Here is a 144,179-nt window from a genome sequence, read left to right as displayed (position 1 = left end):
CTGTAAAGGTGACACAAAATGAGCTGTGTAAGTGCCCGTCTTGGGGCCTGGGGACAAGCAGAAGCTGCATAGATCATGTCCTCTTCCAGCCTCTTTGAAATTATTTCTCAGATCCCTCCTGCCCTCTCTAAAGCTGTGGATCTGGACGGAGTTTCGTTTCTTAATATCTCTTGCCAGGGTGGTTTCAACAGCTCCGAAGGGCCAATTTCAGATTCAGTCCTCTTTGACAGCCTCTGGGAGGGTCTTTTTCACAATCCCTCTGTCCATCCTCCAGTGGCTCCCTGTTGCCTCTAGATTGAAGCCTGCAGGCACTCGAGGGGCTGTGGTGCGCCCTGCACGGCCGCGCCCCACTCCCTTCTCTGTGATGACTCTAGTCTTGCTTCCCTCCTGCTCCCGCTTTCACTCACTTCTGAGCTTTTGTACTTAGTCACTATTTTCTGTCTCTAGAACGCCTGGCCCTGCTCCTCTCCCCAGCCACCCCCTTGTATCCTTGAAGGCTGGCTCCAGTGTCACCACTTTTGCAAAGTCTTTCAACTCCTTCAAGAGATAGACATTGCTCTTCTATTTCCACCATGTAATGTGTGCTGTAGGATTCATCAGAGTGCCTTTCTGCTCTTTGTGTACTAAGTGTCTCCCTCTCCATAAGCTTATATTTGCTTTATAACATATACTCAAAATAAAATATATTCAATGCTTTTTTGGTGTGGGAATGAATGAATGAATGAATGAATGAAAAGTGAGAAGTGAACGACCCACGTCTTTGAAGTCGTGGCCAAGAAATTCAGTCCTACCTGTCATGTCCAGCTTGGAGCACCCTAGGGTGACCCTCTGTGATCTTGCCCACATGGTGAGTCTTCTTACATGATGGGGTGATCAAGCCACTTCACATTTATTTTGTTCTTATCTCACTTTGGATCCCAAAAGCATCTTGCTCTTAAATTCACAGGAAATCAGTTTTAGAGTGCCTTATGGGTAATGAAGTGATGAGCCAGTGATTCCAATATAATGGTGGTAGAAACGTCTGCTCTGTTTCTTCCTGCCTGGTCAGCTCCCTCTTTTCTGGGAAGTGGAAACTCTTTTTTTTTGGGGGGAGTGGCCTCTTCTGCCACCCACATCAGCTACAAGCAAGGAATTTGTGGGGTTGCCTGCCATCATGCTGGCTGCTCAAACTACTCAATCAGAACCCCTTTCTGTAATTTTAAAAATTGAAGCTGAAAGAGCTCTTTTCCACTTTCAAAAAGTGTGATGCTGTGGCCATGACACGCGTGGTTCCCAGTGCTGGGCAGAGGCACCTGCCATGGAACCCACAGGGAGTTCACTGAGTGAGGAGGTGGGTGAGCAGCTACTCCTGGCATCCACATGGGAGTCGCTGAAACAAACCAGGAGCAGGTGTGATGGTGTCTCTGCTGGTGTCCCAGCGACGTGGGCACACGGAGGATGCTAACACGGCTGTGTTCCCTTCCACAAGTGCGCCAGGCTATAGGATGCTGCCTACTTCTCCCCCACCAGCACACCCCACTGCTCTCACCACACCCCCATGTCCTCAGTCCATGCTCAGGGACCCGCCCACGGCCACAGGTTGGTAGAACAAGGACTCAGAACTGGATCCTCTTAGCACAGGGCCCACGTCAGTTTTCTGTCCTTTCTCCATCCCAAAGCTGACTCGAAGCAAAGCAGAAAATCCCATTATTTTTCAGTAAGGCATTTCCTGTTACCCCTTCTCCACATCTGAGTGTGTGTGTGTGTGTGTGTGTGTGTGTACGCGCACATATATACATTTAATAATGAATTCTTATTTTATTATAGTGCAAATGTATCCAAAAAATTCTATATAAGGAGGAAATTTAGTCATGTTCAGAGGGGAAAAAAAGCAGTCTTTGCTTTCAGAACTGTGAAAACTATCAAAGAAAAATTTGTGTTTCTGATAAGAAAATGAACATATATTGTAAATGTTCTGGAAATTTGAAGTATGGAGGATGCTAACACGGCCGTGTTCCCTTCCACAAGGGCTTACTTTAAAAAGTAAGCTTTTTAAAATTATTTTCTCCCATCCTGCTTTAAAAAGCCTATTTTAAGATGAAGAACACAGTATTTCCTTTATGCTACATAATAACAAAAATGATGCGTGTGATGCAGTGGAGAGTGCTTTTACAGGTATTTTCTTATTTATCCTTCTGAACGAAACGGTAAGACAAGTCTATTACTATCACCTCCTTCATTTTTATGGGAATCATGTAAATCCACACTCCTGATAAGGACAGGACAGTCGCCTTGGTTTATTCTGAATATAAGTATTTTTCCTGATATATCACAACTGGGGTAAACATAATATATTTTGCTTATATATTGTGCTTATCACTTTCCTCCCTAGCATTTATTGGGGAGAGATCCAGCATTGGGATTCAAAATAAGGGTGATTTGTTATAAGAGTCAAGGAGAGGTGAAAATGTAAGGAATTTTATTATAAAATGTTTCTGCTCTGGGCCTGGGGAGATACTGTCTCAGCTCCTGAGAGCTGCCTGGGCTAAGAGGGTCAGTCTTAATTGAGGATTGCTTAACTTAATTGAGGTTGGGTTTCGTTTCTAGCCTTGGGAGAAGCCATATCTCTCCAACCATCTCCCTGTCCATGCACAAATCTCACCCAGCCCGCTTGCCAAAGAAGCCTGAGGGGCAGGAAGGTCCCCAACAATGTGGAGACACAGCTTTGATTGACACTGTGAGGTTTAAAAGAAAACTAAGTTCAGTTCTGAAAATTTCCCATCTGTTCTTTCTGTATCATAAAATAAATCGAAGTAAAGATGGTCATTTGGAGAGGACGGTGCCCAGGTAAGCTAAGAGGTGTGGGTTGGTTCAGGGTGGTAGCCTTCTGTTTCCCTCCCTATAGTCATTGCTTACTAAATGCGTTCCACTGTGGTCAAGGTGCCTCCAGAGTCCTGGGGGCTGCTAGTAGCCATTCCACTGTGACCTTGGCATGGTCAGTCTCTTGGACTTATCCATCATTTCATTGGGAACCACATGTGAGGCTGTGTATACAGTGTCTCCCCAGATAGCAAGGGTTGCTGTGTCCCATATGTGGGGAACTTTCCTGTTTGTAGTTATCTCAATTTGTCATGAATTATCATCTCTTGTATTGTCATGTTTAGAGTTGCTTGAGGCCACGCTCACCTCTTTGCTGAATATGTCAATGCTGAGACAGGGTGACAGAGATAGGGGTAGGGTTGAGAGAACAGCAGAGAAACTATCGACAAGATGACAAGGCAATCTACTGAATGGGAGAAAATATTAGTAAATCGTATATCTGATCATGGGTTAATAGCCACAATATATAAAGATCAATGGTAAAACAAACAAACGACAATAAAAAAAATCCACAGTGAATCTAATTTACAAAATTGAAGGATGATTGTTAGAATGGCTGTTATCAAACAGATTAAGACACAGATGCTGGGGAGGACGTGGAGTAAAGGGAACTCTCTAGCGCTGCTGGAATGTATATTGCTGCAGCCACTATGGAAAACACTTTGGAAGAAAACCAGAAATTAAAACTAGAACTGCCATATGATCCAACAATTGTACTTCTGAGTCTTTATCCCAAGAAAACAAAGATATTAACTCAAAAGGTATCTGCAGTCCCACGTTCACTTCAGCGTTATTTACAATAATCAAGATATGGAAACAACCTAAGTGTCCACCAGTGGATGAATGGATAAAGATATATAGAAGGACATGGTGTAATAATATCCAGTCATAAAAAGAAGGAAATCTTGCCATTTGCTACAATATGCATGGACTTGCGGCACTATGCTAACCGAGGAAGTCAGACAGTGAGGATAAATGCCATCTGATCTCACTGTGTGAACTGTTAAAGCAACGAGCAAGCATGCATACACAGAACAGATGGGTGCTTGCAGAGGAGTGGGAGCTGGTGTTAACAAAATGGGTGAAGAGGTCAAAAGGTACAAAAGCAGTTATACAACAAATAAGTCATGGGGATGTAATGTATGACTGGTGACTGTAATAATTAAAACTGTATTGCACATTTGAAAGCTGCTCACAGCAGATCTTAAACATCTCGTGTCTTTGTATGGTGATAGTTGTTAATGACACTTATTGTGGTGCTCATTTTGCAATACATACAAATATTGAATCATGATGTTGTACACCTGAAATGAACATCATGTTATATATGTCAATGATAACTTCAAAAAAAGTAGGACTGGGAGATCAGGTGCTGGGAAAAAGAACACCCAAGCCACAGCACCAGTTAGAATTGGGCAGCAGGTGACCACAGCACAGGAGAGGGGGGTGGTAGCAGAGTCAGGACCTGTGGTTGAATCCAAGGTTAAAGTCAAGAGGGATTAATATGGAAACAGAGCACAGAATCCGAGGTGCAGGGGCATCGGTGCAGTTAAGTCCTCAGACAGCATGGGAGTCTCTGTTAGAGGCCGTTGATCCTAACAATTCCACACACAGCAGAGTTGACCTACTTTTTTCCCCACACAAATACAAGTCTCTTAAGTTCAAAATCTATGTTGTAGCCACTACATCCCCCTCTGTCTTTCTAGGACAGAAACCATCACAGAGTTTGTTTTCAATCCATAGCTTTCTACCCTTTGGGGATGTCTACTACCTCTCGAGAAACTTAAGTTTGCTGCTTGGTTGGTTGGATTTGAAGCAGTGTAATTTATGACTTCAGAACATCAGATTTGCAGGTTAAAATGTTTTAGCAATTTGATTATGGTGTGCGGCCCGAGGTGACCCAGGGCAGCATCTCCAGAAGATAACTGGCAGGGTGCCCACTGGCCTCATGGTGACCTTACCTAGTGAGTGCTGGAATTGGAACCAGACCCATCTGACTCCGAAGCTGAAGCCTTTTACATTTACTCCATGCATCTACTTGAATAGCACAAAATGCTCGGGCAGAAGATCAGTGCATTCTTTCCTTACAGATAAGTTGTATGACAAACCAAATTCTCAAAAGGTTACATGCTGAGCATGGAATCAGAACAAGGAGAGTTCAGGGTCTTAAGAAGCTAATTTCGGCTTAAGTAGCTAAAGGCAAGCTTGCATATGTGGGGGGGTAGAGAGGGGATCACATACTCAAAGACCAACAGAGGCTCTAAAAGTGAAACATAGATGAGGAAAGCAGGTCAGGGATCAGGTGGTGATAGGGAATAGTGGGGACTGTGGCAAAATGGAGAGTGTACACCTGCCAAAGGGAGAAATTACTATTCTATAGCTCCAGCCCATTATCAGTATGGTTAATCCAGATCTTCCCAGTTTTTCAAAAAAAAAAAAAAAAAGCTAGAAATCTGTATTTTCTTATGTAAAATTAGTTGACAGTAAACCTATTCATTAAAGCAGCAACTATGAGTCAGTACAATGTGGGCCAAACAAAACTTGTGTTTGGGTCAAGCTGGCCTATCAACTACCAGTCTGTGACCTTTCACTATAGAAAAACTTTTACCGAGAAGCCAATGATCCAAGCCATTTAGAAATGACTTCTTCTGGGCCTCCCTGCTGGTGCAAGGGGTTAAGACGCAACACTATGAAGCTATCTGCAGCCACTGCAGCACAAATTCAATCCCTGGCCAGGGAGCTACCCACATGGCACAGCAGACCTCTTCTGTCTCGCCTGCTGCTCCCCTCAGCAGTGTATTTCAGTAGATCCTCCTGTTCTGTTCCCCACTCTGTCTCTGGGGAATCCTCTCACACACCCCCTACACCTCTGGCCTGTACCCCAGTTCTTGTATGCATAAGTAAATAAATCTTAAGAAAAAAAAGAAATGGCTTCTTCACCTCTCAATGGTTGAGATCAGTGCTCTTAAGATTTTCTTTTGAACCCCATAGGACCAATCTCTGTTTATAGTCATTCTCCAGATACAACAGAGTATTTTTCAGCCCTTTTCCTCTTATTAAATTACACTTACACCTCGGTTTCCTCTCCTTGGCAGGATTCCTGTCTCAACTTTTGGTTGAATTGATACATAGTCGATCCTTGGCATTATTACTGCCATTATTATTTTTTGGAGTTGTCATTCTTATGACAAATGATTAAGCTCTGCTACCGAGAGCAAATTTTACTAAAATTCCACTCTCAAAGGACAATCCAAATTTCAAGATCTTGAGAAGTCCTTCCCTCCTGCCATGTACTATTGGGGTAAAAACTGCCTTTCTTCTTTTCAGGCTTTAAAAATTATCTTTAAATACAGAAATATAACTTCATTGGCTGGTTGGTTTTTTTTTTTTTCTCCCTAGTGAGAGATTTTCTGGAGCTAAAACTTATAGGAGAAGCAAGAAATAGAGACACTCCTCTAGATCTCAAAATGAGCAAGAGGATTTGGATGCATTAATTGACAATGAAAACTGAATTTTCCATCTAGATCTCAGTGATGCTGGAATTGGCCCTGCTCCCTCCCCATGAAGAGAGAGCTACTCCTGCCTCAGGTCACCTGCAGCCCCAGGACCTGCTAAACTGGAAAGGAGAGAGGGAGGGCAGCTCCCCAGCTCACCCTCTCAGCATATGCCAAGCAGAACACAGCACCATGATGCATCAGAGGAAGAAATGAACTCATGAGTTCAGTGGCATCTGGGCGCGTGACTCCACCAACATCTTCAAATAACTGCCCTTGACTGGTCATCAGGGCTCTCTCCACTTAATGTGTCTGTCCTTTAAAAAAGAACAAGAGGCTAATTCAAGATTTACTAATCAGACTTCCATGCCAGACACTGCCTTGCCTTCCGTGTCAAGCTGTGACATTTGATGACACAGTACAGAGTAGAAGAGTTTAAATCATGATTAATTTAAAGTAGCCAGCTCTCATCTCCTGTAAGTTTTACATAATGATAATATATTTTGCCAGCCCCCAACATCCTGATATCTAATGTGCCTAAGGCTTCTCTGCATTGCCATAACCTTTTATTGATGCCCTTGTAAAATGTGTGTCTACTATTTTTATGGCAAGCCAGTTCTTTGGAAATTGGCAATGCAAGATTTCCCAAGATAGCCTTTGCAAAATTCCTTGTTATTTGCTTCTTGACAATCATACCAGATAATCCAAAAGTGTTGTGGATTTTCCACTCCTTAGACTTGGGGGGTGAAGGGCATAGACAGAAATGGCCTGGAATTCTAACTTCTTACCCTATAATTTGGGCAAATTCATTAGCTCTCTAAGGTCAGTTTTCTCAACTGAAAATTGAGCATGAACACCTACAGCCTGAAGATATTGGCGTGGAGACTCAGTGGTGTAACATATACCAGTGACCACCACATGCAACCTTCCATAGTAGCTGCTAATGTCTTTCAACTTGTCTGTTTAAAGGGCAAATCAATGGCAGGGAGGCTTATTGCTCTGATGCAAACCTCGCTGCTAGAAAGAAACTTCCACCACCCAAGAAACACCGAGAGACCAATCTAAGTCCATTTGCAGGGAAGAGCTAAGTGACCCTGTAAGGCAAATGGAGTTAACCAGGCTCTTTGTTGCCTCCAGCCACCAGTCTCTATGGCTGCCACCTGCAGCTTTGCTTTCCTGCCAGGTTGCATTAGCCACCCGTGATATCATGTTGATGCAAAAGCAAGGAGAAAAACCAGCGTGCTTGGGAGTGTGAGCACAGGGCATACACAGCCATGATTGTAGACACCCAGGCTGAGAAGCCAGGGAGCACAGGGGGTACACATAGATAAATGCAGATGCCTGGGCTGAAGGGAAAAGACAGATTGGGAGATAGAGGGAGAGAGAGAAGCCAGAGAGAGAGCACAGAGATGGGGGGCCACTGGGAGGCTCAGTTGGTGCCTGCCTCCCAGCCTCCCTGCCCACTGGTCTGCCTGTGTACCCGGTCCCCTGCTTCAGTATCAAGGCCTGTCAAATCTTCCAAGGGCTCCAAGATTCTTTTCTGTTGGCCTGAATCATTGATGAACCTGCCCAGTCTGGGGCGGTGACACAACAGCCCCCCCATAAACATCAGTGTCGCAGACACTGAGGCTTGTTGGGAAGGCAGACAGCAGAGCATTCTTGTCCATTCTCACCTGGCCCCAATAGTGAGGAGCAGCTGGCACAGAGGGGGCCCAAGCCCCCCACCTTCCTGCCCTTCACAGCTGTGCTTTACAACCTGCAGGCCGGGCATCACAGCCGGGCCGGGATGGTGGATACAATTATCTCCCAGCCCTTTGAAGTCCTGGCCAGGAATATTTGTTGTCACAATCACATGTGATTAGGACAGCAACGTCCTCCCGCAGAAGACAGACCCCTTTGTGCGCCACCCTCCCTCTGCCACCGCCGGAGAGCAGGAAGTGGGGAGAGGGGCAGCCCCTGTCCTCTTGGTCCAATTTCACACATTGGTTTTTCAGTATTAATAAATTGGTTACATTTGCCCCACATTTGGCAGGCGAGGTTTCTAATGACACTCTGATCCCTTCAGAGAACATGAATCACTGGCATGCGGGGGCTCTGGTTACCTCCCCCCCACTCTGGACGGCTAAAGGTCCCGCACATTAGCAGGGGTCAGGCGCTCGCCTGGCCCGGGGCAGAGTCCGGGACAGGGGCCATGGCTCGGAGGCGCTGTCACGGAGCTCAAAGATTTCCCCTCGGAGGGAGGACAGATCACTGAGCCGGGCAGCGGGCAGCTTTCCACAGCTGTCAATCCCGCTTGGTTTGCATAGAGATGAAGAAAACGTGTGAGATTTTTACCACAAGAATCAATTCAGAGAATTTCAGGGGGGTGGGTGGGGAGGGGATGGGACGGGAGAGAAAAAAAATGTGTGGTGCAGATGTGAGCGTTCCCGCAGCCCGACACCGCTGCCTTTGTGAGGCTGGGAGCTGTGGGCCTGGAGAGGCTGGATGAGGACAGTGTGGACGTGTCTGCGTTTCTCTGAGGTGGTTTTTCTCCTTGCTGTGGAATCAAGTGTTTGCAAATTCCAGGAGCGAGCGGAAGCCCTTGGGCTGAGCAGGGAGCCCGGGTCAGGGCCAGGGGCCCGTTGGCCTCGGTGGCCACGAGTGGATGCAAAGGAGGGGAGAGAAATAAGCGAGAAAGATCTCAGCAGCCTGGGACAATCGGGGAAGACTTTGGGGGAGGAGAAGGAGAAAACAATGGAAAGAGAAAGAGATGCTGGAGAAGAGACACGGGGAAGAAATGCAGCTGATGCCCGCGGGCAGTTCGTGCTGGTCTCCCCGCAGGAGGAGGGCGTGGGTTCACCCCGGGTGCTGACCAGACCTGCCTCTGGGTCTGTTGCCTCCGGGTCTGTTGTCTGTTGTCAGCCCGTGCCTCGGGATGTGCCGATGTGGACATCAGTGCCAGGGGCATGATGAGAAGGGCCAGGTGACCCTGGGAAGGGGTTGCAGGGAAGATCTTGAGCTCCTTCTAGAAGGGTGGCTGGGGCTGGGGCGGGGCGGGGGCTGGGGAAGGCATTCCTGAATGAAATTGGTAGCGCAGAGCAGGGTTTGGGGGAGAGGAAGGAGCAGGACAGGAGAAAGCCATGGTAAGATGGGCGAAGAGGGAAGGAAGACCGAAAGGGTGATCGACAGGCCCCCGGGTTCCTTGGCAACCCCGCAGCACAGGCTCCTGAGACCTTTTCCTCCAAAGGAATGAAAGTTAGATGTTTTCTGTGACGTCCGGTGCACCCCGGGCATCTGCCACCAGAGCAGTGCGGCTCCAGGCTGAGGGGAGAGGGAGCACTGAGGGTTCAGAAACCGGGAGCCCCTGGCCTGGGGGCCCAGCCTGGCCTCCTGAGGGGTCCTCAGCCTGGACACCTCGCAGACTTGTGGCTCTTCCCAAGGGGTAGCGGCTCTGCCCTGCTCTCTTTCTGCCATGTCCTCTCTGATGCTTTCAGGATTCCCAAGAATAAATGACATTTCCCCCCCACACCATTTTATTTTGAAAAATTTTAAATCCCCACAAGGGGCGAATATGGTACTGAACGCAAGGCAGCTTGAGCTGTTGCACCGATTGGCAATGTTTGATTCTGTTTACAGTGGTGTGCTGGTAAACGGAGTCGTGTGTGTGTGTGTTGTGCGTGTGCGTGTGCGTGTGTGTGTGTGGTGGGGGCGTAAGCAGCCCTCCTCTGTAGTATTTGACAATTTCTATGATGTAAAATCTCCCACCATTTCTATGGTGTAAAATCTCCCACCAGGGCCAATTTCAAGCTCATTTTAAGCCAATGGTTTAATAAATGGTTTGCAAAATTCCTGACTGTTTATCTGTCCTCGGGACCTGGTAAGAGCTGGCTGCAGCACGCCATTTTTCCTCAACTATTTGAAATAACTTGCAGATATCATGGCACTGAGCCAGTAACTTTAGCTTGTGTCTCCTAAGGATAAGGACATTTTCGAACACAAGCAGCATCATTAGCACACTGAAAAAATTAGCAACATGTTTCATAATATAACCTAAGATACATTTCCCACTGGGGTTTCCAAAATGCCTCTTACAGATGAGATAGAAGCCAAAGAAAGTTGTACATTGCATGTGGCATTTCTTCAGTTTCTTTTTTTTTTCTTTAATTTATTTTTATCATTAAAATTTTTTTCTTACATCACGGTGGTCCCCAAAATTCTCCCACCACCACATCACCCGTGAAACATCACCATGTTCCCTTGACTCCATCCCTCCCCAGTTTTGCCCCCACCCCATTTTCAGTATCTTGTCATCTAGAATGGTCCCTATGACTTTTTTCTTAGTTATAGCCTTTGGGTTTTTTTTTTGTTTGTTAGTTGCTTTTATGACACTGACCCTTTTGAAAAGTCCAGGCTAGTTTTCCATGGAATGCGCCACATTCTGGATTTATAGGTTGCTCATGGCTACATTCAAGTTAAGTATTTTCTGGCCCAAATAAACCACAGGTGTATCTTATGTCAGGTGGGTCTCCACTGAAAGGCTCCAGTGATGTCAGATCATTTCACTGCTGCTGATGCTGAGTTTGATCCGTTAAACAGTCCCCGCTAAACCTCTCCATCCTTAATAAGGTGCCTTTTCCTTTTTCAATCAATCAGTAGTTTGTGTGGTGACGCACGGACACTGTATGGACATCTTGTTACCCAAAGCTTTAAGCACAGTGCTTGGTGTCTGTGCGTGAACCTGGTCTGAGTCTGCCGTTACACGAGCAGCTGAAATAAGTGATTTTCTAATTCTATCACTCCTGCGTTTATTAGATGACATTCTTCTTCTTAAAAGTCCCTTTTCTGAGAATGATTATGGACTCGGACTTTTAAAAAAAAACTTCAATGGATTATAATCCATTACTGTCATTTTCTTTTTGATGTTCAAATTATCCCAAACTTGGCCGGGGAGCCCCTTCAAGCAGGATCCTGTGTCCTTTTGACACGACCTCATTAATCTTTAAGTATTTCCTTTCTTTCTGGCATACCAAGAATCCAGGCTCACTTGGGCTTGCCCCGCACCAAAACGAGGGGCAGGTATTTTTTTCAGAGCGTCCTGATGGTTTTAGCGGGAAGTGATGTTTAGAAATCAAGATTTGGCTGCTGTGGAGGGGACATCACTGTGATGGCACCCTTGCTTTTGAGTTCTTTCAGTCTACATGGATGGGGACTCTATATAATGTATAAGTAAATATGATTAATATGATATATTCCATGCAGTCATGTATTTTTTACTTATTACAGATACATAGTGACTTCCCTAACAAGTGTGATCTTGGGGGAGGCAGGGTCTTGATAGAAGTAATCAAATTAAAATGGAGTTATTAAAGTGGGTTCTAGGGCCTCCCTGGTGGTGCAGGGTTTAAAGTCTCAGCACTATCAAGCTATCACCAGCCACTGCGGCATGAGTTCAATCCCTGGCTGGGGAGCTGACCCTCATGGTGCAGCAGACCTCTCCTGTCTCCCCGCTGCTCCCCTCAGCAGTGTATTTCAGTAGATTTGCCTGTTCTGCTTCCCACTCTGTCTCTGGTGAGTCCTCTCACCCCCTCAGCTCTGGCCTGTACCCCAATTCTTGCATGCATAAATAAGTAAATCCTAAAAAAATAAAATTAAGTGGGTTCTAATCCAATAGGACTGGTGTCCTTACAGAAAGGAGAGAGGCACTTATAGAGAGAGTGTGACGTGTAGACACAGGGGGCAATCGGTCATCTACAGGCCAAGGAGACAGCTGGGACAGTTCTGGCCTGCAGCTCTTGGGAGGCATCAAGCTACCAATGCTTGGATTTGGGTCTGCGTCGTGAGAGGACACATTTCCGTTGCTAAATTACCAAAGTGGTTGGTTATAGCAGCCCTAGCACGCTAATACCACAGAGCTAATTACCACACATTTAGCAGTTTCAAACAGCCACCTTACATTTCTACAGGTTGGAAGCCTGGATCTCCCCGGCTACACTCCAGCATGTTGGCAAGACTGCATGGCTTTCTGGAGTCGCCAGGGGAGACTGGCTCACCAACTTGCTGGCTCAGCTTGTGGGCAGAACTCAATTCCCGTTACTTGTAGGACCAGGTCGTATTTTCTACCTGCGTGTCCGCTGGGGGCCGCTCCCTGCCCGCTGTGGCTCATGGCTGCCTTGCTTCCTCTTCCAAACCCACGATGGGCAGGTGAGTTCTCACAGCCCTTGTGCAATCTCCTGACCGACTCGTCTGCCTTCCGCTTCTACTCCCTGGGTCTGCTCAAATAATCCAGACTAATCACCCTAAATTAAGATAACCTTAATTCTATCTGCAAAGTGCTCTTGCCACAGTCACAGTTCAGATGTGGGCCTCTTGGGAAGGGGACATTATCCCGCCCACCATATAATGACGTTGAAGTCTCATTTATTTGCTTTGCCCTATAATATACGTAGAATAGTTTCAGAATTCCAATAACATGATAATAAGTAATAACCAAATAATAAAATTAAAAGGTATTTGAAGATTTTTATCCCTAGACTATCTCCCACTGAGAGAGTGCACGGGGCACACTATGTCCAGAATTTTGCCTGAATTCTTTTCTCTGTGTGATTAGGTTATCGAATTGATACTCAGATTCATTTGTGTTCCATTTTAAGGGCTCTTTTATTTTGCATCTTTTCACTCTTTGTGTGAATAAGTGAAATATTTATATAGCTCAGAAGTTAAAACTATGGGCGGTGTACCTAGAGAATTCTCATTTGCATCCCTGTCCCAACTCTTAAATTCCGATGTGCTGTCGCTGCTGTGTGTGAGTCAGAGCAGAATCTATTTAGCAACTTCCCTGTTGAATACACAGATTCCTTTTAATTTCACAATATTTCAAGTCAGGTAGTGATGTGGATGACTGGATAGTTCCCCTTGTTCCTTTGTTCAGACTGGATGCTTCTAAGAAGGCTTTTCTTTAGCAGCAATTCTCAAATCTGCCTTCCCATCAGAATCACCTGGTAGTCTCCTTAAAGTTGATTCCTAGAGCTCCTTCTGGAGGTTTAATGTAATAGGTCTGGGTGGGACCTGATAATATTCATTTTTAACAAGTTCTCAGGTAATACTGATATTGTTGGTCTAGATCAAACTTTGAAAACCCTCTTCCTATATAGCTGATTCCTAAAATTAGAACTATCAAGTTAAAGCTTATGCGTTTTTGTTTTTGTTTTTTTACTTTTTAAAATTTTCTTAAATCATTGTGCATTTTTGTACAATTCCTGGTTTCTCCCCTCAGGTGTAGTCCCTATAATTTTCCCATCACCACATCACACCCGTGACCATCACCACAGTCCCTTGTGCTCTTCCTTCCCCTGTTTTGATGCCTCTTCGTCCCCCTCCCCTGCTGTGGGGTGGCTAAAGAGTTTATCTCCAGAGTGTGCCTGAGAACACTGCATAGATGTCCTTGCAGAAGCCATGAGGACTTTAAATTAATACTCACAGAACTGGTTTTTTTCTTCTTTCTTCCTTTTAGTTCACAAGGAAGTCAGACTCAAGAGAGCTGTAGCCTCAGCATGCAAACACCCATTGTAATAAGTCTGCAGGTGAGTCAGTCTCTCAGTTGGCCTTTCCTTCCTTCAAGTGGAAATATTACTCCCAAGGATAAATCTGAGTAAATGGCACATTGTATTGAAAGTGGTTCTCCAAGATGGCGTCCAAGATGGTTTCCAAGATGAGTAGACGCATTCTTGGTGGATGGAAGGACGCATGAACTTTTCCTATTACCTGAGCAGGTTCCTTCAGGATGTTTTCTGAAGATATTTTTCTACAGGCCAGTGATAAGTGAACCACGTCATAAAATGTAGATATTTTAGCAGCCTGGCAACCATCTAGTGTATGATTAATATGACATCAAAATAGACATCATCCCCCTACCCCTGAATCAATCCTCCACCAATACTCTCTGATGTAAGAGACACAAAAACTCTTTGCCCTTGAGGTTGGAAGAAGAGAAATTTGTTTTCTTTCTTTCTTGCTTGCTTGCTTGCTTGCTTGCTTGCTTTCTATTTTTTCTTTATTTATTTATAAATGAGCATTTATTTATTCTTTCTTTCCTTTCTATCTATTTTAAAGATTTTTTTTATTTATGCGTACAAGAACTGAGATGTAAGCCAGAGGTGCAGGGGGTGAGAGGATTCACCAGAGAGAGTGGGGAACAGAACAGGAGAATCTACTGAAATCCACTGCTGAGGGGAGCAGCGGGTGAGGCAGGAGAGGTCTGCTGCGCCATGTGTGTTGCTCCCTGGCCGGCCAGGGATTGAACTCATGCTGCAGTGGCCGGCGATAGCTTGATAGTGCTGTCCTTAACCCCTGCGCCACCAGGGAGGCCCCACAAGAGAAATTTTAGACCCACTCACCAATGCTCCGCTTGATTCAGGCGACTGGTCAAGTGGACCTACCTGTGGATCTGCTAAAGGAAGTGACCCACGCCTATTTTATTCAGTATCTATTCCCGATACTCAGTATCTATTCCTATAGGCCAATCCCTGTAATACAGGAAAGGCCCAGGATAAGGCAGGACACAAAGACACAAGTTGTGCTGTTCCCAGGGACTGGTAAATAGAAGGTTAAAAAAACTGACGACTTGAGGCCTGGACAGCTGTGGCCATAAATTTCCTCGGCCCATTGTTTTTTATTACTAACTTGTCCCAGTCTGGACATTCCTGAGCTTGCTTTCCAGACCTTTATCAAGTTGGCTGCTGTGGGAAAAAAAAAGGGGGGGACTTACAGACACAACAAGTAAAGACTCACAGACATGGAGACCAGACCAGCTTAAACTGGAGCTGCAGGCACAGCCTTCATGAGCTGCTTCCAGGCACAGTCACGAGCCTGATAGGCACCCGCAGCAGCACCAATAAGGGGCTCCTGGCTTTCTCACGGTAGGGAAACCTTAATTCCTTTGTTCTTAAACCTCAGTCCAAAAACCTATATAGACCCTCTCCCTGGCGCCTCAGACAGTCTCTCATGCCCAGAGTGGTCAGCTCAGAGCTTTCTTTCCTCCTCTTTCATGAAACAATAAATGGTGATGCCCTCCTTGCCTGCCCTCCCCGGGTTTGTGGGATCCTCTTTTCATTCTTGACCAGAGCTTCTCCAGAGCCCTCCCCAGCCTGGGAGCAGCGGCTCTCAGCTCATCCCTCTGGTTTCCAGTGGGTGGGGCAGTGGACAGTGGCTGGCTCACTACCAGCTTGTCAGCCTGTGCAACTGGAGGGTGGGTCAGGCTGGGGGACACCCCCGGCCCTCTCCCTAGTCTAGTGACACCTGTTTTATGTCCTTGTGTAATCTTACTTTCACCACAAGCCTATGAGTTTGGAATTAATTTTTTTAAGATTTATTTATGCATACAAGAGCTGGGGTGCAGGCCAGAGGTGCAGGGGGCGAGAGGATTCACCAGAGACAGAACAGGGAGCAGAACAGGCGGATCTACTGAAATACACTGCTGAGGGGAGCAGCGGGTGAAACAGGAGAGGTCTGCTGCGCCATGTGGGTTAGCTCCCTGGCTGGGGATCGAACTCAGGCCGCAGTGGCCGCGGGTAGCTTCATATTGCTGCGTATTAACCCCTTGCACCACCAGGGAGGCCCTGAGATGGAAATTATCCTCTTTTATTGGTGACAAAACAAAGACTCAGAAAGATTAGGTAGATAAGGCAAACGCAACAGGTGAGTCACCTCCCCCTTTCTGTCGTAGTTTCCCAGTGTATGTTCCTAGTAAATTGGTTGCTTCCAGACCCAAATCCTCCAGCCCACACAGAAGCAGCAGCAGCATTATAGAGCTCCTTTCGGCTTGAGGCTTCGCATGCTCGGTTTCAGCCAACCCTAACCTAGACTTTAGTCCAGAGGCTGCCGTTGTGAACTGCCCCAGTATTAGTGCCCAGACCTGCTGGCAATGTCAGCATCGCATTGATGAGACCGGGAGCAGGAAAGGTGCAGGATGATTTTTTTTTTAAAGATTTATTTATTTATTTGTTTGTTTGTTTATTCAAGCACTGGGTACAGTCAGAAGCGCGGGAGGGTGAGAGAATTCACCAGAGCCAGAGCGGGGAACAGAACAGGCAGACTGACGAAATACACTGCTGAGGGGAGCAGCGGGCGGCAGGAGAGGTCTGTGCGCCATTGGAGACCCATGCCGGCAGCCGGGGATCGAACCGGCGCTGCAGAGGCTGCGGGCAGCTTCGCAGCCCAGCGCTCAACCGCGGCCCCACCAGGGAGGCCCCGGGATGATATTTTTAAAGTCAAAGCTTGAATTGTTTACTCATTTGTTAGAAGCAAATTCTCATACAATGTGAATTAGTTTCTGAATATTGTTTAACAAGACCATTATGTTTTCACATGTGAGGTGAGTGAAAATGGGCTGTTTCCTGCCACCTCCACCCACTCCCTTTCTCTCGCTCTCACCCTGGGTGTGTGGATCACGGTCTCTTCCTCCAGGGATGTGCACAGCTGTTCCCTCCACCCCCAGCTCTCCAGGGAAGCTTGTTCTCCCACCTCAGCTCGCCTGGGGCCCCTGGAAACGGCCCCCTGGAATGATTGCTTCCACGCTTTCATATGCTTTAATGAATATCAGCTGAGAGCTGCTTATTGATCCAGAGCGGGGGATCCTCCCTTCCGAAGCAATCTGCAGTTGAGGAAGAAATGTGAGGGGTCCTTCTCCACTTCCCCCCAACCCCACCCCACGGTGACACCCTCCAAACCAGGGCCACCCTCACCCAGCACCTCCTTTTCTACGTATTTCTGGTGAGGCTGACTTAATATTTCTCAGACACCAACCACTCAATCCACTTGACCATTCCGCTTAGGACTCTAGCTGACAGGTTTCATTCTGAGACGCAATCAGGGGAAGAGGCCGTTGCTCTGTAAAAGCTTGACATCTCAAGAGACATGGATTCTACCTGCCCAGGAGCATCATCAGCTTCTACCTTCTCCATCCACCATGGGGCTGCTGGACAAGGGCAGGGCTGTGGACTGGACACTGTGATCACATGATTCCGGCTGGCAGGGGCGCGTTGAGCTCAGGGCTGAGGGAGGGAGCAAAGAGTCGTTCAGGACTGTGCTAATCCTAACCATGGCTCTCCAGAAGATGCAGCTCCACAGCCCCGCAACTGGAAGCCTCTCAAGGACCTGATTTCACCTGATTTCATCCTGATTTCACCTGTGAAAAGCTGAGCTCACAGATGCTCCTGTGCTGCCCACAGGTTAGAACAAACAGGCAGCAGCAGCACATGCCACCAGGCCTCTGCCTCCATGTTCATGCACCTTCCTCTCTCTGCAGCTGATGAGAGCACAGACTCAGAATTCTCAAGGGAATGAAGTCTGCGAGTTGGATTTGCCATTTTGGTATAGAGATAGATGCTGACGTTGGAGGCGTAGCAGTTGACAATACTCCTTGGTCCAGAAACTGACTGACAGTTGTCATTGGCTGAAGTCCTGATACCCAAATCCTCTGTGGCCTGAGGCCTGGGACCGAGACAGAGAGCAGCTTGTATAGGCCTTTCCTTGCCACAAAATAAAACTTTGATTAACAACCAAATCTAAAGGTTGACTTACATTAGCAGGAGGTTCACATTTAAAAGACAATTTGGAGCAAGATTTTGTTTTTTAAGGTAGAGTTAAAAATAGAGTTGAGTTAATCTCTTAACCTTAAGCCTTGCCCTGTTTTCCATACAGTACTTCTAAAGAGGAATGCTGAACTGTTCTTTTCAGCTGGGGCATATGGTGATAAAGTATCCATCTCTCGGAGACAGAAAGTGGCTGCAGGGTTTTCCCCTCAGGATATATGTAATCTGTCACTGATCCCCCTGAAAGAATGTTCTTTGCTTTTTACTGCATGTCCTTTCTACTTTATGTAAAAAATTCTTTCTTATTATTATTGAAAAATGAAACCAAAGTCTTCACATATAACAAAAGTTAATTTTTAAAATACATTGAAATACACATCACGTAGATTTTAGAGCTGTGATTTCTCCGTGGGAACTGAAGTCATCAAATTAGCAGAATATGCTTATGAAAGAGCCCCTATGTTGCCATCTTTCTTGGGTTAGTGACTTGCAAAATATTGATTATTCATCTTTGCAGAAAATGCCTCCAGAACCAAGTTGGCAAGAAGGACCTGCAGTTACTAGGCAGCTCCTCGGGATGAATATAGCAAGAGAAGTGAGAAACAAACACCAACCAGCCCATTATCCCACAAGCAGCTGCTGCGAGCTGCGCTTGATCGTGGCCAGCGAGTTTCAATGAAGAGGGAGGTCAGCGCGAGGCCTCCAGATCTCAAAAGCACCGCGCCTGGGAGTGGGGAAGCCCTGGGCCTGGCAGCCCTCGCCAGCCCTGCTCTCTGTGGGTCCAGGTTCTGCAGCCCCTGGTCCTGCTTGCGCTGCCCCTTTTCCCTCCCAAAACATCACGTCCAGATGTGCCTTGAAGACTATCCTTGTGGGGTGCCCAGGCGCACGGCACTTGGAGGCATCCAGCTTGGAGGAGTCAGCAGCGGCGGCTCACCAGGCTCATAACCCCAAACACGCCAGGACAGAAGTGATGCTCTGACCGGTCACCAGATTCAAATATTTCCTCCAGGATGGCTCAAGGTACTGAAGAAGCAGTGATCGTCATTAAAAGCAAACAAAGCACTGGGAGCCAAGTCTTGCTGGTGTTTACACTGTGGACGGCCTACTGGTCACTCAGGAGAGATGGGGCCAGCAGAGGCTAGAGGCCTGCTGCATCAGGAATCTAAGCACCAGGAATATTGCTGGTCCTGGTTCATCAGGCTGAGGGCTGCAGGGATGGGGGACGAAGTGAGGGCTACATTGAACGAGCTTTGGACAATGGCGGCACGTTAAGTAAGAGCTGGCAAATCGTTGTTGTCGCCGTTGCAGTTAATGACAAAGCAGCATGGACATTTCAGCCCATGAGCGCAGGAAATGGGCCAACCTCCACCAAATGCTTTGCCCCATCTGAAGCCTCCAAGGCAGTTGGTCATCTTTCCACATCTCCACTGGGCCTGGTGGACTTGATAAAGGAAGAGGTTGAAATGAAAGCACCCCCTTTCTATCCAGCCCTGCTGTCCCTTTGCTTCAGGCCTCCTGCCTGCACCCCAGGAACACAACACACCCTGGGGTTGTTGTGCAGTTGCATTCCACTTCTTTTTGGGTCTTTTATGTCTTTGCCCATGACTGTGAGCCCCCAACTCTCCTTACTCTGCGTCCCTACAGCAGGCCCCATCTGGCTTCTGTGGGCACCAGTAATCTCCTGTTAATCTTATTTCCCAGAGAGAAATTTGCAGAGCAATGCGCTCTGCAAAGCCAGGGCAGGCACCTGGCACACCCAGTTCAACTGCTCTGGGTTCCTGCCTCCCGCCGTGTAAGGAGCTACATGATCTCACTCGGATATCTGTCTATTCTGAAAGAAATGATGGGTTGAGAGAATCTATTACTAAAGACCGTGAAAGAAAATGTAAAACAACACTTGCCAGGTATTGCTGTTACTTCAATTCGTTTCTAGTTGCTAATTTTAAACTCATCGGTTCTTCTAGAGCAGGTGCTGTGCCTTTGACGTAAAGTAGCCGCAGGGCGGGCCCTGATTTTGAAGCCAATCTGGTAAAGACTTTTTCTGACCTTAGCTGGAGGTCTGGAGCCTGTCTTAATGCTGTGTCTCTGCCCGAATCCAGGGTACCTGGTGCTGAGCCTGACAGACGTGTGTAGCCCTGCTTCCCATCAGACAACCCGGTGGGGAGACCGGGTTCTGCCTCTGTTTCCCACTGAGCACTACCCTCAGGGGCTGGCGCTCTGCTGGGGCCCCACCCCACTCAGGCAGTCAGCCTGACTCGGTCGGTTGCCCCCATCACCAGGGAGCAGGGCACTGCCAGCCAAGAGGCTTCAGTTTTCAGCGCTCTTACAAGACAAGCTTAAGTTTGCTGATGATTACGGCCAAAGTCAAGGTAAACCCACTGTAGGGGAAGGCTTAGCATAGTCACAGCAGCACGGCCTCTCCCTAACTCTGCGCTGTCTCCTGTGCTGATCATTGCCACTATTCATTCATTATGTTGGACCTCCTTGGACAGCCATGGCCTGTGGGAGGCCTGTATTCACTGACCCCTAGGGACCCTGGACATTGGGCAATTTGGATGAGCTCTGGGCCAGAACTGATTCCAGCTTCCCTCTCTTGGCTCCCACTCCCTACCACGGAATGCCTGCGGATCACCGCTGTTTCCTCCAGACTAGACTTTCATGGGTGTCAGAGTTTAAAAATAAATCTAAGGATGGGAGAATGCACAATCCTTGCCATGCTACCTAGAGGCTTCCGCACTGACACAACCCCAGGTTGAGAGTCCTTTAACTGGATTCCAGGAACTGCCACCGGCTCATCAAAACCAGGCACGTGGGTACGGTTCTCCAGCCTCGTTCCCCTGCCCTGTCATTCCCAACTAAGGAGTTTTTTTATTTGGTGTGCCTGTTTGCCAAAACTCATACAAATCAAAGTGTGCACTTTGCAAGCCTTAGATTTGATTAATTTTTAAAAATTTAGAAACTGCATGAATGGGGTTTGAGATTAAGTGTGCAAAGATGTTCAGGAGCAGCCTCCCCACCAGCCTTCAGATTGAGATGGATGAGGAGCAATACTGGGTTTGAGCTGCCCATAATTGAAAAAGTGTGTGCCCAAAATATCATATTTATCCTGCGTTTCTCCAAGAGCCATAACTCTAAGGCCTTCTGTTGGAACCTCAATAAAGCCAATGTCTTCAGCTTTAAGTTCCCAGATATGCTTGGCATTTATGATACTTACAGGATGGGGTTAGAACTGCTGTAAGAGGCACTGGGGAGAAGGAGGAGAGACGATTTCCTAAAGAGATCGGGTCGAGCACAAGAAAGAGCACAAGACTGTGGGGGAGCAGTTTGTGAGCAAGTGAGCAACTGGAGAGCAATGCACTTGGCAAATCCCAGGCCGTGGCGGCCACAGTGGTCCTCCCGGGAGCACTGCCAGCACAGCCAGGTGCCCAGCTCTGGGGTCTCCCTTCACTCGCGTTGAGTAAGTGAATGTGGTTCTCGAGGTAGTGCAAGAACACTGAGATGGATGCAAACAGCACCAGCCGCAGGGGAGACCAGAGTGAGGACCCCAGGGCTGGACCCGACTTTCTGAGCCTAAGTGCTGACATTGCACCGGTGCCCCCTGCAAAAGCTGAGGGGCCACATTCACATGAGCATGCGCTGGGCGCAGCCTCATGCAGTGTGGAGACAAGAGCAGGTGAGAAGTGCTGACAGGTCTGGGGAGCGTGTGGGCCTGGGCTGATATAGTCTCATGCAGCGTGACTTGGCTGCTGGGGACTTAGCCCGCACCTCACCTGCTGTTCACTCCCGGTCACCCTTCTCCCTGCCTCCCCCCTTCACCCCACTCCGCTTGCTGCCTTTGTTTTAAATGACATAAAGCAGATCCCAGAATCCGTACAACTGCAGATTAGACTTTGGATTTTCAATCTCTCCACAAAATTAACCTTGTTCTTTGCTCCCCTGGGAGTGCTTAAATCTGGACATTGAAGGTTCTATTGGTGTCTTGTGTGAGTGTCTGTGTCCTTAACCCATCTCCCATACACGAGTAATTCTCCCATACACGAGTAATTCAGAGGATATTTCTTTTTAAAAAAAAAAAAATTAATTTGGGCCTCCCTGGTGGCGTAAGGGGTTAAGCACCACACTATGAAGCTATCTGCAGCCACTGCAGCATGAGTTCGATTCCCGGCCGGCCAAGGAGCTACCCACATGGCACAGCAGACCTCTCCTGTCTCCCCGCTGCTCCCCTCAGCAGTGTATTTCAGTAGATCTGCCTGTTCTGCTCCCCACTCTGTCTCTGGTGAATCCTCTCACCCCCCACACCTCTGGCCTGTGCCCCAGCTCTTGTATGCATAAATCAATAAATATTTTTTTAAAATTAATTTATCTCTATATATTTTACATCATCTTTTTTTTTTTTTTTTTGGGTACCTTCGCCAGTGGCCGGGGATGGAACTGGCACTGCAGAAGCTGCATGTAGCCTCGCAACCCAGCGCCCAACCGCTGCACCACCAGGGGAGGCCCATTGTTCATTTTTTTTACAGTGTTTGCTTTTGCTTTCTTCCTCAGCTATAGTCCCCACAGAATTCTTACCACCAACTCACCCGTGCACCATCACCATATCTTTGTGCACTTCCCTCCCCTGTATGGATCCCTCTCCCTCCCCCTGCCCTGCAGAATGTCTCAGAGGACATTTCTAGCTAAGCAGACTCAGGACTATAAAATCAACTTTTAATTTGATTCATCAATTAAGTATTAATGAGTTGGCAAGAACTCGACATGAGATTTTGTTTTCTTTGCAGGTTTGTGAATAAAGGGTGATAAGTAGTAGCTAAGCTGAGCAGTGCTGTGTCAGAAAATGGGAAAAGGTTGATTTGTCTTTTTATTCTTTGAAGGTATAATGCAGAGAATCTCCCGTCAATGACCAGGAGCCTCACAGCGGTGGAAGCTGAGAGCGTGGAGAAGAAGAAGAACATGAACAGGTAACCGTGGGGGTTCCCAGGTATCAGCACATCGACACACGTGGGGAAGACAGCAAGACAGCGAGCGGCCCAGGCTGCCTGAGGGCTTGTTGAAGGGTCTGGGGGTGCATTTGATGCCTGTGGTCAGGGCGCCTACTGAGAAAGCCGGGGAGTGCCTGCGGCTCACACTACCGCCCTTGAGACTTATTCGCAGGCTTACATTTTCATAAGATAAAATGTAAAATGAGACAAAGGCCCGTCTGCTCCCTCTGTGGCTAATTCTCCAAACACCCCCACATGCTGGAACATAAGGAAATACGGCTGAGCGTGGGGGTGGAGAGGTCCTCTCACCCCGTCTCTTGGCTCAGTCTGGATCTGCCTGCGCCTTGGGGTTCCTCCACCGCTGGTGGAAAGTCATGCAGGGCTGCTCAGCCAGGAGTCCGGCCACTCCAGAGCCGGCCAGGTGACCAGCTGACCACGCACGCTGGGCTGCACGCCCCGGCCCTCTGGGGACAGAGACGGTCCTGCCCGCTGGCAGGTGTAGACCCGCGTCCCTGCCGGGCGAGGAGCCGCCTCTGCCATTCTTTCCTCGGGGCTCAGAACCCAACATATGTGACTGATTAGAGCTGATATCTCGTTTCTAATTCCATTGATTCCTTGAAAAGAGCAAATCCCAAAGACCAGGGCTATTCTTAGCCAGTTCAGCTCCTCCCTGCTGTGCTTGGGCCTGAAAGGCAGGAGGTGGCGGCAGGGCCTGGTCAGCGGGCACCCCTGCTGGTCCTGGAGTCTCTGGGGGCCCGAGGCCCAGAGCAGACCCCTGTGTCTCCCCCGACCCTGGGCTCTGGCTTCTCGGCCACAGCAGGCGCAGCCACCATTAGCCCAAGGCTCCCTTCTGGGTCCGAGTTCTCTGGCTTCCACATCCAACGTGTCCTTTACTCTTTGTGCAGTTTGCTTGGAAACCTCTTCAGAGCCTGACCTTTTTGCCACAGAAAATAAAGGAAAAACTGGGGCCCCATTTGAGCCAAGGACCGTGGTGCTCAGGGTGGGTTCCTCATTGCAGACCCCACCCTCCCAGGAGGCCTGATGCAGCCGCGCAGAGCAGAACCGGGACAGCGCGAGCCGGGCTGGCCCAGCGCCTCCCGAGCTGTGTGGGTCCTGGCCTGGCTGAGCTTTCGGTGTCGTGGCCTCAATGAGTGCGTGTTAAATTGAGCTGAATAATCCCACAACCCCAACCAGGGTTCTCCAGGTGTGGCCAGCGCTGTCTTCGCGAAGCCCTGGGCTCAGGACGAGGCCTCTGTCACCGAGCAGATGACCCAGCCTCTGGCTCCGGCACTGCCCCGGAGCAGTGCGTGATCTCAGACCAGCCTCTGGCTTCTCTCTGGGTCTCATTTCTGCATCAGTGAGAACAAGAGCCTTGAACCAGGATTTCTAAATGTTTTCTTTGACCCCTTCCAGCTCTAAAGATCTGAGCCAAAGTTGGGTTTTGGTCAAGTACAAATTTCCACTATCCGATTAGTTTTTGTGTCCTCTGGGTAGAGGCCTCGGAGTGGAATCCCTGGGTCATGTGGCAGATCCATTTTTAGTGTTTTGAGGAGCCTCCACACGACTCTCCATAGGGGCTGGGCCAGCCTGCGTTCCCACCAGCAGTGGAAGAGGCTCCTTTTCCACCACGTCGGAAAAAGATAAATATTGGATGGTTTCACTTAGAAGCGGAATATAGAGAAACCAAACCAAGGATTAGGAAAAAGACAAAACTTGCAAGTTGACCACAGATCTGAGGCCTCCAGCAGGGGAGGGGGAGGCGGGAGAAGGGTCAGAATGGGAGGGGAGAGCACAAGGGACTGTGGTGATAGATCGCCGTGGCTATGGGGTGGGAGAGCTATGGGGCCTACACCTGAGGGGAGAAATCAAATACCGTCCAGAAATTAACAATGATGTAAGAAAATGAATAAATAAACACTTAAAAAAGTTCCACTACGTTGCCAAAGGCCGCCATGCAGTTCTGCCCTCTGGTCTCTTCTGGCTTCGAGAATATATCAAGCTGAATGCAACCTCATGGTGGACATTCATAGAGCAAACTTCAGCGCTCCCAAAGCTAGCACTGGGGATAAAATGATGATAAATGGAAACTAACTTTATCATCCAAAAATACCCCCTCAAAGTCTGAAGAAATATTGATAATAACTCTCCATCTGCTGAATAAATCAGAACAAGACTGGAGCGCCTACCCAACATTGTGTGAGCAGGGAGAACAGCCAGTAAAGTACTAGAGTTTCATGAAAACCGATCTCAGGAGAACGGACATAAATAAAACATGTCAAAGTTTTAAAGAGGAAAATGAAAATAAAAGGGATAGCAGAAGTGTTTTCTGTTTATTATTATCCTCCGTGTAAAGAACTCTCGTAGAGAGAGCACAGGCCTCACGATGAAGACACTTAACCCTTAATCCTGTCTCTACCCCTGGTTCCCACCTAACTAAGGACCGGTTCACCTCTGTGCAGGCTGCCTCACTGGGTGATGTGAGACTCAAATAAAAAATTAAATGAGACATAAAAGTTCGTCGGGGGCGGGTGTGAAGTGCCTATAACTTAGGATGCTGTGTGAATAAACTGCATGGTTGATGCAAATAATAGTGAATTACTCCCCAGATACTAGGCTGTGGGAGGCAGCAGCTGCATTAGGGCGCCCCCTGCAGGCTGTCCCAGATGTTGGCACCAGGCTAGAGCCCAATATTTCCGCCCAAGGGGACCTTCAGGCAATCTGAGCTGGCCTGGGCTTAGCAGTGAGACCTGCAGAAGAGATGAGAGCGTGTGGGGAGAGAGGGAAGGCTTGGGGGGAGGGGCAAATGAGAAAGCCCAGTTTAGTCTTTACTGCCAAGATTCCTACAATGCTATTATTAAGGCCCGGGGGGTCTCCTTCCCACCGACAAGTCCCAGATCTTTTGGATAGGACCCAGATTTTTAAAAGTGAGGCTGTTAGTTCTCTTGGCCTCTTATTCTTTTCAATCTAAATGTTCTTGGGGGACCCAAGTTTCCCCGTATTTATCTCAAAGTACAAGGTAGCTCCTGGGTCTGGGTGTGAGAGCTCCGTTTAGGGCACCCCAACAGTTTGCACAATCCTCGGCGGGTATGCACATTCTTGGTGCCCCCAGGGAATATCTATTGTGTTCCCCACCCCCAAACAATGTCATAAATGTAGTCTACAGTCTAAATGACTAATCAGCCATATAATGGACCAAAATATCTTCTGAGGCTAAAGTAAGAACAGCTGTAATGATTATAGTACATTGTTGGAAATTCAAACTGGGATAAGGCCAATAATTTATAGATATCTCTGCATGTTTACATAAATGTGGTCAAATTCCAGAACTGTTAGCATGTACCATATGGAAAATAAAAATCGTTCTTTTTTGGTGGGGAGGGGCTCTCTTAAATATTCTATCAGGGAAAGAACTTGAAAATATATGGCATAGAAAGTGGAGTGTTGCAATCTGAGCTACATATAATAATCTCTGAGAGTTCAAAAATAGTCCTTTTTAAAAATTGTGTTGTCTGACTTTTTGCTCCTGTTTATCCCTTGTCCCGAAATCCTGAGCTTCTGATGCAGACGAAATGTCTAAAACTGCAGCAGCAGAACCACACCCCTATTATTTTCAGACTTCTGGGATTGTGGGTGGGGACAAGGATTTGTCAGGGTTGTTTCTGACTTTACAATATTGGTGCAGAGTAAAGGAATCCCCAAAGAGAAAGAAAATGGGTATTGAGTTATCACTTGGCTTGCCAACCACAATATGGTCAATTTCCACAGATTTTAGGGGGTTGAGAAGAAAGTTAGGTTATTTGAACAAACCTGTTATTTCAAATAATCATAGATTATTTCAACGTGAGGGGGAAACGTAAGGATTATTACATTTTACAGATGAAGAGCTGATCCCCAAAGAAGTAAAGTGGCTCATTTAAAATGTGTTATTATCACAACCATAACTTCCACTTGAAATGTGTGTAAAGAAGGAAAATAAGTGAAAGAGAAAGAGGGGGAAAAATAAAATAATGATTCTACAGAAAGAGACAGAGAGAAGGAGAATAAAGAAGAAAATGGACTTGAGAAATGAAAGAGGCCTCTTGTTAGAGGGCAGAAAGGTACTGTGGTATATATTTAACAACACCCCACACTTCCCTGCCTTGATAGTTTCTGTACAGTGAACCAACCTTCCATCTCACCAAAGGGACATCCTTGAAGAATCCAGATGTGGGGGAGGTTTAGAGGACTGAAAAGCCTACCACCAGCTTTAACAAATAGATTCTGGTCTGATTTGGACAGTGTTGGGAAGAGCCCTACGAGATTATCTTTTAATTTTTTTTTTGTGTGTGTGTGTTTTCCCCCTCAACTCACCTAAACCATTCTGGAGAGATAAAACTCTAGTGATTCTACCCCCAGGAGGAAGCTGCCTTCCTTGAAGCATCTGGCCGGGCACCCTCATGTTGTCACAGCTCATAGCTCACCTTCCTCTGTGCCCTGGGTGGCCGATCTGAATGTAGAGTTTACCAGAACTTCAAAGAAAGCTGGCAGGATGGATTTGGGGCCTTGCTGCTTTAATCAAGATGGACTCAAAACTTTTGCTTATCAAGTAGAAAACTAAAACCAGCGACAGACAACTAATGACATCACCTAAAAAGGGAAACAGCCATTGAAAAGGTGCAGGGTCTTAATAGATTATATGTAAAGTGGCGTTAGCCTCCTGGCAGTGCATGGTGGACTGTTGACTCACTGCCTCCATAAGTAATAGAGTATATGAAATAAGAAAGCCTCCAATAAGGAGGGAGAAACTCAGGAAAATGTGTCAAAGCTCTAAAACATTTATTTCCAGCAGTATGTCAGAGTAATAATTCTTCCTTCTGTCCTTGACCTTGGAGTTCCCTGTCCAAACTCCTTAGGCCACTGGGCTGCTGTACTGCTGTATTGCCTCTATGACTTGGCATCTCAAAGGAACATCACCCAACACTCCACTTGCCTCTTCTCAGCTCTCCTTCATGTACAGATCATCCATGGGGGATGCAGCAAACACTGCCTTAATTTCCAAGTTACTTTTCCCAAGTTGGTCTTCAGTTATTTTCCCCCAACTGAGTCTGGCACACAGCAGGTGCTCAATGGTGTCTGTTGAAAAAAATTAAGTAAAAACAAACTCTTCTATCTGTAGCCTTGCACCAGCACCCAGCCCTGTGCCAAGCACATAGATGAAATCAACCTCTTTTATAACATCTGTTTTTTGCGCACATGCTGGATTCCCTATGGCTCAAGAATAAGTTTATTATGTACATTGCTGAAAAGGTGCTTGAGAATCTCTTGAAAGACTTTCAGCATCAGAGCAGGAAGAAAATCTGGGGAAGGCAGGAAAAGGGGCAGGGCAGGAGGTGCCTGGAGATAGTCCTGCCCATGAATGCCTCTTCGACTTTTCCATGGCTACTTTTTAATTCTCTCCTCCTCTAAGATAAAAAGACATAATTTCTAGTAATTCCTTTTCCCCCTCACCATCTTATAGGTACCAGAGGAGGCACTGGTTAAAAACAGAACCCAAAGAAAGAGATAAACACTTAGAGGTTGGGTGTCTTTCACTCTCGCTTGGCAAGTTTTTTCAAATGACACAAAATCGAGCATTGCCCTTTGCCCCCATCCTGCTCCCAGAGTCTGCTGCTTCTGCTGTGTAATCCTGTCCAGAGGAAAACCCAGGGGCAGGTATGCGCAAAGACTGGAGGATATTCCCCTGACAGCCTTACTTAGGAGAAAAAATAAGGGAGAACCCATAATGAATGGCAACTCTCTCTAGGAATATGTACATTATCTAAAAAAAATATTTTCTATATAAGTGTCAACAAACATATGAAAAGATGCCCAACACTATTAGTCCCCGGGGAAATGAAAGCCGAAACCACAAGATACCATTTCACACTCATAAGCAGGACTGCAATAAAAAAAGACAATAAAAGTATTGCCAAGGATCTGGAAGAGCTGGAACTCTGCGTATTTCTAGTTGGATTTAAAAAGTACAAAATGGTACCATTTGATGTACCATTTAAAGAACTCGATGGTTCTTGTAAGAAATTTAACATGCACCAGCAATCCACTGTATATACCCAAGAGAATTATAAACATGTACAAATAAAAATTTGTACACGTGTTCATAAAATCACTATTCACAATAACTAAAAGCTGTTAAACTCAAATACCTGTTGAATGGTGAGTAGGATGAAGAAAATATTCTCTAGACATACAATGGACTATTAATCAGTGATAAAAGGAATGAAGTTCTGGTGCTACAATGTGGCTACACCTTAGAAACATTATGATAAGTCAAAGTCAGACACAAACATCCACATGTTCTATGATTCCATCCATCTATATGAAATGTCCAGAATAGGAAAACAGTCAGAATGTCGACTAGGGCAGCCAGACCAGTATTTGGTAGAGAGGGCATAGCGCAGAGTGACTCATAGTAGGTCATGGCTCCTTTTGCGACTAATGAAAATGTTCTAGAATTCCATAGTAGTAATAAATGCACAACTTTTTGAATATATTAAAAGCCAGTGAATTGTGTGTATACTTTAAGAAGGTAAATCATGTGATATCTGAATTATTTAACAATGAAAACATCTTAAAAGAAGAATTTGCCATTGTTCTTCTGAACAATTGTTCTTCTAAACAAATGTTCTTCTAATTGTTTAGATAATTAGAAATCTTTATCTCAACCTGAAATATTTTTCTACTTACAAAGAGTACCAGCCTCTTCATCACTAGACTCCCAGCTCCCACCCTACCCAGCACAGCCCAGACCCACCGGCTTGTCTGCTTCTAAAGGGGTGGAATAGCAGGAGAGACACCAGTTGGTGACTGGAAGTAAATTGAGAAGCCCTTGGTGTCTGCAGACATTCTCTGGAATGGGATAGGGAAGTATTTGAACAGAGGAATGAAAATCATGGCAGATGAACTGCCAAATCTCATAAAGAGAGGGCTTATTGGATAGGAAAGAAGACAGCGTTTCCAGAGTGCCTCCCACAGGGGCACGTGAGTCCCTTCCCAAGTGCCCACTGTGCAGTAGCATGGCCAACATAGTCCACTTCAGAGACACATGTTTGACCTGCAGGTGGGAGGTCAGTTCATCGAATCACCACTGTCTGCCTAGGATGCTAGTTGGGTCTCTGCTCGGCTGGCCTAGCTCTCCCCAACTCAGCAGCTGCCAGCTCCCTGCCCGGAGCCCTGGATGTGTGATATCCTCTGAAGGGAAGTGAGCGTGTCATTCTTGACTAGTTGCTGACTTAACTATTTACCTGGTGAAACTAAAGAACAAAGTTGATCATTAGAATATGCTAGGGAACCGACTACTATTGAGTAGTGATATTGAAATAAATTTTGTAACTTTATTCTTTTTATTGTGGTAATGCTGGTTTACAACATTGTATGAGATATCAGTGAACAGATTCACACCTCTTTGGATATATGTCAGCACACATACATACACACACACACACACATACCACCCGTCACTAAATAATCCTCTGCCACGAGCCATTGGGACTCCTCCCTCTGTGCCATCTACCACCCCCTTGTAGTAGCCTCAGTTCTGCAGTCAGATTTATAGGGTTTTTGGATTTAGATTTGTCTGTTCCTTTGTTTCGTTTCTTTATATTCCACATAGGAGTGAAATCATACAGTATTTTTTAAAAGATTTTATTTATTTATGCATACAAGAGCTGGGGTACAGGCCAGAGATGTGGGGGTGAGGGGGTTGAGAGGATCCACCAGAGACAGAATGGGGAACAGAACAGGCAGATCTACTGAAATACACTGCTGAGGGGAGCAGCAGGCGAGATAGGAGAGGTCTGCTGCGCCATGTGGGTTGCTCCCTGGCTGACTGGGGATCAAACTCATGCTGCAGAGGCTGCAGATTGCTTCATAGTGTGGTGCTTAACCCCTTGTGCTACCAGGGAGGCCCAGAAATCATACAGTATTTATATTTATCTTCTGACTTATTTCACTTAGTACAGTCCCCTCCAATTCCATGCACGTTGTTGTAAATGACAAGAGTTCAACTTGTTATGGCTGAGTAGTGTTCCATTATGTATATATACCACATCTTCTTTATCTGCCTACCTGTTGTTGGACGCTTAGGTTACCTACACACCTGAGCTATTAATAGTGCTGCAATGAATATAGTTGTGCAGATAGCCCTTTGAGTTAGTGTTTTAGTATACTTTGGGTAGACACCTAGGAATGGAATTTCTGGATCATAAGGTAGATTTTTTAATGTTTTGAAAAACCTCCCTATGGCTTTTCATAAGATCTGAGCCTTTCCACATTCCCACTGAGAACATATGAAGGTTTCTTCTTCTTTACACTTTCACCAACACTACTTGTTTCTGGTATTTTTTGTATAAGTCATGGGTGTGAGATGGTATCTCATGTGGTTCTGATTTGCATTTCCCTGATGATAAATGATGAACATTTCCCATGTACTCGTTAGCCATCTCTGTGTCTTCTTTGGAGCAGTATCTATAAAGCTCATCTACCATTTTTCTGATTGTGTTATTTGAGTTCTTGTAGATCTTGAATATCAAACCCTTGTCAGATGTACAATATGCAGATATATTCCCCTATTCAGAGGGGTGTTTTTTGTTTTAATGATAGTTTTTTTCACTGTGCAGAGGTTTTTTTTTTTTTTTTTTTTTAAATAGAGGCATGTTTTATTTATTTATTTATTTGTTTGTTTGTTTTGTTTATACATGCACTGGGTACAGTCAGAAGCGTGGGAGGGTGAGAGAATTCACCAGAGCCAGAGCGGGGAGCACAGCAGGCAGAAGGACCGAAGTACACTGCTGAGGGGAGCAGTGGGCGCGGCAGGAGAGGTCTGCGTGCCATGTGGGACCCTCCTCCGGTGGCCAGGGAGCAGCCGGGGATCGAACCGGCGCCGCCGAGGCTGCGGGCAGCTTCACAACCCAGCGCTCAACCGCTGCGCCACCGGGGAGGCCCTGTGCAGAGGTTTTTTTTTTAGTGTGATATGGTCCCATATGTTTATATTCTTTTTTGTTTCTGGCTGTTGGAGATGAAACCACAAAGACATCTTCAAGCCAATATTGTGGAGTGTTTTGCCTCTGTTTTCTTCTATATACTTAATAATCTCCATTCTTACATATAAGTTTTTAACCCATTTTGAGTTAATGTTTTAAATGGTGGGATATAGTGGCCTAGTTTCACTCTTTTGCATGTGACTATCCAGTTTTCCCAACATCATTTGTTAAAGAAAATTTCCTTTCTCCAATGTATACTCTTGACTCTTGTTGTAGATTAACTGTCTATATAAGTGTGGGTTTATTTCTGGGCCCTCAATTCTATTCCACTGGTCTCTGTATCTGTTTTTGTTCCAGTAACGTATTGTCTTGATTACTGTAGTTTTGTTGTGTAGTTTGAATTTTGGTAGTGTGATAACACTTTTTTTGTCAGGATTGCTTTAACTATGTTGGGTCTTTTGTGGTTCCATGTGAATTTCAGTAATACTTATTCTGTTTCTTTGAAGAATACCATTGAAACTTTGTTTTTGTTGTTTTGTTTTGTTTTTTTAAGATTTATTTATACAAGCACTGGGTACAGTCAGAAACGTGGGAGAGTGAGAGAATTCACCAGAGCCAGAGCGGGGAACAGAACAGGCAGACTGACAAAGTACACTGCTGAGGAGAGCAGCGGGCGGCAGGAGAGGTCTGTGCGCCATGAGGGACCCTTGCTGGCAGCTGGGGATCGAACCGGCGCTGCAGAGGCTGTGGGCAGCTTCACAACGCAGCGCTCAACCGCTGCACCACTGGGGAGGTCCTGCCATTGAAACTTTGATAGGGATTGCATGAAATCTATATTGCTTTGGGTAAAATGGCCATTTTAACAATGTTAATTCTTTCAACCCAGGAGCAGTTAATATCTTTATATTTCTTTGTGTCTTCCATTTCTTTTAAAAATGTTGTAGTTCTCTCACACGACTCAACAAAAACAAAATAAACAATCCAGTCAAGAAATGGGCAGAAGAACTTAGAAGACATTTCTCCAAAGAGGAAATGCAAATGGCCAACAGGCATATGAAAAAATGTTCAACATCCCTTATCATCAGGGAAATGCAAATTAAAATCACATTGAGATATCAACTTACACCACTAAGAATAGCACATATCAAAAAAACAAGCAACGCCAAATGTTGGCGAGGATGTGGTGAAAAAGGCTCTCTCCTGCATTGCTGGTGGGAGTGCAAACTGGCCCAACCACTATGGAAAACTGTGTGGAGGTTCCTCAGTCTACTAAAAATGGAGACACCATATGACCTGGCAATTCCACTCCTAGGGATCTACCCAAAGGGCACTAATACATTGATTCAAAAGAACACCTGCACCCCTATGTTTATTGCAGCACTATTTACAATAGGTAAAACCTGGAAACAACCCAAAAGCCCCCAAATAGATGCCTGGATCAAGTAGATGTGGTGCATATACACAATGGAATATTATTCAGCAATCAAAAAAGTTAAACTTATGCCATTCACAGCAATGTGGATGGAGCTAGAAGGAATTATGCTCAGTGAAATAAGCCAGAAGGAAAAAGAAAAATATCAGTTTCACTTATAGCAGGAATATAGGAAAACCAAATAAGACATCAGTGCAAAAAAAAAATAATAACAGTACAAAACACAACAAAGCAAAAATGGACAATTGTAAATCAGAGACGTCCTGCAGGGGAGGAGGCAGGAAAGGGATCAGAGGGAGGGAGGCGCACAGGGGACTGAGGTGATGGTGCACATGTGCATTGGGGAAGGAAACTCCATGGGGACTCCACCTGAGGGGGTGGGGGGAAGTAAATATTGTTCAAAAATGAACAGTGATGTAAAAATTAAAAAATATATAATAAAAAAATTTTAAAAATGTTGTAGTTCTCATTGCATAGGTCCTTCGCCAACTTTAAGTTTATTCCTAGGTATTTAGTTGTTTTTGTTATAATTATAAATGGGATTGTTTTCTTGGTCACTTTCTCTTGCTGCTAATTGCTTCATATATTAACATAACTGAATTTTGTAGGTTGATTTTTTTACCCTGCCAATTTACTGTACCATATTACTATTTTGATTAATTTTTAATGGGGTCTTTAGGGTTTTCCATGTATATTGTCAAGCCATAAACAAATAGTCATAGTTTGATTTCTTCTTTTCCAATATAGATTATTGTTTTTATAGCTTTCTCTTGCCTAATTTCTCTAGCTAGGACTTCCAATACTATGTTGAATAGCCATAGTGAAAGTGGACATGCTTTTCTTGTACTTGATCTTAGAGAAAATTTTTTTTTATTATTGAATATGGTGTTAGCTGTGGGTTTGTCATAATGATCACTATTAGTTTGAGGTGTGTACCATCCATCCTTATTTGTTGGAGAGTTTTCAATCATAAATGAATGTTGACTCTTATCAGATGCTTTCTCTGCATCTATTGATATGATCATATGCTTTTTATCTTTCCTCTTGTCAATGTGATAAACTACATAGACTAATTTTTGGATGTTGAACTATCCTTGCACCCCTGGAATAATTTCCACTTCATCATGATGTATGATTCTTTTGATGTATTGTTGAATTTGGTTGCTAAGATTTTGGTGTGGATTTTTGCATCTATGTTCCTCAGTGTTATTGCTGTGCTTATTTCTGTGTGTGTGTGTGTGTGCGTGCGTGTGTGCACTGGCCTTTTCTCTTTTGTATCAGAGTAATGTTGGCTTCATAAAACGTGCTTGGAAGTATTCCCTTTCTTTAACTTTTTTGAAGGAGTTTGAGGATAGGTATTAGCTCACATTTTAAGGTTTTATAGAATTCAGTAGTGAAACCATCTGTTCCTGGGCTTTTGTTTTTTGGAAGACATTTGATTACTGCTTCAATTTCCTTCCATGAAATTGATCTGTTCAGGTTTTATATTTTTCCCTGATTCAGTCTTGGAAAGTTGTACGCTCCTAAAAAATTGTCTATTTCTTGTAGGTTATCCAGTTTGTTGAAATGGAGATGCTCATTGTAATCTCTTATGATCCTCTATATCTATGACGTCTGTTGTAACTTCTCTTTCATTTCTGATCCTATTTATAAGTTTTCTCTGTTTTTTTTTTTCCTTAATGAATCAATCTATCTAAAGGTTTGCCAATTTTTGTTTTATTTTTTCAAAGAACCAACTTTTGGTTTCTTTGGTTTTTTTTTTGGACTGCCTTTTTCATTTTGATTTCATTTATTTCTTCTCTAAATTTTATTATTTCATCTCTTCTAGTTAGTTTTGGTTTAATTTTTTCTTCTTTTCCAAGTTCCTTAAGGTGTAAGTTTGAATTTTTTATTTCAGATCTTTCTTCTTTCTTGAAGTAGGCCTCTATAAACCCCCCTTCAATGACTGCTTTTGCTTTGCCCTGTGTGTTCTTGTAGCTCTTTTGTGTGTTTGTTTTTGTTTTGTTTTCTGGCCTTGGCTGCTTTCCCAAGTCCTGAGATCTGTTTTTGCAGTTGCTGATTCAGCAGGGTGGAGGAGGGGACTAGAAGGGTGTAGCCACTTGTGTCAATATGATGGGCTGAGAGAGTTTGGCTTGTGTTTGTGGCATTGATGATTCCAGATATGACACCTGTTACCCCATGTGCTGTCAGTACATCTCAGGAGGTCAGCACTAGTCCCAGTGAGTTTGGAGAGGGGTGCAGTCTAGAGAGCTTTTTCTGTTCTTTTCTTTACTGGGCATCTGGCTTGTGAGAAGTAACCCAGCTCCTCTATATGGATTTTCCATCATTCAATGGTCTGTGCCTCTATACTATTTCTGCTCTGTCCTCCTCAAGGAACCTGGCTGGACTGTAAGTTTGCTGCTTGTGTCTCCTATTTTATGCTGCAGACACCAGGTATTTCTCTCCAAAGCATCTGAGTATTTCCTCTTTGTCTCTGCTGGTGCAATCTGTTTTGATCTTCGATGTCTAAGAGGTGCTGAATATTATTCCAGACTCAGTGTAGTGCCCCTCTGGCTGTTAGGTGTTTCTCTTGGAAGTCAATCAAGGAACCCCCTCTATTACCATCTTGGTCCTAATCCAAAATCCATGGCCAAGATTTGAATATATATTTTGGACACCCAGATAGGAGCCCCTGCCACCACACCTGGGTTTCTCAGTGGGCCACATGCCAACAGCATTAGCAGCATCAGGCAGAGTCCAACTTTCTTGTGCTGTTTCACTTGTACCACTGGCAAATTGTGCCACTGGCAAAACAACACTTCATGGTTAATTAATTGGAATATTTCAGTAAATTCATGAAGAAAGAATAACAGTATTGGAATATCAGTGTGAGCTTCATAAATTATGAGACAGAGCATAGAACACTAATACTACTAGAAGCACAAAAAGAGAGACATTGAGACATATGTACATATATATGGAAAACACATCACCAATGAGGTCATTATGCCAAAAAAAAAGTAATAAAGGAATCTGGATTTTTTTGCTTAGATATAGCTGGAAACACAGAGGTTAGAGGAACAGACCAAATTTTTTTCTGGGGAAGCAATCAGCAAAATACAGATTGTAGGAAACTCTGCAGATAGTGATCCAATTTCTTCAATAACAAGCTGTAAGGAGGTGGAGGGGAGCCTATAGATAAAAGCTATGCGCAACACAGGCAGGATTGGTGTTTACGAGGGTTTGTTTAGATGATTACACTAAAGAAAAGTGGAAAGTGGTTCCAGTAAAAGTTAGGACGGGGTTTCTCTAGCTCGGAGTAGGGTGGTATTGGGGGAAATGTAGGGAACTTATGGAGTAACTGAAAAATTAGCTTATTATAGGTAATGTTTACAAGAGTACTTGCCTTAAGCCATTTTGACCTGCACATTTGCAATTAATGGTTTTCTGTTTCTTTATATTATAGCAGTAAAAGATTATAAAAACAAAAAAAATTAAAGAAATTTCTTTAAAATCAGCTCTGATGAGAGATGGGGGGAAAAGCCCAGAAAATAGAGAAGAAAATCTTAAAAATAAGAGAGAAAAAGATCGCACTGTGATCATATGAATGCTTTTCATAACAAAAACAGCCCATTTCTTTACTACTAAGATGATTCTTGGTGTCACCCATTTTCCCTCTTTAAAACGAACAAGTAATTCGGTCACCTCTAACTCTTGTTTCTTTAAAGATTTATTTATTTATTTCTGCATAGAAGAATTGGAGTGTAGGCCAGAGATGTGGGGGATGAGAGGACTCACTAGAGACAGAGTGGGGAGCAGAACAGGCGGATCCACTGAGATAAACCACTGAGGGGAACAGTGGGGAGACAGGAGAGGTCTGCTGCACCCTGTGGGTCAGCTCCCTGGACAGCCAGGGATCGAACCTTTAACCCCTGCACCACCATGGAGACCTCACCTATAGAGTTGGATGAAATCAAGGTGAGGATGGACGCACTGCAGAGCACAGGCGGAGAGCCTTGGCTGGGTGACGGGCTGTGTGGGTCAGGGGAACGGGAAACATCTTGAGACCACCAGTAGTAGTCTGGGTGGCAGCTTGGCCAACCTTCTGAAAAGTATGTGACACGTTGTCTGCATTGACCCCCGTCAGTGAGACAGCCGCATCCCTGGGAGCAGCTGGGAAGCCAGGACCCCTGCAGGAAATGTCAGCAGCGTCACAACCCCAAGTGTAGGGAGTGAAGACTGTAACAGAAATCTTTGTCTGCCTGCCCACATGTCTGTCAGCGTGACATTTGGGTCAATAAATATTCATCAGGATGCACCATTTCAGCTGACCTGTGCCACCCGCTCTGCTGGGGGAGAAAATAAACAGGGCGTGTGGGTGCCGAGGGCTTCTGGCCCTTCAGAGCTGCCATTGTGCTCTGCACGTGAGCCAAGAGTTTAGGGGATTTTTTTTTTTTCCCCTCATGGATCCCTTGGGAGCTTGCATCTTCAGTCTGTTATAGGGCCGCCTCCTTCCCTGTGTTAAAGAATAATATAGTGCCGGTGCTCTCAACATTTCAACTAGGACAGACGAACAGGTGAGGGCAGGTTAGCTCATCAATTAGCAGCTTGATGTAACCTACCAACCCAGAGGTTCTTCTGGCAGTTTCTTTCTTCTTCCTCTGTGCCCCTGACATCTATCTCTATGCATCAGTGTCCGTCTTTCCTCTCATTGCTATTGTTTATGCATCTGTTGCTATTGCTACATGAGGACATAGCCATTTAAAAAGATAATTGCTGAGCAATTCTTAGATGCAAAATGTTATGCTAGGTAAGTGGCAGATAAAATAGTAAGCTAAGAGACAGATAGTAAACAAGCGTTCAAAGAAATGCATCATTGCACAGGCTGTGAGGACTAAAACAGGGAGATAATGGTAAGATGAAAGATTCTGTGGGGGTCTCTTTGATATGTCAGTTAGTGAGAAAGAAAATCAGTAGAAAATGGTCAGGCTAGAGGTAGGGAAGGGCATGCTAGGGTTTGTGCAGTGAATGGGACTGAGTGGGACTCAGCGTATAGGGTACAAACTAGGAGCTACATGTGGAAAACAAGTACATATGAAATACATCAAAGTAGTAAACAAGAAATGCAAGTTAAACATTAATAATACATTTTTCTCCTAGACAATCAACCAAAATGAAAAAGGTTGATAATATCAAATGTTGTGATGATGTGGGGAAACAGACCCTCAAAGGTTGCAGACAGAAGTATCAATTGTGATGTTTCCTGAGGTCAATTTTATTTCATGTATTCAAAGTCTTTTCACCTGTATATGCTTGGAGCGGCAATTCTGGTCTTAAAATTCATCGTAAGGAATTACTCCAAGTGTATTTGGCTATGTGGCTGTTCACCATAACTCTCTTGACAAAAGCAAAAATTCGCAAGGTATCCTTGAACAGATGATTGATGAAACATTATACATTCCTACAGCAGCACAATCTGCAGTCATTAAAAATAATGGTCAGGGCCTCCCCGGTGGCACAGCGGTTGAGCGCTGGGTTGCGAAGCTGCCCGCAGCCTCTGCAGCGCCGGTTCGATCCCTGGCCACTTGGTGAGGGTCCCGCATGGCGCGCAGACCTCTCCTGCCGCCCACTGCTCCCCTCAGCAGTGTACTTCGGTCCTTCTGCCTGCTCTGCTCCCCGCTCTGGCTCTGGTGGATTCTCTCACCCTCCCGCGCTTCTGACTGTACCCAGTGCTTGTATAAATAAATAAATAAATCTTAAAAAAAAATTTTTTTAAAAAAATAAAAAAAAAAAAATAATGGTCAATTAATATTTATTAGAATGGAAAAAGACCCACAACAGATTGATTGTTTAACTTTTTAAAGTTGGGTAGGGACTCATGTAATTATTACGTGTATAAATACAAATTTATTTGTATATAGTTTATATAACAATATTTTATCATTTCACTATATTGGATAGATAAGAGGGTATGAATAAAGCACATCCTGGCAATTTTCATTTACAAAGTTACAAAATTAGTAAAATAAGCTATTTTTAAGATTTATTTTTTACTTATTTATGCATACAAGAACTGGGGTGTAGGCAAGAGATGTGGGAGGGGAGAGGATTCATAGGAGACAGAGTGGGGAGTAGAACAGGTGGATCTACTGAAATCCACTGCTGGCAATAGCTTGATAGTCCTGAGACTAACCCCTGCACCATCAAGGAAGCCCCTAAAATAAGCTTTTAAAGGTAGTAATTGACATTCTTTTGATGCAATGCCTATCTTGTAAGCACAATTTCTGAATTTTGGGATTTCCCATACGTAACCCCCAAAGGTAGAGAAGCCATTGTCCCAGGCCCCTTGTTGCTGACATCAGACATGTGAATTAGGCATTGCTGATCACATACACACATGAGCATGCTCAGTGCAGAATGCTACCGGGAGGTAGACATGAGTGGTATCCAGCCCAGAGGAACACACCACAGGGCTCAGGAGCTAAGCTGCTGTCATCCGGGAGGAGCTTTCTCAGTGCAAGTGCGCGGCCTCAGTCTCTACAAGGAGCAGAGCTGATGTCAAGTGTTGGCAGCAGCGGTGTTTACACTGGAGCAAATTCTACAGTGTCATTTGATGTTGTTTCTGGCCTCATCATTTCTAAGTCTGATTCTCTTGCTCTCTAGAGGATTCTATGAATTGCTTAATATTTTTTACAAATTCTTTTTCTGTCTAAATGAGCCAGAAGGGATCCTACTTTTTATAACAGAGAATTGTGCCTGAAGCATTGCTTTCATCCCCATTTTACAGCTAAAGACAGTGAGTCTTTTTTTTCAAGATTTTTTTTTTGTCTTTTTTTTAAGATTTTTTTAATTATCCACCCATTTGACCTGGGGTGCAGGCCAGAGATGTGGGGGATGAGAGGATTCACCAGAGACAGAGTAGGGAGCAGAACAGACAGATGTACTGAAATACACTGCTGAGGGGAGCAGTGGGAGAGGCAGGAGAGGTCTGCTGTGCCATGTGAGTCAGCTCCCTGGGGATTGAACTCGTGCTGCAGTGGCTGCTGAGAGCTTCATAGGGCTGAGTCTTAACCCCTGTGCCGCCAGGGAGACCCTAAAGACAGTGAGTCTTTAAAACATGGAGATATATTCCCAAGACTACAGAGCTACTAAATAGTGAGGCAAGAATTATGTCTAAGGCTTTTGAGCCAAGTTCTGAACTCTTTAGAAATCTAACATTGAGATATTCCAGTATTCAGTGAGAGGGAAGTTCACAAGTAAAAGTCAATGCTATCGTTTAATAAATAATTGCTATGGCTGAAACTGTCCATTATCAGTGAGCCGGACCCCAGAGATCATCAATCCACCCTGATATACAGAGGAGAATGCCCCCAGGCACGTGATGGAATTGGCCCCTGATAGGGACGAAGGGCAGGGGAGAGAAATCTAGATTTGCTGATTCCTGTTTCCTTTCTCGATGGAAGAAAAAGTCATTTCTTGACCCACAAAGAAATGCTTACATCACACAAGTCCAATGCCTGAGAGAGAATCCTTTTTAAAAGTAAAAGGAAATAAATATTAAGTGTCTGAGGAATAACCACATTTAAAACTGATACAAACTGATTACATGGAGACTCTGGACTATCCCACCATCAGCCAGTTTGGTGCCTGTAATTGAGATGCCCAAAATAGCTTTTGAGCACAATCTCATGAAAACATCCCTGGGGAGCTGAGCTCTCGTTTCCATCCAGCTCTGAAATACAGAATTGAAAGGACCAGGTACAATGCAAGAAAAGTGTCCTTTCTGCAGAAAATGGGATAGTTGTTACATCTCTTGTTAATCTACAGAAAAACATAAGGTTGAGAATCCGAATGTTTTAAAATCAAATGTTTCAGAATAGATATCATTCTATGTAAATGCCCAAGGGCTAATGTTTGTTCTAGTAAAATCCAAGGTGTGTTTTACCCTAAGGGGCATTTCTATTGACTCAGGAGAGAGTCTTGTGCCGTACGTACAAGGAAAACTGAACTTTTAAATTTCTGATTCATTTCCCCTTAAATCATCCAAATATTGCTTTTTATGGGCTATGTAATCGTCAAGCAGTCTCTCAGGGGATATTAAGGCATTTCAAGCCTTGCTTCCCTTAAAATAAAATAACAAAATAAATGTTAAAATGGAGGAAGTAGGCTCCAAGTAAATCTACTTGTTGAGCAAAAGTTCACATCAGTCTGAGATCTAACCTGTCTAAATAGGTTCTGAATTTTCTGAATTCTCCATTTCATATTGAAAGTTGACCCTTGCATGGAGATCTCCTTGGCTGCTTCCAGCCTGTCTTTCTTGCAGAAGAATAAACTTTGTCCCTGAACCCAGATCACTATTTTACTCACCTTCAAATAGTTCAGATGTTTTATCAATCTGAACCACATGCTTAATTACATCTAACCCAAGAGATAATTATTGGAAAAGTACATTTAACTAAGAGAGTGTATTTTATTATTGAAAGTGTTACCTTTGAAAATGACTTTTTAATTTTTTCTCTTTTTTAAATAAATTTCCCACCATGTCTATCATTCTCATAGTAAAACACCATCATTTGTTGCCTCTTTTCCGTTGACATTTCCTTCTCCATTGGAAGACAAATCCTTCCATGCGTCTGTCCGCCTTCTCCAGCACCCACACAGCAGTTACAGGCTTTTAGAAAAACCATGCTCAAGTCACTCTATTAAAAAGACATTGGCAAAGTATGAAAATCTCAGGACACATAGGAGACAAAGGTCAGAAGAAGATATTTGGATATTGTGTGGAAATGAAAGGATTTTTGGTGTGAACAGATGTAAAATTGCTTAATAAAAATATTTTACAATTATGTCAGCAATAAGTGCGCTTGATGGCTGGTCAGTATCATGATAAAAGGCAAATGCTGCACCCTCGGGCCCATCACCACCATGTGTGTACCCCCTCCTCCAAAAAGCTGAGTAATCTGCCAGCAGCCCTCTGAGAACTACATTGAAAGATTCAAGTTTTTATACCACCTAAAAAGAAAACTAATTCCATAGCAAAAGCAGGTTCGTATATTTAAACAAAGCAAAGGAAGTGAGGAAAAACATTCAGCACCAATTAAGAACTCACAGAATCTCTTTCAAAATAATACCTTAGTTGATATCTATTTTCATGAAAGTGGTTTGTTTGTATATATTTTTAATTTTTTTTTAAGATTTATTTATGCATATAAGAGCTGGGTAAAGACCAGAGGTGCAGGGGTAGGGTGTATGTGTGTGTGTGTGTGTGTGTTTGTGTGTGAGGATTCACCAGAGATAGTGGGGAGCAGAACAGGCAGACTGACTGAAACATACTGCTGAGGGGAGCAGCAGGGAGACAGGAGAGGTCTGCTGTGCCATGTGGATCAGCTCCCTGGCTGGGGATCGAACTCGTGCTGTAGTAGTTGCAGATAGCTTCACAGTGGTGTGCTTGATCCCTTGAGCCACGAGGGAGGCCCATATTTTTTAATTTATTATATTTTATTGAGCTAACCTTGGTTTACAACATGGTATAATTTCATACCTCTTCAGGCATACGTCACCACACCACACCCAGCACCAAAGCTTCTGTCATCCTCCAACATAGCACAGAGGGTCTCCTTTGCTGCCCACACCCACATTCTCCTCCTCCGGTAGCCTCAGTTCTGCAGTCAGACTTCTAGGATTTGTTTTGGTTTAGTTTTATTGTCCCATTGTTTTGTTTCTCTATATTCCACATGTAAGTGAAATCATTCAGTATTTTTCTCCTTCTGATTATTTTAATGAGCATAAAATCCACAACAGTTCCATCCATGTGGTCACAAATGGGACTCGATCAAGCTGAAAAGCTTCTGCACAATGAAAGAACTCTCATTAAAGCAAAAAGACACCCTACTGAGTGGGAAAAAGTACTTGTGCACCGTACATTCAAACACAGGGCTCGTATCCAAAATCTACAAAGAACTCAAACAATTTAACAACAAGAAAACAAATAATTCAATCAAAATGGCAGAAGATCAAAATAGACCCTGCCAAAGAAGACATGCAGATGGCCACCAGGCACATGAAAAAAAATTGTTCATCATCACTCATCAGAGAAATGCAAGTCAAAAACCACAATATGATATCACCTCACCCGTATCAAAAAGACCAGAAACAAATATTGAAGAGGGAGTGGAGAGAAAGGAAACCACATACTGTAAATTGGTCCAGAACCCATGGAAAGTAGTATAGGGGTTTCTCTTAAAAATAGATCTATCACATGATCTAGCAAGTCCACTCTTATGTGAAAACACTCATCAATGTTCTATCCGTCCTCCTTTGTTCATTATGGCGCTGTTTACAATGGCCAAGATATGAAAGCAACCTAAAGGCCCAACAGCAGATGAGTGGTATAGATGCATAATAGACTATTACTCAGCTTTAAAAGGAGGGGCTTGTCTTGCTTCTTCAAAACCACTGAGTGATTCAATTCTGGGGTGGAGTTTTTTAAGGGCCAAATTAAGTTGAATCACATGTAATGCAATGTGGGCTCCTACCTTTATTACCACTGAGATGAATGTTTCTGAGAGAAATGAGGCCACTTTTGCCTTAAGATTCACCTTAAGCTTTGTTCTCTCCTGTGCCTCCTTAAGTGGATAACTTGGGTAGTGTGGAAAGAAATTTTTTAAGAATATTAAGATGAAGAAGATAGAAGGACATTTCAACTTGTCAATGAATATCTTCTCAGATTCTGAAGCTTAAGGAAACGAAAATTAAAACCACAATGCCACCACAGACTCACCGGATTCCCAGAAATGAGTCAGCCTGATAACACCAAGTATGACAAGTATTTAGAATCTTGGGAATGCTCACAGATGGTGGGAGTATGAATTGGTGAGACCATCTTTCAAATTGTTAAAATTTGAAGTTACACATATCTTTTGCCCCAGAATTCTACTTCTGGGTGTTTATGCTACAGAAACTTCTACTTTGTCAACTAAAATATATGCACAAGAGTGCTTTTAGTAAATTGGTTCATGTTTACCCCAACTAAAACTTACCTGTCCATCAGCAATAAAATATGTAAATAAATTGTGTTATAATCATATAATGGAATATTACAGAACAACAATGTAGAAAACCTATAGCAGCACTATTTATAATAGCTAAGCTATGGAAACAACCCAAATGCCCAAAAATAGATGACTGGATCAAGAAGATGTGGTCCATATACACCATGGAATATTACTCAGCATTCAAAAAAAAAATATTACTCAGCATTCAATTTGCAGCAACATGGATGGCGCTGGAAGGGATCATGCTTAGCGAAATAAGCCATAAAGAAAAAGAAAAAATACCGGATGGTCTCACTCATAGCAGGAATTTAGAAAATGTCCCTAAATAAGGGACCAAGAAAAACACTAATTATAATAAAGTAAAAATCAAAATCAACAAGCAACTATAAACCAGAGACACACTGGGGGGAGGGAGCAGCTGGGAAAGGAAGGACTAGAGTCAAAATAAGGGGGGGTGCAATTGTATGGGGAATATAACCAAAATGAAAAGGCATACATTGTGCAAAGATGAAAAAAGACGTAAGAATTATATAAAATAAAATATTTAAATAAAAAAAAAACAATGTAGAAAACCTGACAAACTAGAAGAAGCTTAGACACAGAGGATAGATACAATGTCATTAAATTTATGTAAGTTTTAAAACCTGGGTAGAACACCTCCTAAACTATGTCAATAAGGGGCATATTCACTGGTGCTAAAACTGTAAAGTAAAAGAAAGAGGGGGAGAATTGTGATGAGAAGGGTTACACTGTTTTGGGGCCTATTGAGGTGCTATTTCTGACCCTGAGCAGAGGTCACCCACTATTTGCTTACTTGTTATGCATTACATTTAAGTTTTGTACCTGCTTCCGTATGTGTGTGACTGCAAAACTTGAAAAAGGTTTTAGCCAAAGAATAAGCAATTTCAGCTAAACAATGTTATCATTAAACTCCACTTAGTAGAAAACATGACAAAGACAAATTTGCCTTTACCCATCATGTTATTCTCTAGCCAGCTTTGAATTCCATGGACAGAAATCACGCATGAAGCCAACTGATTTAATCACAAAACCCAAGCTATTTAGACTCTCCAAGTCTTTCAATTTAATAAGAAATGATAGGAATGGATGTTTCTTACAGAAATACTCTATTTGTAAGACTAATCTTTAGAATCAGTTTCTCAGTATTTTGATTTATACTTTCAATTTTTCATAAAAATTGGGATAAATGGTTATAACCTTCCTTCTTCAGAAAAAGAACTTATATTCACATAAAAATAATAAAGATAATAATGTTAAAAGCCAGTGGTAGTGGGTTGTTGAGTTCCTCACTCAAGAATGCAATGAGGACTCTAACCGTGGCAGTTGATTTAGAAGCTGAGATCAAGATCTTAGTATTACAGTGAGGATAAGGTTGGAGTAAGTTCAGGGCTCTTGTAAACGGGGTCCAACTGTTCCTGTCTGAGGGCCAGCAATGGTTCTGCTTTGTGGTCACTGGACTGCTAAGAAAATGGACTAAAACAAAGACGTTACCAGGGACAGAGGGCAAGCAATGATTTTTATGGGCTATTGTTAGTGTTCTTGTTTCCAAGTCCACATGCAAGGGGAAGAAGCAAGTGCATCCAAGAAGTCCCCCATCTCAACAATAGTTACCCTATAACTGCAAGTTCAAGGTGTATTGTGCTCTTGCTATGTTCTGGTTGATTGCGTTGTATATGTGATCTCGCAAAGTTTCCACTGCAGCCCTTGCATCTAAGTGTACTTATACTGCTTTGCAAATGACATTCACAGAGATTAAGTATTTTACATATGCAGCTAATAATCTAAAGACTTTTAGCTGGGATTTAAGGGTATTTTGATTCCAAACACTAAGTATATCCTGCTGTGCCACATTGCTACACATAATTAAGTTATTAAAATAATATAATATTGACATGATAAATGGAACAGATTAGGAATTACAGGAAAAGGTACAAGTACAATGGAAGTTGTATATATTGTAAAAGGTAACATTTCAAAAGATAGATAATTCAATAAAGGATATTTGGATAACTGGTTAGTTACTGGAAAAACAAAGTTTGATTTATCTGCCATTTTAATGAGTACTCAGAGACAATGGGATTTAAAAAAAAAAATCAAAGAGAGGAAAACTTGTCTAAGCATGTCAGAAAACCAGAACCTAGGAGCCAAGAAATAAAAGGCAAATATATTCATACATAAATAGAAAAGAAAGACAATCAGGAAAATAAATGAGCAGCTTATCACATAAGGAGATAATCTTCTTACTATATAAAAGGGCTTTCAAACAAAAGGAGAGACGGTGGAAAAGAGGAATATGTGGGAATTGTGATTTCTGTTTCAATTTTTCAGCAAATTTAAAATTGCTGTAGAAACAGTCTCAATTTTTTAAGAAAAAAACAGATCAACAGTTCAACAGAGATGTAAAGAAAGGAAATGACTGTTCACTGGAAAGTGAATTCAAGTGACTTAAATTTGCGGGGGAATAAACAATCTCACTCATAAAAAGAAAATTATTACACAAAATTGTCTTATTCCCCTCCTCCGCCATCAGATAGTCAAAGTTCTAAAAATGTGAATGTGCATGAGTAGGAGAAACAGATATTTCTTATCCGTTTGTTGCGGGTGCAAAAATTGATAAACCAGTTAATAGCTATGCTGATACACATGCCTTTTAACCCAGGAATTTCATCTTACCTCTCTACTCACATGTCCAAAATGTATAAATTATTTCGGGAAGCATTGTCAGTAATTAAATTGCTACGGTATAGTTTTATATCTTATCATAATCATTGATAGTTACTGTGAAAAATCAGAAAGAACAGAGATGTTCATTAATTGCAGCCTACAAAATGATAGCACAGAAACTATATAGTCACCAAAAGTGCTGAGGGAGTAACTTATGTGTAAATATGGGCTAATTTCTAAGTCTCCAAGAGGAGACACAGAGACATGGCTAAAATGAGAGCAATGTGTATAGTAAATCACCATTTGTATAATAGTGATCAAGGTGGGAGATAAACATGTACATACACGTATATATCTATGTACATGTACTTATACACACACACCCCCATATATATGTATATAGATATACATATTTGATTATATCTGCATAAAATAACTCTGGAAATGATAGATACAAGTAACTTTGCTCCTTCAGAGTTGGGTGCGTAGGTGACAAGAATGGAAGCAATATTTTTTTCATGGTATATACATTGTATTTTGAATTCTGAATCAAATACAGCTATCACCTAAGCCAATCAATCAATTTAAAAAAATTACAAACAAGCCCTGGCACTATCAGCATGGTGTCCTGCTCCAACCAGCTAATTTTTTTTGCCCCTTTTTCTTACCTCCTTTGGTTTTTTCCCAGACTCTCTCTGCAGAGGAAGCTGGGGATAAAAAGTAATAAATGCATGGGGATATCTTTCCTCTGCATGCATCAAACCAAGGAGAGAGCTCTGCATGGGTTTGCAACAGGCTGCTTTTAAATCCACGGGGGTGGAGAATTTAGCTTATTTTTAAATTGGGTGGAATTCTGAAAAGGACTGCCAAAATGATTAAATAGACCGGAGAGACTGGTTCATAAAGAAAGATGAAAAGACCTAAATATGTGTAATTTGGCTAAATGACAGTAGGGCTGGCTGTGGTTAGCACATACAAGTGCTCAAGAAATCTAAACACCAGGAAGGAGAGGAACAGTGGAGGAAGTAAATAGAAGGAGAAATGTGAAAATATGAAAAGAAAAACAAAGTATTTCAGTGTCTGTCTGTCTATAGAGTAGCTCTCCAGGAAAGCAATGGGTGGATGTCTTTTTCCTTGGATAGCATCCTAGAAAATCTTTACCTTCGTGGAGTTATAAACCCATACCAGTTCCTAGGCCAGGAGCCCAGCATCCCAACGGATGCCTCCTACCTCTACTTAAGCTCCCTTTTCCGATTATACATCTCCTTGGACACACTTTCCTGGATCCAAGTGGTTTGCTTTTTCGTTTTCCCTGCACAGGTTCAGACAGCCTTTGGGGGAGGTCTATGCAGAGTATATTAATCATTCATTCATATTTCAAGATCTTGCTGGGTGCCTATGATTAGGAAAACAAGATAGCAGTTCCTTGCTACCAGCAAGGAGTTCTCAATAACTCGTGATTCTTCCACCATCAAGAAGGGACTGGGGGATGACAGGTAGTTGAGCTGGCCTGCTGATAGCAGTTCTGGGCTCTGCATTAGACCTCCTTCCCTAACCAGCCCTTCATTGAAGCTATTTCTGGAGCATATAGAAAATTTACCTTATTGCAAAGCCTTTAAAAATGAGTACCATCGTGGTGACTTGACTACTTTATAATCTACCCACCTAGTTATTTTTAGCTGCTGTATCTATTCCATTCTGTATATTTTCTGTTATCTAAGCCTCAATCCATATTCCTTTGAGTCTTTGTATCACTGTGCCAGAATATGCGCTTAGGGAGTGCATATTAATGTGGGAGCATTTAGAACAATCTGTGAGTGCAAATTCACACAGCAGTCCGTGCATTTCTGGGTTTGTAGTCATGTGGTTGCTGTGTATCGATGATGCACATCTGGGTAAGATGAGCCAAAAATAAAATTTAAGAAGCACTCTGGTAGGGATTCCAAAACTAATATGTAAGAGTATATTTTTAAACCATTTGTGGTTTATGTTTATTTTAATTTTCCCCCATTTCTCAGATGCAGGAACTGAGTTGTGGCTGAAACTTGAGCCTCTACTGCTTATTATTGGTAGCTTCAGGTGAGGCTGGACCCCTGTGGGCAGAAAGTAGGTTTGGAGGGAATAATCATTATAACTCTCCATTCTCCTGGAAAAGAGGGAGCTTCTGAGTAAAGCAGCGAAAAATTGGCGGTTGGGTGTTCAGCTGTGGGTAAGGAGAGATTTACTTCTTTTCTCTGACCTGAGTTCTCTCGGGAAGAGTCTCTTGTCTAGATGTGCTGAAGAGCTTTCCTAAATGATGGAGGGACGCTGCACTCATATGCAACCAGGCTGGAAGCTAAACAGTCACAAAACAAAGGGGAAAGCAGGTCCATTGCTGCTATACCACAATTAGTGTTGCCTACAGATTACAGACAACCAAAACACGCACAAAGAAGACCAGACATGACTTTTCCAAGTTTATTGTGGTGGGTTCACCAAGGAATTAGGGACTTCATCTCCTCTCTGCTCTATCTCCACAGTGTTTGTCTTCTAGATTCAAGACTACCTCATGTTCCAAGATGGCGGCCATAACACTTATCACCATGTACTCATTCAGTCAGCCAGAAAGGCAAAACAAGGAATGCAATCTCCTAGTTGCATCAGCTCCTGCAAGGAGCAATCAACAGAAGTCCACTTCTGTCACATTAGCTAGAACTTAATCTTGTAACTATACTTAGCTGCAAGAGAGGCCGGGAGAGTTATCACTATCTTGAATAGAATTCTTTCCTGTAGCAAAAGGAGAAGAGAATAGATATCGGAAGGAAAGTCTTTCTGCAATACTTGGCAGAAATGTGGCCTCTAGCTGGCTGTCTAAGGATGTATAGTTGCCAGCCAGAAAACCACGATGGTTATACTTCCTTCAGGTTATACCTGAGATAGGATGACCCTTTCCACCACCCCGCCAATGATATGAAATATCATTTCTTTAATACTGTATTTCTTTAATACTGTAGAGTATTAAAGAGAAGGCCTGTGTACACTCTTGGGCAAAGGGCAGGACAGCTTCCAGAGACAGTGTGATGGTGCTACAAAGGCCTCAGAGAGCACAGACTTGAAAGGAACCAGAGAGAACTTTTCTGTAACAACAGAGCCACTTCACACTCATAGATGATGAGTCAAAGTTGTGATGACTGATGGGGGTGCATAAGCACGACTCCTTAGAGCCTCCCTGAGCAGCACCAGAAGGCAGGGATGTCTTAGAAGAATATCTCAGACGGTCATGAGATACTCAGGTCCTGCTGCTGCTAAACCTTATTTGTAACCATAAACAGGTAAGGACTAGGGTGTATTTAAATAATCTGAAATTCAAAAGGACACATTTCAAAATCATGTTTTGTAACATTACGAAAATGCAGATATGTGATTTTAGACTAAGTTCTAGCTTTTTAAGGTGAGCACTGGTTGATGTTCTCTTGGTGATTGGTCAACCTAGTGATTTCCTAGATGTGCAATAATATTCATCAGGATTTACATATGAAAAATGTCCTAGGCACCATCAACTAGGGAGGGGAAGGGATTTTACATGGAGACAAGCTTTGAAAATTCCTACTTATCCACCTGGAAAAAGGAATTTGGAGGGAATTGGGCAGATGAGTGGAGTACGTAATAAAAATCTGATTGAAGTTTTCCAAAAGTTGTGGAGGATACAAAAATGCTGAACTACAGGTTCTTCAAGTACTTGAGTTTGAAAGCAGCAGTACAACGCTAGGAAGCAGGTCATGAATATGTGAAACGTACTATCTCAATTGGGCATACAGGCTGACACAAAATTGGGTGCCAAAAAGATTTTAATACTTTTTGGAGCCCCTGAGTTCTTCACATCTTGACTTCCATGAAAGTCTTTTGGAAACATGTAATAGAAAACTGACATTAGCTAGAAAACCTTGAGACTCACCCTAACAATTTTGAGCCCCCTTTTTAGGGTAATCACTACTTCCCACACATTATCCCTTAGTTCTACTATTAGACTCAGTTACGGGTCTGGGAGGACCATGGTCTGACATTTATCCTTTTGGGTGTTTATATAATGGCAAGTCTTGGCATTTCCTCCATAGTCAAGCTCTCCTAAAGCAATGGGATAGCGTGTCAATCAGAAACTCAATTTATAATATACATGGTGTTATTCCTGGCAATACGAGGACATATGTCTGCTGTGCTTGGTTGGGGTCATGCTTTCTTTATCATACACAGATGATAATTATGACAGGCAAGTATTTAAGTCATAGTATGTTAATAAGAGTGCTTTTAGTGATTGTTAGGCAGGCTGTTACTCCTGATTAAAAACAAACTCACCGAATGCTGCTTTTTTATTAAAGCTACGTTTATTACTGAAATTTTAGCAAGAAAATTTTGTTGCTCAAACCTCTATCTTTTAGCACTTTGCAGCCTCCTGAAATGTTGGGATTGGTGCATGGGAAGTTACCTAAGACAATAATTATTGTGCTACAACAGAGCAGCCTGCATTGGGAATTTTGAGTAGGCAGCAAAGCGTAATCGGCGGCAGGAGAGGTGATCCATTAAAGAGAAGTGGGGGGCTGAGGCTCAGGCTACTCTGCAGAGACGTGAGTGAGCCCTTTAAGACGGCTCTGTTCCAGCATTGTGAGAAGTGTGGCCCTTCCCAGAGAAGGGAATTGCTGCTGAATTGAAAAGCTGCAAGTGACCTTCCCAGGTCATCTGGTTCATCCCTTCAGGCAGAAACCCTTAGAACCCACAGTAATTGGATGACAGAGCAGCCGAGAGGGAATGCGTGCATTCCAGCAGCACGCCAACACTAAGAACTTGCACTGCCAAGAAATTATTCTTGGGTTTAAATATAATTCCTCATGCTATGGCAAATTTGCTTTTGTTTTTGTTTTTAATGTCCTCTCCTAAGAGACAAATAAACTAGTCAAGTAAGACTAAGGAATCAAATCAGCACGACCTGCCCAGAGTTGCTGAAGTTAGAATGAGAGAGCCCTCCTTGGCATCCACCCTGTCCACAGGGCTAAAGAAAGGTGAATGCTTTTCTTGGCAGGCAGAGGGCACTGGCAGGAGGCAGCTGGTCTACCTGTTTGCAGATAACTCAAATTATTTAAGGCTTGGGGTACAACTCACCGGGGAATCGTTTGCTAGTGCCAAAAGGAAAAAAAATTAAAAAGGTAGAAAAAAGGGGAATTTAAAAGTCTATAAAAGTACGAGCTGTGTGGGTCTGAGGCTGCTGCTTGAGTGGGAGGGTGAGCAAGAGTTCTCCTTACACCCAGGTAATGACTGTATGAGCCCCATAAGGAGATGGTTAAATCAAACACTGAGATGACTGCTCTTAAGAGGGGAAAAATATGTCAATCACACTTTGCCTTTGACACAAGGAAATTCCTTGAAACTGAGAATGGAGAGTGGAAGGAGGGAGAATGTCTCCTGATGTGGGTGGCCAGGAAACCGGGGGGCAGAGAAGCATGAGAGGAGAGAGGGAGAAAAAGACAGAGAGGGAAAAAAACACAAGATTGAATTCTAATCAAAATGCTATGAGGCGTTCACACCAGGCCTTGAGAGAATATTAACAAGGTTACCCGAGGGGGGGGCCTTTAGCCCCAGGAATTATTAGTGAATATGGAATTATATTTGCACAAACATTACCAGATGCAAGGAGCTAAATGTCCTGCAGATGTGGAGGAGCCAGCGTATGTTCCAAACAGGCAGCAGCTTTATTTGTTTTACCCTTCTTACAAGGGCCTGGGCAGCACGTTTCAGAGGGGTTACATTTCTGGAATGACCATCACCCTCCAGGCCAGCGGCTCGCTGTTTGCACAGGTTTCAAAAGCATCTCAGCCTAGGACCATGTGGACTGAGGCAGGGCTCGCAAACCTGCCCGCTTACCCCCACCACCTCCAAGCACCACCACAGAGTCTCTGAACCATGGGTGAGTCCAGAGTCAAGTAAATCACAGCAATTTCAAAGAGGGGTTTTCAATTCAAATTTAACGGCTGATTTGGGAGTGAGACTAAAGCACACTACAAAAGGTGCAAAGTCTCCTTCTGATCTGCCATCATGCAATCCTCAAGACTGGATGATTTAATTGAGATTCACCAGCGCAGAAGGAACATATCTCATCTCTGTGATGGGACCAGATGTTGCTTTCAGACAGTCCCCTGAATGTGTAACCCCAAGTCCCCCCCCACCACCACCACCACCATCAGTAGCACTTGGAGTTAAGCTTGCTAATGTGGGGGACAGAACCATTCAGCATGCGGATGTGACCTGTGGAAGCAGCTGACCCTAAAGCTACTGGCAGAGTCTGTCCCCATCCCTGGTAGGGACACAACTGATGTGTGGGTGTGGCTTTATGTCATTGTTAAATTTGCAAAGTTTAGGTATTTAACACCTGGCTTCCCCCTCTGGCACATTTCTCTTTGTGCAGCTTGCCATAGAGTTGAGTTGAAGATACTCTTAGCTTAATCATGTGGGCTTTACTATGTGGTTCATATCACTTCTATGTGTAGCTGAGAGCCAGTCCCTGGTTATAGGAATGAGTTATTCCAAGCTTTGGCTGTTCATCCAGTGATGGGGCCATCAGGGGGAACATGCTGAAATGTGAATGCATCCTACAATTCCAGCCCTGAAATTAGAAGGATAGTGAAGAAAAAACAAAATATGAGATGTCCAAATTCAGGAGTTATAGACCATGGAAGATTTAATTAAATCTTACAGTGGTTACATGAGAAACTTTGCTAGATGTTTTCTCAAATTTGACAATAATCATAAAATTTTGCATGACATACAAGCAGCAAGTCGCTGTGTTGAAAAAATTGCACCTGAACTATCAATATTAAAAAACAGATTTTGATAAAGTCTATGTAAGAAAGTTGAAATGTTTCTGTTTTCTCTGCACAATGTACTAGCTACAGAATTGTTGTGCTATTATCAGAAGAGACCATTGGAGTCTGCTGAGAATATAGACACACTCATAAAGACAGATAAATATGGATCTAGAATAAAGATATTTTGGATAGTTAATAAATATAAACATCATGCTGACTTCCTGGATTTTGCAATATTTATTGCTTTGTTGGTTTTTCCCTATAGTGATTGTTGTATTTCTTTTCTCATTCTAATTCAATAGTCACTTTACCATGTAATTCTATAACCAGGATTTTCTCTTCTTTGTCTTAAAGAAGGCCTCCACAACTGTGTAAGCTTCGGGCATAACATAACCTCACTTTGCCTCTCCTACCAAAGACCACTTTTCATTCTCTGCTATTTTACTCATCAGATTATGTGAGTTATATACTCATGGAATGATCGGCCTTGTTCATCCCATTTTAAAAATGAGGAAGCTGAGGAAAACTTTTGTTCAAATTCTTCTTCATGGTTTTGAGTTCGTGTAAGAATTGAATTGAGTTAGTCTAAGAATCCATCTCATACTAAATAAGTGACTAGTCCTGTCCTAACTGGATTCCCTGCTGCCACTGGGGGGCCTGTTCATTCCTGGAGTCATCTTTCCTGGCTTTATCTAGTCTGCTTTAAATGGCTTCCACTGACACCTCTGCCACTCCGACCCATCTGCCTCACTGTTAATAGATCTGAGCCATCTGACTGTCAGGAAACTTTTCTTCATTTCCTCTCTATTACTCTGCAATGTGCCCCTGAGGTCCCCTCAGGCCAAGTCCTCCTTCTTGTGATAATTGACACTTTTGGGGTGGTGTTTACACTTCATAGAAAGAAACAGGAAAATATTTCAAACCATCTGGGCTGAAGGCTATACCATCTTTGAAATCCTTTTTTTAATTGATATTCAAAACACACCCCCTCCGGGAAGCCCACCAGATTAATTCCAGGTGTACTATCCCCACACCATCCTTTCAAAGTTCCTTTATAGCTCCCCATTCGCTAGTCCCAACCACACTGGATGTGTTTGCTTACATTCTCTTTCTGGTTAGAAAATGCAGGGCCGGCAAAGCACTGCAACATTTGGTATTTCCAGCAATAGTTGAATTCTAAAAAACTTCATGGGAAGTCAGTAAATTTTCAGAGGTAAAGTAAAGTAAAATAAAGGGGTGAAATTTTTTTATTCTTCGGTATATCTCAGTATCAGTAATACTGTTTTCAAAATGAAAAATAAGTCCATTTTGTGTAAAAAACAGAAAACCTTGTTTCTGAGGTGGAACAAAAGGTCACCAAATTCCTAGCCAGGTCATCCCAAATGTCCATGTCTAACTCGAGCCCTTTCAGTGCATCACTGCAGCAAACAAAAATGGTTGGGTTTCTCTATCTGTAAAGTAAGAATTGTTATTTCTTTCCCGTTTACTTCACAAAAGTCTCATAGGGAACAAGAGCTAAATGATTAATGACTGAAAGCTCTTGCACAAACACAAAATGCTTAAAGAAAATAATCCCTCGTTGCCACAGCGATAGGCGCCGCTGAGCTGATGCTAAACCTTGACTCAGATTCAGATAAAGCACCGCCCGGCCTGGAATCTAGGGGGCTGTTCCCCTCGGAGGACAATCTGGGCCCCTGTTCCTTGACTTCCTCCACTGACAAGGCCCTTCACCCACCCTCCCAGGCACAAGCCCAAAGCCCACGGAGTACAAAACCCAGTTCCCAGGGTTCTGACGAGCAACACATGGGAACCTATAAAACGCGCCATTGTAAGGTCAATATAATTTTATAATTTCCCCCCCTCCAGTAACATGCCTGCTCAGTCTACACCACATTATTAGGAAAACCATTTCATCAAAACTCAATTTTTCATCTAAACTTGTCTAGGCCCTTCCTAAGAGGAACTGTTACACGCAAGGTTAGAGTTTCCTGTGTGACTGAAGGAAGCCGGTGTGCCCAGAGTCACCATCTCTATTGGTGGACACTGCAGGGGTTATTTTAAGAGGAAACAAGAAATTCTATTTACTCGATTTTTTGCTGTATTTTTTAAAGTAAATTTCTATGGAAATAGCACCGGTTTATAACATTAGATATGTTTCAGGGATCCAGCATTCTAATTCCACATCAGTATATAATCACCACCGAAATTCTGATTTTCTTCCACTTTATTGAATATAATCTATTCCTGGTCTTCAGGTTTAATCCAGCAGTGCAGAGCCAACCTACACGCAAATCTGATTCCCAATCAATCCACAAAATTCAAGACTCATACTTGCTGGACCCACTCTGTGCACATTGGACTGTCTTATCCTAAAACAAATTTCTTCTGAGTCCCTTCTTTAAGACAAGGAAAGCATGAGAGTTCCCATTAGAAAAAGAACCACTAGGGGCCTCCCTGGTGGCACAGAGGGTTGAGTGCAGCGCTGTGGAGCTGTCTGAGCCTCAGCAGCACCCCTTTGATTCCGGGCTGGCCAGGGAGATACCGACATGGTGCAGCAGACCTCTCCTGTCTCCCCGCTGCTCCCCTCAGCAGTACTCAGGACTCAGAGAGACCTGAGTCCCATCTTCCAGCCACGGGATGTAGAACAAGTTATTTAACTCCCCATTTCTCTGTCAATACAGAGGGACTAAAACTCTCTATCATAGAGCAACAGTAAAGAGTGAGTTAGATATTTTATAAAGTGCCTGACAGAACACCTAACTTATACTAGACAATACATAAAAGATTGTAATCATCGTAATAGTGAAAATGACAACGTATTCCTGAACCACCAACAAATCTATTATAGCAAATCTAGAAATGGTTTTGAGGATCTATTCTAAGTACGATGGGAAGGAAAATTACAATGACTTATACTAAATGAAATGTACTCTGAAAGATCTGATCCTTTCGTTTCATATTTTAAAAATCTTAGTAAAAATAGATCTGTATGTATTATCTGTATTTGTCTAAAATATGTCAACCGTAGCGTCGATGCTTAAATGGGAGTAACTGTTACACTACATTATAGTCAACCCTTAGAAATATTGTATACTATAAAATTATATGCTACAATAAAAAGGGAAATGTGGCAAAATATAATCAACTTTGCAACCAGAACTAACAAAAACAGTAATTATTACATTGGCGAGCTCTCGAATTGCCCAGGAAAGCACATCAGCAAGAGGCTGTCTCAGGGGAAATTTTTAAATACATAAAAGTAATAGTGTCAGGCTTCTGCTTCTGGCCTGGTAGTGCCTGGAATATTTCCAAATATGATGAAAAATATAAATCCATAAGTCCAAGAATCTCAATGGACTGAAAGCATAAGAAACAAGAGGAAAACTATACAAAGAGATGTCATAATCGAATTGCTTAAAACTAATAATAAATATCTTTTTAAAAGCCTGAGAATATGACTCTTTACACAGAGAAACAGCAAAAGGGATGATGTTTTGTTGGACACCACACAAGCAAGAAAATAGTGGATCGACATCTTGAAAGCACCCAAGAATAAAACTGTGATACTAGAAATCTGTAACCCAGAAAAATATACTTCAAAATGAAATACATTTTCAGCTGTATTGAGGCAAAACGAAAGGTTACAAGATGATCTTTCTTGAATCGGCTATTGCATTGGTGGATGCCAAATGACGAATTTGTGAATTTATCCTCCCTCTACATTCATAGCTGGCATTCTTCCGTAAAGAAAAGCTTTCCTCTCTCCTCCTGCCTTGCATTTTTCAGTATCACTACGGACATATGGCTTTTGGAAAGTTCAATGTGTTAGATCTTACAGTATTATTTCATATAGGTTATGCAGTATTATTGTAAAATTGATGTATATGTCATTCCTTGGGGTGCTCCAGTTGTCTCAGTGGGGCTATCAGGAGCCGCTTCAAGATTACTTTTGGGTCCTTCAGACATGCCCTTTTTCAGTCGTTGAGAAATCCCTTAATTTCTGGTGCTAGATATTCTGGGGTCATCTGCTTTGTTTGCTCGAAACTTAAGAGTTGTCCATTTGCTCAAGAAAACTTGTTATTAAATGCAGCGGGTGGCACATGTAAATTAAAATAAAATGAACACTTCGAGTTCATTGCAATGCCTCTGGAGAGCTGCAGGCTCCATGGGCCGTTGCAAAACTAGGGCTGGCCATCCGGCCAGAGAAATCTGGTGTCAGCTGCTTCTGAGATGCCAGCAGCACTCAAAATGGCACTGGGATGTGTCACTGTCGCTTGTTTTATTTGAATTTAAACAATTAGTCAAGAATTAGCCTTCCCAGGGCCTCCCTGGCAGTGCAGGGGTTAAAGACAGTGCTGTCAAGCTAATGCCAGCCACTGCAGCATGAGTTTGATCCCCGGCCGGCCAGGGAGCTGATCCACAAGTCACAGCAGACCTCTCCTGTCTCCCCGCTGCTCCCCTCAGCAGTGTGTTTCAGTGGATCCGCCTGTTCTGCTCCCCACTCTGTCTCTGGTGAGTCCTTTCACCTGGCCCCCACACCTCTGGCTTACACCCCAGTTCTTGTATGCGTAAATAAATAAATCTTTTTAAAAAGTTGGCCTCCCAAGTAGGTACCTACACAGTGTTATTGGCCAAAGATTTCTTGAAATCCTGCATTGCTGACGAAGTGAAAGCGAAGCCTCGGTGCTTTCCTACCATCTCTAACCACTTCCAGGATGGGGAGCCAGCTGCAGCCCAGCTAAGCCCAGAACTGCTGACTCTCTGTGCGGTGAGGATCCACCCCTCCCAGCCTCCCCGGCCCACCCGAGTCCCAGGGTGGCTCGTCTGCCCGTGACCGAGCAGGTTCAGTTGGTGAAAACGTAACCCACGTAGCGTTTGCAGAACTTTCTCCCCTCGTCTAGCCTGTGCTCCTTCTCAGGGCAACACAGATGAGAAGGCAGTTAAAATACCAGCTCTGTTCTGACCTCAGCTCACACCCCTCCTCAGTCAAATCAGGCTGCAAATGTGAAGAGTTGAGAATTGTGGAAACACCTTCATGTTTTCTTGGAGGTCATCCACTGAAGGTGAAAAGCATCTTCCAGGCTTCCAAAAGGAAAGCTTGACCTCAGATGTTGCAGAATTCACCCAAACTAGCACCTACATCGTTTTTCATACACTTCAGCTCAATGGAACCCTGGTTTAGGGAGCCCTCCCCGTGTGCGGCCCGGCCTGTACACCCCGAGGCAAGGCTGGCCGCCAAGCTCAAAGGTCTGCAGGGGTCCCTGGAGATCGTGGGCAGGCAGGTGGTGGGCAGGGGGATGAGAGAGTCCGGGACGTGGACACCCTGCGTGGAGATGCTGACTCCACCTCGGGAGCAGATGGGAGGATGTCAGGGATGTCAGGGAGAAACACGCAGTTGGAATTACGGACCTCGCCGCGAAAGCAGCCCCCTTTTTGTGGGAAGCAAATGAACACGTGCCTACTTCCCCCCTTGGCTTTGTCCATGTTCATCCCAACTTCTTCCTACTCCCTGCCTCGTCTCAGCAGAGGCCGGGACTCGTGCGACCGACCGGCCCAGGACACAGATCAACCTGGTTTCCTGGGAACCGGGCTGGAAACACTCGTGTCGTGCCAGGGCGTGGGAGGCAGTGAGGGAAGTGACCGGAAAACACCAGGACGGGGAAAAGGCACCTGTTCTGGCTGGCAGAACACCTGCGGCCAGGGCCAGGCTCGCCAAAGGGCCCAACCCTTGACGATGACCCGACCGGTCCCCGGAGCTGTCACTCTTGGGATTTGCCACATCCTGAGGGAGGCAGTGCAGGGTCACACAGCCAGCAAGCAGTGGCGCCATGGCCACTGTAAAGTGTGATTTGAAGGAAATGAAAGGTGTTCTTGATACAAAGATGTCTTCCCTGAAGTTTTGGTTGTTCTTTGCAGCCTCCTCCATTAACGGCGATCTTGAAGCACAAGAATGGTTTCTTCCTCACTTTTGTATATTTAACACCTTACACAGGGCCTGGCGTCTGACAGACACCCACTAAGCATTTGCTAGAGGAGCCAACAGCCGCCAAGCCCTCCATGCCTGAGCTTGTAAGTTATTAGCACCGTGCCTCCCACGCCTCTGCCTCGCTGCTCACGGCGTTCCAGGTCAGCCAACTGAGAGGGCCCCTGACTCTGAGAGCCAAGCTGAGTGTTCAAGGAAGAGAGACCTTGTTGTGTTAACAACAGGGGTGGCTTCGGGTTGGAGTTGTATCTTCCCAACTCTGTAAAGGTCAGAAGTACCAGCGACCTCTTCCCTGCTTCTTTACTCTCTCTCCTTGTGTCCCAAGCAGTTGTAGAACAGGAGTGAAGCAAGTTCTGAAGGGAGCTGTTGTTTGAGGCGACCTTCGGTGCTGCATGAGCATGTGCATCCCTTAGTGAGCTGAAACGAGCGGCGACGATGTAATGGGTACTTGTCCCGGCTAGCAGGGGAGCTGTGCAAGCCAACAGGAGAAGGACCCCAAAGGGGCATCCTCGTCTCGTCAGCGACCCTGTGGATTCATCCTGAGTCACCTGGTTGGTCATATTTTAGAAACCAGGGGACTGAGTTACACTGTACTGTCCGCGCTCTCTGATGGCGCCTATTTGGTTGTATTTTAACAAGTTGATGAGAAATCTTCCTCGTCACACACAGCTTCTCCATGGTGGCATCCAAGTCTTCATCCTCTGCAGGTCTCCTGTACCTTAGATGGTGTCAGGTTGGTCATCAGTGGTCACGGGAAGAATAAAGGATGGAGGGAGGAGGCTGGGCGAGAGGGGAGATCCCCAACTTTCCCACTGCTCTTGTCTCTGAGGCTCCAGAGCTGGAACTAAGAGACCAGAGGCAAAAAAAAAAACAGAAGCTGATACGTGTGACGATGTATGAGAAGAATTGTGCAGCGCCTGGAGTGACACAACAGTTACCTAGTCCTTTCGTTTTGTGGGCGTGCAGGAAGCATGCAGTGATCCATTTTTGAGTAAGTGAAAAGTATGACTGAATAAGAGTGTAAGAGACTTGTGAGTCTCACGGCTCTACCCCTGTGACTTCTTGAGAGTGACTCTTGAACAGGAGAGCTGGGACTGAGGGGCCAGGAGCAGCCTCAGGGTAGAATGTAATAAGCATGCCAGCAGGTGAGAGGGTGGGGGCCTGCAGCTTCTGCTTCCACCTCAGCTTGGTTGCTCCTCTCCTGCGGTTTGGTGGGGTGGGGGGGGTGTTCCTGCTTCTGCTCTGGTCCCGTGAACCCCCTTCAACTGGCTCTTTCTTCTGGCTTCAGTGCTTTGGCAAGCCCCACGACCCCACTCTCTGGAGAGACCAAGGCCGCCGCCATCTTGCCTCGTGGTGGAGCCAGCTGGGATGGTACCTTGCGAACTTTGGTTCTCACCTCCTGTCCCAGCCCTCAGGCCCCTGCACAACCTCCAGCTTGTGTTTCCTGCTGGAAGGCTGCCTTGGATTTGTTTTCCTGGCTGCTCTACTTTGTGTTCTGCCTGTAAGGCTGAACCTTAACCCACAGGGGATGGTTAATTTTGGAGTTTGATCAGTTCATATTTTGAAGTCCTTTGCTCCCTCACTTCTCTTCTCTCTTTATTCCCTTTGAATAAAGGGAATTAAAATTTCTCACCAATTAAAAATCTCTTGAGAGTTTGATTGCTTTGCTATGCACATAGGCAGGAGATACAGGTTTTTCCCTTTTGCCCAGTATCAGGGCCGCATCTACAGCATCTGGCTCCCCAGCGCTGACTATTCTGACTCTGCCTCAGCCTCCCTCCCCGGCAGTAGTTCCCAAACTCTCCCTTTACACCACCCCCAATGTGCATGTGATCATGAAGAAAATCCTGCATTCTGTCTTTGTTTTGAATTTATTACCTACTGATTTGCTCATTAACAACACTCTCTTCAACTTAGTCACAGTTCAGTTTAATTCCTTCAATGTTCCACTACCCAAGACACAGCTACTGGGTCTCCTGCAGATTCACAGTGTAATAATTCAAGAATCACTCAGATCTGTCAGAATAGGAGAGCATTTTAGTTGGTAGGTGAAGTTTCAAGGTACCGGGAGATTCTTCGGTTAAGATGGGACACCTGCATAAGCATAAGCTCACATAGTCAAGGGCTGGGAGGAACCTGGAGAATCAGCTGCTCCAACCACTCACCTTTTCTTAAGATAAAAGCAGGCTGAGAGACAAGAACATGCCAATGTCACTGTGCTGGGTAGGGCAGAGTCGAGACTGGGGATCAAGTTCCGTGTTCTTCTCGGTACTCATGGAACACAGTTTCGTCTCTTCTTGCTTCAACCTTCCCCATGGAAGTTTATCCACCTCCATGTCCTGATATGGACAGAAACTTAAAAAGAGATGCTGGCAAATCAGAACTTGATAATCAACTGGGAGATGATGCAAGCCCAAGGGCAAAATTCAGAAATAAATGATATCTTCACATAGTGTTTACAGAAATTGCATCTTGAATAATTTCCACAGAAATTATTTAACTCACCACAGGAATGTTCCTCCCTCCCACAGGGATTTGACCAAACAGAAAGAGAAGCAGAATGGAGGAAAAGCAGTAATTCAGATTTATATACAAAACATTAGTGGGAACCTAACTAATAACCCTCAACTAATCAGAATATTTTATGCAATCTGCTTTTTAGTGGCAAGAGCAAACCACAAGAAAGCGAGCATGTAGCAGAGATTTAAGAAACGTTTCCAGGGCTTATTTTAGGCTTTACAATTTTTCTCTCCCGATTCTCTGCCCTATCTTTAAAATATCCCACCGCACACTTCCCTCCTTCAGCTCATGCGTTCGTGTGTTCATTGAGTCAATCTGCTAACATTTGCTTTGCTGAGTCCTCTTCTGCTGTCCCAGTTTGAGAGATGAAGCCCTATGAAGATGAAACACAGTCTTGGCTTCAAGTTTAATGCCTGGTTAGAAAGTTGTCCTAAGAGTCAGACATCTTACTTTTTTTATAGTTATCACTTCAGTGAATGAATAGTTCTGTACTGAATACTTCCATTTGGCCTCCCAGGTCCGTCTCCCATTTTGCATTCTGTTCCGGGCTATTGTGGGCTGGGGTGGAGGTGGGGGTGGGGGTAGGGAAGGACTGAACTTTTTGAACCAAATTAATCCTGTTTCTTTGCCCTGAGGCAAAGTGAATGGGGGGACACTAAATCTGAGGCTCTTCCCCACAAACACGCCTCCCGCCACACCGCCTTCCCCACCTTGCCAAGCTGTGGTTGGACAGTAGCTACATTTCTGTCCTGAAGGCCACCACACCTGGATGCGCCCTCTCCTAGAACCCTCTCTCGGGTGAGCGGCTGTCGTGCAAATCACTGTGTTTGCCATATTTCTGGGAAGCAACAAAATAATTGTAATTGAGTATATTTCTGAGAAGCAACAACAACAACAACAAAAAAAGTACAATTGAGAAGTAAGGGAATGGCTACCTAAATGGAGCTAGAAAATGAAAACGGGGCAAGAGATCTGTGGAAGCTACTTCATGTTCTCAATTGGGTGAAAAGTTTCACATTCTCTGTCTCTCGAGAGCCTAGTCCAGCCTTACCAGGAGGACAAGTAGGGCTAATTTAGCTTAAGTCGAGGGGAGCTGCCTGGGGCAGACTTGAGAACAATGTTGAGGCCCAGTCTCACGTCTGTGCCTCGGTGTCTGCCATGGACATGGGCTGGGTGCCGCCCTGATAGGAGGATTCGGCTGACATACCTGTTACATCCCTAAGGAATCTAATTTGGAGCCACAGAGAAACTAGTTTCCAGAACCACAGGAGCTGCAGAGTTGGTCAGCCAGCTCTTCTATTTTTCACTCATTTTACAGATACAGAAAAAGGCACAAGAAGGTCACAACGGTTCCCTGAGACCAGGAATGGGGCCAGCATGTAGATTTTCTCTGAGTTCGTGCTCAGTTCTAGTTTTTAAGGACAAAAAGTGAGGGAACACACTGATGATTGCAACTGTCAGTGGGTTTTGCAAAGTCTGGGGTATCTAACCGGTCTGGTCGTGATGGGGGATTTGACAGAGACAGCAAGGTTAACACCCTCCTTGTTTTTAGAGAGATCAGGATATCTTTTGATGTGGCTTTTAGAAAGATCAAGATCTAAGCATTATGTCTGACTTTTTAGTATCACAACTAAAATCCTGGCATAGCACCAGATAGATAAGGTGTGGGATGGGATCTAAAGTAGCTTGATTACAATGACAAAAGAGAAAAGAATCCATCGAAAAGACACAGCAGGAGTTTTCTGGAGAGCTTACTATAGTTCTTTTTGTAAAACATAAACTCAGAAGTAGAAAGTCTGTTGACTATGTAGTAACTGAGAGCAAAGGACGGTGATTTAAAAATGGAATGAGTGTAGAGATAACATTTAGATCTTGTTTGTAGGGCCATGCCATCTGGAAAAGATACGGCATACAAAGAGACAACAAAGCAAAACGCTCTTCCATAACTTTAATGTGCCAATGGTGAAGCTCCATTTCCTCCATGAATCATATGTCCTTACACCGAGAGTGAACAACAGAAGGGTTGGGTCACACTGACAGTAGTTTCTTGTATTTCTTCCAAGTTATTCTTTCAATTCTAGATCCATACTTTATTAAGGGAGCAATTCTGTCTTTTTTGGATGCTTGTACTCTAGTGTTGAAACAGCAGTTTGAAAAGGCCTGGCGAAAAAGCATTAAATGGGCCTCCCTGGTGGCACAGGGGTTTGAGCAGCGTACTGTGAAGCAATCCATGGCCTCTGCAGCATGAGTTCGATCCCCAGCCGGCCAGGGAGAAACCCACATGGTGCAGAGATGTCTCCTGTCTCGCTCGCTGCTTCCCTCAGCAGTGTATTTCAGCCAGTCTGCCTGTTCTGCTCCCCACTCTGTCTCTGGTGGATCCTCTCACCCCCCGCATCTCTGGCCTGTACTCCAGCTCTTGTATGCATAAATAAATAAATCTTTAAGGAAAAAAAAAAAGCTTTAAACGTGAACAGGAATTTCAGGCCTGCAACAGCCCCTTGTAATCAGCCCTCCTCCAGACACTGCACATCAAGGACTTTGCAAGGAGTGGAATCAGTTCTCTCAAGATCAATACATGCAAATTACTCACTTATGTCTGTTCTGACTCTTCTCATCCACCCCACCTGCTTCCAACCCCATCAAAATGTCTTCATTGTTGTGGAATAGGAGAGTCGGAAAGTAAGAAGTTGAGCCTGAAAAAAACAGTGGCCTTGGCCTTAATTTTAAGAAAAGGTACTCTGAGAAAATTAATATTTTTGCGATCCACAACCCTCAGCCTGTCCCTTGGTTTTGCTGGATGGCATCTTCAGTAAAAAAATAGTAGCGACGGCTCCCTGAAAGCCCTTAAGTTTGTTTTCAGGACCAGAAAACCCTCCTGATTAATAATCTCATACAAAGATGCTATAATTTGCACCCTCAGAAAAACTACTAGGGAAAGACAGCATCTTTTAATGTTAGAGGTGGAGAGAGGAGAGCATTAACCCTTTAAAAACCAGTCATTATAACTATAAGAAAGTGAAAATCAAAATCAACAAAAAACTACGAACCAGAGACACTTTTAAGGGGGCGGGGGTGGGAGGGGAGAGATTGGGGTCAGAATGGGGGGGCTGCAATTGTATGGGGAATATAAAAATAAAATTTATTATTAAAATAAAAAAATAAATAAATAAAAACCAGTCATTAATTGCCCCAACTATGAAGCTGACACAAGGAGAGGACTTTAGGCAAAACCTTTCCCTGAACCCAGTCCTAGCCACAGCTACTTCAGCTTTGCTTAAAGCAGAGCACTTGTCTGAAGATTCAAGTCCTTTCCATTCCTGCTCATATGCATGGTGTGATTTTTATAAAGTTATAAACTTCTTTGATATCCTTTGACCTGTTTCATCAGCTATGAGGGGCAGAGCTAAAATTAAGTCAGAGGTAAAAAAGAACAAACTCAAAATCATTATTCTGTTTTCCCACATTCCTTAATGACTCTTGAAATTTCTCTCTCTCAACAGCAGACTCTGTGTCCGCTAGACAAGGCTCCTTTATAACCTTCAGACATTCGATGGCACGGCCAGGACACTGCAGTTGTGCCCCAGATTATGAAGAGAAAGGTTTGCCTTCATATTGGACTCTCTTCCTCTATATTTAAGACACATTCAATATAAATGAAAAATCAGAGGCCAGTGGATTGTGCTTTAAATGTTCCGAACAAAGTTGCCAGCTACCTTTTGCATTCTGTGAAATTCTTCTTTAAGTGAATCAACGTGTAGGGTAACTCTCCATTACCTTGATCAGCATTTAATACCAACCTGACACTTAGAATTAAATTAGAGAAACAAAATTGGATACGTTGAGACTTGAGGGCTGATTATACTACTAGAGCTGAGAGTGGATTTAAACTCTTTCCTTATCCCATTTAAATCTAACTAGATATAAACTCTCCATTACTGAGGAGTAGAGGTGTGTCTGCAGAGGTAGAGGTTCCCCTTGATGTTCTTGAACAAGGAAATCTAATCCTTTCTTCTGACACACATGGTTGCAATAGAAAGTGTTCCCCAACTGCCAGTCTGGTTTTAATCTATTGTTTCAAGCAAGATGGGATTTGCAAGGAATGTTAAGGAAAGAGCAAAATTACCAGAACTTACTATAAAATAAAAGTGTTGATGAGAAATCAAATTTTAAACAAGTGTTCAAAATTGTAAGCATGAACATATGTAGACATTAGGTACATGCTCTGTGATTATAAAAGTTTTTAATCACGAATATATCTAAAGTCTGCTTTCAATACAATTATATCTCATTTTACTAAAGTTCTTCGGCTTACCAAATGACAGCAATGGTAAAATACTACCAACAAACATAGTGGTGCTTCTTTTAAACAACACTGTTGGAGAATATAATATTCTATAAATGAACTTCCCATGTAACCAAACTAACCCTGCTTACATAAAATTTTTAAAGGTTAACCATTTGTATAGAAACATTTCAAAAATGCATTACACAATTTTTCTTAAAAAGATACACTGTTGGCGCAGCGGTTGAGCACTGGGTTGCAAAGCTGCCCACAGCCTCTGCCAGCGCTGGTTCGATCCCTGGCCGCAGGGCGAGTGTCCCACATGGCGCGCAGACCTCTCCTGCTGCCCGCTGCTCCCCTCAGCGGTGTACTTCGTCAGTCTGCCTGCTCTGCTCTCCCCTTTGGCTCTGGTGAGTTCTCTCACCCTCCTGTGCTTCTGACTGTACCCAGTGCTTATATAAATAAATAATTAAACCTTTAACAAAAAAATACACTGTTTCTTTTCCTGAAGATTCAGGATATTAAAAATACATATTAAAATATGGTGAATATTGTGTTTTTCTTAGAAGAGCAGAAGCTGGTGATCTATACCAAGGTGAGTTTTTTGTGAAATTCTCTCCAGCACCAAAAGATTTCAGAATGTTATTTTAAACATTACAGAAGCAGAGAGAACTTACTTGCTTTTTTAATAGGTTTAATGTCTTTTCTGCTGTTCCTTCTGTTAAAACAGAATTTAGATTCTGAGCCTCCCTGGTGGTGCAAAGGGTTAAGTCTCAGCACTATGCTGCTATCGCCAGTCTCTGCAGAACCAGTTAGATCCCCGGCCAGGGAGCTACCCACATGGCACAGCAGACCTCTCCTGACTCACCTGCGGCTCCCCTCAGCAGTGTATTTCAGTACATCTGCCTCTTCTGCTCTTTACTGTGTTTCTGGTAAATCCTCTCACCACCCCCCAACCCTGCACCTCTGGTCTACACCCGAGCTTTTGTATGCATAATTATATAAATCTATTAAAAAATGAATTTAGATTCAAAAAGCTAAGCCTACTCTGCACAAGGTATACTAGGCACTGGGAGAAATGTAAGAACAAAATACAGTTCTTGCCCAAGGGGCAACCTTGCCAGGTGACGCTCAGGAGTCCCCAGGTGACTCCTGTGGTGGGGAAGACAATTTATTACTTCTAAGTCTAAAAATAACTTACTTTTCAAAACACAGATATTAAAGTGACTACATTTGTGTTCTGATGTATCTTCTTCATGGGAGCAAGTCTTGGGAATCTCTCATGAAAATTATATCAGTCATGTGAGTCTTCGTAGCTAAGACTAAAATCATTGCTTGAGGACATGAAATCAGCAGGCCCCTTGACAGATTCTGCTGCAACCTTTGCCTTATTGTGTCATCTTATAAACTGGGATGGCTGAGTGTGTCAGTCCTGTAAAAAAAAAAAAAACAACCTGCATTTTGATGCTTTTCCTAAATGTATGAGTATGAAACACTTTGACAATTATAATAAAACTACATGTTTACAAAGGATTAGAATCTGTAAAGATCAATCATCACATTCACTGGCAAAGTCTTTCCTGGATTGCAGACACATTCCATTTTGGGGGGTTTTAATATCTCTTGGCTGCATCTTTAAAATTCCATTCTCTGGCCACTGTTACTCCACAAATTCTGATGGTCTCAGAAATTTCCTGGGTTCCAATTACCATTTGTTTTGTAATTCAGACCTCTCTCCTGACCTTCAGACCCTAATATCTGCCCCATGGGCATCACATTTAGAAGTACTACAGCACCTCAAACTTAAGAGACAGTTTTGTTGAAAATGAGGCTTGGTTTCCTTAGTAAACTTTAAAAATTGTTGCCTTCATTTCTACAGTTCCTTCCCTGTTTCTTTCTATAGTACACGGATTATATTTTCAATTTCATCAGTTCTTTGCACCAATGGTTACATTTTACAGTATGGTCATAATTTACAAGTTTTTATCTTAGCTTGTTAAGATTTCAGATCTCTAAGAGTATGAGATCTCCAATTTCATTTCTCTATTACCACTTTCTACAGAAATGCAGTTATTTTCAGTATTTAGCCAATGGGCAAATACCACGAAACACACAGGGGGATGTTGACAAATGTCTTCCAAAGGAGAGAGTCCTATTTGTCTGGGACCTTTCAGGGTGCGTTCCCAGAAGCGGCGTGTCATGTAAACTCGTAATTTAACCAAAACACGAAACACTTTCTTCTATCACATGCTCCCAGGCCCCTTCTCCGGCCCGGGGGAAGCAGCTTTTCGCTAAATGCCCCACCTCCCCACCTGTGGTGTTTGTTGCTGTAACATCTAAACCCGAGCATCATTTATTCACCAGTGACTCTATCATGTTAGGCCGTACAGGGTCTGCAGAGCCTCTTTGAACCTTCAGAACCAAGCAGCTAGCAGGGTTCCACAAAGTGTGCAGACCGAATGACTGCCAAAGATGATTTACCGCCCCCTGTGAAGCTGGGGCGGCCACTTTGCACAAGGAAACCTTTGAATTTATTTATTTATTTATTTATTTATTAAAGAGGCATGTTTTATTTATTTATTTGTTTTGTTTATAGCTCCCTCTGGATGGCTGGGATCCGATGGGCTCAGTTTAGAACGCTGCAACTAACACCCCCTAAGGAGACTCCCTACCCCCAACAGCCCCCCACAAGCCTGCGCAAAGACCAGGCTTCGGAGGACAACACTAGAGCCAAAGCCAGGAGCTGGCGGTCCCCACCTGCTTTGCAAGGACCAGAGACCCCCCCCCAGCCAATTGCTCCCTAACCTGGCCCGGGGCCTGCGCATGCGCGGCAAGCAAAACTGGGGCGGAAATAGGCCTGGCTCTTGGCCGACGTCATTCAAAGCAGACGGCTCCGCCCTTCCCAAAATGGCGCTGCACGCAACACGGAAGGCGCGTGGGTGCTGGACCTTCATCCGGGCACTTCACAAAGGACCCGAAGCGGCGCCCACTCCCCAGGTAACCGCAGCTGGCCCTTCCCCCGCGGGCCTCCCAGACGGCTCGGTCCTTCCCGGCCTCCCTCCCTCCGTTTGCTTTTTTTCTTGCTATTTCCTCTGAGGTGTTGCTGGCGACTCCTCTCCTAGTGCGGACTCGCCTAAAACTGCCCTCCTACTTAGAGCGCGGCGACGTTGCGACGATGCGCGATGACGTAACGCGCTCCGGTGGGCGGAGCGCGCCGCCCCTCTCCGCTAGGAGCCTTCCGCGACCCGGAAGTGTTGCCAGGCAACAGGGGAAGCCGAGCCCTGGGGATGTTAATGGAGACCCGAGGGGCTGTGGTTTCAGGGGCGGCTGTCGTTCTCGCGGCCCCATTGCTGTTTCGTTCTCCTTCCCCTAACTGCAGGCCAGGTGGCCTGCGGGGAAATGGAGAGAAGGCGTCTTGTCTTGTTAGGAGTTGGGCCGTTTAAGTCCTTGAGCGAATTCTATGCTGGTTCCTCCTCTTTGCCCCAAATCCTATATCCCGTGAGCTGTGTAAGGGAATTGCCGCAAGCTGCCCCCAAGTGCGTCGTTCTTGTCCTGCTCCTGGCAGCTCTGCTGACCACAGCTTTTGCACTGAGAGCGCTCTGCTCTTCCGTAGTTGGAATTGTAAATACATGGCAAAAGAAAAAATCCATATATATCATTTGACTCATTCAGACATTTACAGAACGTCTTCAGATCTCTTGGAAGATATCCTCTGGGAACCAGAGGCAAAAGTTGAGATTCTGTGGTTATTAGGTAATCTCCTGGCATCTTGCATATTCACTTGTCATGATGCATGAGTGGGGGAATTTCGAATCATAATGGTGTATTGGAAAGAGCACTCGACTGGAAGTGAAACCAGAAGTCAGGGAATTCGTCTGCCACTTGCTGGCTGTGGGTCCTACCAAGTCTCTTAATCTCATATTTTCTTTAGTAAAATGGGTGGAGAGAGGGTTGAACTGATTGACACAGTAATGTTCCTTATGGTATGGGAAGTAGGGTTTGTGATTATGAAGACAGAGTGAAGCCAGTGAGATGATGAAAACCAGGAATTAAATTCTAATTTTTCTAATCATCCCTTAAATGGCTTCCCTATCTGCATTAAATAAGTTCGTTGATATGACCTTCACAAAATTCTTGTAATAATAAAGGCTATATTATACCAGAAAACTCTTTGTCAAAAACATAGCATTTCAATTGTTATTTTCACTTTTAGTCGGCGGTGTCAGGTACAACTTGATTCAGAATTAGATAAATCCATTAAATATTTCTCTTCTTGAAATTTGAGAGTTTGGCTATACAGAACCAAAATTAATTACTATATAGTAAAAAGTAAGTCTTACACCCAAACTCCTTTTCAAACTCAAGAGTTAAGAATGTCACAAGAAGTAGAGAAGCAAAAAGAAAAGAAAAACTAGTAAATTTGAGCCCACTAATAATTAACGGGGAATGTTAAGGTCATTAAACATTTTAAAGAGAAAAATTTTCTTAAGCCTCTACTGATGTTTCAGTGACATATATGAATATAGTTATCTTAATCAGCTGTTAATTTAGTGTTCAAGATGTAGAATTCCCAGAACACATTAATGTTTCCAAACCTGTAATATAACTGAGGAGAATAAAAATTAAAATGTGGGTTAAAACTTTTTTTAAAAACTATAAATCTACAGATAATTTTAAATCACTTAAAAATATGTGTGCATGAAAGACTAATGGTATTCTTTTCAAAGACCAGCTGAAAAAAGATAAAATTGTATTCATAGTGTAATTATAATATTATATTTGTAAATAAATATTTTTAGAAATGTTTGCACAGAAAAAAACGGCTGGAAAGAAACAACCTTTCTTAACATTCTTTCTTGTGCATTGGTCTTCCTAAACAGTGAATTTAAAGTGATTTTTTTTCTTTAAGCATTCTTTGTCTTTCACATGTTCTAAATTGAAGATATATCACTTTTAGATCCAGAATAAAGTTCTTAAAGCATAAATCTCCATATAGATGCATAGTTGTTAATATCATCTGTGATATTTTAGGTCTCAGAGAGATACTTTCCCACAGTGCTGTTATTAAAATGGCCTAAGAAAAGAACTACTAAAAATTTATGACCACTTTTCCTGTATGTATCTTCTATTTCTCTTGAAATGCTTCCTTTGAAGTCAAAGAGATTTTCTGAACAGATGCAGAAATATGTGAGGGAAGAATTGGATTCGTAAACCAGATGCAGTAGACATTTTTATGATATCTCATAACCTTTTTGAAAACAAAAATTATTTTGCAATGGTGTAGCCTAATAGAAAAAACGAATAGCCACCACGGGTGATTCTATCAAATGCCAAGAAATAACTAAGAAATGCTGGTTATTAGTTTTGACCCTACAGTTATTCCCTAAGGTGAGAGCAAAAATGAAGGAGCCTTGTTGGAAACTGGCTGCAAGAGTGTAGCGATTTCTAGGGTGTTTCAATGTTTTCTTTAAAAAACAAAATCTTGGGTCAGAAGCCTGGCATTTGGGGAAGTTTAATTATCTTAAAAGAAGGCTTTGGCCCCTCAAGACTAGATGTGAACTGGAGTTTTAAGTTAAAAATAGGGACAAACAGGAATAACAGTGTATGGAGCTGTATCTTTACGAGATGGCTACAGTTTATAGAAAAGCGTTTATTTTGCCAGATGTTGCCTGATAGAAAACCACTGAAGTCTGACAAGATGAGAGTAGTCACCGAGTTAGAGGAATGAAGCTCTGACTTGTTATGTTTAAATACTGGTGGCATTCAGTGAATTTAAGCCTGTCATCATTGGCCAAACACATGGAATCTGTACTTCTTTGACCTTATAATAGTATTGTGCAAAGAGTGAAATATCGATGGTTAGTAGCCCTTTGTAAGAATATCTGTAATCATTCAGTTGCAATATACAATGTCCGTGGTTTATTGCAGTTGAATCCAACACTTCATTATTAGCAGTCCCCAACCTGGCATCAGCCAGTAGTAACTTACTGTTCCTACAATTAATGGACACTAAGTGTAACCACTGGTCAGAGGAATTGTGCCTACAAAAAAATAAGCACTGCATTAATTTTTTTCAACTTGTATTTGGTTCTCACAAGACATTCTTAAAATTGCTTTTTTTAACTGCTTTATAAGTTCAGAGTTGCAAAATTAGCATACAGTATCCCTAGTCTCTACAAGAAATTAAGTTGGCGCTGTGCTGTTATTTTAGCTACACTCTTATTTCAATTTTTCCCAGCTTTTTTTTAAAGATTTTTTTATTTATTTATACAAGCACTGGGTATAGTCAGAAGCACGGGAGGGTGAGAGAATTCACCAGAGACAGAGCGGGGAACAGAACAGGCAGACTGACAAAATACACTGCTGAGGGGAGCAGCGGGCGCAGCGGGAGATGTCTGTCACGCCATGAGGGACCCTCGCTGGCAGCCGGGGATCAAACCGGTGCTGCAGAGGCTGCGGGCAGCTTCGCAGCTCAGCGCTCAACCGCTGCGCCACCAGGGGAGGCCCAATTTTCCCCAGCTTTTTAACTAGTCTCTTTCTGGTGCAGGACCAAATCCAGGACCCACATTATATTTAGTTGTCCTGTCTCCTCAGGGTGTGGCACTTGCTCAGTCTTGCATGACCTGGGTACTCCTGAAGAGTGCTGGCCATTCTGTCCATGTCTCTCTGTCTGCATAATTTGTGTGATGTTTTCTCAGGAGCAGAGGCCCTGGATTTTACAATAATACCACAGAACATACGCTGTTCCTAGCCAGGCTCTAAGGCAGGTACTAGCGCCCTGTTTCTAACACAAGGAAATCGATTTGCATTCAGTAACTTGCCTGGTGTCCTAAAGCTCATTAATGGTGGAATTAGAATGGTAAAACTTAGTCTTGGCCCTTCACCTCTTATTTTGCAAATGGTGTTTGTTATTAAAGATTTGTGTGCTCTTCATGCCCTCAAGCTGGGGTAGAGGTCCCAGTGGTTTTCCCCGTGGTTTCTCTCTGCCATGTGTTGTCTCTCCAACTTGCAACAAGATCTCCTCCACTTGGAAAGCCACCAGGAGTGACTGTAGCCCTCAAGGAATTTGGCTCGTTGATAAGGGTGCCAATTTGATCCAGCTACTTCATCTCTCTCTGCTTTTCTCAGACAGTAGATGAGAATGTCCTGTGGGTTTTGCTAAAGGCCTGGAGAAACTCCACCCATTCTGTGAGTCCAGGTTTAAAAGGGTCTTTAGAGTTTTTAAATTTTATTCTTGTGAACTAACTTAGCATATTAGAAATAACATTTCAGTTCTTTGATGTTATTTTTTTTGAGTAGCCAATGAAACTACCGCTGGTAACTGCTGGAAACGTAGAGCAGGAACATTAGGTAAATGCTGAGGATAAACCCTAGCAACTATCGTGGCGGCCACAGCCAGGTCACAGAGGCGAGGAGAGTGAGATTGGGGACCCCCAGGTGGGGACCCCACAGCCTTCCTCAGTGCGTCTGTGTGTGCAGCTTAGGGAAGTGTCCGCAGAGGCTTACAGGGATAACTGTTTGCCTGCTTAAGCCTGTGCACACCGTATTCCTCTGTCTTTCTGAGAAGGAACTAGCATTTATGGAGCCCCTGCAGTGTGCAGGGCTCCAGGCCTCCTGCCTCGGTGAATCTTCACACTCTCCGGGCTCTCTGGCCCTCTGGGGTCTCTCCGGTGTCATCTGCTGCTCTCTGCCCCACAGGCTGTCCTCGGCTCAGCACGCCCACACTGCACTCCAGGTGCTGCCAAAAGGTGGGAGGGCAGGAAAAACCTGACAACTTAACATTTTCCCTACAACCCTGTAACTATTCTACCATTTTTATAAAGACTAGCTACAACAAATGTTGGGGAGAATGTGGAGAGAAAGGAACTCTCCTGCACTGCTGGTGGGAGTGCAAACTGGTCCAAGCACTATGGAGAGCTGTGTGGAGATTCCTCAACCTGCTAAAGATGGAGCTACCATATGATCCAGCCATTCCACTCCTAGGTATTTACCCAAAGGACACAGAATCATTAATTCAAAAGGGCACTTGCACCCCTATGTTTACAGCAGCACTGTTTACAATAGCTAAGCTATGGAAACAACCCAAATGCCCGAAAATAGATGACTGGATCAAGAAGATGTGGTCCATATACACCATGGAATATTACTCAGCATTCAAAAAAGATAAACACATGCCATTTGCAGCAACATGGATGGCGCTGGAAGGGATCATGCTCAGCAAAATAAGCCAGAAAGAAAAAGAAAAATACCAGATGGTCTCACTCATAGCAGGAATTTAGAAAAGGTCCCCAAATAAGGGACCAAGAAAAACACTAATTATAATAAAGTAAAAATCAAAATCAACAAGCAACAATAAACCAGAGACTCACTGGGCTGGGAGGGGGGTTGAGAAGGAATTAGGGTCAAAATAAGGGGAGTGGGAATTGTATGGGGAATATAACCAAGATGAAAATGCATACATTATGCAAAAATGAAAAATGATGTAAAACTATATATAAAATAAAACAAAATAAAAAAAGAAGGAAACGTCGGCTCTGAGAGATTAGGGTGTTTTTCCAAGTCCCAGAGTTCGTTAATGGTGGGGTCAGGATTCGAACTCAAAGCCTCACCTGGGCTTTTTCCACTTGCCCAGTCATAGACGCTTCACAGATAACACCTTTTATGAATCCCTGCTAGGCCAAACAAATACAAACACACTTTTCTGGCTTATAGGAGTAGAAAAGTAGCTACAGCCCCAACCACCACGCACACAGCCTGGACCTCCACATTTCTTGAGATAAGGCTTTTTTTTTAATTTTTAAAAATTTATTTTTTTTCAAATAAAGTACCTTTGCTTACTTTCTTGTTTGTTTTTGACAGTAGAGGATTTCTCACCTCAGTGTGGTCGCCATAGTTCTCCCACCACCAGAGCACCCACAGCCCATCACCACAGTCCCTGTGCTCTTCCCTCCCACCGGTTCCTGCCCCTCTCCCCCCACCTCCCCCGCACTCTGGGGGTCTCATATCTGTGGTCAGCTTTTATGGTTTGTCTTTGTCTGACCCTTTGTTTGGTTTTTCTCTATTCTGCATATAAATAAAACCACCTGGAATTTATCTTGCTTCTTCTATTTCATTTAGCAGCACTTCAGCTCCATCCATGTTGCCTCAAATGGCATGAATTTGTCTTTTTTACTACCAAGTAGTATTCTATTGTGTATATGTACCACATCTTTTAAGATGAAGTTTGAAAAATACTTCAGTTTCATTAAATATCTGAGCTTGTTTGCTCGGAACCACATATGGTAATAGGTGGATTATATTTATTTATTTTTACCTTGAGGTGGATTATTTTTAAGGCACTGCCCTGTAAGGGAGTAGTTTGGGGGTATTTACTTTGGTATGTATGTACTTTATAATTCAAGTCACAATATTTTGCTTTTTTATTTTAAGCTACATAGCTGCTCTGTCAATGTGTGGTTTGGGAGTATTTACAGATGTTGGTATTTTATCAACAAAATGCAACCTATGTTCTCTTTTATCTTAAGCTATAGGAGTCCTTGCAATATTAACAATTTTCTTCTTCCAAACACAGTTTACTTCTCCACCACCTGCTGGTCTTTGGGCACAAAGGTGGTGCTGTGGATTTACTCTGTCATTATTAAATGAGCCTGGCCTCTAGCTTCCTTACAGAGAACATTGAGTCTGTATCTACTCTTGAGCTAAGTTCACCACCATCACCCCAAGATTCAAGACTCTCTCTTGTATCAACTGGAACACGAGGCACCAGGCTTCTTCCTGCCTTTCCCCGGAAGACACTGACTCATGTTGGGGGTGGAGGCTGCACCTCGTTGGTGAGGCCCTCGATGCAGACAGATAATTTATGGGCACAGAAACGAAATGCTGCCTCCAGCCTAACTCAACTTAACTCTGCTTGGCACCTACGGCTTTCTCTATATGTCATTTCTTAGTAATGCCCTATCTCTTATTCCCAGTCTGAGACTTACTACTTTTCTTAACTTCTTTCTCTGCTTGCTGAGCAAATCAAGGTCATGGGTAGGTGTTTGTGCTATTCCATCACTTCAGTTCTGCTGGTCCTGCAATTATTTACCTAAATTCATCTACAGCTCTTTTTCTGCCATTGAACCTACTTCTGGTTGACTAAGGAGGTGCCTTTCTGACTGCGCCTTTGGCTCCTAAAAAGCAAGGTCGAGCTTCTCTGATTTCTGACATAGCCATGGAGACTCTCACGACTTCCACTTGTCCTCTAGAGTTTCCAGCCAGCACACAGGAGGTCAGTTTCTCCTTTGCGCTTGCAGCTCGGTGTTCTGATTGTGACTCATTACGGTCCCAGGCAACACTGCTGTGGACAGCTCCCTGTGTTACTGGCATTAATTGTAGAATTTTTAGCAAGAGATTTAAAATCTAAAATAAAAGAAGAAATCTCACAGTGCAAAACATTTTCAAGTGGGCTATAATTTCATTAGTAAGAATGCCCAGTCCTAAAGAACATTTTGTGGTTTCCAAAGTGCTCGTTGTATTCCCATTTAATATTGAGTACAATACACAGCGTTTCACTACTCAGCCATCTGAAAATTTTACTCACTGATTCAATTTTCAAATTTTTTTTTTTACCTTTTTTATAGTATGATGATCCTAAGTAAATGGCAGTATTTCTTAAAGGTCTAGTTCAGTGGATATTATTTTCTTATTTGTACTAAAATTGATTTAATGTTTGATTCAGCTAGTCTGATAATTTCAGTTATTACCAAATGTGATGATTGTGGGAGGGAGAGGAGATTTATTGGATGCTTATGGTGGCCCAAGCATGGTTTTAAGTACTTGACATGCATTAACTCATTCAGTCCCCACAGCCCAGTGAGGTCAGTGTTAATATCAGCCCCATTTTATAGATGGGGGTACTGAGAGGTCATATTACTCCCCCAAGGCCACATAGCTAGCAAGTGTTAGAGTCAAGGTGTAAACCTAGGTAGCCTGATACCAAACTCCATGCACTAACTGTCATAAAATGATAGGAAATTCTGAAACAAATTACCTGTGTTAATATGCCAATAACTGCTTTGCAACTTTTAAATTTGTTCCATGAAAGCCACTTACAGATCTTGCAATGGTGACATGCAGAGTAGAAATTATAAATCATCCTTTGTTGTTGCTACTCCTACGGTCTTGTTTGGCTTGATGAATTATGAGAAAGGAGTAAAACTGTCTTGTAAATTTATCTTCATGTCTCTATTTGGCTACTGCCACTAGGATTACCCTGTGTAAAATAGGGGCTTTTAACACATGAGTCCCAAGGTGCATGTAGGAAGTTCTGTTTATACACAGAACTACACAGTCCATAGCTAAAAGGTCAACCTATGCAGAGCCCTGCAGGCGGAGGGGAGGTGGTGAGTGCTGAGGCTGATGGATGACCAGGGGACCACTGTCTAGGTCTGGTTGGATTTATGACCCACTGTAGTACTTCTTCAAAAAATAGCAGAGGTGCAAGGGGGGGATGGAAGAATTGAAAGTAATTAGTGTCGTGGGGCTACGGGGATGAGAATTTTATTCAAAAAGATTCTCATTCCAAGGAATTCTTAAAGAGGTCAGTAATTCACTAATTGAATTAAAGAGAATTACTGCCAATGAGTACATGAATCTGTATGCTGCTGAGGCTCTAAAAAGTAGCAACGCTGAGCAGAGTTTATTTGATGCACGGGACGAGGGCCTCACAGATTTTTCCTTATGTCCCCCCTGAACAGGGACCTTCGCATCAGCTATTCTGCTTTCTGTTCATCCAGCCCACTCTTCACTCGCTGCGGTACTTTGGGTCCTTTTGAGAAGCAGGAGAATGTTAAGGTGAAGAGAAATAGTGCTGCTTACTCAGACCCCTGATCTGGACGCTTTCTCTCCTGGGGACAGTGGTCTAAGCAGCTGGTGCCTGAATTTGCTGGAAGAGAGGTCTCGGGGCAGGGCTAAGTGTGTAGTGTGAAGGTGAGGACCCAAGGAGAGGTCAGGGACCAGACTGTGGGGAACCGTGGCTGGCTGTGGGGAGAGAGCCAGGTTGACCATCCATGGGTACCGCTTGTCTGGCCATCTTGGAAGATGTTTCTTGACGGCCAACTTTGCCTTCTCCAGTGACTGACAACTTTCTAGCCACTCCCATGCCACCTAGTTATGAAACTCAGTAACCTGGAGGAGGGTGTCTGGAGGATAAACACCCACAGAACATTATGTTTCTCGTCCTACAGTTGGCTGGCTGTTCACTAAGAGAAAACGTGGTTAAGCTGAAGGCACCAGGCACAGGGTCAGTTAGGACCAACCCCACCGCGTACTAACGCAATGCCAGCCAAATCATCAGACCTCACCTGCCTTCTCATCTGCGCAGCAGCCATGACAAGGATTCATGGGACCTGCATGTGAGCTCCTGTGTGCATGGAAATAAAGCTCCTTGGCCAGTGGCTGGCACCCAGGGGCTCCTCCCTGCCTGATTATAATGACGTCTTCAGTGATAATGATTTTACTCGCAATTTTCTCTCCCCCACCCTTATCACTGTTAACAGTCCCTTGATTTCCCCCACATCACACTAATCTTCCCCATCCCCCGCCCCTGTCTGAGTAGTTTCATCTCCCCCAAAGCAACACTCATGTGTTCCCCTCACTCAGAACCCTTTGAGGCCTTTTCATAAGGTTTAGGCTCCTTGTAGCCCGATATTCAGGGACTCGCACAGCCCAGCTCCAGAATACTCGTGTAGGTCGTTGCTGGCTTATATGTATGTCTTTTCTCCACAGCCTTTGCCCTGGAGTTCATAAAATTTCCAAGTTTGCTCAGAGCAGACTTCTGTTACGTTCTTGTTCATGCCGCTATGTCTTCTTTTAAAGGACTCTCTTCCTATCTTGTTGGTCTGTATTCCACCGTGCTTTAGACCACAGCAAAAAACAAACAGCCACAGCAAAACTCAGGTATAGGTGCTGGGGAACTTTTTTCCTAAGTTGGAAAGGATCACTCTCATTTTGAAATTGTATAGGCTTTGATACCTTTCTTATAGAAATGAACACATCCTTCCTTATGTTCTGTCTCTGGCTATTGGCATTTGCTTTAAGAAAGATGGAGAGTGTACTTTTTTATTTAGATTTTTTTTTTAAAGATTTATTTATTTATTTATTTATACAAGCACTGGGTACAGTCAGAAGCTCGGGAGGGTGAGAGAATTCACCAGAGCCAGAGCGGGGAGCAGAGCAGGCAGAAGGACCGAAGTACACTGCTGAGGGGAGCAGCGGGCGGCAGGAGAGGTCTGCGTGCCATGTGGGGCCCTCGCCCGGCGGTCAGGGATCGAACCAGTGCTGCGGAGGCTGCGGGCAGCTTCGCAATCCAGCGCTCAACCACTGCGCCACCGGGGAGGCCCTATTTAGATTTTTTTTTAAGGTTTATTTTATTTATGCATCCAAGAACTGGGGTGTAGGCCAGAGGTGTCAGGGTGGGGGGTGGGTGCAGTGAGAGGATTCACCAGAGACAGAGCAGGGAGCAGAACAGGAGGATCTGCTGAAATCCACTGCTGCAGGGAGCAGCGGGCGAGATGGGAGAGGTCTGCTGCGCCATGTGGGTCAGCTCCCTGGCGGGGGTTCCAACTCGTGCTGCAGTGGCTGCTGAGAGCTTCAAAGTGCTGAGACTTAACCCCTTGTACCACCAGGGAGACCCTAGTTAGATCTTTTATGAACACTCCAGAGGAAAGAGTCTATAGTAAACAGTGTGGTTGGCAGGGGCAGCCGCAGGCCCCGCACTCAGTGGCAGGCCTCAGCAGGCGCATGTTCCTGGAGGAACCACCAGCAGGGGAAGGCGGGGCAGGAAGGACTGATCTTCTTGACCCTGAACTGTGGTCACTATGGGTTACTTCTTAAATTTTTGGTATAATAATGCCTATAAAAGAAAGCCAGGGACTGAATTCAGGGAAAAAGAAAAGCAATGTGATAAGACATGAGTTATTGCTGCCGCTGGCATTTAGCATCTTGTAAATTGAGACTGTTTTTTTTGTGTGCTTTTTTTAATGTGTTTGCAGAAGATTTCACTGCTTGCTATAATTAAGCGGTGATATGATAATGGCCCTACGTGTCCAGATGTTTATAAGTGATTGAAAAAGAAATGCTGATTTTATTTCAATAATTTTCCAAATGGGATGTGAATTTCCAGCTTGTCGCTATAACTGACTTTATTGCCACTCTAGCCCTAACTTTATTTTCACAAGTATAGCTAAGTGTTCTGTGTTGACCTCCTCTATTAAGTTAAAGTTTGTTAATTATATGGTCACACTAGGATTAAAATGTGATTTTAAACCGTTTTGCCTCAAGAGATTGTCTGGTTCAATAAATATGTGTATTTATGTAGTAGCTGACATGGTTTTCGCTATTTTAATCACAAGTATGCTTCTTCAGCTCGTGAAGGAAGTGCTCATTTATTGTATCCACATTACCTTGCCTTCCAAATTGTCCTTAAGCCCCTTTAAAGCTGCCTGTCAAACCAGACCTTGCATCTTTGCTCTGTAGATCTTGGTGTGCTCTGCAAGATACAGGAAACAGCCCTGCTGTCACTGTACCATTATTTTATGAAGCCCCGAGGACCTTTCATGGCTCACAGTCTAACGCTATTCATTTTTCCTTGTATCTTGATAGGAGCAGAATAGTATGAGTCAAGCAAAATTTATATCTACATTACAGAGAACTTATTTTCTCTTCTTTTAAAGTGGCTAGGGTTTTTAAGCAGTTGGTAAAAAAAGTTTTATTGTTATACTTGTTTACCAACTTATCATTTAACTATTTAATAGTACCTTTACTCAATCGAATATAATGATGTTGTAGAACATCATGTCTGTAGGAAGGGGTTTGATAGCAGCATCTTCTTGGTAAGTCTGCAACTACAATGGCAACTTCGTACTCAGACTCTGTGCCCATAAATCTTTAAAATGTCTTAGAAATTCTAGTGTTTCCTACATGATATGCACATTAAAGACGTCTTTGCAGACACATCACCCAAAGCAGTGATAGTGAAAGTAAAGATAAACAGCTGGGACTACATCAAATTAAAGAGCTTCTGCACAGCAAAAGAGACAATAACCAAAACAAAGAGAAACCCCACCGACTGGGAGAACAACACTAATGATAAAGGACTGATCACAAAAATCTACAAAGAGCTGATGAGACTCAACAAAAACAAAATAATCCAGTCAAAAAATGGGCAGAAGAGCTAAAAAGAAACTTCTCTGAAGAGGAAATGCAAATGGCCAACAGGCATATGAAAAAATGTTCAACATCACTTGTAATCAGGGAAATGCAAATCAAAACTACCATGAGATACCATCTTACACCAGTGAGAATGGCACATATTAAAAAAACTAGCAACAGCAAATGTTGGCGAGGGTGTGGAGAAAAAGGAACTCTCCTGCACTGTTGGTGGGAGTGCAAACTGGTCCAACCACTATGGAGAGCTGTGTGGAGATTTCTGGACCTACTAAGCATAGAGCTTCCATATGATCCAGCAATTCCACTCCTAGGTATTTACCGAAAGGACGCAGAAACATCAACTCCAAAGAGCACCTGCACCCCTATGTTTATAGCAGCACTATTTACAATAGCTAAGCTTTGGAAACAGCCCAAATGCCCAAAAATAGATGACTGGATCAAGAAGATGGGGTCCATATACACCATGGAATATTACTCAGCATTCAAAAAAGATAAACACATGCCATTTGCAGCAACATGGATGGCGCTGGAAGGAATCATGCTCAGCGAAATAAGCCAGAAAGAAAAAGAAAAATACCGGATGGTCTCACTCATAGCAGGAATCTAGAAAACTTAAATAAGGGACCAGGAAAATGAATAACTATAAGAAAGTGAAAATCAAAATCAACAAACAACTATGAGCCAGAGACACTCTATGGGGGATGGGGGGCGGGGAAAGGAGGGATTGGGGTCAAAATAAGGAGGTTGTAATTGTATGGGGAATATACAAATAAAATTTAAATAAAAAAAGAAATATAAAAATATCCAACACCAAACAAACAAACAAACAAAAGAAATTCTAGTGTTTCAATATCCATATGCCATCTCTTACATTCTCTGTGAAAGTAAAACAGAAATTTCACAAACCAGGTATCAGTTTTTACTGGGAATATATTAACATATCTTTGCCTTATATAGAGACACCATTTATGCTCTAAATAACAGACTTTTGGGGTCAGGTTTCTATAGTACCTGTCTTCTCGAAAGTCAGAGACCCACCTTTAGACTACCCTGGTGGAGATCGGATCATCCAGCTTCTATTTGGACCACATATTAGAATGGAGTGACAGAGAAGAGTAGTTCTTCAAAAAGTTTCACAAAACCTTGACCACTGGTGGATTTACTCTCAGCTGAGTAGCGTGTAAATTTGTGTCTAATATAGACAAATCAAGAAAAACATATAAAGTGGGGGGGAATGATTTTTAAAAATCAGAGGTATTCGAAACTCTACTCAAACTCTAGAAAAGAGACCAGAATTGGAGGACCAAAAAAGAGATGTGAGAGAAGAATCACTAGACTGTGGATCAAAGAATTCCAGTGGGATAAAGAATTTCAAAGGAGAAGGAATGAAGAGCAAGCCAGGGGTATCATACAATAAAGACTGACCGTTATCCCTTGGAGTTCATCCCTTGTTCATCTGTAAATGGAAACAATACTGTATCAACCTCTGATGAGGACTCTGAGGATTAAATGACTTACTATTTACATGTGTCTGGAATACTAGCAGGCATGTATACACGCACATGCATATATATGTATATATGTATGTATGTATGTATGTATGTATATACTCCTCACCCTCCCCTCCCCTACTACTTACTGACTCTAAAGCTGGGCTTCTGATCTATGCCAGAGGACTGCATGCAAAATTGTTCTATAATGAGGTATTTCTGGTACTTGAGTAAGTAAGACCTCTCATCTGGAGAGCAAGGTAGACCTTCATACCTTTTCCTTCCTGTAAAAATGGCCCCAGTTACATTCTAGTGCTTACACAGTAACACAACAGCACACGTGTGCAGGGTCAGCCTAGCCGATTCTGAAGTTCAGAGTTGAGAGCAGGGTGGTATGAGAATCTTACTATAATATACCACTGCTTAAATATTTATGAATATATATATATATATATATATATATATATATAATCAAAGTTTTGGAGGAAACAGAGATTGAAAATGTTTGTTTGAAAGGTGAAAAAAATTCTACCCAGTATGTTCATAGCCACACCATCTGAACTTCACAGAAAATGTCACGAGAGTGTCAATGATTAGAACTGATCAGATATTTGACTGTCCTTTTCAACCAGAAGATGGATTTGAACCAGATTACCACATCCATGGATTAGTTTTGAAGAGAGAAGGGAAGAAAAAAGCCAATTATTGGTCTCTTTGTTCAAAGGCCCTTTTTTGTATTGTAGATCCCCCAAAAGCTGGTAGAGAGGCCAGCCTTTCACATCCATTAAGGGTAGCCCTGAAACTGTTGAATTTGATCTCTTCCATTTGCCATCTGGATACAGTAGAGAAAAAGCGATTTTGCATTGGGTTGCTGGACACCATCCAAAAAATAATATGTCAGGGCATCAAAGGCTCGAGGCACTTGGTCCAGTCTGTCTAATGATCACAGGCAGGGTCTGCTCTCCAGTTTTGTAGAATGTTTTATTTTTGCAGTGACAATATATATCCCAGTAAAATAGATCACAAGGATTACTGCCAACTTGTCAAAGCTAGGATTCTTCCATCATAGACTTCAAAAAAGGACCAGATTTTAATTGAGCAAAGCTTGGTTTCCAAAATTGAGGAAGCTCCATCTCATCCCATCTACCCCCTTTCTCAAGGAGAACACTTAATGCAAGAAGGATTTTAATTCATAGATTGTTTCATCTCACACCCAAAGGCCAAATTTAAAGTCTCCTTAAAATTGACCTCATTTAAAATTGTATTCTTTATCCTCTTTATAAGTGGGCCTAGTATCTGGCCAGCTAATGACAGTGCTGGCAGCTTTCCAGGAATCTGACAGCCGCATCTCTTTATTCACACCAACTGGAGCCAATTGTGGCTGGACTTCATTTTATTTTTTTATGCTGTTATTTAAAGATGTGGATAGGAAGCCACAGCAAGCACTGGTGTGTCACTTAGTCTTCTTTGGAGTCAGGGAGGTCTTGCATAATAGGACCTGATCCATCAGGGATTACGGTACCTGGAGGCCATCTAACTCTGAGCTCTGACAAAGCAAGCTTTGGCTTGGGTCTTTGGAGGATGTACTTAGGGATGAATTTAGAGCTTCTGCAGTAGGTAAAATTATAGGGTGAGTGTCATTTTTTTTTTTTTTTTTATGCTGGGGAGGAATGGCAAATGCTAACCACGGAGACTTGCCTCAGACAGAGCTGCCAGATCCTAACTGCAAATATTACTTTTCTTTGTGGACAGGAATGGTCCCCTCGCTACACCCTAAATGCAGGGCCACGCCACATCTCCTACGCTGACCTTGGAAGTGGGAGAAGCCCTGGCTGGGTTCTGGCCAGAGTACTAAGGGGCCATCTTGGAAAGCAGCGTCTGGTGTTGTACCTGGCTCCTGTCACCCCTAGACCCAAGGGTATTCATTCTGCTCCAAGCTGGAGTCATTGCAAGGCCCCTCCCTTGTATAATTCTAGTTCTTTCATGGAGACCCTTGCCCCTAGTCCAAGTAATCTGTATGTGTTTGATTATAAGGGGTTTATACATTAAATTAAGGGGTTTGTACTTGACTGTGTAGGAAGGGAAGAACCAGGAAGATTTGTTATTTTGTAAAGATGTTCAGGTGGTGGCCTGGAGGATGCAAAAGTCAGGTAGAAGGCATTAAAACAGCACAGATGAGGGCCTCCCCGGTGGTTCAATCCCCAGCTGCTCCCCGGCCACTGGAGGAGGGTCCCACATGACGCGCAGACCTCTCCTGCCGCCCGCTGCTCCCCTCGGCGTTGTACTTCGGTCCTTCTGCCTGCTCTGCTCCCCGCTCTGGCTCTGGTGGGTTCTCTCACCCTCCCGCGCTTCTGACTGTACCCAGTGCTTGAACAAATAAATAAATATTAAAAAAAAAATAAAACAGCACAGATGAGGGAATTAGAGCTTAGAGTATGTTGATAGAGATGGAGAAGTGAGGTTGTGTTGAATAACATCCCAGATGATTTAGTAATTTTTTAAAATTAATTTACTTTTATTTTCTTACATCGTTGTTTTTGTACAGTCATTGGTTTCTCCTCTCAGGTGTAGTTCCCATAGTTCCCCTGCCATCCTATTACCCCTGTACCACCACCATATTCCCTTGTGTTCTTTCCTCCCCTGTTTTGATCCCCCTCTGGCTCCCTTGCTGTATGCATCAGATCTGTCAGCAGCTTGCTTATTTTGTCTTTTTGTTTTGACCTTTTATTTGGTTTCTCTAATTCGCTTATAAGTGAAACCATTTGATATTTTTCTTTTTCCTCCTGACTTATTTCAGCTAGTGTAATCCCTTCTAGCTCCATCCATACTGCCACAAATGCCATAAGTTCGTCTTTATTGATCACTGAGTAATACTCCGTTGTGTAAATATACCACAACTTTTTTGATCCGCTTGTCTATTTGGGGGCATTTGGTCTTGATTTAGTAATTAATTCAGGGTTGGTAATAATAATAGCTGGTATTTTTCCATCTTGATGGAGATATCCTTTATGTAAAACAAGAGATCACCACAATAAGAATAGCTGACATATTCATCACCTCACCTATTTACAGTCTTTCTGTGTGTGCGGTTAGAACATTTAAGGTCAACAATATACTAATATTTATACTAATTGCCAGCCACAATTCTAAGCACTTTTCATGTGTTAATTAATTTAATTCTTGCTGTAACCCTACAAGGTAGCACGAGTAAACTTTTGATTTCAGATGAGGAAATTGAGGCACAAATGCTTGCCAAAGATCACATCTTTTTTTTTTTTTGTATTTTATTTTATTTTATTTTTTTAAATAATACATTTTATTTTTATATTCCCCATACAATTGCAACCCCCCATTCTGACCCCAATCCCTCCCCTCCCGCCCCCCACCCCCCCCAAAAGTGCCTCTGGTTCATAGTTTTTTGTTGATTTTGATTTTCACTCTCTTGTAGTTATTCATTTTCCTGGTCCCTTATTTAAGTTTTCTAGATTCCTGCTAGGAGTGAGACCATCTGGTATTTTTCTTTTTCTTTCTGGCTTATTTCGCTGAGCATGATCCCTTCCAGCGCCATCCATGTTGCTGCAAATTGCATGTGTTTATCTTTTTTGACTGCTGAGTAATATTCCATGGTGTATATGTACCACATCTTCTTGATCCAGTCATCTATTTTTGGGCATTTGGGCTGTTTCCAAAGCTTAGCTATTGTCAACAGTGCTGCTATAAACATAGGGGTGCAGGTGTAAAGATCACATCTTTTTAGTAATTGAAAGAGCCAGGATTTTAACCCATAGGATCTGGTGAAGGAAAACAAATCAGGTACAACTCTGAAGGCTGGAAGACCGAGTGGGTGGGTGTGTGACCAGGCAAGCCCGAGGGTGAAACAGGGGTCTGGGGAGAAGTATCTGAAAGGTTGGGCCAGTAGATTTAGTGTGGGATACAGTTTTAAGTTTCAAGAGCTGCTGGTGGGAAATCCAAATGGATATGTCCAAGAGATGGTTGGTAGTAAGTACTGCAAATAATATGTCCTGTGAAAATGCATCTTTTTCCTCAAAAATAGAAAAAATACTGTTTTCATGTATACTTTATGCAGCTGCAGTAAAACTTGAAAAAGTAGCAAGTAATACTATCTCCCAGCTGTAAAAACCATGAGTGCTTTCAATAGGGCCCAATTCTGTGTGCTCCTGTAATCGCGTGTCTGTCTCTATTAGACTTGGTGGGTAAATAGCTGCCTTACCTGAAACTGTGACATTTTTCCCACCAAGTAGCTCGAGGAGAGGAATTCCTGGCGAATTTGTATCCACCGCATCATAAGCGAATTCCCATCGTTCCAAACTCCCCTCTGCTCTCACTCTTCTCCTGCATCCACCAGATACACCCCCGCCTCGCCCTAGCCACGGGGTATTTCAGCTCAAACCCAGCAGTTTATGGGAACTGCTTTTGTTGAAATCATTAAAGAAAGTAAAGCCGGTGAATTCCCTCTCTGAAGCACGGGCCCTTTCTGTGTCATTTCAGTCTCATTAATCAGGTTGCGGCGAGGTAGACACTGCGCTGTGTGTGTTACTGTCCCTGGCACCGTGGCTCCTGGTCCCAGCCCCTCCCCCTGCTCCCCAGCCGATGCATTGGGGAAAAGAGAGAGGGAAGCCATCAATCTTCCCGGTGCACATGTCAGCGGCTGGTCCTTCCCCTTCCTGCTGGCTGTCTCTCTCACCACCTGTGTTTAGAATTAGCCCTGAAGCTGCTGCCCGGATGAATGAGAACCACTGTCCCCATCACCTGCCCTGGCACCACCACGCTTGCCAGTGAGGTCCAGGGCAGTTACCTCTCCTGTGACCACAGCACCGTCCTCTTAGAAGTTCCTCCTGACACAACATTAAAGCAGATTGTATATGTTCTAGAAGGGAGCGAATTTGTTGGATTAGAGGTGTACAAGTAAATGATTTCTCGAGTGCCTTGCTGTATTCTCTCACAGTCTCCCCCGCAGTGGCCACCGAGGTGCCAGCCTCACCAGTTACAGCCCTGCCCTGCCCACCCCACCCTTCATGCCTCAGTTTCTTAATTTTTAAAACAGATGAGAGTATGCCTGCCTCACTGGGCTTTTTGTGAGGTTGACGTGAGATGATGTACTTGTAGCTCTGGCTGTTTGCACATAACAAACACTCCGTAGATGTTAATGGTTGTTATTCCACCTCATTGTCAAAGGAATAAAACTCAGGTTCGGAGAAATGAAATAAATTGTGCAAAATATACAAGGGTTATGAAGGAATTGGAACCTCGCTCCATCTGATCCCCAAACCTATGCCCTTCCTATTACACTTTATTTTCATTCCAGTTGCATCTTACATATTATTTTTATATATGAGCTTAGTAAATCACTTCATTCTTTTGTGTCTTTATTTCTATTATCTAAAATCAAAATGGTAAGAACTTACATGTTAGTACGTCAGCTAGTATGAGACTCTTGTAATTACATGTAGGTTGATATAAACTAGGCATATTTTTTAAATGTGGCTACCGAAAATGTTTGTACCCTGTAAAAAAAATTAAACAACACAAAAGTGTCAAAAAGGAAGTTGTTACTCCCCCCCCACACTTGGGGTAACTGCTGTTAAGTTAAAGTGTATCCTTCTTCTTGGAACGGAATTTATTTAATAAATGTTTATAGAAAACCACTGTCTGCTAAGTATTGTTCTCAGCCTGCAGGGGGTCTGTTAGTATTCTCATTTTTTAATGGGGAGCATCTGTGACCCGCACAGGAACTCAGTCAGTGCACGGCAGAGCTGGGGGTGGACTTGGCCTTCTGTCTCCGAGCTGGGCCTCTTCACCTCCACTTTTTGGGAACTGTTAGTGCTTACGTTCTTATCTGTTCCAGGGTATTTCACTGTATAAAAATAAAATTATGATTTAGTTGCTATTTTCCCTCCTGATTGACATGTAGCTGCTCCTAGTTCTTGTGCTATTAAATAATCACATAGGACCAGCTAGACTTATGTTCTTGTTGGCAGATTTCTGTAGGATAGATTTCTGTGTTGAATGCTTGGGTCAAAATATATAGATGCTTAAAACTTTGCCAGCATACATCTACTATAGGACCCAACAATTCCACTCCTCGGAATTTACCCAAAGAACACAAAAACACTCATTCAAAAGGAAACCTTATGTCTGGTTTTTTTAATCCATTTTGAGTTGATTTTTATGCGTGGTGAGAGGTAGTGGTCTAGTTTCATTTTTTTGCATGTGGTGGTCCAGTTTTCCCAGCCCATTTATTGAACAAACTGTCCATGTTCCATTGTGTATTCTTTGCTCCTTTGTCAAAGATTAGTTGTTCATATAAGTGTGGCTTTATTTCTGGGCTCTCTATCCAGTTCCATTCATCTGTGTGTCTGTTTTTGTTCCAATACCAAACTGTTTTAATTATAATGGCTTTGTAGTATAGCTTGCAGTTTGGAAGTATGATGCCTCCTTTCTCCTACACAGTGGAATATTATTCAGCAATCAAAAAGATAAACTCATGCCATTCACAGCAACATGGATGGAGCTAGAAGGAATTATGCTCAGTGAAATAAGCCAGAAGGAAAAAGAAAAATATTGGATGGTTTCACTTATAATAGGAATATAGGGGAACCAAATAAGACATCAGTGTAAAAAAATAATAATAACAGTACAAAACAGAACAAAGCAAAAACAGACAGTTATAAACTAGAGACATCCTGCAGGGAAGGAGGAGGGAGAGGGATCAGAGGGAGGTAGGGAGGAGCACAGAGGACTGTGGTGATGGTGCACACGGGTGCCTTGGGGAAGGAAATTGTATGGGGACTCAATCTGAGGGGGTGGGGAAAGGCAAATATTGTCTAAAAAAAGTTTAAAAATGATAAATGTTAAAAAAGAAAACAAAAACAAAAGGAAAACTGCACTCATGTTTATGGAAGGTCTATTTGCAATAGCCAAGATCTGGAAACAACCTAAGAACAGATGAGTGGTGTATACACAATGGAATACATATTTTTTTTATTTATTTATACAAGAATGGGGTATAGTCAGAGGCGCAGGAGGGTGAGAGGATTCACCAGAGACAGAGTGGGGAGCAGAACAGGCAGACAGACCAAAGTACACTTGCTGAGGGGAGCAGCGGGCGAGAAAGGAGAGGTCTGCCGCGCCATGTGAGTTGCTCCCTGGCTGGCCAGGAATCGAACCCGCGCTGCAGAGGCTGTGGACAGCTTCACAGCACGGCAGTCAACCCGCTGTGCCACCGGGGAGGCCCTAAGTCTGTTTTCTGCTCCTAACAATTCAGATGTCAGAACCTTCTTAGCGGGATTCTTTTCTTGGTGAAGTTCAGGCTATAGTCGCTTGCTGCGCCCTGAACCTTGAGGACTTATTGACCAGACTTTAGCAAGGAAGTCCGCCCAGGGTGGGAGAGGGTGCGTGCCTGCTGTCACAGAGTCTCCTCTCACCATTGTCGATGCTGGAATAACCCCACCTCCTCATCTGCTGACCTTGCTGGCTGCCAAATGTGATATCAGAACTTCCTGGAGCCAGAGGAGGCTCTGTCCATGCATCAATAAATGTCTCAGGGATTTTGTTGCCTTAAATTGTAAATCATAAGCAAGTAAACTTACTTTTCACATTTTTTATGGTGTTTGTGTGTGTATGTGCTTGTTTCTATGCTGCCGAGCAGACTGGCGGCTTTGGAGAATAATTATGGTGCAGTTGGCTTAGGACATTGGCCTTTCAATCTTGGCCTCACACGAGTCACCTGGGGAACTGTTAAATAACCCAATGCTTGCGCCAAACCCCAAACTGATTAAGTCAGAATCTCTGCGGATGGGGCCTGGGCATCTGTGTTCTTTTAAAGCTCCCAGGTGATCACCACGCAGCCAGGATGGAAAACCTTTGGCTTAGAAGATGTCTTCTCTTTTCTGTGCGTAGTTGTCATCTGTACTGCGCTTGACGTAGTGGAGTGAATCTTAAGGATACAGGTGTCCAGAAACCCTTCTAGAACTGAACGTGCATGACAAGCACCCGGGAGGGCTGTTTAGGGGGATTGTGTGACTCCGTTTCTTCTGGAACAAGACCACCCTTGAAGTTCTAAGTTAGCAGGTCTGGTTGGGACCCAGGAGTTTGCATTTCTAACAACTTCTCAAGTTGTGGTAACGTTGCTGAGAATACAGGCTCATCCACGCTCAGGATCGGTGTCAGGAGAGCCGATGCGGCTGAAGGAAGCCTGCAGTGACCACCCGGCTCCCGGTGGTGACACAGCCTCGTGCCTCAGCATCTGCTCCATTCACACACAACCTCCTCTTTCATCCAGGTTATTCGCCTCAAGGTCTTCCTGCCCCAGAGCCAGGGCATCACTGGGTAGGTTTCTGGTCTCCCGAAATGGAACTTGGATTTCACTTTCCCACAGAAACAATTTTATGAATGGTGTTTAGGTCTGCAGCCGAACGGCGCTAGTAAAACCGTTTGTCAGGAATCCCTTGGGCCCAGTGAGGCTTCAGTGGCCGCCGTCCAGGAGCTTAACCACCATTTAGAGAATTAGATCTCTGCGTTTCAGAAAACTAATTTTCAAACAAACTCTTAGAACATCGCTTGTTCAGGAACTGCGTATAACTGGAACATTCGGTTCATTTTGTTTATAGTTATTTTGCCCTTTACATTTGGAGCCAAAGTAAGGCGGTGCGGGGAGGGCGGTGAGGAGATTTGTCATTCATTCCGCCAACATTTATGAGATGGTCACGGTGTACCTGGCACGGCTCTGTGCTGGGGATATAAAGATGAAAAAGACAGACCCCGCCTTGGTGGAGCTCATATTGGAGGTGGAAAAATATTTACTAAGCAAATAAGAAAATATTTACCAAGTTACCAACGTGTGATATGCGTAATAATGCAGGGATCTGTTCTGCCTGAAGGCTGGGGAGGGAGGGAGAGAGGTTGAGGGAGAGAGAGACAAAGAGAGAGAATTTGGTAGGGAGACGCGTGTAAGAAGTTTAGCACCAGGAGATGTTGTTAGGTCTTCAGGACCGAGGGACAGGCGTCTAGGCTGGTGAAATAGTCTCAGGGCCGAGAGGCAGAGCCACACGAGCGTGGTAGTAACTAGGTCAGCCGCTCATGGAGCCCGATGGAGGAGGCCAAGGAGGGGCATTACCTGCCTCGCGAAGTTGAGCCTTAACCCACAGGAAGAAATGAGAAAAGTTCCCCCGAGAGCTAAATCAGCAAATGCTGCGTTTGCTGTTTAATCCCAGCCTCTCTTCTTCAAGAGCTTTATTCTCCTTTCCATTTTCCATACCTTGAAGAAGAATTTTTTTAAATTCTTGGAACAGAATTTATGAATACTTTTAAAATGTCTTGAATCCCCTGGTTTTCAAACCTGTGCTCTAGAAAGCCCCCCCTCTACCCCCGAGGCTGGGGGGTGGGGACAGAAGACCCCGACCCTGGTGAACTCTCCTGTCATCTGTCCACCTGCCAAGCCCTGCACTGGACTGTACAAATTTACTGGGAAAATTTACTGAAACTATTACATTTGAAAAGGGGTATGTTTTCAAAAAGTTTTCAGGTAGTGTAGTCAAGCCCTCACATTTAGCAACAGTTGGAGAATTTTGTTGTGGGCAGTGAATCCTTCAGCGGGTGGCAAAGGGATGAATGATTGTGGACAGTCCTCTGAGGACGGGACCTCAGACAGACATGGACGCAGCTGTGTGAGCTGCGAGAAGGTGATCGGCCAGATAGGGTTTAATCGTCCACCAGTGAGAACGATCGAATCAGGGCGAGCTCTCCAGCACAGAGATCCGTGTGTGTTTTCTTCTGAGGGAAATCTCATCTTAAGCTTTTCAGATCACTCCTATACTTAAAAACTTTTAGCGTTTCTTAAACGCTCGCCTGTACTTACTGTTCCATTCGGTGTAAAAATAAATGACGCAGCGGGGGTTAAGATGTTTATATCAAGAATTTGACCTTTGCTGATGTGGTGTCGCACACTATGTTATCATGGGGAATTAAAAGTATGTCTCACTACATATCATGTTATAATTATTTATGTCTTATTGAGATAATATGTTACTTTCGTTTTAATCACACTTCCAATAAAAATGAAAGGGGCTTGCCAACTTATGCTGTACTCACGTATAACCCTTGCACTTAAACATAGCAAAGCTGCCTTGAAGTGACAGCACAGACTTTCCTGGAAGCCAAGGTCCCCATATTTTATATTTCATCATCAGTTCTGTGTGACAGGGAGGCATTCACGGAGCTGCTGTTTGGCATGAAAAAAAGAAAAAACAAAACACAGACTGGAAGAATATAAGCCCAGGGCCTCCCTGGTGGTGCACCAGGTTGAGTCTCAGCACAATGAAGCTATTGGCAGCCACGAATTTGATCCCCGGCCAGGGAGCTACCTACATGACGCAACAGACTTCTCCTGTCTCCCCGCTGCTCCCCTCAGCAGTGGATTTCGGTCAATCTGCCTGTTCTGCTCCCCACTGTGTCTCTGGTGAATCCTCTCACCCTCTGTACCTCTGGCCTACACCCCAGCTCTTGCATGCATAAATAAATAAATCTTAAAAAAAAAAGTGTAAGCCCAAAGAGATGTTGAGCTATAAAAGAATAGCTCCAGAAGACAAGAGAGTGGCGATGCTGACCTGGAGGGGTGTGGTGTGGTCTGGTGGAGACTTCTGAGCACGCGTCCCACCAGCTGGGTGCTCTTGGCTTTTGCTCAACCTTCTGAGAAGTGCGTGTCTGCGGAGGGGAGATGTAGGGGGGAGCGAGGGACTTACAGGCCAAGCTAACCTTGAGGTCACCAAGTTCTCAATTGGGTGTGGCCCAGGGGGAGGAAGGAGCACGGAACTTGGAGTCCAGCTGAGAGAGCTGGACCCGGATCTGACCCAGGATCTCGCAGGGCTGGTTTAAGCTGTGGGCCCCTCCCCTGGAAGGCGAGGCCAGTCACTCCATCCTCTGTCTAATGAGATGATGGCCATGCAAGTGCCCGGGACTTTTCTCCCAGGTCAAGTTTTTCACAAGAGGAAGCTCCATCAGCTGGTGAAGCCCACCCTGTGGTGGGAGGGAGATAGACACGCAGCTCTTGGAATTTGGAGGTGGCTGTTTTCAGATCAAGTTTATTCCCTTTATATTCTTTTCACCAGTCTTAACAATATGTATTATCAGGGATTGACAGCCTAACTGGTTAGTTGCTCCTTTCTCTTGCCCTCTTTTTTTTTTTAAAGATTTATTTATTTATGCATACAAGAGCTGGGGTACAGGCCAGAGGCGTGGGGGAGGGGTGTGTGTGAGAGAGGATTCACCAGAGACAGAGTGGGGAGCAAAACAGGCAGATTGACCAAAGTACACTGCTGAGGGGAGCAGCGGGCGAGTCAGGAGAGGTCTGCGCGCCATGTGGGATTCTCACCGGCCGGCTGGGATTGAACCTGCACTGCAGAGGCTGCAGACAGCTTCACAGCGAGGCGCTCAACCACCTGCGCCACTGGGGAAGCCCTGATTCCTTTTTTTTTAATCACAGTCTGTGACAGCAGTCTGCCTTTGACTGTGGTTCACATGGGTGTGATGAAGGAACAGTGGGTCTCCCAGCTGGATACAGCAGGATTCTACGATGAGTCTCAAGATCCTTCACTGTAATCTTTGGTTTCCACCACCTAACCAAAGTTGAAAGTACTTGAAAGCTAACAGAGAGCCTTTTCTCAGTGTCTTTTTTTTTTTTTTTTTTTTAAGATTTTAGGGCCTCCCCTGGTGGCACAGGCGGTTGAGTGCCGCACTGTGAAGCTGTCCGCAGCCTCTGCAGCGCCGGTTTGATCCCAGCCGGCTGGCGAGGGTCCCACATGGCGCAGCAGACCTCTCCTGTCGTGCCCACTACTCCCCTCAGCAGTGTATTTCACTCAATCTGCCTGTTCTGCTCCCCAATCTGCCTCTGGTGTATCCTCTCACCCTCCCGCACATCTGGCCCGTGCCCTGGTTCTTGCATAAATAAATAAATAAATCTTTAAAAAAAAGATTTTATGTATTTATTTTTGCATAGAAGAACTGGGGTGTAGGTCAGAGGTATGGGTCGTGAGAAGATTCACCAGAAACTGAGTGGGGAGCAAAATAGGTGAATCTACTGAAACACACTGCTGAGGGGAGCAGCGGAGAAACAGGAGAGGTCTGCTGCGCCATGTGGGTAGCTCCCTGGCCAGGGATCGAACTCAGGCTGTAGCAGTGATAGCACTGAGACTTAACCCCAGGCCACCAGGAAGGCCCTTTTCCCCAGCATCTTATTCACTTAGAATTAAAGACAGAAGCTCTCTTTAGTAGTCACAAAAATTATCTTTTACCATAGCAGCAACTTGGGATTTTTTAATTGCTTTCATGTGTAATAATTAAAGGTGTTGATGAATTTTGTATGTGCTCAGATCCTCAGGACAAGAACTGTCTTAGTTACATCTCTCAGATGGACTGTTCCCCTGGCATTCAAACATCTACCCTCTCTTCTGGAATATATCAAATCCCAGGGCCGAAGCTGCCCATTAGTAAGACCGATTCCATTTAAAAAATGAGCCCATGAGTGTATCGATTAGAAGTGCCCCTTGTTTTAAGAAAACACACCTGAAATAAAAAGCGAGAAATATTTGTAAAATGCTCCTTTCTTATCTCTGCACTTGGGTGGAATCGTGGCTGGACGCGGAGACTCCCGTGGGTGAAGCTGTGGGCGCGTCTTGAAGCTGTTTTCTTTGTGGTTTGCCTCCTGTCCACTGGGAGGTCCAGGCCCCTTTCATTTCCATTCTTGTCCAGCGCCAGTGCTTTTGAACACAGAACCCCCCAACCTCCCACCACCCAAACGCCACATTCCAGCCCCATGATTTCATGGTACCAGGCGTGTCTCCCCTGCCTCGCCGCCCGGCTGCCTGCTGCTCTCACAGGGGGACAGACAGGAACATAAACTCCCAGCGAAGAGCAGGAGGCTCTCTGTATATTTTTAAGACCAGGAATCCAGTTCTCATTTAGACGCTATATTATTTTTAATAGCTTTTTGAAAATTGAACAAAACATTTCTTGTTGCTCTTATTTCTTGATAACATCATCCCCTCTGCATGGATGTATAGAAGCACAGAAACGGATGGAAAAGAGGTATTAGGTCATGTCTGCTCCCTTCCCACTGCTCTTTTTTCCCACAGTCTGTCCTCCAGTGCATTTCTCTTCCAGTTTTCTCAAGAATTAGTCTCTCCGGTTCTCCTGGGGAATGATCCGGTAGTTTGACCAGGGAGGAATTTATGTGGAAATATTCAAAATCTTTTTTTTTTTTTCCAAGCTTGATATTCCTCGTCTTCATAGTCCTTTCTATGACATCAACGGCCCCTCTCCAGCCCAGGTCAAGGATTTCTCGGTGGTGGTGTTTTTGTTTTTGTTTTTGCTCTTCCAGTTACTAAGTTCAGAGCTGTTTTTTCTGCTTTGCTTTCTCTCTTGGTCAGTCAGTCCCTAAAGCACATTAATCATTTTTCACCTCACCGAGAGCTCCTGGGCTGGTTCCCATATCAGAAACCCAGAGCGCTGGTTACAATCCCGTGAGGCTCAGGAAGCCTCACTGATAAATACTGACTCTATTCTTTTTTATATATATATATTTTTTGATGCTGAAGTATATTTTATTTATTTTTTAAATAAATTTTATTTTTATATTCCCTATACAATTGCAACCCCCTTATTTTGACCCCAATCCCTCCCCTCCCCGCCCCCCTCCCCCCATAGAGTGTCTCTGGTTCATAGTTTTTTGTTGATTTTGATTTTCACTTTCTTATAGTTATTCATTTTCCTGGTCCCTTATTTAAGTTTTCTAGATCCCTGCTATGAGTGAGACCATCCGGTATTTTTCTTTTTCTTTCTGGCTTATTTCGCTGAGCATGATCCCTTCCAGCGCCATCCATGTTGCTGCAAAATACTCTGGTTTCTCTTCAGATCGTATAAATCTTTCGCCTTTTACTTACTCGATTCTCTCCCTCTTTCTTTCTCTCTCTGTCTCTCTACTTTTGCCCTGCACCCCAGTTCTTGTTTGCATAAATAAATAAAATCTTTAAAAAATATTTATTCTTTTCTGTCCCTCTTTCTTTCTCTCCCTGTCTCTCTGTCTCTCTCTCTCCTCCAGAACTTTCTACAGTATGACTCGGGGAGTTACTCATTTGAGGGTTTACTGGGGTAAAAGGGTAGTCGATAAGATTATATTTGTTCTCAGCATTGTATTTGATCTTTTAGAGGATATTTTTCATATTGTCAGAATCTCAATTCTTTTAGGTCTCCTGAGTGTTTGGATCAAGCACCATCCTGGACGGTGGTGCTGTGATGTAGCATTCAATTTTAGGGCTATCGATTCAGGATAAGCGGAGACAGGGAAAACAGACTTGATTTATAGGATTTGGAATTCTTGGGGAAAGGCAAGGATAAAAGCTGAGTAGCCTTGTCACTAACATAACTAAAGTAAATTCACCCGTAGGAGTTAGTGTTAGATATATTGATAAAGATTTGTTTTTAACATCGTTTTCCTTTTTTAATCTCAGCTTTATTGAGGTATAAGCAACGATAAAGTGATGCAATCTTAAAGTATACATCATGGTAATATGATGTGCATTGCGAAAGCATCTCCCCAACACATCATTACCTCACAGATTTATCTTTTAGCAAACAGAAACTATACAATACAGTCTTATCAACTTTAGTCAACATATTTTACATGAACTAGAGCCTCATGTGTTAAATGGTTTCCTGGATTAGAGGATACCATGTTGTTGAGATGTCAGTCTCCCCTAGCAATCTATAGCAATCAATATAATCCAAAACCCCAACAGGATTTGGGACCTTTACAAAATGATTCTGATTTTTTAAAGATTTATTTATTTATGCATACAAGAGCTGGGTTGCAGGCCAGAGGTGTGGGGGTGAAAGGATTCACCAGAAACACAGTGGGGAGCAGAAGAAGCAGACTGACTGAAATACATTGCTGAGGGGAGCAGCAGGTGAGGCAGGAGAGGTCTGCTGGGTCGTGTGGGTCACCTCCTTGGCCAGGGATCGAACTTGTGCTGCAGTGGCTGCAGATTGCTTCATAGCGCTGACTCCTAACCCCTTGTGCCACCAGGGAGGCCCTGATTCTAAAATGTATTGAGGATTGTAAAAGGCAAGGAAGGAGTAAGATACTCTTAGAGGTAGAAAGACTTGCTACGCCAGATCCCAAGACTTGTTAAAAAGGCAGTTGTTGTTCGGCTGCAGCAATAGACAAATAGATCAGGGAATCAACGGGGCAGAATGGAGAGATCAAAGGTACTTGGGGCTGGGACAGTTTGGTATCTGTGTATTGGGGGGCAGTGACTGTCTACCTCACACCTTAGGGACAAAACTCCAAATGGATACAGACTTAAATGTGAAAGATAAAATGTAAAGTGTGTACACACATGTGCTTTGTATGTACATAAGCACTCACTCATATCTTCATGGCCTCAGGGCATTGAAAGATTTCTTCTATGGCATAAAAGCCCATAGTAAAAAATGACATATTTGGTTAAATTCAGAACATCTCTTCATCAAAAGATTACATGAAGAACACTAATACCCATACAATGAGAGACTATATTAGCCACACATGTAATGGACGTATTCATATCCAGCGTGTGTAAATATTCTTAAGTCAGTGAAAAGGCAATCCAATCTGAGAAAAAGATGCAAAATAACTTGAACAACCACACAAGAGGAAACAAAAACAGCAAATAACCATGAATTCTGAACTTCTCTGTCAATCTGTCTGCATCATCCACCCGATTAGCTAAAAATAAATCCGCTGGTGAAGTGCTGGAGAGGATGTAGGGCTATAGGAACTGCTGGCAGAAACTGCAGATTATTCCAGGCTGAAGAGCAGACAAAGACACCTACGCATGTTATGACTCAGCGATTCTGCTCCTAGGTGAACACACTAGACGGGCTTGGCTCATTATACACAAACATATGTGTGTCAGAATGTTCTTAGTTTTCTATACCTTTTTTTTTTTTGCAAGTTTTCAAACCTCCAGGAAAGTTGCAAAACGAATACAATGAATAGAATAAAGTCTTCGTATATCATAGCTACAGACTAAGCCTGGGAGCTTGTGAAAGGAGCACTACGTGGACTTTGAAGTCAGAGCTACCTGGTTGGAAATCCCATTTCTACCACTTAGTATTGGCCTTGGGCCATCTATGTGAGCCTCAGTTTACTGTATGTGAGCCTCAGTTTACTCATCTGTAAATTGGGAGGTAATAATATGGCTACTATCATGGGTATTGTAAAGATTAAATACATTAATGTCTATAAAGCACTGAGCATAAATGCCTCCAACATATCCATTGTCCAGTAAGTTTTGCTTGCTATTATTAATATTTTTATTATCATTGTAAAAATTATAATGATGCATTTTATTCTTTCAGAACCTTTTATTACAGCTCATTTAATGATAAATTCACTTTCGTTTTATATACAAAACCAAAACTATTTATAAATATATTCAGTTTTGGCTTTTTCACTATGAGCTGCAAAAATCATTCAATGGAAAAACAGTATTTTTTCACCTTGTTTTACAGTCTTTCTCATTTCCTATATAACTTCAATATTAGAAAGTGCAAACCAGTGGGAAAACATAATCATGACAAAAATATTTTTATAATTTAAAGAAACTATGCAAAATTGAAAGCTCCTCTTGAAGAAATATAAAAACAAGTATGAACTAAATTGCTATCAAGTGTTACTATCAGACTATCTGTTTCCTAGTTTCTAGCCCAAGATGCTACACACTCAATTATAGAAACAACAATTATTTTTAATAAAATGTGGATTAAGTCAATAGCAGTGGTGTTTTGCCCAAAAGCTATGATTGTCATTGCCTTATATACAAAATGAGTGATATCACAGAGAAATCCATGGGACCCCTGAAGTGACATTGGGTCCTGTGTCTGCACCTTTCTCGCTGAGCACTGGAAGCACAGCATCAGCTCCTGCCCTGGGAGCCTGGCCTGTCCCCCACGTGGTGTTCGTGTTGCCCCAATCCACTGGCACTTGTCTGTTCATAAACGATCCTCCATCTCCAACTAGATTGCATTCTCTTGAAGATGCCACAGTTTTCTTATGTGCCTTTGTACTTGCAAGCTTTTGAGTAAAAATGTAATTTAAATATTTTCTGTCTTAATATCACAATGCATTGCACAGAGTAGGCACCAAATAAATGCATGTGGGTGAGGACTGTCAGTTTGTAGTTTACAAAAGTCACCAGTCATCATAGCAATGGTAATGTGGACATAGGATTCATAGATCTTGTTTTCCTTTATTTCAGAAAGATGCTGCGAAGCGGGTGTTCTCTGGCATTCAGCCCACGGGAATCCCCCACCTGGGCAACTACCTGGGCGCCATCGAGAGCTGGGTGAGGTTACAGGAGGAGCACAGCTCTGTGCTGTACAGCATCGTCGACTTACACTCCATCACTGTCCCCCAGGACCCCGCCCTCCTGCGCCAGAGCATCCTGGATGTGACCGCGGCCCTCCTCGCCTGTGGCATCAACCCGGAGAAGAGCATCCTTTTCCAGCAGTCTCAGGTCAGCTTCCCAGAGCAGAACCGAGAAAACCTTTATTTTCAGATGGAGAAAGAATTTGATGGTTTATATAGGTCCTATGTGTGATTGAAAATAATTGTCCAAGGACGCTTTGTCGGATGGGATTGTTTCACTTTAATGTTTTCCCTGGATTCTTATCATTAAGTATCATTGCGTTGCAATAATATTTTTAAATGTTCCTCCATTATAGTTAATGAGTTTGTAGTACTTCATACATCAAGAATTTGTATTTTAAAAAGATTTATTTATTTTTGCATACAAGAGCTGGGGTGCAGGCCAGAGGTGTTGGAGGTGAGAGAATTCACCAGAGACAGAGTGGGGAGCAGAACAGGCAGATCCACCAAAATACACTGCTGAGGTGAGCCCCAGGGAGACAGGAGAGGTCTGCTGCACCATGTGGGTCACCTTCCTGGCCAGGGATTGAACTGGTGCTGCAGTGGCTGCCAATAGCTTCATAGTACTGAGACTTAACCCCTTGCACCTCCAGGGAGGCCCCTTCATTATTACTTTTAGTCTGGAGTTGTTTTTTCTATACTGGGTTGCACTCAAGTTGATGAATTCATGCTGTTGTCGAATCTGGTGAAGGATCGAACTTAGTGGCCAAGGGTTTCATGTCGCTCCAATGTTGCTTTATTGGGTATTGCATTTGGAAGGCCTGCTGGATAATTCCCCCTAGGTCATTCTTGGTATAATAGCTTTTGAGAAGATTTCAAAGAGCAAGCTGGGAAATTGCAAGACAGTGTCCAGTGTTTTGAGTCCAAGTCAAGAAAGGCTTCAGAACAAAGCCAAATTATTTGGCTCCTGTCTTCACTATGGATAAACTGGTTTGCTCTTGGGCAGCAGATAGCTGATCTTAAGAGATACCTAAGAGACTCCTTGGCAGAGATGAAAAATACAAGTGGTTCACACCCTCATTACAGATCTACTTTAACCTCGTGATGGAGCAGGAGTAAAAGAGTGGCATTCATGCATGTTGTGACCCATGTTAATGTATGTATGTGTATAGTGCACATTACACATGTGGAGCTCACCTTCCTTAGCCATAAGCTTTAGACGACCATTTTTTTTATGTTTTATCATCCATAGAACTTAATAGAATAATTCATGCAGCACAGCTGTTTAAAAAATATGTAATAAATGAAGAGTATCTTCAAAAAATAAATGCCCTTATTAAACTTGTTGCCAGCTTGGAGATAATTTGATAAAAATAATAGTATCTAATCATTAAAATGAGCATAAAGGCAATTTACCTCAATTTCCTTCCTTAGAGTTGGTCAGGAAACATTTACTTACACGTGACCTTTCAAATTCAGTCTTGGACAGATTTAATTGCTCTAAAGTACTTGCTTATATTGAGCAAACATCTGCCTCCCTATAATTTTCATCTATTCATTTAACTTCTGCTCTCTAAAAATATACAATAAATCAGCTCTGCCTCCCACATGGCAGGTCTTCAAATACTTGGAGATGTGTTTTATGCAACGTCCTCACCCAACAGCCCCTGGAGTACATCTCGCCTTCCTCGAACCATCCCAGAGGCTCACCCTCCTGGGGCTTTTATCTCAGAAGTGCTCTTCCCTTCTCGTCTAAGAGGATGTGTCTCTGCTGTTTCCCGAAGCAATGCTTATTCAGTCTTCACACCCATCGCTGGCACTGTGATACCAGTTATCAAAAAGTGACTACTTTTTGAGTCGCCAGATGCACCAAGGACATCATCTTTGTCCCATCAAAGTTCTTAGACCGTTTCTAAAAATTGTATTCCCAGTACCCAGTGCCATACTTCTTACAGGTGAAATTATCTCATCTCCACAAAGTAAACACTTGCCAGATTGCTTCTCTTAAGTGATCTGAAAGCCTCACAACCACGTCCCGTACTTGGACACTGAGCTCAGACACTCAGGACTGATGACTGTACTATACATTTTCCCTCCTCGTAGTGGATTTCTGGCAGTGACCTCTATGAACATCTAAAATTTGCAATCTTTGAGATACCTTCTTTCACATGGCACTTGGTGTTTCAAAATGCCAATGTAGGAGACTTGGCAAGAGCTTCCTCATAAATGAGGGACAATAAAATCTCCTTTCCTTTAATTATTTATGTGCACAATGAGATCCTTGGTGTTCCGGGTGCCTTTGGCCTGGGTGGGGGGATGGAGGTAATGCCCTTGCTTGGGTCTGGACTGTCTGTCAGGCTCTCTTTCCCCTGCCCTGCCCTTGGCTCCTTCTGGGGTCATTTGATAGTTTAGAGTAAAATTTGAGGGAAGCACTCATCACAATGTGCCCCTCAAAAATAATGTACAAAGCACTCAGGTGTTCTTCTGTCCTCAAAACATACTTAGTCTGAACTATTTCCCTTTTTGACTCCAGCAGCCAAACTTAGTACTGGCTATTTTATCAGGTTTTCTTTCCTCTTTAAAATATTTATTTATTTAAAGATTTATTTATTTATGCATACGAGAACTGGGGTTTTATTTATGCCTGTAAGAGGTGCAGGGGGTGAGAGGAAATACAGAGTGGGGAATAGACCAGGCAGACTGACTGAAATACACTGCTGAGGGGAGCTGTGGGTGAGACAGGAGAGGTCTGCTCCCCTGCTGGGAATCGAACTCATGCTGCAGAGGCTGTGGGTAGCTTCATAGTGCTTTGCTTAACCCCTTGTGCCACCAGGGAGGCCCTTCCTCTTTAAATATTTAATAAAGAAAATTAGAGAGAAAGAGGTAGACTAATATACCATGCCCCCATCACTTTGTGATTTGCCTCATAAACCTTTTGTTTATTGAATTAGTTTAGAACAGGTACCACACATCATGGCCTTTCATTCCTGAAATAGCTCAGTGTGCCTCTCCATAAATAAAGGACTTTTGTTTTACATAACCACAGTCCTGTCATCACCTAACAAAGCTAACGATAATTCTATATTACCATCCAGTATCCCCAGTTCATATTCAAATTATGCTTGTTCTCCCAAAAATGTCTTTTAGAGTTGACTTGTTTGAATCAAGATCCAGCCAAAGTCTACACATTACAAGGGTTCTCTTAGTCTCTTTGATTTATGCCTTTTGATTTGTTGATTAAATTCAATTTTATTTCCCATAAAATTAGTATTTTTTTTTTTTTTTACTTTTATGCCCTCACTTTATTTCCTGTCTGAGATAGGTTGTTGGGGTGGAATTCTTTTGCAGTGAAATGTGTCCTTTTGAACATGAAAATAAACCTGAAATTTGTAGTGGTTTCTCTTGGCACTCATCAGTGTGAGCTGCTTGGTGGCTGTAGACCACTAAGCACATAAGGGTTCATCACTGTTTTCAGTCATCTGACTAGGAATTGTGCTGCCCAGTGCCCAAGGGGGGGGAGTGTGCCTGGGAGGGAGCCCTCAACTTTAGTTCCTTCATAATAGCATCCAGCCTCAGGTTATTCATGGAGAGTGATTGAAAGTCATTCTTCAGGCATTATCTTGAAACTGTGAAGGTGTGCACTGACTTTTGTTTCTTAGAACCATTCCCAAGTGAAGCAAATCTTCCAGAAACATCCTATTTTAAGCACCTGGTCCCATATTCACAGTGTTTGGGGAGATGAAGGAAGCATCTGGCTGCTTATTTGGTTTCCTGATACAGAGATCCACAACTGACAGCTGTTGTTCTCACCCCAGGGTGTCTCCAATAGAAGGAGACTGAAAAGAAAATCATCATAGTGATTTTTGATTAGGGAAAAATATTAGAGGCCTTATTTATGAGAGAACGAATATTTTTAAATGTCTGAGATTTAGCAGGTAAAAGAGGTCGTGAAACTGACACAGAAGCACACAAGCTGGGCTTCACCACTCTTTCCCAACGAAGTCAACCAAGCCTGAGCGGATTAAGTAAATTAGAAAATGTGGAGAACCATCTCTCAGAGGTCCCTGATACTTCGGGAATGCTCAACAAATGTATCTTCTTGATTAGCTGCCTGAATCACTTGTAGGTGACAAAGTCAGGACTAGTTTTTTCTCTCTCAGGCCTCCTACCCTGTTTAACTAAAAATTCCTTTAAGAACGAGGCCCCTGAGAACAGCCACCCATCACTCAGCTATGTGCCCTTTTTACTGTCACTTTACTTTCTGTCCAGATGATATGGTCAAGTTTTACCAAGATCTCGACAGCTGAAGTCGAAATAAAAACTTTTTTCAAGTTTTCTTTTGAGAACATTTCATAGATCAGTCCTTAGCTTATAAAACAAGTCACTGAGGGATCATTTGTCTACATTTTAACAAGGTTTTTTTGTTAGTTCCTTTATATTGGGAGTTTTCTAGTGCATTAAAGCTTTTAATTGCTCATTAAATATGTAACCAAGAGGATAGGAATTTAGAAAACAAAGTGTTGACAGCCATGCCAGCTAAAATGACTTATCACTGCATCCCCCCACGCCCCACACAATTATTTACAAGCAAAGTTTAAAATTTTTGTAATTGTAAGCCTCAGGAAAACATTATATGTTGTAAGGTGTTCTTTTGTGTACATGTTGGTGCTAAGCGAACAGCTTCATCTAAAGATAGTTCCCCAGACGGTGTGGTTGTACATCAGGATATGTTCTAGCCATCATTTGAAGCAAGAAAAGAATTTAGCTATGTTATAATGCTGATTTTACCAATAATTTTCATCTTCAAGCCTTTGCATTCTTTCTCAGCAGTCTGACTGGAACAATTTAGACTTATTGAAGATTTTTCTCATTATTTTCTTTTTCTTTCTCTCTCAGTGGCCTCTAGTCATGGTGCTGCCCCTAAAATATGTTTGCCATATGTGGGGAGTTTTACAGAGCTCTCTTCTGAAAGGGGTGTGTGTGTGTGTGTGTGTGAGAGAGAGAGAGAGAGAGAGAGAGAGAGAGAGAGAGAGAGAGAGAGAGATGAAGTACAGCGAGGGGAGGGGAGTGAAAGGGAGAGAGGCTGCCTGTGTGTTTTTGTGTTTTGGGCAGTTCCCATCCCAATGCCAATGTCAATGCTCTTTTACTTTCACCAGGCCTGAGTGCAGATCCCACACTGAGTCTCATCCCCACTACCTCCGAGGTGCACGCCTCCACATCTTTAGTTGTTCCTTCCCTTGGGATCTAAACGCCCTACAGCTGGAGGCTAAGCTGGAGTTCTTCGTGGCTTTGGGCGCTGGCTTTGTGCCGAGGCTAGGGGCGGGACAGCTCAGGCTGTCAGTCATCTTGTCGCACAGAGCCTGAGACCATGCAGGGAAAGCTGGAAGCGGGCTGGGGTCTGGAACGCTGGGAGGCTGGGATGTGGCCTCAGCCTTTCCTAGGAGTTAGCTTTTGTTTCCCAGGAAAGTAAATCATCATCATCATCATCATCATCATCATCGGGCCTCCCTGGTGGCCTAGGAGTTCAGTCTCTCACTATTACTGCTGGGGCCTGAGTTCGATCCCCGGCCAGGGAGCTGACCCACATGGCGCAACAGACCTCTCCTGTTTTCACAGATCCGGGTAATATTTGCAGGACCTAAGCTGCCCACACCCTGGCCCATGAAAATCAGCCCATCCTGACACCCTCAAGACGGGTTGTTGTTAAGTATCAGGCCAGCAGTGGGAAAAGTACAGGCTAGATGTGTTGACTAGTTGGCCTGAATCTTTTTGTTATGACACCTGAGCAAGTTACTCAAGCTCTGAGAACCCCCTTTTAGTGTCTAAATAGGGGTAGCCAAAATTACAATATTTAAATCCTGGCAAACATTAGCTCTCGCTCTTCCTGCCCTGTTTATAATGCCCCTATAGCTCCCCGACTCCTCGAATACTGTGGAGACTTGTTTAAAAGTGAAGCAGATTGCAAGATAGAGAGCAAATGCATGGCAGTGCCGCTCTTTATCCTCAAAAATAAAATATTTTCAGAAGACCTTGGCAAACAGCAATACCTGTAAAGACGAACCGGTCGAAGAGAGTGAGTGAGAGTTTATCATTGATAACAGAGTTCTTTTAATTAAAATCAGATCCTCAAGCAAGGTCCCTGTTAAGGGGATTTGTCATGGAGATGATAAGAGTCTAATAAAAATAACTCAGCATGAAATCACTGGTTTCTGAGAGGAAGTGATAAATGGGGATTTATGAGTCTGAATAGTCTTCCAAGTGTCCTCATCAAAAAGCACAGGACCTGATTCCTGGGAAGATAACATTTATATGGGAAATAGTTAAATCATAAGGGACACTGGGGGTATCTTAGACATTTGACCCTGGATTTACTGAACCAGCTAATTGCTTGAATGGGTTTGATTGATTCCTAACGGCTATAGATTTTGGAGTCGTGGCATCTTGTATTTTTTGTTAATTCAATAGTCTTTTTAAAAGTTTCATAACACATAGAATAACATAGCAAGCACTCAAGTTCCCAACACCAGGATGGCTGTTGTTAACATTTTCATATTTCTTTGATTTCCTTATATGAAAAAATACAGAGTTGAAGACCTCTAGCATCTTCCCCTTCCCTCTGCCCTTGCTCCCTGCCTCCAGCCCTCAGCAAGCAAAATCTTGGCGATGGTATCAATCTAGTCAGTTAGCTCACGCCTCTTTTCCTGTATTATTCCAAGAACTATGCATCATAGCTTTATCTGTGTGGTTTTAAAAAATTTATGAAACTGGTGCTAGAGTGTTTTATCTTTCTGCAATTTTCCTTTTTTTCACACACAATGTGTTTTTGTGATTTTTCTTGTGTTTAGAAATCCAGCTTAACAGGATTAGAGATGGGGGGAGTGAATCACAGGTATGACAAAGAGGAAGAGGAGGAGAGGCTGGTGTCTGGGCTGGGAGGCCTTTATAAGGAAGGAATATTTAAAGTTGTTTGCTCTGAAGACACTGAAGTACTTAAGCAAAGTGAATGAGGGGTGGGTTGACAGCGGGGAGACCAGTTAGAAGTTGTTACCTTTATCCAGGTGAGTGTCGATGGTGCCTTAGACCCGAGAGGTAGCAATAGTGGTGAAAGTGGAAAGATTCTGAACATATTTTGAAGGAAGGAGGAACACGCTTTGCAGGTGGTTAGATACGGAGGTGAGAGAAAAGGAAGAGTAAGGAAGGGCCCCAAAGTTTCCGCCTAAGCAGCTGCAAGGATGGAAATGCTGCCAATACAGGGGACACCTGTCGGTAGAGAAGGCTTGGGGTGAAGGATCTGGGGTTCTGCATTGAGGTGTCCTCTAGATTCCTCATAAAGGTGCTGACTGCATAGTTGAATATATTAGCCTCCTGGAGTTCAGCAGAAAGACGTAGCTGAATGACAAATGGAGAGTCAGTTTGTCTTTTATGGATTTGCCTTTTCTCAACATTTCACACAAATTGAAGTGTCCCGTGTGTGTTCTTTCAAAACTGACATCTTTCCTTTAGCATAATGTTTCCAATGTTTATCTGGGTTTTGGTGTTTATCAGCACTGCATTCCTTTTCACTGTTGAATAATACTCTGTCACACGAATTTTGTTCATCCATTCATCAATCAAGAGTGTTTGAGTTTTATCCCACTTTTTAGGAATTGTGAATAATGCTGCTTTGAACCTTTGTGCAAAGTTTTTGTGTGGCTATATGTTTTCATTTGCTTTGATACACACCCAGGAATGGAATTGTTGATAACAAATGGGTTCACCATTAAGGTGTACTGAAAGTGGCCAGGGATGCATAAGGATTCCAGATTCTCTGCTTCCTTCCCAGAACTTGCTGTTGTCTGTCTTTTTAAGTTGAAGCCATCCTAGAGGGAAGTGGTACCTCAGCGTGGTTTTGATTTGCATTTCCTAATGATGATGGTGTTGAACATTTTTTCATATGCTTGTTGGCCATTTGCATATTTTCTTTGAAGAAATATCTTTTCAAGTCCTTTACCCATTTTAATTGGCCTAACTGTCTTTTTTCTTGTTGAGTTGTAAGAGTTCTTTTATATTCTGTGTGCAAGTCCCTCTCATATGTGATTTACAAGTGTCTTCTCCCTTTTGGGGAATTCTTTCATTTTCTTGATAGTGTCCTTTGAAACACAAAAGTTTTTAATTGTTGTGGACTCCAGTTTGTTTATTTTTTCCCTCTTCTTGTTTGTGCTTTTGTCATCATCATAACCCAAGAACACAGAGATCTGTGTTCTAGGTTGTTTGTTTTTTTTTAAAGATTTTATTTATTTATACATACAAGAACTGGGGTACAGGTCAGAGGTGTGGAAGGTGAGAGGATCCACCAGAGACAGAGTGGGGAACAGAACAGGCAGATCTAGTGAAATACTCTGCTGAGAGGAGCAGCGAGCAAGTCAGGAGAGGTCTGCTGCGCCATGTGGGTCTCCTCCCTGCCTGGGGATTGAACTCTTGCTTCAGTGACTTCTGATAGCTTCATAGGTTGTGTCCCAACCCCTTGCACCACCCGGGAGGCCCAATAGACACTTACTCTTCTGTGGTTTTCTAAGCATTTTATACTTTTGACTGTTACATTTAGATCTGTAATCCATTTTATGTTAACTCTTCTGTCTGGTGAACGAAGGGTCCACCATCATTCTTTTGCATGTAGACAGTTAGGTATAGATCTTCAGTTGTCTTAGTCATCGAGATACTCAATAGTTGAAGAGACCATTCTTTCCCCCATTGAATGGTGTTGGCATCCTTGTTGAAAATCAGTTTACCTTAGGCGCATGGATTTGTCTTGGGACTCTCATTTCTATTCACTCCTCTATACAGGCAGTCATCCTCATTCCAGTACCTCTTTGCCTGGATCACTGGAGTATTATGTTGATTAATGTTTGGATGTTAAGCCAAACATGCACTTCTGGAATATATAAGTGTAATTCTTATAATTCTTCAGCAAATACTTGCTTTGCTAGGATTTTGTTAAGGACTCTTGCATCTGTATTTGCAAGAGGTATTTGTCAGTAGTTTTCTTTGGCACTGATGCCCTTGCCTGGTATTTGGTATCAAGGTAATACTAACCTAGAATGAGTGGAAAAGTCTACCCTCCTCTGTCTTTTTCCTCCTGACTTATTTCACTTAGCATCATCCCCCTCCATTTCTGTCCATGTTACCATAAATGGCAAGAGTTCACTTTTTATAGCTGAATAGTATTCCATTTCATTTATTTACCATGACTTTTTTCTAATACCACTTCTTTTTAATCCACTCATCTGTTCTTCAGCACTTATGTTGCTTCCATAACTTCGCTATAGTAGATAATGCCTCAGTGAACATCTACTTACATATATCCCTTCAAAGTAGTGTTTTTGTATTCTTCAGGTAGATACCTAGGAGTAGAATTGCCAGATCAAAAGGTAGATCTGCTTTTAATATTTTTAGAAACCTCCATACTGTTCTCCATAGAGTCCACATTCCTACCAAGAGAAGCTTCCTTTTTCTCCAAACTCTCTCCAACTTATGTTGTTTCTGGTATTTTTAATATGGCCCATTCTCACTGGTGTGAGGTGGCATCTCACTGTGATTTTGATTTGCATTTCCCTCACGAATGATGATGAACATTTTTTTCATGTGCCTGCTGGCCATGTCTTCTCTGGAGAATTGTCTATTTAGGTCTTTTACCCATTTGTTATGGGGGCTTTGTTTTCTTTTTGTTGAGTTGTGTGAGTTTTGTAGATCTTGGATATAAGCTCCTTGTCCCCTATATGATATGCACATATTTTCTCTCGTTCAGTAGGGTATCTTCGTGTTTTAATCAGTTTCTTTCCTTGTGTTGTCACTGTTTCATCAGGCAAACCAATGAGAATTCAACATTTCTAAGGAAATTTAATCCAAAGTACAGTTGGTCCCCTTTCGAAAATTTTCATGTCACTGTATACTCAAGGGAAACCACCTAATCAGTAGATATTTGTTGAAATCATTTATTTGCTAATCACATTTGTTTATTTTTGTTTCTGTTTCTCTTGCAGAGTTGAGTCCCCAAATACATCACAGAGGCCCACATTATAATAAATAGTTATAGATGGTTCTGCCTGTTTTTCTTCTATATATTTTGAGGTTTCAGGTCTTTAATCCAACTTGAGTGAATTTTTGTGTATATAAGATAGTGGTCTAGTTTCACTGTTTTGCATGTGAAGTTCAGTAATTTTTGAATACTGCTGTAAATCTTTAGTGACCAAAGGAAATTTAAAATACAATCAATTAATGGATTTAGTTTTTCTGCAGGTTTTAAAAAGCTCTATTTATTTAGATAAAACATTCTTGAATTTTTTATCTAATAGCTTACCTATGTGATAAGCTATTAGATAAGTTGCATAGAACTAAATAGACCCACACACAGTGAGTGCTGGTAAAACTGGTGAAATCTGTAGAGAGTGGATGAATTGTGTGGAATTTGATTTCTTGGGTATGATATTATACTACAGTTAATACAGAATGTTGCCTTAGGGAGGGCTGGGTGAAACCTCTCCTGGTCTCTCTTTTCTTTCTAACAACTGTATGGGAAGCTGTAATTATCTCCAAATAAAAAGCTGAAACAAAGTCTTTCTAAGAAGCATCTATAGTAATAATAACTACCATTTATTGACTGCTACTGTCAGGTGGTGCTATGGTCATCCTCCTTTTATCAATGAGAAAACAGAACAGACTTTAAGCAGTTTACACAGTATCGCCCAGCGAGTAACTGGCCGAATTAGCATCTAGATCCAGACAACTTCCTCCGAAGCTGAAGTTCCTGATCACTCTGCTCCACTTCTTGTCTGTCTGTCTTCGTGCCCTGCCTCCTAATCCTTGAACTCACCCACTGCAGTTTAGCTTCACTCCATTCACAACCGTGGACCTGCCTTTGCCTGAATTATTAACAAATTCATTGCCAAATCGAGTAGATTATTTTGGCCCTTACCATTTTTCCTGCGGTTGATGGTATCGGTCAGGCCTTCAACAAGCATTTATAGAGCACCTTGTGAACCAGGCTCTGTTTTACAGCAGTGAACCAGGTATGCGAATGTGGGGGAGGGCGGGGGGTGGAGAGGGAGATGTCTAGTACCTGCTGACTTGTTTGTGGATGGTCAGCATACCGTCCACCTTACTGTTCACACCTCTGTTTTTCTGTGGCTTGAAAAAGATCGTATTGTCATTTTGTTTGTGGTTTCACAGCTAAATCAGATTGTACTATATTTAGATACTATTTTCACTTTTCTTCACATAGTAATGTAAACCTTTCCAGGTGACTGTCATGACTATGAATAAATTAAGAGCACCAAATTCTGAGTGTACTACCCTTCTTCGGTAATTAACCATAAATAGAGGAAATGAATTGTCTTTGAACTTTTACCTACTTCTTCTATATGAGGATAACTTGGATTAATTTTTGCTCCCTTATTTGGAAATACCAGGAAGATCTCTGCAGAGACTTAAATAAGTTTCATTCCATATGTCCAAATAAAAAACTACTCCAAGGAAAATACTTGACTTCACTGGAGATGTGATGGTGGATTTTTGCATGACACTGAAGCGGAGCATTTAAGCCAGAGCTGAGGGAAAGGAGTCATCTTGTCTCTGTCCACATGTGTGTGGTTATTTTCTGTGTTTTCATTCCTTTCTCCAATTCAGTAAAGAATAAAAAAATTTTCACTCTTGCTTCTTCATGCCAAAACAGTTCTTGTTTTATTTGTTCTAAAGGGAATGCATTTTCCTTGGTGATTGGAAGCAACTATGATTCTCTTGCTTGCTTCTGGGGTCACTGTTTTGTCTGATAGCTGCCCACAGCAGCCGCCGGCAGTCTGCATGGGCAGAGCTGTCAGAGTCACAGGCTTCAGCGCACTCGAATGCCCCTTGGGGAAAGATGACAGGTTCAGCCCAGTGACTTGTAAAACTTTAAAAGTGATTCCAAGACCTCCTTGGTGGCGCAAGGGGTTGAGCACAGCACTATGAAGCAATCCACAGCCTCTGCAGCACGAGTTCCATCCCCAGCCAGCCAGGGAGCTACCTACATGGCGCAGCAGAGCTTTCCTGTCGTGCCTGCTGCTCCCTTCAGCAGTGTATTTCAGTCAGGCTGCCTGTTCTGCTCCCCACTCTGTCTCTGGTGAATCCTCTCATCCCCCGCCCCCCACGCCTGTGGCCTGTACCCCAGTTCTTGTATGCATAAATAAATAAATCTTTTTTTTTAAAAAAAGTGATTCTTTGTCAAACCGCTGGGAAACAACTCTTCCTTCTCTATGAGTCAAGGGCGAAATTGAGAAACTGTCTTACACCAGATGGTGATTCCTTGCTAGAAAATAGGCCTAAGCTGATTCAGCTCCATTTATTCCTTTATGTTCATTTTGCAAAACCCACAAAGAACACATTTGGGGCCACTTTTCGAGTTGGCAACAGACTCTGCTTTTTAAGGAAATCATATGGACACCAAAAAAAGCCACAATGGATGAAGCACTGGGAATCCCTGAGGTCCAGAAATGAGATACATGGGCCTTAAATCCTAGGCCATCAGTTAGGAGCTGGCCTGCACCCAAGAAGCACCCCAATTGTTATCAGATTTAGCTATGTGATTAAATCTGTTTTTTTAAAAAACAACATTTAGTCTTGTTGATTAAACCTCTTAAAAAGAAAGAAGAGGGAGGAGTAGGAAATAGAAACTATGAAAACACCTTTTGTGATGAAAAAGTGATTCTTAAATTTCAAATCATGAAAGGATTCAATATTTAACATTGCTTTAATATATTTAGAAGTTATTTCATATATTTCTTTCATATATTTAGAAGTTATCTAGGGCAAATTTGAGCATGTGTGTGTCTGTCTGACTAAGTGCCTGTCTTAGTAACCTTAGCTTTTTAAAGATGGAACAGATACCTAAGGATATAATGAATCCTTTCACCAGGGATGTTGCAAAGAGAGTTTAAACACAAGTAATCATAGAGGTTAATTTTGAAGATTTTTTTCTTTACCTGAAATCCTCTGCATCATGTGCTAAGTGAAGTAAATCAGAAAGAGAAAGACAAATGCCAGCTGGTTTCACTTATATGTGAAATATAGAGAAACACAACAAAGGGTCAGACAAAACCAAACCAGTAACAAACCCTAGAAATCTGACTGTCGAATTGAGGGCACGTGGGGGGAGGGAAACAGAGGATGGTGGTGGAGGGTTTGGGAGCCTCTTTGGTGCTGGGTGTGGTGCCAGGCACTGGGGGACGGGACTCTGTTCCCTGTTTGAGTCACACGCAGAGTGGTGAACCAGTGTCACCTCAATAATAAAAGTACAATTAAATAATTAACTTAAAACACTATGCATTATGACTCAGCCCTCTTCATAGTTGTTTTTTTTTTTTTTTTAATTACTTTGATTTGGGGTATTTCCAGCCTTTTCAGGTAATACCCATTGTCTGTTTAGCTTTGTCTTATATGTAATAAAACCTTGACCGCTTTGTTAATGTGCTGTTTTATTTCTCCAGGTGTCTGAACACACACAGTTAAGTTGGATCCTCACCTGCCTGGTCAGACTGCCCCGATTACAACACCTGCACCAGTGGAAGGTAACTGCGAGGGGCCTAATTCATCATCAGGAGTTCAAGGTCCCCAATACAGCTATTCCCACCCCCCTGCCCCATTCGTTTATTTTTGTGCTTGGCTCTGTACATACTGAGTGTGGGGGCCTCCCAAGTTAGTGGCTGGAAGGGCCCCTCTCTCTGTCTTGGGCATTAAACCAAAATAAGGCCTCCCAAGATCCTTTCCAACTTCAAAACTGGATTAAAACAGCCAATGTTTGATTATCTGATTTTCTCTGCATATGGTTGAGTCAGAGTGACTTTTGGATATACTCAGTGATGACTTAGCAGCTACCACATTATAATTAACAATCACAACCTCTGGATTCCTGGGCTCAAGTCGCCGCCCATCTCCACTGGAATTAGCTGACAGTAAGGCAAGAATGTTTTCGTCAAGTGGAGAAAAGAGACAATGTTTTTTATTTAACATTTAAACAATATGAATTCAGGCAACAGTTCAAACCCACAGAACCAAGGCTATACTTTTCCTAAGACCTTCAACTGAGCAAGATAAATTGGGTAATTGAGAGTACTTTACTTGCATTTAGTTTTGCAATTGGATAACCCGAGGGTGGGTTGGTAGCCCCCGACCACCTCATCACTAATTCCAGTTTCTAGCTTCTTTCCAGCCTATTTTCAGGGCTGTTGGTTTCCTCAAAAGCTGGTTCGCAGAATCCTTCACACTCGCAGGAGGGAAAACAGACAGAGCCTTACAGTGTAGTGCCAGGAAGGGAACTAAGAGGAGGACAGATCCATCACCCACCAGAATGCGAAACAAAATTTTATAATTTTTTCTGCATTTTTTGGTAGTAGACGAGATTTTCCCATGCTGTTGTAATACTCTGCGTTGAATGCTGAAGTCCTTTCTGTAAACAGCGGATCCTAACTTCATGGGACGTGTCCCCACTTGAAAATAGTGACCGAGGACCCAAAGCCCAAGCGCATGACCTGTGCATGCGCTGATCATGTGCTGCCTGATTTCTTACCTGCGGGAAAAGCAAGGGTTTCCAGCAGCGGCCTGCCCTCGAGGGTGCTACTGCCTTCTGCCACCAGCCCTTCGTCCCTTGAGTAGCCACAGACGCTTGAGATGCATTTGTGCAAGCCTCACATGATGCTGAGGCCGGGGGTGCAGCTTAGCCCCTGCTTGAAGCCTGTAGTGTATTTAGGAAGAGACCAAAAGAGCAATCTGTAAATGTCAAAAGTCCATGTAGAGGAGGGTTCCCGTGCTGTGAGGGTTGAGGAGCACCTAGCTTGGTTTTGATTGGGACAAGGAGAGGGAGAGCAGGGCTGGGCAAGCTTGTTCAGGGCAGCTGAGGTCAGGGTTGTAGGGGGGTTATCAAGATGACGCGGAGACAGTCGATAACTCTCCATGCTCTTCACATAGTCCCCCTTCCTCCAGTCTTCTTATATAAAATGACTGTAAATATTCTCTGATGTCATAGAAATTTTTAAAAATCGGGTTCTTTTCCCATTTGCTCATTTCCAAATTAAACCCTCATTATCTTTGCCCAGTGATCATTACGAACTGGCCTTCATCCATGGACGTGTAATGAGAAAATGTACTGAGGGCATCATATGTGCAAATCATTTAATGGCCTATAGCATTTCTTTGTCGCCATCAGCCAGAAACTACTTGAAATAGCCAGAAAGTTAGGATTGTTACTAAATGATGAAGCTTTGACATTCAGAGGGTTAGAGAGAAGCCCCTGCTTTTCAGGCCCAGCCTCCAGGGGTGTATCTGCATGTTAGCCGGGGACCCCAAGTTGTGAGCTCAAGAGCTTCTTCCTGGAAGCAGGCAAATTTATAAATTCAGCTGTTGAGTTCATTCAGAAGCAACTGGACTTCAGGGAAGTGATTCATTCATTCATTAATTAAGTACTTAGATACAACAACACACCAAATAGCAGTTTGTCATTTTACAATGATGCTCCTAGACCTTGGAAGCAGTTACCAGTCAACGGTACACAACGTGTCCTGCTATTTAGTGGTTCTGTGCAGACAGCCAGATTGCCTGGCAGCAATGTGTAACTGCAGCAGGAGCGCTGGTGCCACGAGGGCTTGCATTCAGGGGGTGCACCCTTGTAGTGTATAGCCAGTTACCAAATACTTCTGCCACCACCTCTGCTGTTCCCACCAGTTTCCCCATTAGGAAGACTTTTTCATCTGTATAATGAAGAAAGGGCATTTGATGTTGACTAATAGTAATATTATAGACATTTATTTTTTTCTGACCTTGCCTGTGAAATCTAGAAATTTTCTTTCTTTTTTAAATTTTTATTTATTTATACAAGAACTGGGATATAGGCCAGATGTGTGGAAGGGTGACAGATTCACCAGAGACAGAGTGGGGAACAGAACAGGCAGACTGACGAAATACACTGCTGAGGGGAGCAGCGGGCAAGACAGGAGAGGTCTGCCTCACCATGTGGGTTTCTCGCAGCCAGTGGGGATCGAACTGTTACAGGGCAGGGAGAGGGGCAGCCCAAACCCCGCAAACCTGCCTGCTCTTAAATAGGTTCTGCCATCCGCCGCATCAACACAAAACATATGAGACTTTAATGGGAAGGAACTTTAATACAATTAGGAAACAATACAGAAAGGCAAAGAATCTAGTTTCTAAATCAAGCACCCAAAGTGACCCATACCCTCGTGGGTAAAAGTCCACCCAAGCAGGATTGGCCCAGAGCAAGTCCCCAAAGCTGCCCCAAGTCTAAAGCACCTTCCAGTGTCCCCACTAGAAAAGGGTCAGAAACAACCAGACAAGTCTGGAAGGAAAAAAGCAAAATCAAAATCAAGATAAAAGCTGCCATTGTCACCTCCCCACGGGTCTCACCCACATCTCTGTCACCCAGTCCACGACCAAAAGGCAAGTGCAGTTTCTTCACGTGTCTCTCGGCTCCATGCGCCTCCTCCAGGTCTCCTTCTGGCTCCACCCTGCTTCCTTCCTTCTCAGTCTCCTCTGCAGCTTCTTCTCTCCCTAATCAGCTCCACCCTGCATTTGGATGTGGCAGGGAACCTGAAACCTCCCCCTTTCCTGGGGACCACCCTGTTATAGAACTGGCACTGCAGAGGCTGCGGACAGCTTCACAGCACTGTGTTCAACTGCCTGTGCCACCAGGGAGGCCCTCTTCTTAAAAAAAAAAAAAAGGATTTTATTAATTTATTTTGCATAGAAGAACTGGGGTGTAGGCCAGAGGTGCAGGAGTGGAGGTGGGCATGAGAGGATTCTCCAGAGACTGAGTGGGGAACAGAACAGGCAGATGCACTAAAATACATGCTGAGGGGAGCAGCAGGCGAGTCAGGAGAGGTCTGCTGCACCATGTGGGTCAGCTCCCTGGCCAGGGATCGAAATTTCAGGCCATCATGGCTGGCTGTTGGGGTGAAAACACTGAGCCTTAACCCCTAGGCCACTAGGGAGGCCCTCGAAATCTAAAATTTTTCTGATTTGAAACCTAAAAAAAAATTATACTTTCACTTTAACTGAATGGATAAGAACTAGTAGTAGTGCAGAGGCCTTTAAAGGGCAGTGGTGGGATGGAGTCACCTTATTCTTGCCTAAGCCTGGAGCGTGAAGACAAGCCAGCCAGGAGACACATATGTTGTTACAGGTGGCTTCAGATCAGCCGTGGCTAGCCTTTACGGTCTCTTCATTTAGCAATATAAGGGGGTTCATGTTGCATTTCTCTCCCCTATTGCTTGCTCCCCTACAGGCAAAGACTGCCAAGCAGAAGCAGGATGGAACCGTGGGCCTGCTCATGTACCCTGTTCTCCAGGCTGCTGACATTCTACTGTACAAGTAAGCCCCACGGTTCGCCCTGGTCTCACACGTACGCATGCTGGCAAGAGACTGTTTCACCTACCTCAATAAGATTTGGTTCATGGGAAAGAGGGAACGCACATGAGTCCTGTGCCTCTGCCCCCCGGTACTAAATTATAGAAATCTGTTTCAGTGTAAAACGAAAAATATTAAGAGTTAACAACTTGAGTAGCCTGGGCTGTGTTGGAACCAGTTAGTGTTTTCCCTGCATTAACCCATTTAATCCTCACGACCTTATAAAATTTACACTATTGTCATCCTCATTTTACTGTTGTGGAACACAGAGTGGCTGGTGACTTGTTCAAGGTTATATAACTTAGCAAGAATTGGACCCAGAATTTGAGTCTAGAAAGCTTGGTTGGCGTCTGTGCTCTTAACCCCCTTGTAATACGTACGTCTCTGGCATCATGAAAACTCAGGAGTTGTAAGTGTTGATTCCTTGTATGTCCACACGCCAGAGCAGTCCTGCTCAACAGGGCTCGCTGTGGTGATGGAAACGCCCTCTACGGCCTCGCCCCACTGGCTGCACACGGCTGTTGAGCACTTGACATGTTGACAGAGGATCGGAATTTTCCGTTTTATTCCATTTAAATATAAAGAGCTGTGAGATAATTATAAACCAGAGACATCCTGCAGGGGAGGAGGCAGGAGAGGGATCAGAGGGAGGGAGGGAGACACACAGGGGACTGAGGTGATGGTGCACGGGGGCATTGGGGAAGGAAACTCTATGGGGACTCCACCTGAGGGGGTGGGGGAAACAAATATTGTTTATAAATAAAAAAATAAAAAGAAAAAGAAATAAAAAGAAAAAGAAAAGAAAAGAAAAGAAAGGAAGGGATAAATTCAAAGAGCTGTGACTAATGGCGACCCTATTGGACCTGAGGGTTGAGCTTCAATTTTTCTTTTTAAAGATTTATTTATTTATTTATTTATTTATTTATTTATACAAGCACTGGGTACAGTCAGAAGCGCGGGAGGGTGAGAGAATTCACCAGAGCCAGAGCAGGGAACAGAACAGGCAGACTGACAAGTACACTGCTGAGGGGAGCAGCGGGCGGCAGGAGAGGTCTGCGCGCCATGTGGGACCCTCCTCTGGTGGCCGGGGAGCAGCTGGGGATCGAACCGGTGCAGCAGAGGCTGCGGGCATCTTCGCAACCGAGCGCTCAACCGCTGCGCCACCAGGGAGGCCCTGAGTGTCAATTTTTCAATGTGATGTAAAGTGTCTTCACTTTTCCTGGATCCGTAATTTATCCGATTACCTGCTGCTGCTACTGACAGGTCTGAAAAATACACAACCAGCGGGTGTAGACAACCATCACCTGCACTGTGTATACTGCTGGCCAGGGCTGCCGACCCAGTCCCTCTCCCATGTGACCCCGCTATCCCTCATCACCACCCCCCGCCCCTCCTTTCATTTTTTAGATCAGCACGCACTGGTAGGCAAGCCTTGCCACTTTGAAAGTGTCTGAGGAAAAAGAGAAATTCCATTAGCTTTTCCCCACCCCTTCCCCCTAAAGCCTTGGCCCCGTGAAACATTTTCGTTCTTCACGGAACTAGAACACTTTACCTGTAATTCTGATCCTGTCACAGAGATGACAGTTCATGTGCCTTGGGCAGTATTGATGGAGACAAGCAGAGGGGTAGCTGCTTAGCTTTGCGGTGAGGAACGCCCAGCAGTATGTGAGGCCGTGTCTATTTCTGATCAAACGTCTCTGTAGGGACTACGTGTCTGTTTGTTGTATTAACTTGAATTCTGGGCTCCTGATCGCTTCATACACACTAAGTGACTCTACTTGTCCAGGGAAGTCCCCAGCACATAGCTAATGAAAGTCTGAATCAGGGCATCCCCAGTGGGGCAGCAGGTTGAGCGCAGCGCTCTGAAGCTGTCCGCAGCCTCTGCAGCATGGGTTCGATTCCCAGCCAGCCAGGGAGATACCCACATGGTGTGGCAGACCTCTCCTGTCTCGCCCGCTGCTCCCCTCAGCAGTGTCTTTGGTCCGTTAGCCTGTTCTGCTCCCTGCTCTGTCTCTGGCGAATCCTTTCATGCTTCTGGCCTGTACCCCAGTTCTTGTATAAATAAAAATAAAATCTTTTTTTTTTTTTAAAAAAAAGAGAAAGTCTGAAACAGCTCTGCGTTTCCTGTGTCCAGTCTGTCCTATCTCAGGCTGACCTGCCTGTGGCCACCGCATATTCCCCAGCCCAGAAGCCCTGTTTCTTTGGGCTCCTCTTTCCCCCCAACTTCCCTCAGGCTGTCCCCCAAGCGCCATCGCCATGCTACACGGAACAGCCCACATTTCCTGCTACAGGGGTCCTTGCACCACTATAAAGCGTGCAGACAAGTGCAATAAAGTCGGCTCTGGTTTACTGCAGCATTTATTCTGCTACCCTACGTTTCTCATCTGTCTGTTTATGCTTCCTCCCAGGTTTAGAAAGTCCTAATTGCTTGATAATAAGGAGCAGAGGATGCAAACGCGGGTCTGGTTTTTAGCCCAAACCACTGTTTTCCCTAGAACATAGCTCAAGCACTTGACTGTTTCTGGTTGGTTATGTTTCAGCTATTTCTGGATTTTGGAAACGGTTGTAGCCAGAACGTCCATGCATATTTACATTACAAATAGACAGATGGGTAGAGAGACTGAAGGATGGAGAAAACATTGGTGTTTTCTCCCACCAGCAAATCTATATGTGATCGCTTCATAAAATGTTGATGCAGGTCAAGTATAGATGTGGCATTTCTTTTGTCAAAATCAGCATTAGCATGAGTGGCACGGAGGCGGTGGCTGGAGAACAGACATGAGCGAAAGGACTAGAAAAGGAGCCTTTCAGATAAATGTATGAAAGGTAAATGAAGTTGTTTTGGCTGAACTTGGTAAGGGAACCACGAAGGGTTGCTGAGACCATCTTAAGCTTGAGAGTGTAATGAAATAGCAGAAAATTAAAGAGACACCATACTAACAAACAGCAAGTGTTCATAACTTATTTGACATCTATATTATTTTCTGAATATATAATTTCAAATAGCTGGCCCTATATTAGTAAATATTTCTCTCAGATAGACAGACAGACAGACAGACAGACAGATGTGTTCTTCCCAACTGGACCCTGCTGTTTTTCCAGATAAAATGGACATAGAAGAGGCCTTCACCATGCATGTGTAGACAGTCAGGCTAGCCAGTGCAACCCCAGCTCACCAAACTCCAAAATACACACACACACACACACATGCACACACACACAATTTTATTAATATACAGCAAATCCTTGTTAAGTACCTATAATGCCACAGACCCAGAAAAATACACTATGCTGACTTGGGGGAGGGAGACGGAAGGAGCTACGTGCGTTGGGCGTTACTTGCCAGCCACCGAGCTACCAACACGCATGTTAACTGCTCCAGTTCTCACAGCTCTGCCAGCCCGGCGATGGCGTTATCCCTACTGCAGATAAAGCAACTGCACTTCAGGGGAGTGTCACTACGTCTACTTAGGGCGCTGAGCGTGATCCCCTGGGAGATTCTCTTTCTCAAGAGTTTGGACAGACACATATGGGACCAGGGTAAGAAGATATGGAAGCAAAAGCTGCAGTGACATGTGAACATGGAGAAACAGGCCTCGTGGAAGCTAAAACACTGAGGACAGAGAGTGCAACGACTGGTCGGAGACTTCAGGCTCCGCGGTTCCAGGGAACTGAGTCACCGAGGTGTCTGGGGGTCCGGCTGCTCCTCTGAGCGCCAGGGAGACATCCAGTTCCTGCCACCGCTTCAGAGACTTCCAATTCCCGGGCTGCATCCTTCTGCATGAGGCCAGGCTGCCCTGATTTTTATGGCATCTGGAAGCTGCTGGCCAAGCCTCATTCCCGCAGTAGCTGGTACCCACACATTCACCCATGGCGGCCTGAGCAGTGACTTCGTCTCTTTCTCTTTCACTTTTGAGCCACCAGGACAGTTCCTGCACTAGGTGGAACCCACTAGAAGGTAGTCTGGCAAAGGAACCTCCAGGCTGCCAGCTCCCGAGAATCAAGAAGTAGCAGAGAAGGGAGAGGATGATGCTGCGATGCAGCAGGCAGCCCGGCCCCCTCCCCTAAGCAGAGGGAAGCTTCTCGTGCATTTTCAGACAGAGTGAAATGTTCGAGAGAACTGATCTAAGTACAGAGAACAATCTAGAGGACAGCAGCAGTGGGATGCTTTATTAAAAGGTTATTTCACTAGTCTGCTTGAACCAAGATGCTGACAGCGAAGGTGAAGACAAGTTGCCAATTTAAAAGATTTGAGGAGGGTGTGTGTGTGTGTGTGTGTGTGTATTTTGGAGTTTGGTGAGCTGGGGTTGCACTGGCCTAGCCTGACTATCTACACTTGAATGGTGAAGGCTTCTTCTTTGTCCATTTTATCTGGAAATACAGCAGGGTCCAGTTGGGAAGAACATGTCTGTCTGTCTGAGAGAAATATTTACTTATACAGAGCCAGCTATTTGAAATTAGATATTCAGAAAAATAACATAGATGTCAAATAAGTTATGAATACTTGCTATTTGTTAGGATTGTGTCTCTTTAAATTCCTGCTATTTCATTATGCTCTCAAGCTTAAAATGGAGAGGGCTTCATAGTGGAGGGATGTGCATGAGAGGGAGATCAGAGGTGCCCCCCACTTCCTGACGGACAGGTTGATGGTGCTGCCATCTCGGCGATGGGAGTCCCGCAGGACTCACCAGAAGGCTTGTAAGTCAATCCTTGTTCTCTGTCCTCCTGGAGCCTCCACGCCCCTGGAAAGTTGGCCTCAGTGCATCTCTCACGGTGCAGCCCAGGTCGTGCACATCACAGGTCTTCAACAAGTAATCATTAAATTAGAGAATTATGGGGCCTCCCTGGTGGCTCAGGCGGTTGAGCGCAGCATTGTGAAGCTGTCTGCAGCCTCTGCAGTGCTGGTTCCATCCCTGCCAGCCATGAAGATACCTACATGGTGCGGCAGACCTCTCCTATCTTGCCCGCTGCTCCCCTCAGCAGTGTATTTCTTTTTTTTTTTTTTTTTTTTTAATAGAGGCATGTTTTTTTTTATCCATTCATTCATTTATTTGTCTGTTCGTTTTTTGTTCACACATGCACTGGGTACAGTCAGAAGTGTGGAAGGGTGAGAGAATTCACCAGAGCCAGAGCGGGGAGCAGAGCAGGCAGAAGGACCAAAGTACACTGCTGAGGGGAGCAGCGGGCGGCAGGAGAGGTCTGCGCGCCATGTGGGACCCTCCTCCGGTGGCCGGGGAGCAGCCGGGGATAGAACCGGCGCCGCAGAGGCCGCGGGCAGCTTCGCAACCCAGCGCTCAACCGCTGCGCCACCGGGGAGGCCCTCAGCAGTGTATTTCATCAGTCTGCCTGTTTTGCTCTCTGCTCTGTCTCTGATGAATCTTCTCACCCCCCCACACCTCTGGCCTGTATCCCAGTTCTTGTATAAAAATAAATAAATCTTAAAAAAAAATTAGAGAATAATTCTAGAATACCCAGCAAACAGCCAGTGACAGGAATTAATCCTTTATGAAAAGAAAAACAGCACCAAACTCTGGCCCAGCCGGGCTGGTTAAGGCAACAGCGCTGACAACTCACGAACACAGCCAAAGAAATGGGGGGGGGGTGACCCGGGTGGGGGATCAAATCCGTAAGCAGATATATGTAGGCAACGGTTATTCATCTGGACACGGATTCTGCCAGAAGGGTGGGGTGGATCCCGAGTAAAAGTAGATGCAATAAGGAATGAAGCAAAAGAAAAATGGTTTCAGTCACCAAAGGAGACGATCAGACACATTATTATGTGACAGAAGTTATAACAATCAAAATTATGAAAGACTTTTGTTTTATGTTGTGTCTAAGGAAGCACAGACAGGGGACAGAAAATTAAAAAAAAGAAAAAAGAAAGTGGGGAGAGAGAAAAGGCATTAATGTGGATGTCGTTATGTAGGGTATAAATTTTAAAAGAACGGCACTAAATTATTTGAAGTGAAGGAGGCTATGAGGAGCGGGGCTGGCAATGTGAAGAGAATAAGGCCCGTAAGGAGCCGAATCAAAGACAGGCTGAATTAATGTAAAGTGTGAACGCAGCGGATGAGAAGGGAGGGCCAAGATAAATTATAGGAGGTGACGGAGCAGCGGGAGCCGAGGGAGGGGAGACTCGAAACAAACAAACTAAAATCAGATGAAAGGGCAGTAGGACCAGGTGAAAAAAATTAAATTTTTTTTTTAATCCCTTCTTTAAAAGGCAAAAGCTCACAGAAGGATAAGAAAAGAGGCGAGGGCCCACATAAGGCACAGACACATGCCGAGTCATTATGAAAACGAAATGTGTTTTCTGTTTAGCTTGGTTGCTTTGTGAATCTGGAACCATTTTGACATGTGGAAATATTCATTTTGATGTGCTTAAAGTGTATTGATTATGGTAATTGTTTTCTCTGTGTTAGTTGCAGTCCATTGTCATTTCCTATGGGCTACTGTAATTGCTTTTAACCTGCCCCGATGGCTCATGTGAGGTGGGGGAGTCGAGGTGACCTCTGTATGTCAGCCTCACTGTAATTACAGGACAGGAATAGCCGAGTCCAGTCAAAGCAGGGTGTGTGCACGCCAGCTCGGCCTGCGCAGGGGTTTGGGGCGCTGGGGGAAGGCCAGGAGGAACACTTGTGCTTTGACAACTCATCGCGCCGGTGACTTTCTGCTCCAGGCTGTGGAAAGGCCAAGGAGCCAGCTCTCACGGTCAGTGCTGGGCTGCCCTCAGTTCCGCTGCTGACCTTCGAACAGGTCCATCGTCAGGGGCCCTGCTTTTGTCTTTCCATTCAGCATCCAGGCCCTGTTTTCCTTGAGTTGAATCAAGAACTCTCAAATCCCTCTAGCGAGCCGCGTGTATTTGGGGATTACCTCAGCAGGTAGGGTGTCTTCTGCCCCGATCAGGATTGCTGCCCGGTCTGTGACCATCTCTGGGATTCCACGCTGATTTGGGGGTGTGGTGTGGGCCAGCCCATCGAGAAGTCACCATGCACCTCCCACCAGGTTCCCTGGCGGTGTCTTTGGCCCTCTTGGCCTTCATGTCCAGTTTCAATGAATCCATGCCAACAATTAGTGTTCATTGTGCTCTGACCACCAAATACTGTGCGTGGTTATCGCGTTTAATCCCTGAATCAACCGTCTGAGGTGACACCATCGTGACCCCCATTACAGAGGAAATGGGAATTTAGAGGAAGTAAGAGCCTTGGCTCTGGCAGCTGGCCGAGAGGCTGGCAGGGCCGTGACTCACGCAGGTGGCCGCCTGCAGGTCCAGGCTGTCACCCTCCATACTGACCACGCACTGATTTCATCTGTTTTTTTCTTAGTATAAGAAAATGCTTACAGTGACTTCCTGCCAAGTGCTCCCTGAGACTGACTTCAGTGACTTCCTCTCAATATCATTTATTTATCCAATGAATATTTTTTGAGTTCCTCCTGCAGACCAGGTGAATCTACCAGGTGTTGGAAATATATTGAAAAGAAATACAGATAAATTCTCAGAGTCTCCTGCTTATTTTCTAGCAGGAGATGATGCAGTATTCAATTAAATAAACACATGAATGAAGTAAAATCATTAGTATGGGGTTAGTACTAGAAAGGAAATAAATGGGATACTGTGAAAAAGGAGGGGGAAGCCAGCTTAGGGAAGGCTCCTCTGAGAAGGGTGGCATGTGAGCTTCATCTGAAATAAAGGACCAGTATGTGGGAGCGAAGGAGCATTCTCTCGGAGGACTGAGGGACAGTCTGCGTCCAGCCCCTGCCTTAGCCCTTTGAGTTGTAAACTATCTAGGATACGTGATTTTCTTTTCTGTTCTTATAGGGGCTAATAGGCAAATGGGTTCCTCACTAGTTCATGTCTTGAACTATTAATTTAAATGTTCTTTCTGATGGTCAATAGGAAAAAATTAAAAAGCACTGCTATTTCTGTTCTTTTTTTTTTTTTAAAGATTTATTTATTTATATAAGCACTGGGTACAGTCAGAAATGCGGGAGGGTGAGAGAATTCACCAGAGCCAGAGCGGGGAGCAGAGCAGGCAGAAGGACCGAAGTACACTGCTGAGGGGAGCAGCGGGCGGCAGGAGAGGTCTGCGCGCCATGTGGGACCCTCCTCCGGTGGCCGGGGAGCAGCCAGGGATCGAACCGGTGCTGCCGGGGATCGAACCGGCGCTGCAGAGGCTGCGGGCAGCTTTGCAACCCAGCGCTCAACCGCTGTGCCACCAGGGAGGCCCCTATTTCTGTTCTTATTAATACAATAGATTGGTGCATTTCCTTCAAACTAGTTCTTTGTTGTTTTTTGAATTGCATCTTTTTTAATTGAGGTAATATTGGTTCACAACACTGTCTATGATTCCACTAGTATTTCTTTTTGCATGCTCTGTAGTAGACTGTGAGCTTTGCTTGCGTTATTTTGCAAAGAAGAACCCCATGCATTGGAATTGTTACCAGTTGGTTTTTAAAATGAAAAAGATAGACTTGGGCCTCTCTGGTGGCACAAGGGGTTAAGATGCAACCTATGAAACTAACCGCAGCCACTGCAGCATGAGTTCAATCCCCGGCCGGCCAGGGAGCAACCCACCTGGCACAGCAGACCTCTCCTGACTCGCCCGCTGCTCCCCTCAGCAGTGTACTTCAGTCAGTCTGCCTGTTCTGTTCCCCACTCTGTCTCTGGTGAATCCTGTCACCCCCCCACACACCTCTGGCCTGTACCCCAGCTCTTGTATGCATAAATAAATAAATCTTTAAAAAAGAAAAAGAAAAGGATAGACTTAGGAAGATAAAGCACTTGCCCAGGAATACCCAACTGGTAAATGAATGGCCTAGAACTACCCGGCCTGAGCATCCCCACCCTAAGCACTGTGTCCTCTCCTTTATGTGAACACATGTTAAATGTAGAAATGTATTTTCCTAACAAACTTGCATCTTGTTGTTTTTGTTTTTTTTTTTTGTCTCATATTTTTCCACAATGTGAAATGTTTTCTGTTTTTTAGGATTCCTTATTTCTGTCTCTTATATTTAAACTGTGTTTTCTTTGCTTTTGTCCATTCTAATGATTTGGAATATTTTCTGTTTTTAATTCTAGTAGTGATTATCTTTCAATAAAGACCACCCAACTGAGAACCGAGACCATATTTAAGAGGTGCTACAGCAAGGGGGTTGCCACTATCACTTGTGCTTGGCAGAGACTTAAAGGCAGGCCGAGGCCTGCAGAAGTCTGACAAGGAAATAGGAAAGTTTTGAGCTTGTTGCCATGGCGAAGTGGCAGGCAGCTCACCGGAAGTGGGGTGTCTTCTGTGATTGCTGGGAGAGCTTGACTCTGGCTGGCCCTGAGTTGGACAGAGCAAGGGCTGTACGACCTCGTTGAACAAGGCTGGGTCATTCTGGGCCAGTTGTTGCAAAAGCTGCGGTTTGACTTTCTGGACCTCTTGCCCCAGAAATTTTGGGTCAGAGTTTTTCATCATCTGTTCTCTGGCCGTTGTCCATTTGCCTGTCAGTCTCTTGCTTTTCAAAAGTATTCTTGGGAACTTTGTGTTAATCGTTCCAAGTTAAGAACGTTATCATGTGGCTGTTATCATGTGGGCGCTCAGCTTATACTCACGCCCTTTTGATTTTGTTACTTACCCTAGGATTTTCCAAGATTGTTGTTAAGGCTTGATTTTATTTCATTTTTTATTTTTTTAAAGATTTATTAATGTATGCATACAAGAGCTGGGATACAGGCCAGCGATGCGGGGGGTGGGGTGTGAGAGGATTCACCAGAGACAGAGCAGGGAGCAGAACAGGCAGACTGACTGAAGTACACTGCTGAGGGGAGCAGCGGGGTGACAGGAGAGGTCTGCCTTGCCATATGGGTTTCTCCCTGGCTGGCCAGGGATTGAACTCGTGCTGCAGAGGCTGCGGATTGCTTCATAGTGCAGTGCTTAACCCCTTGTGCTACCAGGGAGGCCCAAGGCTTGATTTTAGATGCATTGTCTTCCACCTATTTCCAAAAGTAACCAAAATTTATTTTACATTTTTTAGTGTTTCCACTCAGTTGTTAAAAAATTTTTCTTATTATATTAATTAATTTTTTTTTCTTGCATCATTCTAGTCCCCATAGTTACCCCCAACCTTATCACCCAGGAACTAGCACTCAGTCTTTATAAATGACAGACCTGCCTCATCTCTGAAGTGGGATTAAGCACAACAAGAATACATAAAACACACTCAGGGAAAGGTGTGGGAATTGTTCAGTGGCTGGGACTTACTTTATTATCTTCTTGATAATTATTACATCTCACACACTAAAGCTTGGTGAGGTTCTTAACACCTTTTCCCTCCACACTGTAAACATTGTGCCATTGTTTATTATCAACATGAGTCTTCTCATATATTTTTTTTTAATTTCTTGGCAGCTGGGTTTTTTTTTCTTTAACGCTGTAATTCGAAATTTTCTCTGGGTAGTGTTTGGGGCACCTCTTGGTGTTGGAGTCCTTCAGTGTACACGCTCAGCTGCATTTGCTTCCTTATTTGTTTTTATTTTCTGTATCAGCCCCTTTGTCTCCACGCTCCTTTCCCCTAGGGAGGGACCCACGTCTTCCTGGGAATGTCAGAGGTCCAGGTTGCCCACAGTCATTCATTTCTCATGCCTCTGAGTTCTGCACATGTTGCTTTCTGTCAATTCTATGTTGTTTTCATTCCCCCATGAAAATTTACATACAAATGTGTAAATATTCCACTGGATCTTGATTATCCACTTTGTTAAACCTACATGACGATGCTGGACTTTTCCCTTATAAACGTCCCTATTTTTGGCCAATCTAGAGAGAAGCTGGAATGAGGATCAGGTAATAAATGAACCCCTGGTTGTGTAGGGAGTTCTGAAATACAATATTCCATTCTCGAATTCTGTTCCCTGCATCACTGTTATTTGAAGGCTTATCAAATTTCAGGCATTGTGCTAAGTGCTTTACATGTATTGTCTCATTTAATCTCCATCACAAGACTTTGAGGTAAATATTATTACTCCTGTTTTATGGTAAGGAAGATGCCTGTGCTAGAAATTCTATGATTTATCCAAAAGCACACAAAACAAGGGTGGCAGAATCGGGGTTGAAGCTGGCAACCCAAAACCTATGCTGTAAAGGAAGAGCTGTACTCTATCTCTCAAACACCCCACCACCACACACACCACACACAGACACACACACCACACATGCACACCCATGCATATACCACACACTTGCACACATGAACATGCCACACATGTGTGCTATGCATATGGCATATACACACATGCACTATATGCATATAAATACACACCACACACACACATACACATATGGCAACTATGTAAATATATGAGGATGTGAAAACACTACTAACATTCTAGAATTTTCTGGTAAATAAAATGCACAACTTCCATGTAAAAGGAATATCCAAGAGTTGTTTTGAAAGCTCTGACTTATTCTAATATTCAAAACATTTATCAGTTCTTTATGAAATATATTCAGAATTATTTTATAATACAAACAAATATGAGTTTCACTAACTGGCAGCCTTTGGTTTTAACCAGTAAGTATTGAACATTCATTCACCAGATTTGTCTCCAGAGGAGTTTGGGTTTTTGTAATAGACCATTTTTTTCACTCAAATCAAAATTTCCCCCTACATAAATATTCAAAAGAATCTGCTTCAAAATAGCACAAGTTCCCGATGGTTTTGTAACTCTGGGATGGGAACATTCCTCTGCATCTAATTAAAAGCCTATTAATGAAGACCACATAGGAACATGGAAATGCCTGTTCTGTTAACATGAGAGATGGTGAGCACATCATGTTGCAGGGATGTGAAAACGTGCGGCGTGAGACAACAAAAACTGGAGAGCAACTTGCAAAAAGAATGATCACAAATGATGAGGGATTTTTCAGAATATGCTCAAGTATTTTACTGTATTCAAGTAGCTAATCTTAATGTTGGTCAAAACTTCTTTCTCTTCCCCATGCTCTTGATACTACGTTAAGTGGACCAGGAGCCTGTAATTCATGAGGAAAATAGTAAGATCTCTCCCAGTTTTCAAGAGCCACTCATTAATCACCCAGTGAGGCAGTTCCCTCTATAACAAGGTACCATAGTTTTCCTTTTCTCTGGCTGTTTTGAAGAGCTGATACTTTTCCACTCAAAATGTACAATTATCATTTAAATATTCAGGTTCACTTTTAAGCTCCTGTCTTCACAGGGAAAACATTAAACTTCCTTGATCAAGAAATACACACTTTAAGTTTATTATCAAAGATAAGCTCCCAGCCAAACAGACCTAAAGTCATCTCTCTCCTCTCCCATAACACGTCGGTATAAACACTGCTTTCCATGTGGGATTAAAATAGTTGTAAGAAAAGTCCTTATTTCCTGGCAAGTTTTTATTTCACATCTTCATTTTTTAATAAACTATCACTGCAAAAATTCAGGTCTCTTTTGTTCCATGCCCCAGACCATTCTATTCCTTTGTTCTCCCGAGGCTGCTACAATCATGAATTTGTGAAGGAGCTTAATTTTATTCTTACCTATAAACCTATAAACAAAATTTAGTAGTTTTATATGTACTTTTAGGATTTACACAAATGGCAGTGAACTCTGTCTTCTGCAACTTGCTATTTTCTTTGAACATTGTTTTTGAGGTCCCTCGACACTCTAATAGATTTTACTCATTTATTTTCAGTTGCCTGCATCTTATCTATCGCCCTGTGACTGCAATCTCCTTGAAGATGAAGGCACATGTTCCCAACAGATCTTGAGTCTTTTCTGTATACGACAGGCAGGAAAGACTCTTTCCTGAAGAGCTTTCTGCCATCTCTGATTGCAAGAGTAGGGCGAGGTCTCTTTCAAGTGTGAGCACCAGCTCTGAAGTAAAAGGCATCTGGGCATGGCTAATAGGAGCTGACTGGGCCAGAGAACCCGAGGAGGTTTTAAAATGCAATTATGCATCCGGCACATGCTGTTCAGGGTCCCGTTCCCCCCTGTCGGCCCCGCTGGTGTTGATGGCTGTGTTCTTCTGCTACGGGAGAAGCAGAACCAGGGGAGACAAACGTCTCTTTGGCATTTGTCTGATACACAGAGAAAAACCCGGGTCTCCACCTTCCCTCTGTAGCTGGAGAACATTTGTTGGACACCAGCAGCGAGGTAGGCACAGGGATTGCAGCTGCTTGCAATGTCCTTGCAGCCTAAGTGGGAGTCGTGCTGAGTTTTTCTGTCTTTTATTAAAGGTCCACACACGTTCCTGTCGGGGAGGACCAAGTCCAGCACATGGAGCTAGTTCAGGACCTGGCACGGGGGTTTAACAAGAAGTACGGGGACTTCTTCCCGGTGCCCACGTCCCTGCTCAGTAAGTATCAGGCCTGGGGGCGCTGAGCCAGGGCGTGTTTTAAAGAGAGGATTGGATCGTGGGCCACGGCTTGGAACTTTGTTGGGATTAAACATGGCATTCTTATAGACAGGTTTTGGGATTTGCAACTGGAATCCCATCTTTTTCACTAATGTAGGACTAGGAGAGCTTGTTGGATTATTGAGTAAAATAGCTGAAAAAATTCCAAAGCATGGGACAGACTGAAAGCTAATGATAATCATTTTTATTTATAAAAGACTATATCATTTGGGGCCCCCCTGGTGGCGCAGGGGGTTAAGTCTCAACACTATGAAGCTATCAGCAGCCACTGCAGCATAAGTTCTATCCCTGACCAGGGAGCAACCCACATGGCGCGGCAGACCTCTCCCCTCTCCCCTCTGCTCCCCTCAGCAGTGTATTTCAGTAGATCCACCTGTTCTGCTCCCCACTCTGTCTCTGGTGGATCCTCTCACTCTCCCCTCCTCCCACACACGCACCTCTGACCTACACCCCAGCTCTAGTACACATTAAAAAAAAAAATATTGTATCATTTACCAAGCAGAAATAAAAACACATCTCCTTTGGTGGAGCAGATGTCTTTCCCGACTTTGTGGGTTGAGGGGGTTTAGTCTTGGCAAACTGACATTGTGTCCAAGTCACTTATGGGATTAGTGGCAAAGCTGGGCCCTCCTTGAACACTCTGGGGCCAAAACCAGTTTGCTTTTCTTTCCCTGCTCACAATAAAACAATAGTCCTAAGAGTGAAAACTGCATCATCTATATAAAACAGGAGGGTATTGATAGTCCTCACACTTTGCTTTCTTAATTGCACAAGTGAGATAAAATTTATAATCTTCTGACTGAATCTGAAATAGCTGCAGCTGTGAAACGATATTCGTCTGGAATCTTTTAGAGGAAGGAAGCGTAAATCTCTATCAACGTTTTGGTAGTGATGTGAACAAAGATGTGGGGGGCAGAGATCACCGAACAGAAGTTCTGTCCGTCTTTCCTGAGCTGACAGCATTTTAAAGGCGTCTACCTTGTACCCCATGTCCTTTCAGAAATGTAAGGCAGGGCCTTCCTGGTGGTGCAAGGGGTTAAGTCTCAGTACTATGATGCTGTTGGCAGCCACTGCAGCATGAGTTTGGATGCCACATGCAGCATCCCGGGCCAGGGAGCTACCCACATGGCACAGCAGACGTCTCCTGTCTCGCCTGCTGCTCCCGTCATCAGTGTACTTCAGTCAATGTGCCTGTTCTGCTCCCTACTCTGTCTCTCGTGAATCCTCTCACCCCCTCACCTCTGGCCTACACCCTAGTTCTTACATGCATAAATAAATAAAATAAATCTTAAAAAAAAAAAAAAAGAAATGTAAGGCAGTCATGAATTTCTAACTTATTCCAACAGTTCACAACAAAATCCAGCACACCTCATGCATTGGACTCAAACTTCTTTGAACAATAAGTAATATTTTCATGTTTGGGCCTATTATTATTTTACCTATTTCAACTTTATATGCTTCTGTAACAGCCATAAAATAGGCAATTATTAATAGCACTGGTTTATGAAGCACAACTTACAATAACATCTTGATTCTATCAGAGCAATAAACAACACTTTTCCAGTGTGTATGTGGGTGGGTGTGAGTGTTGGTGTATACTTATATAATCGTGGGTGAAGAGATGGAAAGATTGCCACAGAGTGTTAAAATTGGCTTGGGGGTGGGCAGGACAGTGGTTGTGGACAGGGGGTGATTCACTGGTGAGAAACTGTGAAGAGCCAAGAGCCAGAGAGGAAAGAATTAGACAGTGCATTTTAAAAAGCTGTCTGCAGCAGAAGCAGTATGATTTACATCATTTTATTTGTGTAAGGCTATACATGTTGATGTGTGCCTGCATTAAAAGATGCATGAAAAGATCCTCAACAAAAGATGAGCAATAGGGGCCTCCTTGGTGGTGCAAGAGGTTAAGATGCAGCACTATGAAGCTATCAGCAGCCTCTGCAGCATGAGTTCAATCCCCGGCCAGGGAGCTACCCACATGGCGCAGCAGACCTCTTCTGACTCTCCCGCTGCTCCCCTCAGCAGTGTACTTCGGTCTGTCTGCCTGTTCTGTTCCCCACTCTGTCTCTGGTGAATCCTCTCACCCCTCTGCACCTCTGGCCTATACCCCAGCTCTTGTCTGCATAAATAAATCTTTAAAAAAATATGAGCAATAGAATGACATTTCAGATCATCGTTATGCTCCCACTTATGTAAGTTACTTGCATCTTTCAGAGTAGATGCTATTTCTATAATCAGAGAAAAAAAATAATAAAATCATCTGATATTCTTGGCACGTAGGAGACCTAGACGCTGACCTTCCCCATGTTTTGTTACTGTTTTTTTTGCTCTGGCCTGTGTCTGTCGATGCTTGCACGCAGCACCCATGAAAAGGTGAAATCCCTCCGTGATCCTCTGCCAAAATGTCGAAATCAGACCCTGACAAACTGGCCACCGTCAGGATCACCGACAGCCCGGAGGAGATCGTGCAGAAATTCCGCAAGGCTGTGACGGACTGCACATCGGAGGTCACCTACGACCCGGCGCAGCGAGCAGGTGTGTCCAACCTGGTGTCCATCCATGCGGCGGTCAGCGGCCTGGCCGTGCAGGAGGTGGTGCGTCGCAGCGCAGGCCTGGACACCGCGCGCTACAAGCTGGCCGTGGCCGATGCTGTGATCACGAAATTTGCTCCAATTAAGAGCGAAATTGAAAAACTGAAGATGGACGAGGACTACTTAGAGAAGGTTCTGCAAGCCGGGTCAGCAAAAGCCAAAGAATTGGCATATCCTGTGTGCCAGGAGGTGATGAAATTGGTGGGGTTCCTATAGGAAGTTTCAACGAATCCCCAAAAGGGTCTTACATCTTGTGATAAAGACAGCCTTCCCCACGAGCAGAATTGCCCACGGTGGGCACATTTAGGTTGGTGTGTCTGGTTATGAGCGCCGTCTGATGAGCAGTTTGTAATCCTCAAAGAGAGCAGTATCGTAGAGACTATCAATAAAATGCTGTCACCCCAAATATTTTTTTATTTAGGCATAGTCATCTGAGCCCCCATTTATTTATTGAGGCACACACCTTGACTTGATTCATCTACGCAAATGTGATTAAGATGAGCAGTAATTTGGCAAGTGCGGGTATCATTTGTGTCTCACAGGTGCTCCCTTTATACCAATCTTTTGCAAACATAGTATATAAACTGGGCCTCCCCGGTGGTGCAGCGGGTCGAGCACAGCTGTGAAGCTGCCTGCAGCCTCTTCAGTGCAAGTTCGATTCCTGGCTGGCCAGGGAGATACCCACAGGGCACAGCAGACCTCTCCTGCCTCACCCACTGCTCCCCTCAGCAGTGTCTTTGGTCCATCTGCCTGTTCTGCTCCCCACTCTGTCTCTGGTGAAGCCTCTCACCCTCCCGTGCCTCTGACCTGTACCCCAGTTCTTGTAAAAAAATAAATAAATCTTTTAAACTTCTTAGACTTCCGTCCTTGAGATGGTATCTGGACCTATCTGTGTTCAGATCTCACAAAAATGAATTGGTCATTGTGGTTCATTTGTTCCTGAAATGATGTTTCTGCTAAACTCGTTTGCCACCTCAGACACACTGTTCCAGCAAGTATTATTTTGTTCGTTTTTAATTCAGAGATACACAATAGTGGTTTCTTAAGACATTTGCATTATTTTAATTGGATTTATTTATTGTACAAAAGCCCAAGTCCCTGGATTATGTTCTTGGTAAGTAAGGGCGTTTGTCTCTCAGTTTAATCTCACCCACCCCCTGGGAGAAGAACTAGGGAAGAATAAGAAAAATTGCCATTTTTCACCTGAGGAAGGTGAGGACTGAAAAGCACAATTAAATCACTCAGCGAGTAAGAGGCAAGTCCAAATTAAAACCTTTACTCCTAAGAGTAGTGCTTTCTTAAAGTCAGCACAAAGCCCTGAGGGCAGCATTTGGAGGCTCTAAATATTGTTTTGGAGGTGGGCGCTGGAAATATAGGGCCTGACCTACCGATGCTGTTTATATCAGAGTTCAACCCGGAGCTGCTCTGCTCGAGGCCCGGATTTTGCCAACTTTGGTCACGTTTGTGCCTCATCATCCCCAAGACAGGTCCAAGTTCTGTCTCCTGTGCTTATTGGGAAGATGCTTCAATGCATAGTCTCCAGACGGTGTAGTAGTGGGACCGACAACTGAGGTTTTCCCAGAGCAGAAACTTCTCATCCCTCTTCTAAGTCACTCTCTCATCCCATCAACCTTGTATGAGAGCTTTGGTTCTCAAAGTGTGATTTCTCCAGAAGCATCTCACTCCCCTGGGAACTTGTTAGATACGCAAATCCAGACTTCAAGCCAGACTTAATGAATAAAATACTCTGGGGGGTAGGGAGGAGCTCAGCAGTAGGTTGAGCAAGCCCTTTAATTAATCCAGAGGCACAATGATATTTGAGAACCGCTGTACTAGGGGAGATAGAAAATGGATAAAATCTTGCCTCTGTCAAGGAATTTACGTGGGAAAGAAAGGGGTGCAAATAAATAATCATAAAAACATAATTATTTCTTGCATTTCTATTTCTATCTGTTCCCCTTTTTCATCAGATTAGCTAAAAATAATTTAGCTTAGATTTTTTTTTTTTACATGTGTGATTATGTATTTACAGCCTAAAATTTTAGGTCATTTGGTCATGCATATCCTAAGAGGGGAAATTACTGAAATTACATTTGTAGATAAAGTAGAGATTTGATCATCAATATTAGAATTAATAAGACTCCTGAAGTCAAAAGACAAATCAGAAGAGGGAGTTACTTTACACAGTGGGTAGTAAAATTACATACTTATTACCCTATAAAGGGTTATAGGGCCTAGAAATAAAAACAGTTGACTGTGGATTAAATTTATGAGTGAGAAGGTAATAAAATTGCATTAAGCACAAGTTAGGAAAGGTCAAATTATTTCTGAAAGTGTGCGATGTAAATATCAGGGAAGGAAACTACAGTATTCGCTGTCCCCACCCTGGTTATCATAATGTTCAGGACGGACCAGACTGGACCAATGTGGTTTTGGTGTGGGCTGGAACTGGGGATCCCTCAGAAGAAAGACTCTTGAGCTTGGTGTGTTTGTATAAAACCTGTATACACTTCCAATTTAATGGATGATAAAAGTGAAAAAATAAGGAACACTATGGATGCCATTCATAAGAGAACATGTTATGATTTCAGACTCAATCCAGTTTGCCATTATTCTTATTAACAGGAGACAACCCAGATCATTGAAATCTGTAGATCACCCGAAAGTTAAATGTAATATTTATATTACTCTACACAGAAAAGTGATCTTATATCTGTGGCACAGGAGCTAAACACGTTGGATCGTGCTAACACCGTCCACAGTAGGAGAAGTGTTAGCACAGCCCCAAGGGAGGCAAACTCAACACTTAGAAAATCCAGAAATGCGTGGTGATTAGGAGGTGTCTGATAATGGTGCCCAGTTTCCCCAAAGCTGTCTGGATCCTTAGAAAGAAGGGGTTTGTTTCCCCACCTGCTGTTACGAACAAGTCCTCTGGCCGGTCTGCCATTTGCTGCTAGAAATGTTTTTAGCCCTGGCTTGTCTGTTTCTAAAATCTTGCAAAATCTTCCAACTACCATCCAGTCTGGTCAAGTGCAATCGTTTACTTCCTTGTTCCTCTCTTCTTTCTCTTTAAAGATACTTCATCTTCCTCAAAATATTGTCAGTACAGGGCCTCCCTGGGGGTACAAAGGGTAAGTCTCAGCGCTATCAAGTTATTGGCAGCCACTGCAGCATGAGTTCGATCCCCAGCCAGGGAGCAACCCACATGGTGCAGCAGACCTCTCCTGACTCGCCCGCTGCTCCCTTCAGCAGTGTATTTCATCAGTCTGCCTGTTCTGTTCCCCACTCTGTCTCTGGTGAATCCTCTCACCTCCCCCCACACACACACCTCTGGCTTATACCCCAGTTCTTGTATGCATAAATAAATAAATCTTTAAAAAGAAAAAGAAGAAACAGGAAAGGAGCTATGACAGTGACATCAACAGCCCCTGCAAGGGGTGAGGCTACAAAGAGATGCAGAGAAGTGGGTCCCTGTGATAATGATGTGGCGTCGAGAGCGGTGTTGGTTATTTTAAGTTGGGAAAAGTAATTGCATGTTTGTACGTGGTTGGCAATGATCCAGGCGAGAGGGAAATTTTGATGGTACAGCAGGGAGGTGACAACGGCTGGTGCAATGTCCTCGAACAAAACAGAAAGGATGGATCCAGAGCACGTATGCACTGTGTGGACTTCGAAGGGACAGGGGAGAAGAGAGGGCGGTCTGTATGGACACAGATGCCGGTGGATGTTTAGACACAGTCGCAAAGCTCATAGAAGGCCTCATGGATGCTTCAATTTTCCCAGTGAAATAGGACTCAAAGCCTGCAGCAGAGCCTGAGGCCATGTGTGCTCCAATGATGGCCGGAGGACTGAGTGCCGTGGAAATGAAGGTGTTGGCAGGAGAGAAGGTTGGAGGCGCCAGGGTGATGTGACGTCCTTTACTGCAATGTGCTGCCCCCGGGCTGTGCGTGAGCCAGGAAGGAAATCTTCCGGAGAGGGAGGGAAGCAGCCTTTTGAGTCTGCAGGCTCATGAAGTGAGTCCCACAGCCAAGGGCTTTCAGGGATGAGAGAGGGATACCAGTCTGGAAAGATGGCTGAGGAGCAAAAGGAACACTACACTCCACCTCCAGCTGTGAGTATTGTGTGTGAGCCGGAGCACGGGACTCCTCACCTCCGGGTCGCAGGCCAGGACTGGCCGTGAGTGTGGACTGTTGCCTTGGCCTGTACCTTGGAGGATGATGTAGAGGGTATTCAGAGACCTGTGGCTGGATGTTGGGCTGTTGCTTGTTAACCTGTACATGCTCCACCATCATTTAAATTCTCAGAAAAACGTATATACCGCTGTTTGGCCCTACAACAATGGTGCAGCAGACTCCTGTCTCCCTGCTGCTCCCCTCAGCAGTATATTTCAGTGGATCCGCCTGTTCTGCTCCCCACTCTGTCTCTGGTGAATCCTCTCACCACCCACACACACACCTCTGGCCTACACTCCACTTGCTTTAGGCCATTTTGTTTGCTGTGTGTTTTACCACAGGGACACCAGTGAAGTGACAAACTTCCTCTAGGCAGAGACGGTACTCTGCACCTGTTCTTAGCTGTGAGAGTCAGTTTGTCAGCACGGGCAGCTCTGTCCTCCAGGAGCATTTCCAAGGAGGAAGAGTATCAGCGTCAGTGATGAGGTAGCTGTGAAGATGTCTGGGAAGACATTTACAAAAGAGTCATCCAAAGAGTCATCCTGTGGTGGCACAGGGGTTAAGCTATTGCCAGCCACTGCTGCCTGAGTTCGGTCCCCGGCCAAGGAGCTACCCACATGGCGCAGCAGACCTCTCCTGTCTTGCTTGCTGCTCCTCTCAGCAGTGGATTTCTGTAGATCCACCTGTTCTACTCCCCACTCTGTGTCTGGTGAGTCCTCTTACCCTCTGCACCCCAGTTCTCATATGCATAAATAAATAAATCTTTAAAAATAATAGTATTTATTTATGGGCAAGGATGTGCTTGGGAAAAGGCCAATCTAACTAGCACTCAGCTGGGCAGGACCTTTATAATGACCTAATTAGTATCCCTGCAAAGCCACCGAACTAACCAGCTGACAATGGAGCAGCTGAAATGGAGCTGACAATGGAGCAGCTAAAAAAAAAAAAAAATGTTTGGGGTCTTGGAGTGGGAGACAGCATGGAAGAGTCACCCTCAGCTCAACTCCTCCCCTGGTGCTTGGGCGTCTCATGCGGGAAGATGAGGGAGAAAAGGTGCTGGCTCTGGGAGCATCTGAGCCAAGGAGCTGTGACCCAAGAGAAATATGAATCAGAACAAAGGTTTCTCTCCCCCGGACCTTTGCCCATCTACCAGGACACCCGGCACTGCCCACAGGGATGCCAGCACATTACATTTCTCGTAACAATTTCCGCCTGACCGTGTCTTCCCCTTCACCACTGTCTAAGGGAACTGAATAAAGTACCCAGCAATATCCACGGCATCGCGTGTAATCAGAGTACTGAGTCTCTGATCTCAGTATATTATGGTTCAGTCAGGGGTAAAACTTAAACCATTCGATAGAATCAGTTCCTCACAATGTAACCCAAGTAATCTTGTTTTGTAGGACACATTTGCTCAAGAAATGTATCACAAAGATTTTTGAACTGAGTAACGAATCCTTTTTGTCCCCTTTTGCTTCTACTTCTCAAATAATGTGTCCGTTCATCCAGTAAATAATTGTTGAGTGTTGCCTGCTGTGAGCAAGGCACTGGGCTGACCTGGAAAATGCTGGTAAACATGAACACATACTGATCAAGGTTGTTAATACTGATCAATGAGGGCCTCCCTGGGGGCACAAGGGGTTAAGACGCAAACTATGAAGCTCTCTGCATCACGAGTTCGATTCCCCTCCAGGGAGCTACCCACATGGCGCAGCAGACCTCTCCTGTCTCCCCACTGCTCCCCTCAGCAGTGTGTCTCAGTCAGTCTGCCTGTTCTGTTCCCCACTCTGTCTCTCGTGAATCCTCTCACCCCTGCACCTCCGGCCTGTACCCCACTTCTTGTATGCATAAATAAATAAATCCTTTTTAAAAAATACTGATTAATGATACTCCCTTAAAAACCATGAGTGTTGAGAAGCACTCGACACAAATGTTGCTTTTTAATTTGGTTATTATCATCCCTTCCCCCTCCTGAGATCCCTTTATAGTCCCATTATTAAAAATACTGACATTATTGTGGTGCAGTGAGGCAGGGAAAAAAAGTTAATGGTGTAAAAAGAATACATGACACTGGCGTTCTCTTCTGCCTCTGGAAATGCAAATTCTGCTCTGGAAATGCTGGTTCTGGTCTGGGCCTGCTCCGGGCTGCCCGGTCCAGCTGGTCTTGAACAGCAACGACGACAAAAAGGAAAATTACATTCTGGTGCAGAATGCAGCCCCTTCATCTCTCTCCAGCGTCTCCAGTGTGAAGCTAGGGGCCCATGGAGGATCTAATATCAAAAGGAAGAGGATCATACCACCACTTGGAGAAAAAAATAATTACCAAATTTCCTGAATAGTAAACAGCTTAAAAAAGAAGCCCGAAGCCGACCCCTTTGATAGCCGGACTCCTTTGCCTGCAAATGCCTTGAGGATTATATCCCCAGACCGCCTCCAGCTGCCCTTGCTATTGTTTTAGGAGGAAACAAGGAGTGGGTGGGAGCAGGTCAGCTCCTCAGGGAGGGGAGAATTTGATTTTGAAAGTGCATTTATCAAAGGGTCGTGGTAGTGTCGCTACAAAGACAAACTGAACCATTTCCCAGCGTCTGAAGGAAGCAGATTTCCAAGGGCCATTTCTCCTGTTCTTGGGGGATTAACGTAAACGTTTGGATGCAATAACTTTTCTACCCCAGATGACAAGAGCGCAAGAGCTCGCTAGAGGCCTCCAGGTGCCGAGCAGTGTTATCCCCCAAACCACCACCTGGGGGCGGTCTTGGGATGGTAAGTTTCCTCTGCGCCCCCCAGTGCGGCGCAGGCTCCGGGGTTTTCCCCTCCAAGGGCTGCTCCTCGGGTTCTTTATCCGAGGTTGCGGGGTGACAGAGGGAGCAGAGGAGAAGGCGGCTGAGAAACTGAGCTCACAGCCGCCTCATTGTCCAGGAGGCGCCTCCACGAGATTGAAGGTTGTCCCGTCACGGTCTTCCTTTGGGGCTTTGCCATGAGCAGCCACCGAGGCAGAGGAATCTGCGGGCTGGGGGCGGCGGGTCCCGCGACTAACGACCCAGGGAGGCCCCGGAATTTATGGAGATCCCCCCCCCCGACCTTGAGCCCAGCCCTCGTGGTGCGCGCACACACACACACACACACGCGCGCGCGCGCGCGCGCGCGCGCACCCTCCTCCCTGACCCCATGCCCCGCCAGCGCCCCTCCAGTCCCGAGACCTAATCACCCCCCGCCGCGATCGCCCCGGGAGTTGTCAGCAAGGGGAGACCGGGGCGTGCACCCCGCGAGGCGCTGGCTCCACGGCGGAGACCCGGCCTGGCCCCGAAGTCCAGCCCGGCCGCTGAGTTTGCGCGCCCTGGTTCACCAGCCAGTGCGCTCCCGGGCGGGCCCCACGGTTCTCGGCCCAAATCTGGGGCATCCCCGGCCGGCTCGGCCGCCCGCCTCCCCCAGACCGCGAGGCGCGCGATCCAGGGGGCCCCAGCGCCCCGCGCGAGCCTGAGTCCACTCCGGGGGTGCATGGCTTAGCTGCCAGAGCCCCCGAGACCTCCCGGGACAGAAGGTGAAGTGAGGGACCAGAAAGCCGGGCGCGGCCTCCCCTGGTCTTGGCGGGGCGCTGGGTCGGGCGGGTTTAGTCCCTTCGGGTGACTTTGTTGGGGCGCCGGGACCGCTGAGCGCCAGAGCCCCGGGCGTGGGGCAGTGGGGGGTGCCCCGGGAGGCAGATCTCAGGCCTAGAAAGGGTGGTCGGGATTGGGGTTCCTTGAACTTCCGCAAGGCTTTACCTCCTTCCCCCACAGGCCCTGCAAAAAAGGGGGCACCCCCATGAGTCTAGAGGGGGAGTGTCCTGAGGGACAAAACGTCACGCGGCCACGCGGGGCAAATGAGCAATTTGAGGGTCCGGCCTCGCCCCTAACCAGGAGCCGGTTCGGGGGCCTCCTCGGGCCCAGGCCGCACCGCGGGGCGCGCGGCGAGAGCGCGGGAGCCCCGGGGCCCCTCGGGCGGGCTGGACACAACTCCAGGCGCCGGCCGGGGTCTCTGGAAGTCGTGCCCTGAGGCCCGCGCCCTCCTTGGAGAGGGGGTGGGGCAGTTGCTTTCCAAAACGCGAGAAAAAAAAAAGAATTCAGCTCAAACCGCATTTTTCCCCTCAGAAGGCTGGCAACGGGGCGATGGCCTGGGTGGGGTGCATGGGGCGCCTCAGCCCTCCTTTATCTCGGAGCATCTACAAATGAGACAGCGGCACCCTTTTGCGCCCCCGCGGGCCGCCCCCCAGCAGGCCAGGCCCTGCTGGGAATTGGCCGGGGCTCCCCCAGTCGCCAGCTCCCCGCGCGTCGACGGCGTGTGAATTCGCGGGAAGCGTTAGGTGCAAACAGCCGCGGGGTGGGGAGAGAGCTTTGCTGGAGGGCCCTGGCCAGGGGCGCAGCCCCGCCGAGCTCTCACCCGCCCCCCTTTTATTTTGCAGCCCCCCTCGAGCCCCGCGCCACGGCTTCCCGCCTGGGACAAAGGCGAGCGCAGCAGCTCGGTCGGAGTCGGAGTCTCCAGACGCGCCCAAGTCTCGGGGCGACCGTGCGCCTCGCTGGGCGGGGGCCGAGCCTCGCCAAGACGCCTCTGCTCGCGCCCACCGGGATGCGCTCGGTCCCGCCAGGTCCCGCCCCGGCGCCGCCGAATGCCGCCTGCCTTTGCCGCCGAGCTGCGGGCGCCGTGGGCGTCTGGGGCGCACGGCCAGCCTCGCCGCCGCCCCCACAGGCCCGCACCCTGGCGGGCCCTGCCGCGTCCCCCCGGCCGGCCTGCGAGGGAAGCTTCCAGACAGGGCTTCCCCGGCGGGGACAGCCCGGGCTTGGTCATTTGGCTCATGCCCCAGGGGCATGAGCGTGTCTCACCTGTGCAGGTGCAGTGGAAGTGACTGTGCGCGTCGGTCCAAGGCTGCGTTCCCGCTGCGTTCCCAAGCCTGGATGCAAAGACCGGGGCGAGGCTCAGAAAAGGAAAAGCCGTTTGCTCCACCGGGTTAAGGCGAAAGTGAAACGTTTCAGCTTGATCGAACGGGCCGATTGTCTCGGGTGTTCAGTTTACTAGACGTGGGGACAGCGAAGCGACAGCGCGGCGTCGCGTGCGGCTTAGACGGACCTCGAAATCCGTCAAAGGCGGGGCCCAGGTTGGATGCGCGCTCGCCCCGCTGACTTCCCCACCGCTGACTTCCCCACGAGAGACTCGCAGCATCCTGCTGGTCGCCGGCCGGGCTGGAGTTCAGCCGCGGCTGCAGGAGTTCAAAAGGCGTGCAGCCCACAGCTCAGCCCCCAGGCCCTCCAGTGGCTTTGTTTTTCACCAAAGCGCGTGGCGTTTCTATCCTCTGGGTCGTTTTACCTTCCTTTCTGCTCCTCTGTCACACACAACCTCTCCCAGTGAGACACCCCACCCCCACCCCACCCCCAGCACTTTAAGACCTGGATAAAAATTTTTTATCCAGACCTCTTTGCTTGCCTGGACCACACAATTCCATGGCACCGCGCAGGAACCAGCTTGGACATGCAAATGTCTTCTCGAAGGATGCTGAGCCCTGTTCGCCTATTCTTGTAGGTCTTACTTAGAGAGTCTGCGAATGTCACTCCAGAGTGTAGAGCTGATTTTAACCCACAATGCGAAGAAGCCACAGGCCCCGGGCTCATTTGCTGCGGTGGTCCAGGATAAAGATGCCGGTGGGTTACACGCTGATTAACAGATAAGTCGGTAAGGGCACATGAAAAAACTGTTGAAAAACCTAGTAATGCTTGAAGCCTACTTGGGGAGCTGCTGAATTTGTAA

General features: G+C 44.3%; 1 protein-coding gene across 1 annotated transcript; it reads left to right on the top strand.

Moving 5' to 3' along the window:
* Positions 1–69,579: 69,579 nt before the first annotated feature.
* On the top strand, positions 69,580–135,283 carry WARS2 (tryptophanyl tRNA synthetase 2, mitochondrial). Its single transcript, XM_037499582.2, is given in 7 exon segments — positions 69,580–69,681; positions 100,697–100,954; positions 114,303–114,383; positions 118,106–118,191; positions 131,466–131,588; positions 134,005–134,036; positions 134,039–135,283. Coding segments are annotated over 7 exon segments (1,083 nt in total). The 5' UTR covers positions 69,580–69,591; the 3' UTR covers positions 134,452–135,283.
* Positions 135,284–144,179: the final 8,896 nt, after the last annotated feature.

The sequence above is a fragment of the Talpa occidentalis genome, unplaced genomic scaffold, assembly GCF_014898055.3.
Source record: "Talpa occidentalis isolate TD23 unplaced genomic scaffold, MPIMG_talOcc4v2.1 talOcc4.9, whole genome shotgun sequence".
Classification (NCBI taxonomy): Eukaryota; Metazoa; Chordata; class Mammalia; order Eulipotyphla; family Talpidae; genus Talpa; species Talpa occidentalis.
The sequence above is the reverse complement of the archived record's forward strand: the minus strand, read 5'-3'. Positions and strand labels throughout refer to the sequence as shown.